Source organism: Crassostrea angulata, chromosome 5, assembly GCF_025612915.1.
Source record: "Crassostrea angulata isolate pt1a10 chromosome 5, ASM2561291v2, whole genome shotgun sequence".
Lineage (NCBI taxonomy): Eukaryota > Metazoa > Mollusca > Bivalvia > Ostreida > Ostreidae > Magallana > Magallana angulata.
Window position 1 is genome coordinate 40,657,681 of NC_069115.1, and position 144,179 is coordinate 40,801,859.

Consider the following 144,179-nt stretch of genomic DNA (forward strand, 5'->3'; position numbering starts at 1 on the left):
TACACTTGGATACACATCACTCTTTGGCGCTATTTTTGAATTATTGTTTTTCAATTTTCGGTAATAAATAAAAATATTCCGACGTGTACGGTGATAATTTGTATTATATATTCGTAATTCTATCGTTATTTCACAAACTAGTCTGAATTTAAAGCAGATATATATGGAAATTATCGATTTCAAATTTGAGGGCAATACACCCCCTTGACGACGGGCTGAGACAGAGAAATATCAGCCCCAAGGGCGATACAGCCCTAGCTTTCGGTTGCTGTCTCACCTAGTCCAAAACACGTGTATCAGGGCTGATACACTACTAGGTATATGATATATACCGATATTTATGGAACTATTGTTTAAACAAAGAATTTTCATCAAATTCTTTTATCAAATAATTACCAAGTGAGCCTACTGGTGTTACATAGTGCCTTTCCCCCTAGCCATCTTTCCCCCGGAAAAAAATTCATTGAAAATTTGTTGGCTGTTTCTTTTCCAGAACCATTGGGCCGATTTCAACCAAACTTGGCACAAAGCATCCTTTGGTAAAGGGGATTCGATTTTTTTAAAATAAAGGGTCATGCCTTCTTCAAGGGAAAATAATTAAAAATCATTAGAAATTTGTTGGTATTTTTCAAAAATATTCTTCTCAAAAAAACCATGTAGCCAGAAAAGCTGAAACTTGTATGGAAGCATCCTCAGTTAGTCTATATTCAAGTTTGTTCAAATCATGATCGCTGGGGGTAGGGTGGGGCCACAATGGGGGACGAATTTTTACATAGGAATATACAGAGTAAATCTTGAAAAGTCTTCTTCTCTGAAACTGATCAGCTAGAAAAGCTATAACTTGTGTGGAAGCATCCTCGGGTAGTAATAATTCAAGTTTGTTCAAATCATGGTCCTAAGGGGTGGGATGTGGCCACAACGGGGAGAGGGTCGAATTTCTTAAAGGATTATATTGAAAAATATCTTTAAAAATCTTCTTCTAAACATACACAGGGAAACGGTCTATAATTATCGAGGTTTTTAAAATATCTGTGCCTGGATTTCAGTCTGTCTTGTTTCGTTGTTCATTGGATACTATATAGTATTCCTTGCCAGTGCAGTTGTTGTCATATTATTTTTGTTCAAAACGTGTTTCTACATGTCTTTCCCGCCAAGGTAACGTGTTCGTTGTATGAAATACCTGAATGCGGTGAAGCATGAATAGTGCTCTCGGCCTTATATAGGGGGGTGTGAAGAAATGAAATCGACAACTAATGTGGTGGTTGTCGGAGATGAAAGGGAATTAATGCGTATTCATGAATTCATATCAGCTTTAACAATATTTTTTCTTGAACATGATTTAAAAAAGCCATAAAACAGTATCAAAATGACAATTGCAAAATACATTTAATACCCCAAAAGATGGGTACCCATCAACAAAGTAAATGTGAACACAATAGGGGTTGAAATCAGTAAGTTCTACGTCATAGTACTGTGGTTTTATCAATATTGATTGAATACCAGTTTTCATGGGCTTTCACCTTCGCAACTTCGCACTCTCATATCTTTGCCCTAAAGGCGAAAGTGCGAAGGTCGAAGTGGCCCCATCGGAACACTACCATACACAGCTACGTGTAAATAACTAGTAAAACATACATTCCATCAAGAGTTTTTTTTTTCAATATTTCAAAGACAAATTTTATCGGTAAATTTTGTGAGTTGGATAAATAATGAGACCTCAAACTGAAAAGTACTGTTGATTATTAGTTTACATGTACATGTACGAAAATATGTTTAACAGAGTTCAAATTGGTTTATTTATCGTTTCTGATATTAATGAAGAAAATAAAAACCTGTACAAATTTTCATTCTCAATAAAAATGTGTGCATGACTGCAGTAGACTAACTTGTTGCAACGATGACGGATTTATTATGATACATTGCATGACTTAATTAGCTATTTGGACATTTATTAGTCATCAAAAAACACATTTCAGAGAATCTAAAGAGGGTGTCACCCCCACAACACCTGGGCCTTCTGTTGCCAAAAGCAACAGTAAAACTCCAGATTTGGATGAACGGAATAAGACGGAAAGACAGGAAAAGATGAAACAACTAACTGGGATTGTTGAAAAGCTGAAACTTGGGATTTCAGAAATGGAGCGTGGTCTGCATGAAGTAACTGAATGTTACAACGGCACAGTGTAAGAACTGAAGTGTACAATTTTGGGTAGCGCTGTTCGTCGAAGCGAGTAAACAATAAAATTGAACACGTGGATCTGCAAACAGTCGAAGAAAGTGTCAGTGTAATTTTAATCAAATGAATTGATCAATGGACTTAAAAAGCTTCTGGAACAATTCAATACGTTACGGTAATAAACTGGCAAAAGTATAAAAGTTGTATATATTCTTTAAGCAATATCATTTTCAAGTGAATTACACAGTTTACACACTCTTTGGTTTAAAGGTGTATTGTACCATCTCCCAGTCTCCACTGGGAGATGGTGATTTGAGGTTCTAAATTTCATAAAAACCTTTCTGAGCTTAAGTGACAATATATTAATGTAATTTTCATAGTTAAAATTTTTCTTAAAAATCTTGTAAATTTGCCCTTTTGACGAGTCATTAATTTCACTAGACCATTTTTGGATATATTGGTCTTGTAACCTTTGTTTCACAATTGTAGAAATCCACTTTACATTTACAATATTTTGTTCATACAAAATATTTGAAAAACCACACATATCTAAAATATTTTTAACACCTGCAATCCAAGAGTTTGACATATTTCCCCTTTGATATTGCAAGACCAAAAACTTATATAAAACAGATACAATTTTGCTTTCAGAGTTTGGAAATAACTTTGACCAGAAGGAAATCATTCTGGTATATACATTGATACATGGTTTGAACATATTTTATTGTATAAACATATACAAAAAGTTCGTACACAAGTTCTTACAACTTACGAGGTTCTTACCAAGTATAAGAATTTACAACTGTATAGTAGTTTATAGAATGTACATAGAAATAGATATTATTAATATAGTTAAGTTATTAAACAAACGTAAATGTATAGAATTTGGTTTAGGCAGTAAAATTGAAATTACAAGAATCTGCAACAATCTCTTATAAATCTTTGAACAGCTAAAAAAAAAATATGTTGATTTAAATTGACACTCAGAGATTCATCTCCCCACAAAAGTAAATGACAATTAATAATGTTAATTTGATTTAAGTTCAAAAGGTTTGAAAACAATTCATTTCGTGCATTGGTATAATTTTTACAACCAAAAAACAAATGATAAGAAACTTCTGGTAATCCGCATTGGCAATAAGGGCTTTCAATAATATTTTTTTTGAAAAGGTCGAAGTTTAAGATATACAGTCATGTCTAAGTTTTGAGTGTATGATGTTTTGTCGTCTCTTGCCGAAGCAAAAATAGGACGGAGGTTTAATTTGGTTTAATTGAATACTGCTTTTGAAACCTGTAAAGGAGGAATAGTTTCTGATAAGTAAACTTAAACTATTCCATTTATTGATCGTGTCAGGAACAAACGATTTCTTGAATATTTCTAGTCTACATTTTGGATTAGTATAGTTTTCTCGATTGCGTGTATTGTAATTCGATTCTAAAGACCTGATAGAAGGGAACATTTCTTTTAAATAATCAGGTACCAAATTATTATGAATTTATTACATTGTGCTCAATTTTGTTAATTTTCGTCTCTCGTAAAAAGAGGCATCCAACCTGTTTCTAAATAAAGGGACTCTCTTGAAGATAATATGGGTAAGCCAGTGATGATTCTTGCTGCATAGAGTTGAACTTTTTCGAATTTTTCGACATCTTGTAACAAACAACCATCCCAGACAACAGAGCAGTTATTGAGTATTCAATTAAAGGTCGAATAAAAGTCATGTACATTTTTGATAAAGTATTTCTTCCTATGCTAAATTTGAGCTTCTTCAACAAGCCAAGTCTTTGGTATGCATTTTTAACAATATTATCGATATACTCTGATCAGCAAAGGTTCTGACAAAAAAGTAATCCTAAGTGTTTGTGTGATGAAACATATTCTAATCGACTATTTTAGAATTGGAGTTTGGGAGAGTAAAAATTTGTTTTGAGTGTGAAAATATTGCTTTTGTTTTGGATGGATTAAATTTTAACAGCCAAGTGGATGACCAGTTTTCTAGAACTTTCAGATTATGATTCAGGTCATATTCAATATTGGCAACATTGTATGAAGAAGATTGTAAAGAGTTATCATCAGCGAACAGTCTACATAGTGAAAGCATATTTTCTGACACATCGTTAACATAAATCAAAAATAGAAGAGGGCCAAGAACTGGGCCCTGTCGTACACCAGCAATGACACCTCTACAGGAGGATAATATGTCCTTATACATAACTTTTTGTTTACGATTACATAAGTAGCTTTCAAACCAATTAAGAATATTGCCACATATACCATATGTTTGTAATTTAAAAAGTAGACCTTTGTGCCATACTCTGTCAAAAGCTTTCGACAAATCCAAAAAACCATGCAACAAAATTTCCCTTCATCTATAGCTTTAACAATACTGTGATATGTTTCTAGTAATTGATATAAAGTTGAGTGGCCAGGCAAAAAACCAGCTTGATATTTATAAAATAGGTTATTTTTAATAAAATAATTGTAGACATGTTTGAATATAATTCTTTCCATAATTTTGCTAACACAGCTCAAAAGTGATACAGGTCTGTAGTTTGTTGCTACAGAAGGATCGTCCTTTTTAAACAATGGTTAGACATGAGCAATTTTCCAATTATTTGGATACACATTTTCAGTCAAAGATTTTGTTGAATAACAAACATAGTGGTTTGGCGACAGATTGTAAAGTAGATGTTAACATTTTGTGACTTATTGCATCGGGACCTGTGGCTTTGTTAACAGGGAGTATTTTTATTATATCAATAACTTCTTGCTCCTTAATAGTTACATTGTTTAATTTGTCATTACATATGTGATACAATTGAGGTAGTTGACTTAAAGAGTCATCAACGTTTGAAACAGATGAAAAATATTTGTTTAATACATCAACTTTTTCTGTATCGGTAAAAGCAATATTAAATTCACCCGTATCAGACGTATACTGTATCGGTGGAATGTCTTTCGTTGGTTTTGCATGAAATTGATACATAAAGGGAAACGGCCTGTTTCCCCGTAAACCATATAGGATGGTGTACTACTTTTTAAGTTAAAAACATATTTTAAAATTTTAAAATGTACACATTCAATAACTTCTATATTTTCGTAACCCTAAATTTCGCACCCATACAATAACACTGGAACTACAGTCAAACTGACAATCGACTGGTAAATTAAATTGTCTTATTTTTCTAATAACACTGTGCTTTGCTTTCTGTGCTTGTTCACACAAATGTAATTTAGCTTTAGCAAATGATCCTGTTCTGGAAAAGATTATACCCAGGTATTTAAAATCTTTGACATTTTCTATAGCGACCTTATTGTAATAAAACACATTTTTCGGTAGAGGACCTTTTGAAAAAAATCAAAATTTTTATTTCGTCAGTATTGACTTGTAACTTCCATTGACTACAATATAGATAAATTTCATTCAGTGCATTTTGGAGGTTTTCGGCAGTCTCAGTCATAATTACAGTATCATCAGCATAAAAAAGGATAAAAAGTTTCATATACATAAATAATTCATTTTCTATAGCATCAGAAATACTCTTGAGACCTTCAATTTTTTTGTCTAATAAGAAATTCTCCAATTAAATCACTGATATACAGTGAAAACAAAAATGGTGATAGGTTTTCGCCTTGGCGAACTCCAACATTACAGTTTATAAAATCAGATGTGGTACCATCCATACTAATAAGAGATTTAATACCCTCAGACTGGTACATATTTTTAATATAAGCATAACATTTTCCACTAATACCATTTTTTAACATTTTGTACCATAACCAACTTCTCCAAATAGTGTCAAATGCTTGCTTAAAATCGATGAAAGCACAAAATAATTTCCTTTTTTTCATAAAAGTTTCTGATAAAAACTGGAAAGTTAACACATGATCTAGACACATAGAATAGCCTTTTCGGAAACCAGTTTGGCTTTCACTTATTATATTGAAGTTAAAGCATTATGAAGTTTGTTTTAGAGAAGTTTGGTTTCGGATGGTAAAATAACTCATCAGAATGTCAATGGTATGAATGGACTCTGTAATTGTAAAATCGTTTCTTATGTTCACAGTTATATCATAGCTTCTAAGCGTTTTTGACTTTTTTTTTTTACTTATTAGTTCTTTTTTTAATTACTGTTTCTTTCAAATGGGCTGGATCATGAGAACTTTTTACTACGTCTGTCTGTCGGTATGAATGAAAGAGGTGATGGGTTTATAAAAGTAGGAATGAATGTGTTCATGTATATGCTAAACAACAAATTAACTTACAATTTATAATCATATGACAAAAGTCAAGCTTATTATTTATTATCCAATTATCCTTTGTCTTGTATACAAAAAATATCAATAATATATCACTCTGTAAACTGGTAAATTATACTATATACTATATTCTATGATTATTTTATAACACCACTTCTTGACTTTGTATTTTGGAGAGGGTTTATATAGGCTTTGCCTGTTGCCTAATACATTTGATTACTCAATAAAATATGTTTAAATCAAATTATAAAATTAATGGAGTCTTTAAAAATGATTTTCAATGATAAAAAACAAATATTGTTGTTGCAACAACCCCCCCCCCCCCCCCCCCCCCAAATAAGTTAAATAACCCAATACATGTAATCATCACAAATAATTTGAGAAAATTATAAGGCGCAAAGGCTGTTAGCTAGGAGTTAAAAGAATCCCCAATTTAGATGCTTGTGGTCATTTGGGGTTTGGTGTATGCTAATTACCTCCAAGAAATTGCAGGTTGCACTACAGTATTGAATTTCACAATATATAATATTTTGTGTATGTGTTTAAAAATTACCACCCACAAAACAGTAATCATTCATGTTGCCTCGTATTATCACGAATGCTGGGGAAAAAATGATCTCCTCATCTACATGTAACTGAGAGAATTAAATTATTTTCAATGTTACGAAAAGTAAGTTATTAATGGAATAATATATTCATTAATACAAAAATCCTTTTAAGAGGGAGGGATTCTTCGTGAAATCAAGTAAAACTAGTTTTTGTCACAGATACCTTTTATTTTTTTCAAAGATATGGGGGGGGGGGGCAATGTTAATTTGTGGGCGATTGGTCCAACAAAATCCACGAGATTGAACTCGAAAGAATTTTATACATGTATGAATAAATATATAAATATATGTCCCCACCGAAACCCCTGGCACAACATCCCTGGTCCCCACAGTCAGAGGGAGTATAGCCCTATGAATTACCCCTTTCCATGACATTTGTATCGTAACTGAACATTCTTATAGGCTGCATGTATATGTCACTTGACATCTTTTGATTGGATGTTCCTGTGGGTACATGTGCACCCTTAATATATAAAATGATAACTTTAAATAAACAATAATGAGGAGGCTGTGTGATCAATAATTGACCATCATTAAACTTAAATCACATCAAAACACCTTGACCAAGTAAAACTCAGTTTTATTCTGGCAAATACGGTAATTGAACAAATTGGGTATTGATTAATAATACCTCTTCATATACTATGTAAATATATAGTGTAACTTTTCTGTAAGTGAGAAATACTGTACAATGGCTGCAGCCATCCATCTAGCCTTGTTAATATCACTGTGACATAAATGTTCAACATCATGGAATCACTAGTACATGTACTACAGTCAATGAAATACATAGTACAAATTTTGTAAACAAGTATAAACCATGTAAAACTTAAAGTGATTCTTTTATCAAAACAATAGACAACATGAAACAAATTAAGCATGCATAAAAAAACGACTGCACACCATTTGCTTTTCTGATTATAACATTTCACATACATTCTCTCTGAGGAAAGCTTCAAAGCATTGAGTAAATTAAATTGTCTAAACAAAGTAATGAGATCTTCAAAATAGCTTGCAGAAATGACAGGTAGTTCCTTTTACTTACGTATCATATAACAGACCGCTTTCTGGCGGCCGGTAATTAAAACAAGAAACCTAGGGGCCACATTGATCCACTGAAAAACAATAGCGATAACCCTGATCAAATCAGCTTTAAGGTGGTTTGGGACATCTCCATATTGTTTGTTCAAATCATGATCCCTGGGGATAGGGTGGGGCCACAATGGGGGACGTATTTTTACATAGGAATATACAGAGTAAATCTTTAAAAATCTTCTTCTCTGAAACTGATCAGCTAGAAAAGCTGTAACTTGTGTGGAAGCATCCTCAGGTAGTAAAACTTCAAGTTTGTTCAAATAATGGTCCTAAGGGGTTGGATGTGGCCACAACGGGGAGAGGGTCGAATTTCTTAAAGGATTATATTGAAAAATATCTTTTAAAATCTTCTTCTAAGAAACCGATCGACGAGCAGAAAAGCTGCAAATGTCTGGAAGCATCTCCAGGTAGTGTATAGATTAAAGTTCGTTCAATCTTGATCCCTGGGGGAAAGGTGGGGCCAAAATTGGGGGTGTCAAATTTTTGCATAGGAATATATAGGGAGAAATCCTTAAAAATCATCTTCTAAAGCACAATATGTCTAGAAAAGTTCTAACTTTAGTCAGTTTAGATAGACGTGTAGATTAATCTTCAGGAGTAGGGTTGGGCCACATTGTGGGGGGGGGGGGGGGGTGCTCAAAACTCAAATGTTCTTATATATGGTTTTACATATGTGATAATTTCCGATTGTAATACTTACAATGCTTCGGAAAGGCATTTTTAATACCGAAATTTGAGTGCCATTTGATGAGTTATAAGTGAGTTACAGAGCTTGAAATTCTTCGCTATGTAAACAAAGCGTTTGTTTACATTTTGAAGGTTGATGTAAAAATTTCCGATTTAAACCTTAAACGAATGTGTTAAACGTTAGGAACTGTTTATCTATGTTTAAAATAAATAAAAAGATCGACAAATAAGCTGGAAAAAGCTTTTTAGAGGTATATTGAACCTATGTAAACAAAAACAGGGCACGGGCCTTGTTAACGTGACAAAGAATCGTGAGCCCTGTATCTGGCTTATAACTCTGCGAATGACTCTCAAATTTAATTGAATCATTAGAAATGCATTTCTAAAGCAATGTAAATAATAAAAACAGAAAAATAAAATTTGACCAAAATAGTGACCATGCCCCTTCAAGGGATTTTGTAAACAGAAAACGCCTTAACCCAGTAGCTTTGGGAAATGCCTAAACCATATAACTTCGGGGAAAAATTGTGTACAGAAAATACTTAAACCCTAAAGTTCTCAGGGCTTCCGACATATATCATCCTACCCGGTCATTCATTTGGCTTTGGTTTTAAATAACTGGGTCATTATAACAGCATTCAAACTCTAGTCTTTTTGGTGTGTTCATCTTTTTGCTCTAGGTACATGTATGTCCCTGAACGTTTCAGAAAGAACTATACAGACTGCTTAGGTTTTCACATTATACCACAGGAACAACCTCTGTGATCCATCAACAGTGTCTGTATTGGATTTCGTGAAGTGTCCAACTTCAGGATGTATGTCTGTTCTTTGAGGATTTGACTCTCTGGAGACTTTTCCCAGTGATACCAGCCACTAATACCCCAAGTGGGCGGATTTTCGCCGTACTACGCCGAGTAAAAACGTACATAAACTTGCGTTCTATCATGACCTAATATTGCCTTAATCATTCACTGATTCTGCACATTCACTGGACGGCTACAGATGCTTGAAACCTTTCCGCTATCGCAAATGACTTTGTTTCAGCACGGAATTCACGGAAAATTCAAAACATTTATGAAATGCAACATAGACTGATAATTTGGACATTGGTACTTAAACGTGTATATGAACTTCCTTAATATAAAGAGTACTCTTGGCGTATGTTTGTATGTCTTGAAACGTAAATAAACGAACATCAAGTTCAATTTTTCTTTGATTCTTTTGTTTTCACCATGTAAGTAACAATATGATATAATAAAGGTATATCACTGAATATCAAATTTTTTTAGTCAAATCCTATTCAACCCCCTCACCCCTTTCCAATCAAATTCGCTACCCAAATATGAAATACCTATTGACGCTCTTGTGAAATTATACCAAATTATGAAACTACATGAATTTGAAAAGTGGAAAAAGGTAAAGTAAGGATAGTCTTACTTATTATATATTGCAAAAAATGATTGGAACATCAAAGTCTTTTTGTATTTCATTCTCTTTAGAAACTTAATATAAATTCTATGTAAGAATCAACGATTTATATAGGAGTCTGGCCATGTGTAGTCATTCATTTTCTTTACATTCAATGTATGGACACACATAGATGTTTTACGCAAAAAGGCAATAAATTTTGATAGCTGGGTTAACTGTTGATATCTTAACCGAAGCTAAATATTGAAAATTCCACCTACTTAAAAGCCATATCATAAGGTTTTGCCCACTAATATGCGCTTTCTAAGACATCAAACACCTTTTATTATATTGTCAAGTTCATTATATAGAAAAAAATTGATGAAGAAACCATTACTTTTAAAAAATTATAGAAACCGTTTAAAATTTTCTAAATCTTTGTTTTCAAATTTTTATAACCTAAAGTGGGTAACTATAAAATTTTCATACCTCTATCAATGTCATGCAATATACATTTTAGATATGAAAATTGACACCCGTTGTTAAGATGACAATTCTAAGAAATAGGGAAAACTGAAAAAATGAAGGTGATTTTGAGGTTTTTATACTTGGTTTTAGGGATTTAAAATTCAGATTTTAAAAGTTACGTTTACGATTAATATATACCTGGCTTTGATTTTACAAAAAAAAAATTAAGTTTTTACCTAAGTTTAAACTCAAATCCTGATAATTTACTCAGCTGAGATTTTTTCTCTAAAAAAGTTCTAAAAGACAGCACCAGCGTAACTGGTTACACCTTTGTTTTTTTAAACATAAGTGAAATGATGACCCCTCATTAAAATTGAATTCTAAATTATTGAATGACATTTTTAATTTTAAATCAATTGAAAACTCAAGTTTTAACATTTCTCTTTTGTAATCATGGAAACACGTCAGGTCCACATAGTTTTAAAAGTCATTTCAATAAAGCCAGGCGTTGAACACTGTTGTAAAAATATTTATGGTTTGGAAACGGGTAAGAATATTGAAGAATATAGAACTTAATATGAAAAAAGTTCACACAAATTATTCGGCATATAATGCAGAGTTTTACCGAATTGGGGGAAGTTTATGGGTCTGACAAGATGAAAAAAGATATTTCAGACATGCACAGAGCCCTTCAAAGATGCAGCAAAATCTTGTCGACCTGTGACTGTATTGTGCGCGGCGATATTTCGTACATAAACACGCCAATATGAGGCACCAAGCTTTATAAAGCACGAATTACAAAGTATCTTTAGTCGATATTCATAAAGTTTCCAAACTTTTTTCGTTAATGTTGAACTTGTTTTAAGAAAAGTCTTGTAAAAAGAACAGAAAAGAACAAAAAAATATTCTTAAATGTAATTAAGCAACGCGAAACCAGTAAAAAATGTCATCTAGTGATGAAAAAGAGTCACCGGTGCTACTACAAACGACATATTACGCTGGTTAAATAAAGAAGTTGAGAAACTAATTTTTTTTTAACACAAAGAAGTTTTGGTAAAGGAATTACGGGGGGAAAAGGAGAAAAAATTTCTGAACGAGCTTGCGAGTGATTTGACTTCTCCTGATTTCAACCTTCTGCTGATCAGATTAAAACAAAATTTCGGAACATTGTTCGGAATGCGAAAACAGGAACCAAAACTAAAGCAGGTTTGTCACACGAACCACCTTTTAAAAAGAACGTATTTAAATATGTTCGTGTATTTGATAACGAACATTTGTTTTGGGGTTTTATTGTATAATTTCAAAATGAGCTTTTATTATTACTGTAAACACTATATAATTGTTTTACTTCTACTCTCTCTCCCAGCTGCAGGATATATATGTTTATGTATTTGCAGCACATTTTGTCAAAACCATAAATATTGACAAATACCTCAGGGTTTCAACGATGTTCATAAAATACTGAGTAGTATGAAAAAAATCCCGTATATCCGTTTCCAACGAAAAACCTTCTTTTCTATCAAAACCATGTATAATTTATTTATTCTTATTTGAATTTTTTATTTAAACTTCATTTTTTTTCAGAGGATCGAATAAATTTCCCAAGATGTAAAGAATATGATCGATCAGATAATGAAAGAATTAGATGAAAGTACAGGTACGCCGAGTGCCAAAGAAGATGACAACGGAAGTCCGACATTGTAAGTTAATTTTAAACCGCTTGCATGAAAAGCATACGTAAATCAAGTGTTGATTACTAAATACGCAGATTAACATGTTCTATATAAATAAGATATGTGTTCCTGTTTTGATTTTATCCGTATTTGTGACGTAAACGAAGTGAAATCTAAATTATTTAAATACTATGAAGACGAATGGAAATTAAAAATAAGGTCTCTACCTAAACTTAGTACATACGTAACGTTTAAACAAAACGTCCAATCAGAACCCTACGTTACGATGAACATAACCAAACAGGAACGGTCTTGATGGCACAGTCGAACCCGGTCGTTATCGAAATGAACCTCTTCAAGAACGTTATTGTGTTCTGTGTAAAAGCAATTCAATTGAAGATGAAAAACATTTTCTACGAAAATAATAGAAATTCTTTCTTTCATAGTATAAACTTAGATAAAAACCTAGATGAAACTGTCAACTTAAATATCATTATGGAAAAAAATCAAAGACAAACTGCCAAATATCTCAATTTGATTTATTCGGTTAGACAAAGTTATCTGTACAAATCAAAGTAAACTCAAGCGCTCAATCAATACTATATTTGTATATTCTAAGATTTCAAAGTGACATATAGGTCCAATGGGCCGGGTGTAATTCTATTATGTATAATATTGTATTATACTATACTTAAGACATACACATGTCACTATTATAAAATATTTACTTACCTACTTACAAACATGTAGATATATTTTGTGAATTATGTACACCCAAGATCACGAGTTTTTATTCCTAAAACCCGGCTTTAATATGTATAGTTTGTGAGTTTTATTGGGGTGGTATGGGACACCTATCAGTATTAATATGGATAAAAGAACACAATAATCATACTTTCACTGTTAGGGAATTTTCAAATTTCACAATATTTGACCAAGAAATCAGTTATAAAAAATTTGAAAAGGTAAAATGTTTTAAAGCCCAAGCGGGATTCGAACTCATGACTTACAAATTCGCTTTTAAAGCTCTAGCCAATTGCGCTACTCTGTTAGGTAAAATTTTTGATAAAGAAAAGAATTATTAAATTATACTTAATTTGGTTGTTTATTTCGATCGGAAATACGTCACAATATGGAGGTGTCTAATACCACTTTAAGAAAGAGGCTTGAAACTATAATAATAACTTAAGAAATAAGAATTTTAATCGACGTCGACGCAAAAAAAATCCGTTTAATTTTTGGTGTGTGTTTTTTTTTTATTTAAACAAAATTCGGACGGTAAACTACCTTTTTGTTTGCATCAATGACACATTATTATACACTGCATGACTTAGATAAGTATTTGGACATTCATTAAGTCATTTTGATTAAAAATAAAACAAAAAAAATTAAGAGCTTCTAGTGGGAGTGTCCCCTCGCCAGCATTACTGACGGAAGCAAACAGCCCAGCTTCAGGTGTGCTGAATCAGGCAGAGATTCTGGGAAAAGATGACGAAATAACTAAACGTGGCGATGAGTTAAATCTTCGTGTTCAACGTTTAAAGGATGATTTTTAAAGCCAGAGTAAGAAGACTAAATTTAAATCAATCAGTCTCTGAGTTTTAACTTAAGCAGTGATATCTCCCTGTAATATAAATAAAAAGTCAATGTAATTGGTTTTTTTTTTACATGCATTTATAAGCTAAGTATAATATTACAATTAGAAAAAAATTATTCACTGCCTGTGTTTTTATCAGTTGAATCATAATATTTTATATAGAATGTTGTATAGAGGTGAAGGGAGTGTATTTGATATTCTTTGTCATAATCATGGATATTTATTTAAAACGTTATTACTTGCACTTGGACATATAAAGAAAAATAATAAAACAATGACTTGTCATACATCAAAATTGTTCTTATTGATTTGATGAAAGTTACATTAATCAAATATACCGGTACTTTGATATCATTAAAATTTTTAGGCCCAATCTTACGTGTGTATGGTCAATTTAAAAAGCGTACAATGAATAAAAATTGTGATTTATGTGAGGGGTCCCACAAAATAAACGAAAATTGAGCCCCCAAGAATCTTCATGAGTCCACATTATATGTACATGTATATGCGTGACAGAAAGTGTTACTCAAAAATGACTCCATGTAAACTGGTGTCGGTATCTCAGACCATCAATTTGTTAATTATGATTGAGGATGGCTATGCAAACGATCACAGGTGCTTGTATATTTGAGGCAACAATTAAAGCTGACATGAATTAATAAATACGCATTATTTCCCTTTTATCTCCGACTACCGCCATATTAGTTGTCGATTTCTATTGTTCTGCTCATCGCTACACACCCCCTATATAAGGCGAGAGCACTATTCATGCTTCACCGCATTCAGGAATTTCATACACCCGAACACGTTACCTTGGACGAAAAGACTTGTAAAAACGCGTTTTGAACAAAAATAATATGACAACCACTGCACTGGCAAGATATATCCAATAAACGACGAAACAAGACAGACTGAAATCAAGGCGCAAATACTTCGAAAATTCCTCGATAATTGTAGACCGTTTTCCTGTGTATGTTATTACATCGCACATGCGCGAACCACACACTGTGGTAGATCGAGCAATGTCAATTATCGCATGGATTTTAGAAATGGGGCGTTTTTGTAGGAACGGATGGAAACGTTGTTACTTTCTTGGATTTACTATCATTTAGCTACTGTGTTGGATGTAGTGTCACCGGGGTTTTCAAGAAGATGCATACGTTATGCAATCTGTATGAACGACACACGTGTTCGATGTGCATGCGAAGTAAGGCAGCACTGTCTGTGCAAAATAATACGGATACCTTGGACATCCTTTCAAAGAATAAATATATTTTGTATTTCATTGATTGTTGTTTTCTTTATTCTTTATTACCATGCATTTAGAAGTCCGTGCAACGCGAACGCCTCGATCGGAAAGCAACCGACCGTAACTTTTTCAACCGGTATATATACCCCAGTGGCAGTAAAGGAGCGATCGAAACTAATATGGCGACCAAATGCTTTTATGAATTCATGTCAGCTTTAAGCTGTCGAATTCCTCTCTTAGCAATAAAGCGCAGTCTATTTTCACCTCCATCAAAACTGCATGTATTAATGTAACATATGACAATAATATGCTTCTTCTTACTTTGTCCTTATATATTCAATACCATATGCAACACAGAGAGTGTAATTATTTTGTACGCGTTTGATGCACGTTTGACAAGGTAATCGAAATTTTGTGGATAAATTCAAGGGCACAACATGATTTCACCTTACAGCCCAAATATGAAGGTAGAATATAACAGCCGTATGAACCCCATACCCTGACATCGTATAAGAGCATTCTCATGGGCGATTTAATCACATGACATCTTTTGATTGGTTGTTCCTGTGGCTACACCCATTACCTTCAAATTGCATTTTCTGTGTAGACAACATTGAGGAGGTTGTGTGGTCGGCAATTGATCATCTCCAAAACTTAGCAAATCATTTCAAAATTCCTTGACAACAAGGAGAAGTCGCAAGATTAAAGCTGACATGCATTCACACGAGCATTTGGTCGCCATATTAGTTTCGATCACCCTCTAACACCCCTGCGAATGTTTTTTGTCATTTAAATTCAAAACACGTGGTTTTATTTGACCCTTTCAGTTTCGCAGTGGAAATCGCGTCTCGTGTTGATAGTCAAAATAAAATCTAAACGTTTATTTATTTTAAACTTTATATCCATTAATTGGTGGAGAAAATGAGTTCTAGAAATAAATGTGACAAGAAAATATAAGGTTTTTCCTGATGTTGCAACAATTAACATGCTAAGTAGCGATCCCCCTGAAGGATTAATTTTCGATCCGCGCCTGACCTAGTAATAGCATCAATAGTGAAACAGACTATATTATTTTATGCAGAATGTTTCTTAAAAATGACTCGATATACTAAGTTTTTACACTAAACAGACACCCATTTTTTTAAAAACCATGGTATTGCCCACCAAAAGCATCAAACAAGGCTATGATTTTGTAAAGCAACCCAATGTTTATATTTTCAACCAGTTGAAACAACCAGATTTGTTGAACACAAACGATAACTCTATTCTGAAAATCATCGTTTAACTTAAATAACGGCTAGTCGATGAAATAAGACATATATCTTATAGATTTTCATGTATTTACATAATTTAAAGTAGGATATGATATGAAAAACGACCAGTACTTACGTATTTGGAAAATACTACCCCAACAGTGCGAACACTTTTAATTCCGCTCGATATTTTAGCTAGTCCACCTAAAATTTAAAAATAAAATTTTCTTCAGTAAACTTGCAAAACCTTGTTTCTTTGTCCATACCTTGACTAGAACTAAACAGCTTTTCATTGGTTGATGGTTAATAAATATGCAAATCATCTATATATGTTGGTCAAATTAAATTGGCCTTGTGACCAAAGGGTAATAACTCCTACTCTTTATAATAGTAAAATTACCTATGAAAGACAACTCCTCTTTTTATAGTCTTTTTCAAATGTAGGAATGATCCAATCTAGTTGCTGCGTCTAAAATAAATGAAATACCCGTTATGTGTTTTTTTTTTAAATAAAATGTAATAATATTTAATATAACCCAATAGATACATTTAACATTATACTACCTTTAAAGAATAAATTTCCGTCCTCAATGTCTTTGTTTATTTCTTGTTCCGTCAAGTCAAACACACTGCTGTCTGTCTTTTCTTTATCGTTCCAATACAAAACCTGAAATATTTAAATAATTGTAATGTCTGTCCTTATGAAATGATATTATGAATATTAAAATCAAAAATTTAATCATAAAATTCATTTTTTATTTTTTTTTTAATATGACTATGAACACACACACAAACATTTATACACAAACACTGACGTAGACAAACAAAAACATGAAACATTGAACAGTTTACTAAGTTTTAAATATCTTTTGGATTCAGTGTTAAACTTAATTACTCTTTTATTATTACTATTTTATTAAGTTTACATAAAATTTAGTAACATATGAAATTGATATATATCAAAACACATTAAGTAAGTAAAATGCTCACCATTGTACCATTCATGATTAATGAATTATATATCTGAGTAAATATGCTATAACTTTTAATGACGTTTTACATAAAGTAATAGTAATTATTTGTATTGGTTAGGGGAGTAGGATGCCATTTACACCATTTTTGTAAGAATCATGCAGTGCAATTTTGTGACTAAATTACTTTAAAAACTCCATTAGCATGGCTTAATATTTTCCCCTCCCACTGAACATCTTCGCCATCTTCGGACCAGGTATGTACAATCTCTCTACTGAGCAGGTCCATGGGAGAAAAGGAGGTTTCGCAGACAGGCGTTTCAGTATTTTCTTTACGTAAATTCATTAACATTAGCAGATTGTTTCTCAGTGTTCCCTCGTCAAATAGTTTTCCTTTTTTGCTAAAATTTAATAAATGTTTATGTTGTTTACTAATTTGAAATACTTTCTTATGGATGTTAATTTGTTTTTTCAAGGATGACAATCTGTCTTTTTTGGTTTTAATTTTTTGGAGTTCACTATCAATTTTACTTTCAGTGTCCCACAGTCCTTCTTCTCTGATGTGGTCTATGACTTTGTCAAGTTCGTCTTCTTTTTTCTTCTTCTTTCTTTTTATGTCCTCTTGTTTTTCTTTTAAGTTCGTGAGGTGTTTCCTTAATAAAGTCTGTTTTCTGTGTTTCTCTAAGGTCATAAATGTTCTGTTTTTTTTCATGGTTTGTACAGTGATTTTTTTTTCTCTTCCTCACTTTTGTTATTGAACCATTCTGAAGTTTTGTTGTTAACATATAATAGTTTACTTTCCACAGTATTATTTGATGACATTGAGGATGATTGTACATGATAATCAACCTGTCCCATCAACTGTTCTACACAAATATTGCTTGTGGGACAGGATGAACACTTAAAATCTAAATTCTTTTGTACATTAAAATATTTACCATCTTTTAAAAAATCAGCAAATAGTTTTTCTACTTTGGTTTTCAACACAACACATAAACGTTTGATAAAAACACATGTTAAGTCATCATTAATAGGATATGTAAATAAAAATTCAGAAACAGTATCTTCTAATTCTGGTCCTTCAAATAGTCTAATTTTCTGTCTTAAAGCCAATATAGGTTCTTTTGCACATAAATCTAATACATGTAAAAATCTTTTAAAAACTGACCCCATTGATAAAATATTGTTCACCTCCATTGTTTTTAACCAATATGGTCCTGTTAATAATTAACATAAAATACCAAGTGCTCTTAAAATTGTTAAAATACATTTGTTTTGTAATGATAAAACAATAACATTCTGGACAAAATTAAAAGAACTCTTTGATGATAAAATGTATTGAAGTAAAAGTTTGTGTATAAAAAAAGTACCAGCAGCATTATAAAAACAAACATTAAAACGATTTCCTCTTATATTCATTAAAGGAATTCTATCAATGCCCTGGCTTTTAAAATATAAATGAGAAATGTTTGGATCGCCAGTGCCATCTTTAAAAAAAAATTTGGATACACACCTTAAAATAAACATGGTAAATGGCTCTTTAGTAGAGCTGGTGTGTCCATCAAAATTAATATTTAGCTCTTTTTCAATATGAAAAATTTCTTCCAAACAAACCTCAGAAAATTGAAGAAGGGGATGTACTGAACATTTAAAAGATTGAACATCATGAGATATATCTTCACATAAAATATTGTTAACCTTCTGTTCTGTAGAACTCCTATCTGTCATAAAACATGAAACAGAATTAAAAATTTGATCTTTCTCCCTCTCATTATTGACAATATCATTAAAAATCTCATTGGTAGCACTCACATACGTCTCTCCCTTCCCATCACTCACTTCTCTCACACCTGCTGTCAAAACTTTCTCCCCAGTACTAATTTGAACTGCATAAAAATGATGTCCTTTTTTTGTAGTTGCATCTCTATGCATTGTAATGTTACTACTGTTTAAAAGTTCTTCATTCAAATGACATCTACTTAAAACACCCATTTCACTCGTTAAAACAGACGCAGTGCTCTTACTTGGTAATTTGTTTACACTTATATTAAAAATATCTAAAACAGCTTCTAAAACAGGACCAATATGGTGAACACCAATATTTCTACTTCTAAAAAAATAATATAGATTTCTTAATTTATAATTATATGGACAACCTTTACCATTTTCTTTAAAATCTAAAACTTTCTTTACATGTACATAATCATCTTCATCTGCTACAATGTCATCTTTTTCAGCGATCAGATTGTCGATTTCACATTTGAGTTCTTCAATATAAGTATTTAGAGTGTTGCACTGAACTCCTTTGTCAACTTTATTATCTTTTTCTTGTTGTTCCTTCCTCTTATATACATTCACTTTTTCTTCCAGTTTCCTCACCTTTTCTTTGGTTCGTTTCATTTTCTGGTTAATTTCTTTAATTCTATAGCCTCGGATTTTTTCCTTAAGTTTAATATTTTCCTTCTTGAGCTGGGATATGATAATGTCTTGTTCAGTTCTTGTTGTTATTTTTTCAGTGTCTGTTTCTGACGGTACACATGTGCTTGCTGGTTCTTTATTGGTTTTTGATGGACATTTGAATTCTTTCCTCTTATATTGCTCATATATCGATTTCTTACTTATAGATTTATTGAGTCTTTCAAATTCTTTGATAATTTTTTTGATTTTCCAATGTAAGCTGCTTTTATTTATTTGACACGAATCGATGTGCAGAGTTTGGCAGATTTCTTTATGGACACCATTCATGGAACCATTATGTTTTTTATATATTTGAACAACCTTTTCATTGGTCATAGACATTGTGATAACGTGTGATGTTATAGAAAAAGAATTTTACCACATATACGCTGTTTGAAGTTAATAAAAGCATAATTCATTTGTGATGTGACGTACACAAATACACATAGACATAGACAATGTACAAATACGTAGACACACAACATAAAACACATATATCTATATCTGTAAAATTAGTAATGTAGTAGGAATTTTTTTAATCCATCAAAAATTGTTTAATATTTCTGTAATGAATAGTGTACTTTCATGAAACATATAGAAGTTTAGCTTCAAAACATATGCATATGAATGTTCAGTTGTACGTGTACTACATTTATGAAAATGCTTCATACTACATGTATCATACAAATATTACAAGATATTAAATAAATTGACTTACATTATATGGAAAATTCTTTTCTTGAAATGGAAACTGTCCTTGACAAGCCTAAAAGAACATACAAATATTAAAAACAGACTATAACAAGGGGGAGGTAATAAAATGCAATTATTGATATAGGGAAACGTTTAAACTGTTATCGCAGAAAAGCGCAGCATTTAAAAAAAAAATCTTTCGCACGGATACGTAGGTATATATTAGTAGAAGTTCATATGATATCCAACTAATTCCAATCTATGAGCAAATAACTATAAACTGTAAAAAATACATCACTGGTAACGAAAACAATAATTGTATTTTACTGTCACAAATTGTGTTATCCAAATTTATTTCACTTTAAAAGTATACAAACAAAGTAAACATTAGTCTTTATCTATTCAACTCATTAAATCCAGTTGTCATTGTTCTAATTTATACTTACAGATAAAATTTTTGATATCGCCTATCGTGGTCGTCTCTGACAATCAAATATGGCCGTCAGGTCACAAGTAAGAGTTACCGTTCTTACAATAAAATGGCGTTAGCTGGACTAGCTAGATCATATTTCACAGGAACTAAACAAATCTCGCTCGGGGAAGTCTCGTGAACTTTCATTCGAGCACCTCTGGATTTATTACATACTTAGCAACTATAAAGAAGACATTCCGAACATATTCGCAGGGATGTCCAATGTCACTGGATATATATACCGGTTGAGAAAGTCACGGTCGGTTGTTTTCCGATCGAGGCATTCAGGTTGTATGGACTTCTAAATGCATGAACTACACATTGTTGTAAAATGTTTGTGGTTAAGAATAAAGGAAACAACAATCAATGAAAAGCAAAATATATTTATTCTTTGAAAGAATTCCAAAGGTGTTCCTATTATTTTGCATACATGTAGATAGTGCTGCCTTACTTCACATGCACATCGAACACGTGTGTCGTTCATACAGGGTGCTTATGGTCAGCATCATCTTTTTGAAAACACCGGCGGCACTGCATCCAACACAGCAGCTAAATGATAGTTAATCCAAGAAAGTAACAACGTACATGTAACATCGTTTCCATCGGTTTCTACAAAAACGCTGCGTTTCTAAAATCCATGCGATTATTGATATTGCTCGATCTGCCAGTGTGTGGTTTGCGCATGTGCGATGTTATAACATACACAGGGAAACGGTCTACAATTATCGAGGATTTTTAAAGTATTTGTGCTTGGATTTCACTCTGCCTTGTTTCGTCGTTCATTGGATCTTCTTTGCCAGTGCAGCTGTCATATTATTTTTGTTCAAAACGTGTTTCTATACGTCTTTCCGTCCAAGATAACGTGTTAGGTGTATGAAATACCTGAATGGGGTGAAGCATGAATAGTGCCCTTGGCTTTATATAGGGGTGTGAAGCAATGAGCAGAACAATAGAAATCGACAATTAATATGGCGGTAGTCGGAGATGAAAGGGAATTAATGCGTATTCATGAATTCATATCAGCTTTAACAATATTTTTTCTTGAACATGATTTAAAAAAGCCATAAAACAGTATCAAAATGACAATTGCAAAATACATTTAATACCCAAAAAGATGGGTACCCATCAACAAAGTAAATGTGAACACAATAGGGGTTGAAATCAGTAAGTTCTACGTCATAGTACTGTGGTTTTATCAATATTGATTGAATACCAGTTTTCATGGGCTTTCACCTTCGCAACTTCGCACTCTCATATCTTTGCCCTAAAGGCGAAAGTGCGAAGGTCGAAGTGGCCCCTTCGGAGCACTATCATACACAGTTACGTGTAAATAACTAGTAAAACATACATTCAATCAAGAGTTTTTTTTCAATATTTCAAAGACAAATTTTATCGGTAAATTTTGTGAGTTGGATAAAAAATGAGACCTCAAACTGAAAAGTAGTGTTGATTATTTGGTTTACACGTACAAAAATATGTTCAACAGAGTTCAAATTGTTTTATTTATCGTTTCTGATATTAATGAAGAAAATGAAAACCTGTACAAATTTTCATTCTCAATAAAATGTTTTTTTTCTACACATTCAACACCTGGGCCTTCTGTTGCCAACAACAGTAAAACTCCAGATTTGGATGAACAGAATAAGAAGGAAAGACAGGAAAAGATGAAAGAACTAACTGGGATTGTTAAAAAGCTGAAACTTGAGATTTCAAAAATGGAGCGTGGTCTGCATGAATTAACTGAATGTTACAACACCACAGTGTAATAACTGAAGTGTACACTTTTGGGTAGCGCTGTTCGTCGAAGCGAGTAAACAATTAAATTGAACACGTGGCTCTGCAAACAGTCGAAGAAAGAAGTGTCAGTGTAATTTTAATCAAATAAATTGATCAATGGACTTAAAAAGCTTCTGGAACAATTCAATATGTTACAGTCATAAACTGGCAAAAGTATAAAAGTTGTATATATTATTTATGCAATATTATTTTCAAGTGAACATTTTGATTATCAATATTCAGGGTCACACTTCAAGATTGAAATCCTTATATTATGTACAAAATACAATCATTACAAATAAATTAAGCTCAGCTAAAGGTGTGTGTGTGTATATATATATATCAAGAAAAAAAACTTGCTTCTGATGCAAATGCAAATAAAAGTAGAAAAGATCACCAGAGTATCACGAGCTGTGATTATTTCATACTGTAAGCGTAGCGCAAGAGCATTTGAATTTTACTGTACGGTTAGTTCTGTTAAAGCATTGTGAAATTTGTTTTAGAGAAGTTTGGTTTCGGATGGTAAATTAACTCATCAGAATATCAGTGGCACTGGCGTCGGAAGCAAATTGAAAGTGGGGGGGGGGGGGGGGGCTAGACTACATGTAATCCTCAGAAATCTTGCAGAAAAAAACCTATTTCCCAAAATCATGAAAATCCTAATCCGTGGGGGGGGGGGGGGGGGGGGGGGGGTAGGCTTATTACTCTAACTTTCTCAATTTTTCAAGGTTAATTAACGAACAACTATATTTCCGGCGATAAAAAGTAGGGGGGGCGGGGCGGGGGGCTAAACCCTCTATGATGCCTTGTGCCTAATGGTTAGGTCTACATTTGCAAAAAAAGTGGGGGGGGGGGGCTAAGCCCCCCGGTTCCGACGCCTATGAGTGGTATGAACGGACTCTGTAATTGTAAAATCGTTTCTTATGTTCACAGTTATATCATAGTTTCTAAACGTTTTTGACTTTTTGTTACTTATTAGTTCTTTTTTTAATTACTGTTTCTTTCATGAGAACTTCATACTATGTCTGTCTGTCGGTATGAATGAATGGGGTGATGGGTTTATAAATGTAGGAATGAATGTGTTCGTGTATATGCTAAACAACAAATTAACTTACAATTTATAATCATATGACAAAAGTCAAGCTTATTATTTATTATCCAATTATCCTTTGTATTGTATACAAATATATCAATAATATATCACTCTGTAAACTGGTAAATTATACTTTATACTATATTCTATGATTATTTTATAACACCACTTCTTGACTTTGTATTTTTGAGAGGGTTTATATAGGCTTTGCCTGTTGCCTAATCCATTTGATTACTCAATAAAATATGTTTTAATTAAATTATGAAAATGATTTTCAATGATGAAAAACAAATATTGTTGTTGCAACCTCCCACCCCCAAATAAGTTGAATAACCCAATACATGTAATCATCACAAATAATTTGAGAAAATTATAAGGCACAAAGGCTGTTAGGAGTTAAACGAATCCCCAATTTAGATGCTTGTGGTCATTTGGTGTTTGGTACATGCTAGTTACCTCCAAGAAATTGCAGGTTGCACTACAGTATTGAATTTCACAATATATTATTATTTTTTGTGTATGTGTTTAAAAATTACCACCCACAAAACAGTAATCAATCATTTTGCCCCGTATTATTACGAATGCTAGGGAAAACAGGATCTCCTCATCTTCATGTAACTGAGAGAATTAGATTATTTTCAATGTTACGAAAAGTAAGTTATTAATGGAATAATATTCATTATTATAATACCAAAAAAAAACGTTTAAGGGGGAGGGATTCTTCATGAAATCAAGTAAAACTAGTTTTTGTCACAGATACCTTATATTGTTTTCAAAGATATTGGGGGATGTTAATTTGTGGGCAAAGGGTCCAACAAAATCCACGAGATTGAACTCCAAAGAATTTTATGGAATTTTATACATATAAACGTATTTGTGTCCCCACCGAAACCCCTGGCACAACCTCCCTGGACCCCACAGTCAACATATGAGGGAGGATATCCCTATGAACCCCTTTCCATGACATTTATATCGTAACTGAACATTCTCATTGGCTATATGTCATTTGACATCTTTTGATTGGATGTTCCTGTGGGTACACGTGCACCCTTAATATATAAAATGATTACCGCACCTTTTATAAACAATAATGAGGAGGCTGTGTGATCAATAATTGATCATCTTTAAACTTAAATCACATCAAAACACCTTGATTAAGTAAAACTCAGTTTTATTCTGGCAAATACGGTAATTGAACAAATTTGGTATTGATTAATGATGCCTCTTCATATACTATGTAAATATATAGTGTAACTTTTCTGTAAGTGAGAAATACTGTACAATGGCTGCAGCCATCCATCTAGCCTTGTTAATATCACTGTGAATGTGTACATGTTCAACATCATGGAATCACTAGTACATGTACTACAGTCAATGAAATACATAGTACAAATTTTGTAAACAAGTATAAACCATGTAAAACTTAAAGTGACTCTTTTATCAAAACAATAGACAACAAGAAACAAATTAAGCATGCATAAAAAAAACGACTGCACACCATTTGCTTTTCTGATTATAACATTTCACATACATTCTCTCTGAGGAAAGCTTCAAAGCATTGAGTAAATTAAATCGTCTAAACAAAGTAATGAGATCTTCAAAATAGCTTGCAGAAATGACAGGTAGTTCCTTTTACTTACGTATCATATAACAGACCGCTTTCTGGCGGCCGGTAATTAAAACAAGAAAAAAAGGGGCCACATTGATCCACTGAAAAACAATAGCGATAACCCTGATCAAATCAGCTTTAAGGTGGTTTGGGACATCTCCATATTGTGACATACTTCCTTTTGAAATGATAAATAAAATTAATTATTTTCTAAATTTGTTCTTTCTCAAAATTGTTATCTAACAGCAAAGAGCAATGGGTTAGAACTTGAACTACGAATATGTAGGTCATGTGTTCAAATCCCGCCGAGGCTTTTACATTTTTTTCCTTTTCAAAAATTTTTTTAACATTTTTTATGGTCAAATATTGTAAAATTTGAAAATTCTGACTGGTGAAAGCATTTTATTAAAGATTTTCTCTTACTTCTATGTACAAATATGACCTCCATTCAGGCCATACCCTACCCCATAGGATCATAATTTGAACAAACTTGAATCTACCCCTCCTGAGAATACTTCCACACAAGTTTAAGATTCTCTGGCTAAATGGTTTTTAAGATGATTAAAAAAAAAAAATTCTCTATTTATTCCTATGTAATTATTCAACCCCCATCCACTGTGACCCCTCACTTCCCCAGGGGATTATAACTTGAACAAACTTGAAGCTACACTATCTGAGGATGCTTCTACACAAGTTTAAGCCACTCTGATCAAATGGTTCATGAGAAGATTTTAAAGTTTTTTTTCTTTATTTACTGTATGGACAAATAGTTATCAGAAAAGCTCACTTAAGCTATTAGCTCAGGTGAGCTGAAAAACAGCATTTTTCCCCATAGAATAAAATACTTTGGGTTTCTACAATTGAATAACTAATAGTAGATTCCCGAATATCAATCAATATAATTGTTAAAATAAATGGGGTTTTTGTTGGTACAAAAAGTAAGTTTCATTATAAAGTAAGCTTCGCTATTTTTTGGTAGCATGATAGAATTATAAACACACACTTGTTTATAATATCTTTCCATGCATATAATTCATATAAATGCATTGCAAAAAAGTATCGTGTAAAATTATCACATTAGCAATATTTTTCTTGAACATGATAAAAAAAATCCATAAAACAATATCAAAATGACTGATGCAAAATAGTTTTAGTATCCAGAAACATGAGTATTCATCAAGAACAAAAATTATGAACACAAAAGGGGTTGAAAAAATGAGTCAATTCTACATCATAATACTGTGGTTTTAATCATATTAGTTGAATACCTGTTTTCATGGATTTTGTTGTTAACTTAATCCACAAAATGAAAAGGATCAATAAAGTGCAATTGCTAATACAATATTGTTCTGAAAAGATCACCGGCCACTTTATGGAACCTTGAAATTGTGATTTTCAGTAAATCAATTTATAATATTACTGGAATAACAGTAATGTTAATGAATTGTCTCTCTCTCAAAAAAAAAGGACATAAAAATTCATATTGAAGTTCTTCTGGTTTTTAACAGAATACTAGTATTAATACATCTAATCTTGTGACATGCTGAGATTATCAAGTTTCCTACGCATAGGACTTGCTAAACTTTGCAAGCATTCCAACTTCAACTTTTTTGGAGTTACCTCCCCTCTTGAGCACTCTTCATTGTTTCTTTTCAATGGACTTGGTGATAGTGAGGATGAGAGGATACTTGGAGAGTTCCTGCCATCATCTCCACCATCAGAATCAAACAAGTCATTATCACCGGTCACAGACCTATGTGAATCAAAGTTACTACCATTTCCAATTCCACTACCATTGGAAAATTTCTGGATAGATTTAGAAGATACAGGAGAGAGTAAGCGTGGAGAAGAGGGTTCACTCCCTGAGTCATTAATGGGTGAGTTTTGGCCATTACTTCTCTGGAAATTAACAGTTCTCTCTGCTACTTCACACAGTCTTGACAATTCCCCAATATCGTCATCATCCTCATCAAAATCACAATCAGCATCATCTGTCACTTTAGCAGTATTCCTCTGCTGACCTTCATTTCTGTTATTCTTCTTCCGCGGAGAAATTTCAGGTAATCTGTCTTGCTGAACAAATCCTGAATACCTATTCTGTTTAAGACTTGACTGAACGTTTTCTTTCTTTATCATTCCATTGTCTTCAACATCTTCATCAGGACTTTGAGTTGCATCAGATTCACATCCCTCATCATCCACCTTTGGGGCCTCACCATTTCTATATCCATCCTCTCTTCCACTGCGTAGAGGACCACAGTTTTCCAACAATGACTCGTTCCTGGCCTGTTCCTCTGAGATCAGAAGCATGCTTTCATCCACTTCTGACCACTGGCTGTCGTTAGAACTTTTATTTCCAGATGCCAACTCATCAAGCTTTGGGACTGGGCTTAAATTGCTGAACTTATTCAGAGTCTGTCTAACCAAGGGCGTAGAGGTAGCATCCAGACCAGAGAGCTTGGACCTCTGAAAATGTTGCTTAGAATTCGGCAGTAAATTTGGAGAAAAATTCAAAGGTCTTGGCCTGTACAACCCAGAGGCTGCAACAAAAGAAGTAGAGGGTTGCTGACCATGAGGCCCAGCCCTAGGGCTCTGAAGATCTAGTTTTCTGGGGGACAGAACAATTCTGGTAAATGTCTCATCTTCTGGTTTATCCATGGAGAAGCTGTTTGTCTGAGTGAAGGGAAGGGCATGGTCATCCGTGTCTTCAATAGACGCCTGCAAGGATTGGTTCAGTTGCTCTCGATCCTGAAAAAAAAACCAAGCAAATGAACTTCAATTCAACCCAGAATTAAAATCGGAGTTTCATCAAATCAAGCATAGTCATTATGCAAAATGTATATAGTTGTTTATCAAAAACAAAAGGTTTCTATAAAATCCTGGTGCAGTAATTTCTTTAGCTACATGTACCTTGACTTCAGTTAATTTATTTTAAACTTGCAGGTATCATAATAAAAGACATGCACAGGCTACAGACTTCCTAGATGTGCACTTTACAAACGTAAAGTATAATGCGATTGATTGAGAAAATTTGTGAGAAGTGTTTGTGCGAGCATTTCTATGATGCTTGTGAAGTCACAAATTCAATTCTAACAGTGCGATCAGTATTGATACACCCTTGATAATCACCAAATACATGTTGAAATCATCACTTCAAGAAAGGATGTTATCCCACATCCTTATATGTAAGATATAAACACACTATAACAGGAAGGTTTAAACACATTCTTATGGGCAAGATACTGTTGACCAGCTTTTATTCACGACAACTTTATTTTATGATTTACCGGTGTAAAACTGGTTCGCTGCAACTAGATCAAGAAGTAGATTATTTTAAAAATAAATTACAAGGGGACACGTAAGGACTGGTTCACGGTGAGAAACATTTGCGACGAGGCTCGCACGAACCTTGAAAAAAATTCCTTGCACTCGCATGAAAGTTGGTTTACAGTATGAACACAGACTTCAGGGTGAATAAAAAGATCAACTTACGGGTAGAATTTTGTTCAGCTGATACTTCAGACTTGTCCATCTCACGTTGGGTTTGGCGGCGATGGCTTTTGATAAGACAAGATGGGTGCCTAGTATGTGAACCTCCTTCTTGCCCCTCGTCACCGCTGTGTACACGTGCTGCCAGTTCTGCCAAGATACGCTCGATCCCAAGTAATACACCACTGCCCCTGTTTCAGATCCCTGGAATAAATCAATTTTTCAATCAAAGGACTATATATGGTTTGAGCCTAAAATGGCCCCTAAAATGAACATTGTCATTTCACTATAATTCTTTGTTTTATTTGTACACATATACATTTGAAGTTTTTTCATAATTTTCATTTTGAATTTAGTGCTCACAATTTAAAAATATGACATCATAAAGTTTACCTTTTCCCGCCATTTTTTCATTTTTAGCATAAAACAGCTTGTTTTGAGGCAGTTTTTCTTTAAGGAAACATTGAGCGACTGCTTGAACAAACAAAATATTTTCACCAAAGATGTATCTTTCCAATACTTATAATAAGTGACAAAAAGTTCGTTCTTGTTCAAAGAGTTGCTCTATATTTCCCATTCAAAAAAAGGTAAGAAAAATGTCAATTTTTGGCTGATTTTGATTGAATTATAAAAATAACGTCACTTCTGACGTCATATACTGCCAGTGAGTGCATATAAATCAAATAAATAGGTGAAAAACATATTTCATGTCAACTCTTTATTAAAATAACACAACAAATTAATGTACCTGAATCATTTTAAAAATAGCAGATTTTGGGGGCCAAATTTGACTAATATCATATATAGTTCTTTCACATGAAATTGCATGTACTTCCAAATACTGTAGATATCTTGTTTTTCGTGAGTACTTTATTCCGCGATTCAACTGTATTGCATCAAATTGTGAGAATATGAAATCGCGAGCACCAGATTTTTATCATAGTTTCTTTAGTTTACATCTGTCAGAGAAATAAAAGCAATATTTTAAAATTCACGAGATGTGCCTCTAGCAATTTTATGCTGTTATTAATTCCTCAGGTTTGATTAGGAATATACAGTAAGGGATCTCATGATTTAGTGCAAGTGATTATAATAATCATAAATTGGTTCCTTTGTTTAGGCACCAGTTTTAATCATACATTGGGAACCTGATATCGTATGTGGGCAATGAATATCTCCAAAATTTGTAAATAATCTTAGCTCATGGATATTCATTGCTGCATAAAGGTTGTGCATTTCTGTACATAAGACTCACAAAAATTGGTTTATTTAATTAGTTATAAACTGGCTAAAACTTTGAACTTTAATAAGTTCACATGTAGCAGAGTAGAAAAGGTGCTTAAATATAATACCACTTGATCATATAAGCTCTCAGAGAGTTTAAAGATACTTGAAAGAAGATAAAACTGAACAACTGAGACAACAATTCGTGCTCATGCACACAAAAGCTACTGACCTGGAAGGTGTGAATGGTCCTTGCCCAAGCATGCCGGATTTTACAGAATTTCTTCAGTTCCCTGAAGGAGCACCAGAACTCTTTGGGATCGTCTGGGTCCTCATTGGACAGGTACAAATAACGCTCGCTTTTTGTACTTTTACAATCGATTATCGTTTTGTCCTGAATATAAAAAATGTTTGGCTTTCATAACAGCAATCCATTATTGTATGAAAAAAAAAAATCAAATAGAAATAACTCTCACAACTCTTTCCATGTATGAAATTCATATTGATGTGTTTTTAATAAGTCTGATTCTTGATCAAAAAAGAATTATGTGTATTAACCGAAGATCCAGTTATTTTTGTGGTGATCTAATTTTCACTTTTTTTGCAATCACTTTCACAACCCAAGATATACAATACACAGAAATTGTATGATATTTGAAACATATTTTAAAACGCAAAAAGAATTGCACAAATAAAAAATTATTAATACATATTTACCAAATTTTTATGCATATTTTGTGACACGATAAAAAAAACCCCCGAATATATGCTTTTGTTTTAAGATCTGTATACAACAAACTTACCCCTTTAATGAAAAACACCTCCCCATTACACAAGCGAATGTTCTTTTCCTTTTTCTCTTCTATTTCGGTTTTTTGTGTAGAGTCGGCATTTGCCTCTTTTTCTTGATCTGCCCCAAAACTTAGATCCTCCAGGTTCCCTCCAGTTTCCTCTTCTTCCTCTTTCTTCGCCGTCACGGGTTTCATTCCGTTGTCACTCTCCTCGTACAGCGTGATCAGGCTGTTACGAGTCATACAGATCTTGTCCCCCGTCAGGAACATCGGCTTGTTGTAGCAGTCCACCTGGGGATGTTTATTGTAAAACTGCAGACAGACTTCGTTCACTATAGTTATATCTTTGCTGGAAAATACAAATTGGGAGAAAAAAATGAGACCCCCCAAGGAGGATTGTTGTAAAACTTCAATCAGACTTTGTTCTTTGCTGAAAAAATATGTAATTTCAGAGAAAATGACTCATGGTGATTGTTTCAAAAAGTCAGAAATTGGGAGAAAATGCCCCATTGAGCCACACTAGCAGAATAAATAATATGAAATTCCGGATATAGATAAGCCTTGACTTACTTTTTGAAGGCTACAAATTGTGAAGTCTTGTCATTCATCAAAGATTTCTCTCTTCTAAGAAGATTCAACACAGCTACAAAAGACAAAATGGGTCAGATTAAATAACATGACTTGAAAGACAAAACTACTACTGTTACATGTTTTCAAGTAAGAATTCTTTATTTTGAATTATTGGGACAAGAAATCAGTCCAAACAATTAAAATCTGCTGATCATACTTTTTTAGTTTAAGGTGGTATGGGACACTACATGTTGTGACATATTATTTATCGAAATAAACAATGAAATAAGGTATGTTTTTACAAATACTTTCTTTCCCAAAATTGCAATCTAACAGCGTAGTGCTGTGGGTCAGAGGGTTCACTACGGATTTATAAGTCATCAGTTCTAATCCTGCTGGTGGTTTTAAAATTTTCAACAATTTTTAAAACATTTTTTGGTTAAATATCGTAAAATTTGAAAATTCCAAATGGGTGAAAGTGTTTTAATTATAATGTACTTTAATCAGATTCCCATACCACCTTAACTGCACGTGTTTTGTTAAGCAGCAATTGGAAAATAAGATTGGACTATGTTACAGGCATTTCTGCATAACCTTATTTAAATAATAAAGACTGTACCCAATTCTTTAATACAAAAGTCCACTGGATTTCTCTGTGCATTCTTAAGGTATTTATAAATGAAAATGCATAATGTTGGTTAAAGCCTTAAAATCATGAAAAGTATATCTCTTCAAAAAAAAATTGAAGTACCTTGGTTGAGGAACTCTTTGCCCGACCCTCCTTCCACCAGGTGTAGCTTAAAATTCCTCTTTGGGTCAAAGACTGGGCACCTTTGCTTAGAAATCCTGGTGGCATTCTCAATAATCAGCTGAGACTCCGATCTGTGATTTGTTCTCAGTTCGACGGCACAGCCAAGATTCTGCAGACCAGAAAACATGTCCGACAGGAAGTTCCCTGGCTCGATTGAAGGAAGTTGTCGCACGTCGCCTAGCAACACGATTCTACGAAGATGAGACTCCTTAACAAGCATTTTGAATAAACTATGAAAAGTTGTTACGGCAACCAAAGAACATTCATCCACTACCAGTGTGTTGATATTCTTGAACTTCCATTCATCTGTGGGATTCTTTTTGAGATTTTGACAATGCCTCATATAGCTGAAAGTGACCTGATGCAGTGTATAACCAATGGTTCCTGCCCGCTTGCCCAGAATATTGGCAGCTTTGCCTGTGGGTGCTGTATAAAGAATTCTGGGAAAAGTCCTTTCAACTTGATTCTCTGGGGGCCAGTCAATATCTGCTTGTTTTTCATCCTCCATGCCCTCTTCAACATTAGGTGATCTGAAATATATAACACATGTATCATTATTTTACTCAAGTATATATTTTATACCCTAGTAAATTGCGACACTGCAAAATGGTGTGCACCATTTTATAATAATTCTATACAGTTCACATCTATTAATAAGCTTTTGTAATCTGTGAGGCGATTTTATCAGGATCATAATTCCTCAAATTTCATTCGGAATCTACAGCTATTTTCTAAACTAACAAGAGCTCTAATATTCACAGTAAAAATCATTACACAGTAAAATCGCTCGCATTTTGTTAATTTATTGAGTTAATTCCATATCATACTAGTGGCCTTTCATTAAGATTCATTAAACTCTTTCTTGTTCGTCACAACTTCCTGGAATTGAGAATAACAGCAATTAACATTGAATTTATTTCTTCTATCTTCGTGTATACATAAAGTTCTGAACAAAATAGGAAGCTCTTAGACTTGCAATAGAACACATTTACAGCAATTGTTACGATGAGAAAATACACATACTCTGGTCTGGATTCGCAGGATGACATCACCTTTGTGACAACTGTTGTTTTGCCACAGCCACCCTTCCCAGAAATCACTACAACAGGAAGCTGAGTCAATAATTTCGCTGCCCTAAGCTGATCTGGGTCACTTCGGATACCATCAAACTTATCACTACAATTATAATGTAATACAGTCAAACTTTGTTATCTCAAACTAGATAGGACTGTTTAAAAACTTCAAGATAATCAAGATATCGAGGGTATAATACTTAATCAAAGTACTGAAGTACTGTCGGGAGTTGATTTTATTGATTATTATCAATATCAAAATCAACGATATGTTATGCAAATTTTTATAACATGAATTCTCGAACTTTTCCCACAAGAATTTCGAGAAAACCCCATATGAATCATGTTGTGTAATATCTAAAGATAAAATTAATTCCATCAAACTATGTATCAGTAAGTGAAATGTTTCTAAAAATTGTACATGTCTGGATCCAAGGAATATTGAACTCTAGTCTCGTTCAACCAGACGCTCGGCTGTCTCCGTTAATCTCCAACTACCAAGAGAGACTCTCTGCTTGTCAGAGATTTACGGAGACAGCCGAGAGTCTGGTTGAACGAGACTATATTGAACTCTAGCGTATGAATACATGCAACTACAAAAAACAATTGAATTGTTCGTACTATATAATTTCTGACTGTTTTCAAGGTATTTATAGATACTTTTCTTTTGAAAAACAATGGTACAGCATACAGTACACCGAATTTATCTATTATTTTCAAGATCTACTTCTTGTCAGTGGTGATGATTTGTGCTTAGGTCCAAACACTGTTTCACTTTCGGTTTGCCAGAGTAACTGCATAGGAGAGTTGATTAAAATCAACTCCCAAAAATAAGTGGTTGGGACTTAAAAATCACTTTGACACATACATTGTATTCAAAATATCAGTGTTTAATTTAGATATCAAAGTTCAATTGAAATGACATTTTTAAAATTTTTGACTTTGAATAAATGTGCCTGATATTGGGTAAATACATATATCATCAATTAGTTGTCATTTCATAAAATGTGAATCATTTTTCAATGAAAATAAATCAATAAGTCCACAAATATTTTTAACAACCCAAATATGGTAGTATACATGTATGTGCACTTGAATGAGCAACAATGAGACAATAAAGAATATATACATGCCGACTTTTAATGTATGCACTGAAAAATTCTGAAAACAAACCTATCAAAATCTACATCTAGAATCCACTGGTTTTCCATTTGTTCACGGAAGAGGCGTGTCACCCCCGAGGCAATAAATTCCTCCGCCTTATACAGATGGTAAAGAAATATCCAGATCACGCCTTCTATTGTCACCTCCTTTACGACCTTATTTCTCTTTAGAAAACTAATTGCCTCACTGTAATCTGAAACAAGTGTCTGTGTTTTTTCCCGAACATGGGAGCTTCTTATGCCAGTGTGGCCTTTCTTTGTCTGGGCCTTCAGGAAATCGTAAATCAACAACCCGTCTTTGTAAGGCTGTTTGATTTGCTGATCTAGCCCCGATTTCTCGTAATGATACCACTGCGCTTCACAGCCTACGATGTGATGATCCTTGCTTAAAACCTGCATAAATTGAACCAGATTTGATTTTTTTTGTGTTGTTGATGAGTACTTCCCCCTCCCCCACCACCCCATGCCCATTCAATCTTTTTTCTTCTCAAGTTAAATAATGAAATGTCGTGTGTGTTGAAATGTTTAACATTGCAAAACCTGATGAACAATATCTTATTAATAATATGATAAAAGAAAATATCAAAATTAAAGATAAAACAATCTGATATGTGAAGTTTTATACTTTTATAACTACATGTATTTACACTCAAACCATCTGACAATGTTTACAATTTCATCCCATTAAATCTCATGCATGTTTAATTTGATAAATTTCTCACAGCATAAGTGATTACAGTACATCTTAATCAGGCTTCTGTCTCTCTCTCTCTCTCTCTCTCTCTCTCTCTCTCTCTCTCTGCTTTATTACCCACCTGTTTAAACCCAAACACCCAGGGCCTCTCCTCTAAATCTCTCTCCAGAGCCTTAACATCCTGCTCCTCCATATGGATCATGTCCAGGAACTGCATGGGTAGGAGCTGGGGTAACAGACTGAACATTAAGGGACATTCCAGGGCCTTGTATACAAGCTGGGCCTCTTCTACAAAAGATGAGCATTGTCCATTAATCAGTGGAATGTCTTAATATACAATTAATAACATTCATTCTTTTACTACAAGTACTTTCTTCTGCAATTCTACAAATTATTATGAAAATATATTTATGCTGATATTAGATCTTCAAGTTTAATTCGAAATCCACGTGTACAGTACATGCTTTACATGATCCAACTTTAACCAGGAAGCTTTGAAAAAATGCTGGGCCTATTTGATAGAAGATGGACTTTTATCCATTTGTCAGTGAAAGCATGAATGTGCTATATACAGTTATATGTAGGTTCCAATTTTACCATAAAATGACTAACAATTAACATTTTTTTCCATAAAAATGGAGGGGTCAGCTTTAATTAAAACAACAAAAACTTTACTTTTCATCTCTTGAACATCTAAATAAAAAAAACCATCAACCAGTCCCAAACAAATTAAACACCTAGAGTGTAATGGAGAAAAAATGCCCTTAAAATTTATTTGGAATGGTCCCTTCTTTTAATAGCTGACACAGTTAATTCCTTGTATCATCTTATATGTACACATACTGTATACAGGGTTATTTTCATCCAGTGTAATTTTTGCCCTTCAAAAATACTTGCAAACAGTTTCGTCCTTTCATGAATTCGCCCAGACACAGTTTAATTAAAAAAGATACATGTAATTTGACACATTGGGGTTTGCCCAGTCTTAAATTTGCCGCTGACAACAAGGACGAAATGGGTGAAAATAAAACGGGGGCGAATATTTCCCTGTATACAGATAATACTTACCGGTAATCCAAGTGTGACATTAGGAAGAGTTGGTCATTAGACAGCATATCCTCCAGAAATACATTTTATTAAAGAGCCATACATAACCCAAATACTAACCATTGGATTCTATCTCAGCCTGAATAACTTGAGCCATTTCTTTCTCTTCTTCGGGAAGGTAGTTTTCAAATTCCTCCAACATTTCCTTGAGGTCTTCAAATGTCATCATGTTTTGTTTTCCCAAATTGTTGCTGGAATGATAAAGTGTCATTGTTTAATTTAAATCAATATCCAAGAAATTTTTTTTTATAGTTTTCTTTGAAAAAATATTTTTTGAAAAAATAAGTATAATTTAAAAACTTCAGAAAGGCTGAATATACTGCCAACATAACCTTTGTGTCTATGTAATTTGTAAAATATATGACCCATTGGTAAGGGTTGGCCCTAAGGGCCAACATGAATACAGTATGGATCAATTGTCATCAACTAACTCAAAAATACAGTGTATACTAGTATATAAATAAGAAATTTTTTTACTTCAAGCATTATATGCATTACACTATGATATACATTAGAAAGCTCATTCCATATTCTACTTAAAACTGCAAAATGTTGCTTATCAATGTCAAAACAAAGCAGTCTGATTCAGATCAAATTTTCACAAGCTATGTTACCTTTTATTACAGGTAGTTGAATTAATCAACACAAAATAAGGAGCAAATGCTTAACTTTATATTAGCCCAATCTTACATAATTGTTTAGAACAGAACTTAGCTAGGATAAGTCTTAAACCAAATAACCACTAGTCTAGTAAATGAATTAAATTGGCCATGACAGTTAAAGTTCTACAAGGAAAATGAAATGAGTTAACAGTAAAGAAACTACCAAATGTCAATTATATAGTTATTACCAGACAAACTTGTAAAACTTTTCCACTTCTGGTGCCGGGGTGTATTCCCTGACTGGATTTCGTGGTTTCCGGTTGTTTTCCTGTTCTTCGTCGGGATTCCTCTTTGGTAGTGACATGAGCTTGTTGAGGTATTGGTAGACCACATTGTTCTTCATCACCCACTCTCTCTCCAGAAGCTGGTAGGACAGGGCGCACGAATCAGCGCTGTACCAGATGCGGTTCTTCTTCAAGTCCGTCCTCAAAATTTGGATCCTCCACCAGGGATCCGTCACGTGAAATCCGGCATGGACATCGGTCTGACGCTTTCTACTCTGGTCAACCAAGGTGCCTGTAATTATTATACTTTACATTTCGAAACTCTTGTAATAAAATAAAATTTTTTAAAGGGACTTGGACACGATTTGAGATCGAAAAATTTATTTTTATCATTTATGTATAAAATGGTTTACTGGTGCATTTTAAATGATTCACCAAAACATTGAATGTTAAAATCAAGTTACAAGCGAGATACAGAGGTAAGAATTGATTGTTATGTAAACAAAGCTCAAGTCTTATAGTTGTTTTCAAAAAATGTAATGTAGAGATTTACCATTTCTTAGACAAAATGACATGTAAAAAACAATTTAAACTAATTCAATATTTTCATAAGTACTATTATCACAAAAGAAAGTTACATTTGATTGAAACTTACACCAATACAACCCATGTAAAACCTGACAATATAACACATGTAAAACATGACAATATAACACATGTAAAACATGACAATATAACCCATGTAAAACATGACAATATAACCCATGTAAAACATGACAATATAACACATGTAAAACATGACAATATTCGAGCTTTGTTTACAAAACAGAAACTATGAATTCTTTGTCTTGTTTATAACTTGATATTTGACTTCCAAATTTTGACATAGCATTATAATCCTCTATATTTATCATTATAAACATTGAAATTGGAAAAATAAAATTTGAAAATTTTAAGTCGAATCGTGTCCAAGTCCCTTTAAACTCATTTAACAGGTTACTTGATCTTCTAAATCTTTGTGACTTTGGTTTTTACAAAAATATTCATCTAAAATTTGAGTAAAAATTAACTCCCCCTCCCAATATTGCATCACTTGTTCTATAATTTTGCTTTGAAAATAATCTTAATGATTCTGTTATAAATCTAATTGTCTTTGATAATTTCTATACATAATAAATACAAGATATATATGCAGTCTATATATTTCATTTTTACCCTTAAATTTATGAAATTTCAAAGTGAATCAATGTATGATATAAATCATAAAGCTTGATACCAAGTAAGATACAAGTGTACCAAACATGATACATTTCATAGATTTAATGTTTGCTGAAAGAAAACCCTCACACCTTTGATTCCCTTCTGTTTCGTTCTCTTGAGGAATGTCTTCCCTCCAGCTGATGTCGACCTTATTTCTTTGAAGCTGAGCATCTGGAAATCATCCTCCTCTTCCCCTTCACTATCATCTGCATCTGTCTGGTCAAACGGTCTGAACACCCCACTGACGGTGTTCTGGAGCTGAACCCCTCCTCCTGCACCATTCCACATGTTCCAATCTGCACCATTCTTCATTTCACTGTAAAGGAAAATGTACACTTTGTACTCAAAGCCCTTAATAGTAACTGAAGCAAGCTCAGGAAGTTACGGTAATAGAAATATATATAATATGTCTGGTTGAAAAAAATCCAGTTACCTTGTCTGTACATTAAGTAGCCAAGTGTCAGTAAGCATAACACCTTGGATATGGATCAGTGGTTTTTATTTTATGTGTGAAATATGGGTAAACGAGCTGTCAACATATTCCATAACATGTCTTGTCATGTTTCTACAGAAATAGTCAAGTTTGCACGAAAGCTTTGGGAAGGTAATATTGTTATGTCAGCATGATCAAATTGATATAAACTGTAACTAACCTACCAACCATTGTAAGTTTACACCATAACATGAAATCAAAATAACAGAGGTCAACCTTCTCTCTTAATTATTTTATTCTAAGTGTGAATAGAAAATGCCACAGAGTCATGATATTTCTGATCTGTTATTTTCGACTTGAGAAAAAATTTTTTAAAAAAAGTTAAATTAATGTGTAAAAAAAGGGGGGAGGGGAGTAGTGCACGGTCCTTTCCATAAGCACAATGGGCACTAAAAAGTTATTATAAATATACTGTATGACACTATGAGCTTGTTCATACCATATAATCATAAATGATATATTTACAATAATTCCAGTGTCTGTGAGTGACAAGCACCTGTGGCTAAATCAACAGTTTGTGTCCAATCTGCAAGAACTTAACTAAGCAATAAGGATATAAGAAAATATTTTTGAGAATCACATACACATTTAGACTTAACTTAATTAATCCATTTATAATGGTTTGTCGGCTAGAATTTACACAGTAGTCATCACTGTAATGCAATTGTTTGTAAATATGAAACAGCTGTAAACGGTCTCTGCATTTACCTGTTTATACGTCGTATCAATTACGGTCAGTTCTTGTTTACATGTATTCCACTTTTCACGTATTCATTGTGTGCTACATAAGAGTGAACGACAGCAATATTATTATATAATCATTACATTGCTTTGATTTTGAATGCGACTTCGGACTTGGTGCATTCTTCAATTTCCGCGAAAATCTGTAGTCCGATCCCGATCAAATTGAAATACTATTCTAGTATAGTATTTTAATTATTAAAGCAAGTTATCATTAAGATTTGAGCATTGTCATATAATAATGATGCAAAATCTTCAAAAAATTATACGCAATAAAATTTTCCAGTAAGTTTAATATTTACAAACAGTAGACTATACATGTACACATATCGTTTAGAAAACTTTGTACAAATGTACTTAGCAAATCGTGAAACCGTATTTATCTAATAAACTATGTTTACATATTAACGGTTTACAGATATAAGGATCGTTACTATACGTAGTTAACTTTTTCAACTGTGAAACTATATGTAATAATATTTTTTTAAATTTTGTACACTGATGTACATGTACATGTATTTTCTAATGAACATAATCTTTGATATACGTACCCTCATAGAAGCCCTTCCGTTTTTAGCTCCGTCCCACATTTCAAAGCATTTAAAATACACAAACACAATTAGGTAAATTTTTCCTCATTCGGCCACAGGCACCTGAAGTTATATATTTTTCTCATATAAAAACATATATACCCTCTACCTAACATGAAGTGTATTATTAGGTATACGTAGAGAGTACCTATATTTTTTTGTCATAATAAAACGTCAGGTGCCGCGATGCCATTATTCAAACAACCTTGGTCATTTTCATTTCAAATACATTTCGTCAAAAACTATCACTACGAAAGAGAAGAAAATGGTTCCTCACTGCACTAAAAATTATATGTAACTCTAAAAAAAAATGCAAAAGTCAAGATGGCCTTCACCATTACAAACTGTAAAGAAAACAATAGGATATGTAGGAAATTTTTAATGTTTCACACTACAGTTATACATTTTAGAAAGAGAAGCATGAAAATAACTTCGTATGGGAAACACAAGCTTACACGGAAAACATGTTTTTTTTTTTACAAATATCTTGGCGTTTTATTCAATGAAAACAGAGATTTCAAAAGTATAACGCCGTAAATTTATCCAAATAAGGAGGACGAGTCTAATCAGATTCGTTAATATCAAACATTCAGTACTTTAAGATTTTTCTCTTAAAGCTTTCTTACAGCTGCACTATTTCAAGATTACTGTAGTTATGTTTAGAGATATGTATACAAGAAAATGCTTCCTTTGGTGATTCATGCGGGTTATAAAGGTTGCAATCACTGCAGAAAAAAAATTACATAACCCGCGTTACCTTCATCTAGGTAAACAAAAAACAATAAGTAACCAGTGGAGTTGGAACCTTTAGCTGAAACCTATATAAGAAATCGACATTTTATTAAAAAATAAAATGACTTCTTTAGAGATAAATTTTGAATTTACCGGGTGGCAGTAAATACAAAATTTACAGTAAATTTTGTATTTACTGCCACCCGGTAAATTCAAAATTTACAACATGACACTTCTATTGTTCTGGGACCCACCCGGCCATTCTATTCTCATTTTCATTCATTGAATAGGAGGGGTCACAAACAAAAACCGAAATTTACTGTTACTGGGTTTACAAAATCATCGATAATGCGTCAATCACTATGGTTCAATATTTAAAAAAATCCAAGCTATCAACAACATGCAATCATATGTGTCATTTCACTTCATCACATTTACAAGTACATGCAATCAAAATCATGGTAGATTTTCTGTAATTTATTATATGAAAAGGGGCCGCTGACACATGTTAAGGGGTATTACCCCTTTATTGTTATATTCACCAAGTATGATTCCCTCTATTTCTTACGTAAATTGGTTGTACATTCATAGCTCTGTAGATTGGGTGAAACCTTCTGCAACCTAAGAAAAATCACGGACTGCACGAAACAATCATGCTGATGTGAAACTCAAATTCCTGTAGAAGTCGATGTGTGTCTCTCGATCTCTTTTATATAACGCACCGGAATTCATTAACAATAATTCAATTAATTTTTCTTACTTTTTACGATCAATTTATTAATTTTTTTTAAAAAGATATTAATATAAACAATAAAATAAGGGTTATAAAGGTAGCGAAAAATTGCAGAAAAATTTATTTGGGCTCTATATTTCTTCTGCGATGTCACCATGTTCATATCCCGTGAATCACCACAGAGGGAGTTTTATTGTTAAAATAATATAAACTTTGATTTAAATACATATATTGTCTATCCAGGAAGTGTGAGCACAGATGCAGATTCCGGTATCCTGTGCAGATCTAGGGGATGTGTAGGTCTGGATCCCTTAATTTTGAAGTTTTGTCACCCCTACCCCAGAGAGAGAGAGAGAGAGAGAGAGAGAGAGAGAGAGAGAGAGAGAGAGAGAGAGAGCTGCGTGGATCCAGAACATTTTACGGGGGGGGGGATCCATTGTAATATTTGCGTTTTAATTTGAGGGGGGAGGGTCAAGGCCAATTTCTGTAATTTCGCTGAGAATGTAAAAGGTTTTCTGAGGGAGGGATCCGAGCCCTCGATCCGTGAACACTACAAATTTACGAATGTAGGGAAATAGAACTGCATGCCGAAGTTTAGAAGTGCACAGTATTCTAGCACAGATAATACATGCTCAACTTTTTAGCATAAATTTACATTAAAAAAATCACGATGGAAATCTTTAACATTTTATTATTGGGATCTGGACAATATTAACAAATAAGAACAATGTATGCTTTGGTAAAGAAAATCACAGATCTACTTAATTATAGTGCATTATGACATATTACAGCACTGCGTCACTTTTTCACATGAAATATTATATATATAACTGTACACAGACCTGTTTAATCTCAAGCATTTACATATATATAAATCACAGGCACAATCGACGGAAAGGCAATATACAAAAAGTCTGAAGGTACGGAACGTCAACACAATATACTGGTATATAAGGTACATAATTAGATACATAGCAGTTTTAAACTGCAAAAGAGGAGCAACATTTTATGCTGATGGTTAGTTTACATTACAAGCGTAAGCTTCTTGTCTTGAGTCATTACCATGTGGTTTAGGGATTTGTGGAAATCCGTTTATTTCTTGGACTCGGGGGTCTTGGGGGCCATAATGGCGACATGGCCCTTGGGGTCACGGACACACTTGATATTCTTGTAGTCCACACCCTGGGGTACGGTAAACTCCCTCCTGAATGAACGAGACACCTTGACCCCGCCCTCCTCACGTGAGTGGTCAGCAGACACGGACACCACGTTCCCTCGCCGTTTGACGGTAATGTGGTCAGGCTCAAACACAGACAGGTCCAGTTTGGTCTCAAACGGTTTCGAACTCTCAACCAGTTGCATGTCTTCTTTCTTGCCGTCCGTAATGGCGGGGACGCTCTCAATTTTTAGCTCAGTTTCCACGTCGTCCTCATTTCGCAGAAGTGGCGCCTCTACGAGATAAGTATTGTCATTCACGAACCTGCAATTCACCTTACTTCCGTCAACTCCCTCGGGAATTTTAACGCATCTCTTGACTTCACGCACCTCGCCATTTTCGTCGTTCCCAACGGCGTGATGGGCGTGAATTCGAACGCACCCGTCATCTACGGTGACTTTCACTTCCTCGGGTTTGAAGTTTTCCAGCTGAATTGCGTGGCTCCATTTCCCGGACACATTGACTGGTCTGCGAGATGACATCAATTCATCATTCAGCATGTACGATAGCATGTCCCGGAGGGGCGTGGCGGCCGTTGGGTAGAAGGGGGAAACTGGCCGGTAGTCGTAGTAAATAGGAATCAAAGCCATTGTAGCCTCGTTTAATTTTCGCTTTCGCCCGCTTGGTTTGGATGTGCGTATGTATAACAATATCAACGAATAGTGTCGGCTAGGTTTATATAGGAAGTTGAATTTTCTAGAAAACTCTGGAGATCTTTTATGTCTCGTCGCACATTGAACTGTGTTATTAATAGATAATTACGTAAAAAGGGGATTCTAGAATAATAAAGATTATTCGTCGATTTCCGAGTAAAATTATGTGATATGAATGCATATATAGATACACCAGCGCAGATTCAGGTATTTTACGGTTGCAACCCTGGTTTAAAATTTTGATTTTAAAAAAAAAATGTCTAAAATCTGATTAAAATCGATCCTCGATCCGCTCATTGTTCCTATTGGCGCTAACCGAGGTCAACGTATGTTTGTAGAACTTATCTTAAAATATCTTTGTATATACTAGCTGCAGTCCAAAACTAGCGCATTTTTGTGTGCGCCGTAAATTGCAGTTTTTTTACTATGGGAGGCACTGTAGCTCCCAGGTCGTCCATCCGAATTTTTTCACACCTGGAGCTACAGACCTGCAGCTATGTATATACTAGTATACATTACATTGTAAACGCAAATTATTATTTTGCTAGTACTTAAATAATGCAGTCATTGCTCTTAGTTTGATTACACTGAAAATAGGAATTGGGATCCGGATCACAGGCACTTGAGGTGTGCATACCCCCGCCCACAATTTTTTCAATTGAAAAAAAAATCCGAGCCCAACTCGCACTTATTTCTTGTATTTATTGTATGTTTTTATATTGATATAAATGCAACTTATAGTCGTCTTTTTATAACCTGTTAAAAAAATAGCGTTTTTCGACTGACACTAAAAAAATAGCTCATTTTAAAAAGATTCAATTTAAAAAAAGAAAATACTAGTAGTTCATAGTTGAAAAGGTTTCATTTCTATATTAAAATGTTTTCAGAGAGTGATTGTCGGTCTCAACCTTTGAAATTGGCGGGGGGATGGGGGGGGGGGGGGGGGGTTCGTGCCTCAAGTGCCTGTGTTCCGGAAGGGGTGTCCTTCCATACCCTAGATAGGCTCCTGCTTTATGGCTCTCTACAATTTTAAGCGTTTTAAAAAAAAATTCAATTATCGTATTGAAATATGCAAACGTGTAATATGAAAGGGTGGATGACTGCTTACTCTTATTTTACTGTGACAAGAAATTGTTTCTAAATATAAATGTACATCTAACATACGTAGACTATAGTTAGAGTACACGTTCAACTTCAACTGAAACAACGCCATTTAAATTCCTTTGGCCAGCAGTAAAAATTAAAACTTAAGGAATTGTGAAACTTTACTATTTTAATGATGTATATTTTTTGTGTGTAAACTTAATTTTATGATATTTTATTGTCTACTTATGATTAATTTGTCCATATCCTTTCTCTCTTTGGGAAGTACGTTAGCTGCAGGTCTGTAACTGCATGGTCAGACAAAAATTCGGATGGACTACCCGGGTCTCAGGTCGACTATCCGATTTTTTCCCTAGTGTGCATTGTGAAAGCTATCACCAGGAGAGGAGATTGTTTTCAGTTGCATCAACTGGAATGTATTTCAGCCTAAGACTGTTTGACAATAAACAAAGACTTTTTTAAGTTACTAAACTCCGCAATTAACCAAAAATGTGTACAACTAAATGTTTTGGTAAACTTTATGCTGCACTATGCTGCGTTGAAACGCTTTTTTTGTGCTTCATTCGGATAAAAATTACTAGTAGGTACAGTGAAGTAATGTAGCAAGCATTGCAAATAAAATACATAATCCGCGTTATATACCGGATTATGCATTTTTTCTGTAACATGCGCTGGTCTAGAGGGGGGGTTCGGACCCCCCCCCCCCCCCCATGTTAAGTTCAAATTTCTTTAAATTACATTATAAAATTACTAAAAATATGCCTCGGACCCACTGGCAAACTCAAATAATAACCGTCGGACCCCCCCCCCCCCCCCATGAAAAATTTTCTGGATCCGCGCATGTGTAATGCTTGCTATCAATTTTGTAGCCCGAATGCAAAACAAAGTTTATAAAAATTACAACTTCCTTTAAATCATTTAATCAATTGCCCATCAAAGGTGAGTGAATGAACGTTAGTTAATAATTATTATTGTTATACTTTCATGTTAAATACTGAAATCTGATTGGTTAAGACACAATTAATAATATTTTCTATTACCCTCAGCGTTAGTAACGCACTTAGCAACGGCCGCGGGTAACATTAAAAAATGTTACATGCGCGAAAATTATGCGCGTACGGTTCGCTGTAGAATTCACGTTATTCCAATATAAAAGCAGTAAAATTTTCTTAAAAATTAAGATTAAGTATAACAAAATAAATAGTGCCTGTTTGGTAGGATAACAGTTGAAATTAACACCCCTCGAAAACCATTGTCAACCTCCGCTTCGCGTCGGTTGACAATGGTTTTCTCGGGGTGTCAATTTCAACTGTTACCCTCCCAAACAGGCACTATTTATATATTGTCGATTACCACGTGACTGTCAAGGACTTGGTACAAGTAACTACAGTCTGTTTGTCTCAGTCCGTGAAGTTCGTGTTCTCAGTTACCTTTGGTTTCAGTAAATCATGCAAATAAGCAGCATACGACATCAAAAACCAAATTAGTCAAATCTAATTTAAGTTGACATTTTTAAAGTACTAATATTTGCATCTAATGACAGTTTTGGGCTTCGTTATTGGTATTTATTTTTACATATTCAACAACACCTAAGCCGTACGAAAATGGTTTGTGTTTACTATATATACGTATGTGTCTTTTGCTAAATAACAATTTTTAATTGTCAATGAGTCTATGACTTTGATTAGTTACAGACTCGTTGTCAATTAAAAATTGTTTAAAAGTAGTAAAAGACAGATGTTTAAAGTCATGCATTCTTGAAGTACAATCGTACTGAATAGATCGTAAATCTACTAGTATCGACATCTTTTGAATCTAAATTACAACATTGCACGTTTGCTTATAGACTCCCAATTGCTTATTGGAGCAAATTCGGTTAAAACAATTACATGTACCAATTTTCATCACAAAAAATTCTAGCCGGACCTATATTAGATTGTCCCTTACAATATTTTAATTAACTGCATTAGCTTTATAGAAGCTAATAAAATATGCCGGAAAAGGTACCGATACTATTCTGCAAACGTAAGCACCCGACGTTCAAATTTTTCTCACTAGAGCCTTTTTCCCCCTACATGGAGGTATATATTGTAATAGAAATATACATTTAGCGTCAGGTGTAAAATAGCTACGAATCAGCAATTCAAAACTCAAATTTAGTAACAAGATTTATTTGAAACAAAATTAACTTCTGACAATTACAAATATTAACAATTTACATGAACCAATATTATACATGTAATTGAAAAGTATGATGAATTGTCCCAGTATTTAATAACTAAACATTAAACATGTACAAATAGATACAAATGGACGAGACTGATCAATCTTATGAAAATGAGTACAAAATGGGTAGACGTTTTAACTGAAACGTACAGAACGCAAAAGTTTATGAATGAAGAGAAACATGGACGTAACAAATTTGTAGGTAGTGAAGTTCGTCACTGATTACAGCATCAATAAATGACACTCCTCAGGAATCAATACTTTCATAGGCAAATATGCAGTGTCCATCCAATTCCACTTTTACTTCTTATCAGCCGTAGGGGCCATAATTGCAACATGGCCCTTTGGATCGCGGACACACTTGATGTGCTTGTAATCCACACCCTCAGGTACGGTAAACTCCCTCCTGAATGAACGAGACACTTTGACCCCATCCTCCTCACGCGAGTGGTCAGCAGACACGGACACCAAGTTCCCGCGCCGTTTGACGGTAATGTGGTCAGGCTCGAACACCGACAGGTCCAGTTTGGTCTCGTAGGGTTTCGAACTCTCAACCAGCTGCATGTCTTCTTTCTTGCCGTCCGTAATGGCGGGGACGCTTTCAACTTGGACCTCCATTTCCTCCTCGTCTTCATTGCGTAGGAGCGGTGCCTCAACAAGGTAGGTGTGGTCATTCAGCATCTTACAGTGAACTTTGCTTGCATCGACCCCCTCGGGAATTTTGATGCATCGTTTGGTCTCGCGGACTTCGCCGTTCTCTTCATCCCCTCGCACATGACGAGCGTGAATTCTGACACATCCGTCTTCAACGTTTACTTTCACTTCGTCGGGGTTGTAATTATCCAAGTGAAACGACTGGCTCCATCTTGCTGGTAGATTTCTACGGGGTGCAACAGTCACCTGGGGTAGAAGCGCCAGCTCATCGTTGAGCATACTGGTCAGCATATTCCTGATCGGCATTGCAGGATAAAATGCAGACACTGGACTGTAGTCGTAGAATACTGGAAGCATAGACATGATTGTTGTTTTTCTCACCTTCCTCTGGCCTAATATCTTGTAACACGTGCTTTCTCCGATTAACCTTGCTGCGCTCAGCAGGTTTATATATACACAAACCGCTTACGTCTAGAACATTCTGGAAAGTTCGAAATTGCCGCGCTCTTCTATTCTTAGCTCCAACGTAGGTTCGGACATTTTCTAGAATGTAGTATGATTGGATATATTAATATTCTAGAAAATTCCCAATCACACGCTTACCATTGACCATTATGACATGATATATAGGGTTGTATATTCATCCATGTTAAAAAAAGATACAAACAATACGAACAAATTTCCTCAACGTTTATAAATTACCATGACAACAAGCAAATATTTCTGCGGTGTCAATATCGTAAATCAACTTCCGGTGTCAGAGGCAGAGCACTTGTTTCGATTTGTTTGACAGCAGAAAGAACACAGACAAAGGTAAAAATTGGCTCTCTTTCTCCCGTTAACAGATCATGGGCTTCAAAATATGACCAATTATTGAGTTTGATTAATTTTTTATCGGGTTTGAAACAGAGAAAGGAAAACAGCCCGAAAACTTCAAATATAACGTGTTATAGATCACGTTATAAGAACAGTTTTTGGTAAAAAGTAACGGATCTTTGTTATTAGTGATTTTTATTTACAATGTTATTCAGATTATGGAACGGCCTTTTGTTTCATCAGACCGATTACATTCTTGTTACTCAGATCAATTACTCAAACTCAAATGTTGTTCTATATAGGCCTACACTATTACCCTCCATTCTGAATGGTATTTGTGAAGCTATTATGATAATGTGTACTTTGTCTATAGTCTGTCCCAAGATATTTTTGCCGAACGCCACAAATTATTCAATATTTATAAATATGTCTTGGTTCAGACAACCGCTGTTGTTTAAGGAATGGATATATATCCAAATGCTGACAAAATAAAAGGCTTTTGAGATCATGATTCAGTTTTGTCAGTAGCTGTTTAAATACAAGCTTATTACTGAAATAAATTTAAATGTGTAAAAAAATACTCCGTGGTTGTGAATATATTTCATGTTGAAATTATTTATAGTTGCTTGAATTAAAGTATCAAATATATACTTTTTCTTTCACTTTAAAAGTACAGAATTGAAGGACATCAAAGATGGTGAAGCTTCACATTAAGAAAGGCGATGAAAGTCAGTTTCTATATGAAACCACAGTGGAACTACCTATTGATGAACTGGTGAAAGATGTTTGTGCCATCCACAATGGGCGACTCAAAGTACAGAGAATTTGTGCAGGTAATTTTAAGGTTAATCATATCAGCAATGTTTGGCAACTCATTTAGTCAGTGAATGTTTAACTGGTTTTATGTTATGTTCAAGGGTTATGTATACCGTATTAACTTTCTTAAAAAAAGAAAAATTTACAAGACCAGAAATACACTCTGTAGATTCCTTATTTCATGCAAGTATTTAATTTTGCGATTCAACAGTTTTGCATCAAATTGCGAGAATAAACGCCAAATTTTTATCATATTTCCAAATAGTTTACATCCATCTGAAAAAAAAGAAAGATTTTAAAATCCAAGAGATGTGCTTCTCATGATTTTATGAAGATATTAATTCCTCGTGTTTGGTTAGAAATTTACAGTACATAGGAAGATTCTGAATTTAGAAAGGCAATCAATAAAGCAGTACTGGTAAATGTACAAACTTTTTATTTTCTAATTTCCCAACTAGTGAACTTTAACCTTAATGAATGTATAAATGGAATAGAAACATGTTGCGCAGCGGCCATAAGCATGTACCAAGTCATGGAAAGGTCCTTGGTTCAAATCCCTGAGTAAACACTTGTTGTGTCTTGTCTTCATGGAGAGTGCACTTTACCCACATTAACTCAGCCACCCGCATGTAAATTGGTATGGACTTATGCTTGAAGAATGGAGACAATTGAATGGACTTGGTGTCCCATCAAGGCAGAGTCCAAGACTGAAGTCCACTTAAAATCACAAAAATAGGGCATAAGCTGTAGAGGCTAAGAGCCTAATAGCTTAAACAAGGATGCAACTGTATCTAAAGATCCATGGCTTTATTTTGACAGAGATGGAAGAGTTGGCAGAGCATGGAATCACACTTCCGCCCAACATGCAGGGCCTCACCGAGGAGCAGGTGGAGGAGCTGAAGCTGAAGGACGAGTGGGCGGATAAATGTGTTCCTCAGGGTGGAGTCAGGGAGAACAAGGATCCCATTGGTCGAAGAAACGGTCAAGGTATGTCGCTTATCTGAGAATGGGTGCAGTGCTAAAAGCAGGAATACATGTATAGGGTTAGAGACATAAGAAAATGTGTGAAAAATATTAGAATTAAAAAAGAATTATGGGTAGTTGGTTTTGGGGGGATTTACGACTAACAATTCTTTAAGCATTTAATGTGGTATATCGGAAAAGAACATGTATGAATGTGTTAATTTGCAATAATTTTTATTAATTGAAATATATTAGTAAAATTTGATTTCTGTTTTAGCACCCACTGAAAAAATGGCTGAAATGATGAAGAAAACGACAAAGGAAGCAAAAGATATGATTTCAAAGGTAAACATTACTAACCAATACCCCTTTAACATTAAAAAAACCCCACAAGGTACTATCTAACACAATTGTGAGTTTCCACTGTACAAAAAAGATACTGATATTTCCTGATCTTTTTCTTTGCAGAAAAAAGCAGAAGCCAATGTATGTGTTACCCAGGCTACAGTGAAAGAAGCTCTGGATATTCTGCGTGGGGCGGTGATGATTGTGTACCCCATGAACTTACCCCCACACGAGAACGTCAGACTAGAACTTGAAAACCAGGAGGACTTGACTGGTACCCAAGTAAGTCTACTTTTACTGGTTCTTCAAAATTTCAATGTTCTTAAATTTACCATTAGTTTACTATGCTTGTATTAACACAGTCTGATTAAAATTAGACTTGTAAATCTGCTCCTCCAAGGTATGCTAACAACATCATTTATGGGGTCACCTTAGAGTGTCCTGTCTATTAGCCAATAAATTTACTGCTGTGAAATCCTTGCATGTAGATCATATATGTGCATCTTTTTGGCAGATGTTGTACCAAACCCCAAATTAAAGCCATGAATTTTAACAATAGCTTGAACTTTCATTGGGATGTAACAATCTAGTTTGCTCATCAACACAAGCTGTCAAATATTCATCATCAGACTTGTACAAAAGGAATCTATGGAACTATGTATAGACTTGCATACAGATACTTGAAACTGAAAGGCTAGAATGTATATACATACTGGCCGGAACTTGAAAGGTCATTCTGAGATAACCTATATACCGTTATAGGATGTTGATATATTTTCATAGATAGCTTATTTAGAGAAGCAGATATACAAGTTTTATTTATTTAGATTGACTGGTACATTGTTTTCAAGTTTATGTAAATTTGCTATGATTGATATTCAGGGAGGTTAACTCTGCATATGGTATTCAGATGCATTCACTTATACATGTATCAAAATTCAAGTGATCAGCTGTGTAACACATCTATACTATTTCATGAATAATTAATTGGCTATGGTCAGTATGAACCAAAAAAGAAATCTGTGGTGTATTTTGCAGGCATCCACAGAAGTCTTAGAGGAAGACAATACCTCCATCTGGTTTTCTGGAAAAGAAATGTTGAGAGGGAAACAGCTCAAAGATTTTATCGGCAAAAATGAGAAGACAAAGATTGTGGCCAAAATTCAAAAGGTACGGAATCAATTGGAGAGTTAAGAAACAAGTGTTAGTTAATTATTTTATTTTATTTGCTGTAGATATTTTTTCACTGATGTTGAACCTAAAAGTATTTTATTCATTTAATTGTTATTACCAAGGATCAATTGAATTGAACGTCATGTTAATTCATAGATGACAAAGAGACTTTTTGTCAAATTTGATAATACCATAGATGTTATAAAGTAAATCAGTGCTCAACTTGTTCTTAAGTGAATTTCTTGTTAACATTAGGCATAAAAAAAAAATCAATGTATGGGTCCTGGCCAAAAATTGTTAATTGTCATGCAGCAGGCAAATATTTTATTTTTATTACAAAATTTTCAAATGGGAATAAATTATCATATTAAAGATTTTATTATTCCCCTTTCAATATTTATCAAATTTAGCATTTGACCCAAAGCTGTGGTGCCTGAGAACCAATACATTTATTTCCTTTGGCCATAGAAGTTTACACAGCTGGTTAACATGTATAAATTGAGTGGTAATTATGTTAAACTTGTTATTTATTGGTTTGCGCATGCTGTTCTGTCCATTACAGAGAGGACTAGGGGCCCCAGGAAGGGAGCCTGTGGTTACAGAGGATGAACAGAAGAAGATGATGGCCTACTACTACAAGAAACAAGAGGAGTTCAAGGTGTGTACCACTGTTAAGTCCTTATTTTAAGCGAGTAATTAATTCTGCGACTCCGCCTTTTGGTATCAAATTGCAAGAATATTAAATTGCGATCCTCAATAGTTTGTATCAAATTGTGAGAATATAAAATCTTGATCACCAATTGTTTGTTATAATTTCCTGTAATTCCAAACTGTCTGAAAAATAGAAGTGAAACTTTAAAATCCACAAGGGTTGCTTCTCGCAATTTTATGAGGAAATTAATTCCTCAAATTTAATTAGGAATATACAGTACATGAAACTTGAATTTATTGAAACCCAAGTTCATTCAAGCTGTTATTGAAGTTCTGAATCACAAGAAAAATGTGCTTTTATTTTTTTGTTCCATGGCCCTTCTTTGTTTATGATTGATAATTTTTCAACCTAAGAACATAAATTGTATTGGAATTTTGAAGTAAAGAAAAATTAGAAAGCTAGTGTACAGATACACATGGGAACTTAGGAACTTCTTTAATTTTTGAATTTAATATGGATTAAATTTTATATAGATTTAAATTCTATTGATTTATTAAATTTCAGAAACTAGAGGCCGAGTCAGAAGACGCTTACCTAGATTCACCCTGGTCCGACTCCAATCAGCTAAAGCGTCAATTTCATGGAATGAACAACATTAAGTGGGGACCGCGGTAACACACAGCCAGCCATAACGACAACCTAATTTATGAATTTTTAGTGATATTAACAAAGTTGTTGCATTTTATATTGGAAGAAAGAGAGAGACATTCAGCCGTCCAAATATTGTTAGTTCACAAAGTTGATGCAAAAACATTCCCTTTCTTCCATAAATGTGCACTCGGGAGTTTTAAGACAAATACATGTACTGAATGAAGAACATCTGTTTTGGTATTGAAAATACCTGGATTTGATTCAGTGTGTCGAATGTTACTGAAGCTGCTTATTGAACAAGTAATATTGTAATAATGCATCATTACTCTTGGTTTATGTACATTTTACTGTATGGTTTGAAAATTGGTCATAATTTTACATATATCATTTTTTGAATTGCATTTGAACATGAATCATTTATGAATATACAATAAATTGTATTTTAAATTTTAGCAAATATTTTTCATATTGTTTTTGTTTGACATTATGAATTTTATTCAGCCATCTCTATTTATGACATAGTGTGTTTGTCCATATTTTCTAGGCAAGATAAATGTACAGACTTTATTGTTTCAAACAAGGGTTTGCTGTAGCAGGAGGAAAATCCCTCATTTACTTCAAGGTCAAAAGTCAAGGTCATCATGGATCTTATCTACAGATTGTAGACTATATACAGACCAAGCACCCTTTCATGTGGGGTGATCATAATGATGACACATGCTGAAGAATCTATCTTAACACCCGCCAATCTAGCAAAAAGACGTGGAAATTTGAAAACAAAAGAGATAATGTATTATTTACAATGTATTTTATTTGACAATTTTACAGTATAGAAAGTTGATACAGATTTTGTAGGTATTAATATTTAAAAACATGTTCATCTCATTCAGCAGATCTCATAACAAACACACACTTTCAATAATTTACAGGAGTTTCACATGCTCACAATGTATCAATTTCATGCATGGCAGAAAGAATAATTGGATACTCAAAGTCAAATGAATAGAAAATAGCAGTGTTCATAAAAAATGGCTTCAAGTCACTTGGTAAAATGTTACGATTAAAATGTAATGATCAATGGTTTTCTATAACAGAATTTAACAAAAAACATTAACTAAAGAAAACATACAAACTTTAAAATGTCCTTTTGTGAAAAAAGACTTAAATGAAATGTAGTAAATGTCAACAGTTCAATTTGGTTTACAGTATGTATCAATACACCTCTTGTATTATAATAAAAATCTTAATACCGGTAATCTTGAACTAATTGAAATTGTATCTACAAACGAACTGAGCACGTTTAGCTACTTTATCAAATATAACAGTATCTGGAGCATTTTAAGATCACTCCCACAAAACTACATCAGTCAGGGAGGAGCTCTTTCATTTCTATTTTATATAAAACAAATTAAACTAAAAAAAATTAAAAGAGGCAATTTTGGGCAATCTGACACCTAATTTAGCAGTAAAAAAATATGCAATATACAGCAGTTTAAAATCATTACACAATTTGCGCAGTTTAACAAATCCTTACATAATTAACAAATTGGGGTGGAAGAATAGTTGTACAGTTGCTGCCAGCGGAAAAAAAGGTCATGTGACATCCTTAATGATATGGTCATGTGATTAAAGCCATCTTTGCTAGCCAAGGATAATAGCTAGAGCTCCATCATTTCGTTAACAAGAGAAGAGGGCAAGTTATCTCCCTTGGCTTGAAAAAGATGGCTCTTTTAAAAAGATAAAATGAATGATCGGTGATACCCGTGACTCCGTAGAACACAAAAGACTTCTGTATTAATTAAGAGTAAGAGATGATTAAAACTTTCATATCGATATAAAGCTGATGTACTTTTAGTACTGGTATATATTACTTTGCCATTTCACAAGCCATTGGTAGGTTTATAACATTAACAAAGCTTGGACATCAACATTAACAGTTCATACAGGTATCTTTACTAAAATCATCGGAATCAAGGCATTGCTGCACTTAAAAATATACAAATATTTAGGCTTATTTTGCAAAGATATTGTACCGGTACTTAAATATACATGAATGTATTCATGCAAGAACTTGAATTTCAGCCTTATGGTTAATCACTTTAAAGCCACATAATTATTGAAACATATTACCAGTAAATGAAAGTAAGCTTGGCTTATTTCTTGACCGAAAGTTTCAAATCAGATCAAAATGTAGGAATATAAGACGAATCAGAAATAAAAACAAGGGTTCTGAGTTTGCATTAATTTCATGCACCTATAGACCAAATAAGGCTATAAGAGAGAGCTTTGCTTATTATGATCAATATGATAAAATATTAATGAAACATGTATGTTGCCAGATATGATAAAAAAATCATTTAATGATATTTTTCATATCATATTTCTTTGATTCATTTAAGAAGGGGTAGAATGGTGAGGATGTTATGCATTTCTGTTATACGTACATGAACCAGTATTGGAACAATTTCCCCCCCCCCCCCCCCCAAAAAAAAAATAAAAAAATAATGGCTATATATATAAAGAAATAGAGGGTAAGGGATAGGGTTTGTGTAGTGTTGATAAGCATTCATCATTAAAAACTAATTATATATACCGTAATATAAATCTGAGTAACCATGGGCATCTACACTGAATAAAATGGTAATTTTGTATTAATAGTTTACATGTACATGTGATGTTTACATATTGCCACTGAAAGGTTATAAATTAAGAATAATATATTCATTTGTATGATATGTACACAAGCTACTTTTATATACACACAGATAAGTATTTACACAGTTTTAAAGCTTATATTTGTATCTACACAATGACTAGAAATAAATCAAGGTCTGTAGTAAAATATTTTTGAAATCTTACATGGCAATGAGACTTAATAATACCCTATACAGTGTAGTACATACAGAACAGTAAAGCTCACTAATCTTGATACTGTGGAAAAGAAATTCCAGTGCTTTTCTAAACATTAAATGACTTTGGCACCAATAGAACCTAAAGGATAAATCGCTAATTCACTAACCCAAATATTTAGCTTACCGTTATATTGTTTTGGGGTTACTTGATGAGACCTATATAATCTGTGTTTATCAAATGGATAAAAAACTCATAACTTGTGTCATTGTACATTCATATCACAGCAGTGTTTATGTTCAGATCTGCCATAGAGATTCATCGATAATCGCATGCACATGCAGACTTCATTAAAAAAAAAATTTAAAAATAGGTCTAGACAGATAAATACATCTTGCAAAAGCACAATTTTTTTTTTTTTTTTTTTTTACCAATTCAGACTAATTAAATTACCCAGTACATTATACATGTACGATGTTCATCTTTCTCAGTGTGCATTATTTCTTTGCAAAAAATCTTTGTTATGTGTAAACAAACCTATAATTACCAGTACGCCCTGTTCTGAATCTCATTCTGTGCCCTATTGTGTTGTACTATATTCGGTGAAAATGAAAGTAATGAGATATAATTTACTTAATTAAAGGTACATGGAGCCTCTGCTAAGTGTGATACATGTAACTCTGACCATGTATATGGTGAAAATGAAAGTGATAAATTACTTTAAGGTACATGAACCCTTTAATAAGGGGAATAACTCTCACTGGTATAGAAGACTAAAATCTTTAACTCTGTCAAAGGTTATTCCACAAAGTTAAATTGCTAATTAAGCGGACAGAGATGATGAACCTAAACTATTCCTCTTTACAGCTTTGAGTGTATATAAATGCACACTAATATACTGGTAGTCTATATTCATCTGCCATTGGGGGACCTCTCCCAGCATATCCTACCATTATCATAGCACTATAATCACAATGCATTATAAATAATCTTTTCAACCTATACCTACGATACTGTACCATTTCCTACTATTATATGGTAATTTTTGCGATTTCTTCACAAACCAATGCTAAAGTAGTGAGTTTTCAATGCTTAATAATTAAAAAAAGTTCCCTTACAAACTCTTATATTAAAAAGTCTCATTGTGTAAAACTGCATATGCACTATTACATAATTAAACCCTTCTAGTCTCTGCAGTCCTTCAGAATTTGACATGTAAAACAGTTTATCATCTAGATCAACATTTAGTCATACATGTATTCATAAAAATATCAACATCATTTAAAAAAAATCCCAGTGGGAATATGATACAAAAACAACACATAGCACCTTGAAATGTAACAACAACTCTTTCATATATAAGAAAAAAACATTTTAAAAAGTCTTAAAAAAAACCTATTGCGTATTATAACACTGTCATCCATAATAATGGTTTAACGTCCTGTCACTATTGTCAATCAAACTGGCTCGAGCTATTGTCCGCCTGGGCTCGAACCTCACAACCTCAATTCTGTCCATTGAATCGTGTCTTGGCAACATGGGTGTGTCCACCCCATTGTTATCCACGGGTGGGGGCTGAGAGTTGCTATGGGCGGGGTCTGTCACATCCAGCGTGGCCCGCCTCTTTTGTTTGTTGATTATCACAAGTTTAATCACAATCACAAGCAGGAAGATAATCACACCTACACAGATGCCTAATATCAGGTATAACAGTGCTTTTTCTCTGTGTTCTACAATAAAAAAGAAAAACCAAGTAATTACTGTAGATTCCTTATTTTACACGAGTACTAAATTCCGCGATTCAACAGTTTTCCATCAAATCGCGAGAACATAAAATCGCGATTGCCTAAATTTTATCATAGTTTACATGTCTGAAAATTAAAAGCAAGATTTTAAAAATCACGAGACAAGCCTCTCGTGATTTTACGCGGATATTTACTCCTCGCATTCAATTAGCAATTTACAGTAACCTTAAGAAATCCTACCAATGCAGGTATATCAGGACAGATGATTTAAATGGTATTGGAAGTTTTGCATAAATATCTTTTGTCTATATATAGATATGTTTCATTCAGTCTCATCAAGAGCCAATTTGCAGGAATATTTCTCCAGTCCTCAATTGTCTCTGGTTTATTATTTTTCCGATAATCTTGATCATAAAAAATACCTTATAGTCATCCATACAAGTTCATCTGCAGTATATCAAAAAACATTATTGTGAATCAAATTGGTTTACAATAACTATAATGGCCTTGAACTTTCACCCTCAAGCAACAGTTGCTTTCAGAGAGTTTTAAAAAGAGAAATCTTCGTTAAACTTACTATCAAAGAAGTTAAAAGTGTTCAACCAATCCACGACCAGACCAGTGGCTGATCCTTTCTTACTGCTGGAGGGTACCACAAACTCAGGTGGTGCCAGAGTATAGTTTACGCAATGGTGGGTGGTGTCATTTCCCTCCATTTTTGAGTCTTTATTCCCATTACTGCTAATAGTTATGTCCTCTTTCTCTCTCTCTTGATCTGAAAGTAGAGAAAAAAACTGTAATTTTAAAGAACAAAATTCAAAATGGTTGTCAAAATTGACTATCGAAAAACACCAAAAATAAAGAAAACTCATCAAAAACTCAACCCAGACAGTTATCAATGAAAGCCCACTCTCAAAGATAAACTCAATACAATGGTCAACATAATGCAGATATATCATTCAATCATTATGTAACTTGCAATCCCCAAAAAATCCCTTATCAAGAACAACGCATACAAGATTATTTGGTGTGCATGCATGTACTTCTATAAACTATGTTGGCATGCAGTTTATTTTCGTTTTACAGACAAGCTGTACTTAAAATTGATATCGTGATGTTTGTAATAGAAACTATATCAGATAAACTTGTCGTACATATTTACTGGGATGAAACTTTAATCGATACTTGTCATAAATATCCGGACTGTTGCATTTATATACACGATACCTGTGTTAGTGTATATGCACTGTGATCCTTGAACTTTGCACAATATGTAATATAATGCGCATATGGGAACATATTTTAGCTGATCGAGTTATGTAGACAATTACATGTTATTCAATGAATTTTTAAAAATTCATTTGTGTACACATTTTCTGCAACCTTTCATGAATTGCATAGAATTGACTTGTAATGGGTGATTGATAAATTTAAAATGGAACTAAATAAAAACAGCAAGTTACTTCTCTTTACCAAAACACTGTGTTAGGGAGAATTTGATTTGCAGTTGTCAATTTGATTTGCAATAGTCAATTAGATATGGTTGAAAATAACCTGTATACATCAAACACTGGTTTTAGTGTTTTCAATGTCAAGTTGATCCACAAAATCAAACAAAATTTAATTGAAATAAGATGTCATGAGAGAATAAATCATTATTTTGACTGTATTGTCAAAATAGTGACTTTTTACTAGATCCCGAAAATTGATGCCAGTCAATACTAATGAAATCGTCGTAGTTTTAAACTTTTGCATGTATCTGACATGCAACATTCAAAATATAGTAAAAGAAATGACAACAATAATGTAATTTTGCTTTACTCTCAGCCAGCTCTAAAAAGGTCTGAATTCCCACAAAAATAGTTCAGAACAGCAGAAAATAATAAACCCAATTTTTTGTTCATTGAAGTAGCTAGATCTTGAAGCTCATACTGCAGTGCCACTTTTATCAGTAAATATACCACTAGTTCACTACCTTTGGGATACATGTTCGAGTCTGGTTTGGATGTGCTGATCTTTGGAATGTCTGTGTTGTTTACGCTGGCTGGTGTTGTCCTCTCTTTTTTCTTCCGGTTCTTTCTGTGCCGTAAATTGTGCTTCAATATCTTTTTTGGTACTGAAATCAAATGTTTTCAAACATCATCAGTGTTGTTATTGGTAATGTTTTTTGTTCATTTTCTATTCTATTAGTAGAAGTTATCTCCCTTTGGTAAGAGCCCAAGTTGGCAAACAATTGAAATGAATGGGCAATATTGTCTTCCAAATACACCCTCTCTCTCTTTCTCTCTCTCTCTCATAGCAAATGAAAATGGAATCTTTAAAGCGGTAAATGAGAAGTGGAAAACTCATTGCAAGCTGATGTTACGCAATTTCTGAGGGCGTTTTTCTTATGCCCCCTGAAATAAATAAAAAAAAAAACCAATAGTGCAGCGCAATGTTTGCATATTCTCTTGCACCCACCTGTGACTTAGACCAAGATTTGTTAGGATTCGGAAGGAACTCACCCTTCCACTGCACGCTCTTGCAGTGTTTTTGTTTGATTAAGTTGTTGAATAAATAGGGACGCTTTTAAACCAAATGTTACATCATTATTGATAGCAAACACAAATCACTGTTAATTCCGACTGAGGACTACTTAACATGCGGAGGCATCTTTTGAACGTTAGGATCATCTTTGGACAATTTAGATAAATTAACAGCTGCCTGACAGTGGATTATAGATGATTAGGTTTTTATTGGAATTCCACTGCATATTGCCCTTATAGCTGTGATATTGCCCCCCTACACTAGATTTAAAACTGATTTCAAACATTCTTGTTTTGTCATGCCACTAGATTTGAAACTGATTTCAAACATTCTTGATTTGTCATGCTTCTATCAAAGAGTGTTTCACTACTAAGAACTCAAGAATTCTACTTTTATTTCATCCATCAAAGGTGCTTTTTATTAGACTTCTTTCGGAATTTTCATCCATTAAAGGCAGGCTTTAGTCAAACATCATGATCCACTAATGCATTCCGAGCTCAATACAATTAGCCTGTGTGTTAGGGTGTTATTTTTCCATTTCGGCAGCTGCATTGCGAAAACAGTTTTCATTCATAAAAGTTAATGCTTGAATGCATTATTAACAACAACTGTTTGCTTAACCCTTAAATGCTTTCGGGCAATAAAAAACCACTAAATATAGAAGTTAAAAAAAAAGAAGATATAAATATAATCACACAGCAGGATTTCAAAAGACGGAAAACAATAAATAAAACTTAGAAGCTTGCTTAAAAAATGATGGATTCATAAGTTTGTATATATGAAAGCCTTTTATAAATGTTGTACACATTTGCCTTTGATAGTGAATTTGGAAATGCTACTGAAAAGAAATGATAAGTAATGAGGAATGTTATGGCCAGTTTTAGACTCGGCATTAATGAAATAAGAAGAGCTTTTTATAAAGATACAAAGATAGGGTTTGCTCAAATACAAAACCTAAAAATATATCAATTTTTTCTTTATCAAATAATAAGTTTACAGCTGGAAAAATCATATCTAAAAAATTCCGGTAGCTGGATCTAATGGGTATCAGTAATTTGTTGACCACTCAGCTTCAATATCCAAAAAAATATCAAAAAATCAATTGAAGTTCAGCTGAGTATTGGGTTAAAAAATCTCCTTACACTTTACTAAAATGACTTAATGAATTCAGAAAATAAAATCCTTAAAATACACATAACAATACTGTTTCTAGGAAGTATTGATATCCCTTTTCAAAACCCCCCTCATAGAGCGATAAAATGATAAAAAGTGGGCTTAATAGGAGGCAAAGTAATGCAGATAGAGAACTTCACTCTATAATTTAATAGCACCATTGTCATAAAAGTCTAGCTAGCTTTGTAACAACACCCTGATTGCTATGAAGGTGTTAAAATTTGCATCTTGTTCCAGAAAGTCAACATAACCCTGTAAAGTATATGCCCATCCCCCCTCCCTGTGGGGTGGTTTTAATTCTGCAATGTATGATCTGCATTGTAAAACTGATTTCCTGTAAACATTGGGTAATTCATGGATCAGGTTGTAAATTCTTCCCTAATTTATTTCACCCCCCCCCCTCCACCAATACCCCTCACTATGTTTGAAAAAGTGCCTTTCTGGGTACACAGTTGTGAAAGTTTAAGGCTAAGTGTACATGCATGTACTTGTATCAAATTAATTAATGTAAAATAATTCACACATGATTAAGTATAAAAAATATATTTCTTAATTATCAAAATATCTGCAACAAGTACCAGTATGAGTAATATCTGTAGCAATGGCGGCAATGCTAATCTAAAATTGGACATAGCTAATATTTTTTTTTTTACATTAGTACATTTATTTAATTTGCATTGTATTCAATAACTTTGCTACATTAGCAAGTATACAATATATCTATGGATACAAATTCTTATAACCTTCACCGATACATTTTCATATAGGGGTTGATTCCCTTTACAGTATTTTAGTCGAGATTGAGCCATACATGTCATTGTGTATTTTATTATGTAGTATTCTGCTGCAGTTTAGGTATAATCAACTACAAGCATACAAATTACTGGTTTAACAGTGAATAATTGCAGATATTATTTTCAAACTACGCAGAATATCTATCTTAAACAGATGTAAGGGTAAGTTAAATGTATAATAAATTTTTGTTTAGAAAATATTTCATTCCAGCTTCTTCATCATAAATTAAGGAAGTATGACAACTGTAAACTATACACAGGTGAATATTACATGCTGAGGACCCTTACCACATATATAAATGACTCTGAGGTATTTAGGCATTGCTGGGGGGCAAGGATTGCCGAACACATACTCCTCCACATCAATGGCACAGCGATTCCGACCATGGCACTTCTTCATCACCTTCTCCACCGCAGTACTGGACCGGCAGTCTAATTAAAAGAAAAAGTTCTGATTCTGTCAGAATCATTAAGTCCCAAATTATTAGATATAACTGACCAAACCATCCACATAATACATGTTTTAATGCCTCATTTAAAAGTGATAATTCAGCTCAGATTAATCATTTAGATTATAAATTAATTGACCTCAAACCAATTACAAAACAGATATACATCCCATCCAATCAAATTAAATATTTGTCCTATCCAATCACCATCCTCGAATATCCTTGTTCTATCAGATATCTACTGCATCCTATTAGATATCTACTGCATCCTAATAAGATATCTGCATCATGATCCTTTCAGATATCTGCCTAATCCTTTCAGATACCTGCCTCATCCTATCAGATACCTTAACATCGACTTATCCAATCAGATACCTGTCTCATTCTGTCCGATATATAACAGTAATGCCAAATCCTACCAGATATTTACTCCATCCAATCAAATTACCAGCTCATACAAGTCAGTACTATCTGAGCTTTGAGATTTTGAAATTGTCTGTGGTGTATTGAATTTTTGCAAATGGTTTGAATATCAACATATATGCAACATATTGTACTTACTTTTTACCATATTTTTCAAAAATTACGGTATATGTTTTAAGAAAAGTATACTTAAACAAAAATGAAATCCAGATGCGTAAAAAGGTCACAAAAAACCTTCATAAAATTAATTTCAATGTTTTATTATAATTCTACATTGTATTTGATGTACATAATGACTTTTTGTGCAGGGGCATAAAAGCTATCTTCTTCACAAAAGAGTTGACATCATGAAGCAACACATTGTAACTCACCATTAATCTGATTAATCCAATCAAATACCTTCTCTTTTCATCAGATATCTCAATATATCTCAACCAATCATTTACCTGCTCCAGATACCAACTCCGAACCAATCAAACGTACCTGCAGGAATGCGACCGGAACACAAAGAAGTGTCTTGCGGCATCCGTCCGTAAATCGCATCACTGATGACGATTTTCAGGGGCTTTTCGCACCGTAAGATCATTTGCTTCCCATCACAGACTGTCATATTAGAAAAGTCGCCTGCGAACAAATCAGAAAAAAAAATCATTAGGTATTACCTTCAATCATTGCTGAGAGATGAGATATGGACTGAAATCTCAAAGGAAGTGATTGTCTGCAGCTTTTGTCAGAGAAGATCAAAACTTAATGATATATGTAGTGTCTAGACTCATGAGTGTATCATTCTATGGAGACATGATTTGGTCTGCCAAACTCATAATTAGGGTCCAGGCTATATATTTTTTTCTTTAATTTCTCCTCTCTGGTCACATACAGTTATATCTGCCAAAACATCTGAGGCATTGAGGGGGAAAAATTACATGTACTTTTGGATCAGTAAAATTACTTTTTGCATGAACCCTCAAAACCTGTCTCAGCCACTTGATTTTCAAAAGGGTGAATTTTTCATATGCCTGTGATATCTGTTTTTAATGTGATAAAAAAAAGGTCGCAAACCTTAGCAAGTGGCCCATGTGTAACATTTCTTTTCTTTTTTTATAATGAAAAAAATTTATAGCAAAACAAAATGTACTTTAAGCAATTCTCGGCTATATATATCTCTAAGCAGTGAAATTAAATCTGCAAACCCTGTATGCAATGTAAAACAGAGCCAGAGAGACAAATTACAGAATAAAAGATAATAATTATAAGGAGTAAATTAAATCAGGGTAATTAATCTAGTAGATAAGATTGCTAAGCAGCCATTAATTGCTCTGGCTATCCTCCCCATGGTGAAGGAGGGGAGAGTGTTTCTGGTGTTTTAGCTGGTTAAATTGAATAGGCTGTGCTCCCAAAGATAGCTCATGTCTTATGATGTATGTTCATTATTTCTGCTATACTCATATTAACCAATTGCATTTTAAGACTTAGTACAGAGTACATCCATGAATCTGGGAGTCAGGGGAGGGTTTGTCAATTTAAATTTCTTAAAAATTTACTTAGTAAAAATACAAAAAATATGCCTTGGACCCCCACACCAAGCGAACTAAAGTATCCTTAAGACCCCTCTCCCCCCCACCTCTGGGTAAAATTTTCTGTATCCGAGCATGGAGAATAAATGTCAATTTATAAAAAACTGATTAAAACATAGAAAAAATTTGGAGAAGCAGATTAAATTTTGTTTGTGTATTTCAATGTTGGGGGAATCATTTTCATTCGGCATGGTTACAAAAAAAATTGAAGTTAAATTGAGGGGAACATTTATCTGAAGACGCGATTACAGCATGTGTAAACAAAATAGTGTTCATATTAATCAGTGGTTTTTCCCCCTAAAATATTCTCCTATCCCAATCACAGCAATGGTAAATATCATGTGTTTACAGAAATACCTGGTCTTTCTCTTTATTTTTCCATGAAAAAAAATCTCATTTATCAAACTGAGAGATGATTCAGGGGAACACAGTTTCCAATTTGTACCATTTTTTGGTGTTTTTATTTTGGGCTTTAAGGATTGCACAGCTATTTGCACTTGGTAGAAGCAAAGCTTTTTCTCAAATCTAAGTCCGTTTTTTTCCCCCAAATCACCGAATAAAATTAACCACTTATATTTATTAGAATAATTATTTGAAATTCCAACTTTTGATCTTTTTCATGATGACATTCTCTCTCTCTCTCTCTCTCTCTCTCTCTCTCTCCATCCATCTCTCAGTATCATAATGCTTCCAGTTTGTAAAGCCTAGAGTCAGACAATTCACACGTTATATGAACATTTATTACTCTCTCTATCCTCTTCCTCTTTTTTCCTCTCTCTCTCAAGAATTTTCTGTCGTCCTCAGCTTCCCTCTCCCTGAATCTCTTGACATTTATTTTCACTTCTATAAAACACATTCCTCTTCTTTATCTATCAAATGTGTCTCTTTCCTCTCTAACATTATTTTCTCTCACCCTCTTTTTTACTTTAACACCCACTTCTCTCTCAGTCTCTTTCTCTTTCATTTTTCAATCCCTCTATTACATTTATTTCTCTCGAATATCTTAATATCATTTATTACTCTCTTCACAAAACCTATCCTATAGATTAACAGCTGTCACTCACAGCTTCTCTATTGGGCAGCTACTGACAGAAAAAGGAAAGTTAAGGAAACCTTAAATCATTGCTGTAAGCCACAACTCTGCCCCCAGAAATTAGCTCCTGGCATTAAACTCATCCCCAGAAACTAGATAGCTTTATACTTAGAAAAACTCATTATCATCCCTAAAACTACAAGATCTTCTTCCATTAAATCATAAAATGTTGTCAGATATTGCCCGACTTCTCCCTTTTTTATTGTCATATACTTAGATATTTCTTTTCGACTGACTAAAGGGTTTTTCAAGCGCATTAGAATTCATCTAAGTTTTTTTAAAAGAAAAATCTAGGAGGCGAGAGGGTACATCAATGACAGAATAAATGGATCAATGTCTGCCAACTGACAATCTGCATGTTTAACAAATTTTTTTTATGTGTCGTGAGTTGTATAACATATCTTATCACATTTTAACAATTTTACACTGCAAAAATTTTCTGAATTACAGACAAGATTTTTCTTATTTAATGTGTAAATGAAAGAAGAAAATACATATATATTGTTATATGACCCATTTATATACATTTGTTTATACATATGTCCATATCATAATTATGAAAATTCTTATGTTGAAAGAAAATTATAAATTGCCTCTGAAAGGCAACTGAAGCAGCAATGTGTTGAACATACCTGACTATGTATTATGAAATGTATTATCAAATGTGGTACAGAATATATGAAATTAGTTCTTGATAGATGTAGTAGTGGCCAGTGATGATCAAAGAGCAATTGTTAATCAGGCTAAGACAAAATATGGTAAGTTGAAATGAGTTGAATGTTCCATTTGACTCAAGAGTACCTGCAGATCTGTAGCTGTCAGTCTGAAAAAATTTGGATGGATGACCTGGGAATTTTTTTCAGACCAAGAGCTACACTAGTCTACAGACCTGCAGCTAACTCAAGAGCTGTTGGAAAAATGACTGAATACTGTATTGGGAAGTGGAAACCTTGCAGATAAATATAACTAAATTTCTGGAGTACTGAAGAGGTATACTACTACCTTAGTACCAAGACTGCATTTGTAAGGGACTTTGAAATACTTGGTTGTTATAATTTTCTAAGAGAATAGCATTAGAAATCTTTGAGCTGTAGACTGAGTAAGTTTACAGAATTTGTAGAAGACTTTGAGAAACTTGAACAAAACAATTTCAAATGTATATAGATTTAGTACCGGTAACCTTGAAGCTTTATATAACTTTCTGGGGTTGCATTTGTAAGAGACTGATATTATTCAGATATCTTAAGTGTGTGCTGTATCAGAAATTACTGGGGAATTTTTATATTCTTGGACATTATAACTGTCATTGTGTAAAGCATTGGACTTCCAAAGTACAATACATGTATAAGAAACCTTGGAGCGATATACTTACTAGGGTTGCATTTGTAGGAGACTTTGAGATACTTAGACGTCTTGGGACATGGGTCCTGTCTGAAAGTGTTGGTGCTGGCCATCACCTGACATTGTCTCCTGTTCTGGCAGCTATCAAACAAAACCTGCAATTATACCAAAAACACCAACTTAATGAAGTACATATCACACTCTACAACAGACTTCAGAAACCTGAAAGAGCAAGATGAGAGAGCTAGAGTGTAATTAGCTCCATTCATAAACCAGCATTTCTGTAACTGTTGCAGTAAATCACCCATTTCAAAGCAAGGTAATGCAATAACAGCACAGTGTATTAGGCCTCTTGTCTTGTAATAAGTTGTATTACATTAAAAAGAACAAAACCCCCCATAAAAACGGACTAACCATATGCCCCTAACATTCTGTTCATCATACAATACATGTACAACAAAACACAAACATAACAAAAAAGCCATGTGCTAAAGCTATAGAAGAGATCTGACCTTAGGCTTTTAACAACATTATTCGGTGTGCTAAATATTTTTGCAAAAAAACATAAGAGCATATGGCCAGAGTCTTAACCCGAGGCCAATCGTTCACCCCAATCCCTTGTAGGTATAGAGATGCTTTGAATCATAAACAAATGTTTGACCTTAAATGACCTCATATATTTTGGCCTGCCATGATGCCACTTCGTTTTAAAACCTTATGGTTTCTAGAAAAGAGTTGTACTTATTTAATGTATTTTTTAGATTTCTTTTTATTGTAGTGTCATGTTTAACTTTAATCTGCTGATGGATTACTTAAGCCAGGATTGAAACAAATTTCCCCCCGAAGCAAAAAAGTTTTACTTATCTAGTTGACAATTTATCTTATTTCAAAATTTAATGGCCTAATAAATGTGTCAATCAAATATGACTCATTTGAAAAGAAAATGTAAATTGACAAGCCTGTGAGCCAATATTCAATGCATGTTTTGAATGATTAATTTATATGTTTAATGCTAGTTAAAATCTACATAAAATTATGAACAACTTCATTTCTTAGGTTTTCTTTCATCAGAAAGTTTCATCCATCTAATATCTTTAAAGTAGACAAATAGCTATACATATAAGTCAAGCAGCTATATATAATTGTACATGTATATACATGTACATGTATAATTGCACATATTATTATGCAAATGACTGTACACCAGAAACCCTTGATAATGCATGTACATTGTGCATAATCATATATTCAGTGAAAGAAGATATCATAATATTTTCTCCCTGAGATTTTTGGTCTTGGTATTTTTACACAAGGATTATGTAACAGAAAATGTAACAGCTAACATCTAGAATATAAGTTTGGAATACATTCTCTCTTTGAGAAATAGACAACCATGCATCTTCCATGGATGTAGGCATAAATGTCAATGATCTATTTTTCTAATATTCACTAAATATTGTTTCGACAGACAGGCCTAAATGTTGTGTGATATAGGCAAGCCAATATTATCATTCATTTCAAGTCCAATCAAGACAAGATTATGCATAAGTCATGTAGCTTCCATTTACAACCAAAAAAAATGACAGACGAATCGTGCTACCGAGAGCAAAATCAATAGCATTGTTAAGGCCGAAAATGCAAATCTTCAAGAATAAACTTACATTTAACATCCTGGTAGCCTGCTATTACATCGCAAGCTCTGTTGATATTAAAGAGAGAGAGAAACTGTGGAGGATTGCCAAATCTACTTCATCACGAAATTAAAATACAACTTAAGAAAGCTAAATACAGAGGGACTTGTACGATCATTATTAGTCATTAATTGCTGTAACACTGCAGTGGAATGCTTGCATGGTTGTAGTATTAAAAAGACATTTAGTCATGGTTATTTTGAGAACGGAAATTATTGAACATCTTTAATCGGAAAGAGCCACATGAAATTTAGACATATACACAGGTATATGATGAATTTGATATCCAAAATCGTTCATTTTCTTATGTCAATACATTATGTTGTAACAATAAGATATATTTAAATGTGACATTGTATATCCCTTCTCCATTCACTCCCTTTGAAAAAAGAAAAAAAAAAAACACCCCAAAGCTATAAAATATGCTTCCTTAAAGAAAGAAATCCGTTAGAACTCTATGATTATACATGTATAGGTAGAAATTGAAATTGCATTATTACTCTGTAACTAGACATGATCCTTCACAGATAAATTTGATCACATATCTAGAAATGCTAATATAACTTATGACATATACCAGGATATATCACATTTAGACCCCCCCCCCCCTTTCTCTCTTTTTTTTTTTTGGGATCACTTCTTTGACAATCAATTTCTCTTCCTTGACATTTACTTGTCAAACTGCCAGTGAACTTCCTATATATAGTAGGCTCTCAACGCCTGGAATCATATATATTATATCGTATAATAAATTGACTTTGCAATGCCACCTGCTCTAGTAGTGTAGAAATCTTACTCACCGAAACACAGAAAATGTAAACATAAACATACACATGGGTATTCCAAAGCTTCATTATGAACGGCCGGCCATGAAATAACTTGTTAAATCTGTCAGGGATAAGTTTTCCCTATCTGCATAGGGCATTCTTTATAGACTCCATTCAATATAAATGCAAACTTTATCACAATGGGTGGGTTTTCTTCTCTTTTTTTTTTCAATCACTTCCCAGATGAATAAAAAAAAATCACACACATTAGTGAAGAAAGATCCTCAAACCTCCAATCGAGGTCTCATTTAAAGTAGAAGTTCTGTCACTGATAACACAAAAAAAGATTAAACAAAGTTTCAACGAGACTTCATCATGCTGCGCGTGTTTTTGCTCTCCTTACAGCATAGTGTTTTACACAGCAAAAGGATGGGATGATCTAACTTGTAAGACCCAGAGGTCCTCTGGCTTGTGTCAAAAAGAAAACCCCAACTAAGTAATCTCCAACACAACACCTTTTTTTGAAGTCCCAATAAATAAATGGCAGGGGGTGCTTCACAGGTTTTTGACTTAAAATCACACAACAATCACAGATTTAGCACAAGCTAATCCCAAGGATGTATCAATAAATCTCGAATTAGTGGTTTTTCTTTCAATATGGACAGACACTTATTTAGGCATCTGGTCTGTTATCTTAAGGTCTCTCATCACAGCAGGGTAGCATCTTACAGAGAGAGTCTGTCAAAATAGGGTCAAGTGGTCAATCTTGGCAGAAGTCAAGTGGTCAATGCTTCTTCAATATTACAATTTTCCTATGGAGAAATGTCCACTTCACTGAGACAGAAATTTCACTAAGGGAGATGAAAGTTGGTGAATCTCATGTGTAATGTCACTTCCACAAATTGAAAAGACCTTTACCCTTACACACCATGGGAGCACTACAAGTTGATTCTGCTACTATAATAAACAGAATATATTGTTCTGGCAACCACCCTTTGCTTTATAACACCAAGTCTATCACTTTATGACAAGAACAATATCTTCTCTATCTCTCTATTAATCTCCATGTATCGGCCAACACGATATATACACTGCACCACAGGGGGTTTCTATGGCAATACTTCTGTAGATTTTTTTTTTTGCGGAAGAATCTTCAGCCAGGCACAAAAAGTAGCCAGTTATTAATTATACTAATTTTTACCCCAAGGTTTTGGGTTGTTTCTTCACCAAAACAATGTACCAGACAAAGTAATTTTTGGTAAGGAATCCTACAAGTGACAAATTATCAATACTAGAATTTCCCCAGGCACCTAGTGACACTTCCTTTACTTCACACAATGACTGCCTCCTAACCTTTCACAACTACGTCTAATGATACTGGTAAAGACACAGAAAAAATCCAATTCACTTGTCTGTAAGCAGCAGCTAATTTTTGGTCAGAACTCTTTTCGCGAGCCACAGCAAACATTTCCTCAATCCCTGAAATCTATGCACCGATTAATTATTAATCATTCGAGCGTAATTGTATTTTGACACAAAACTCCCAGGCTCAACGAGTTAGAGAAAAAAAAATTTTCCCAATATTTTGGCACTAAAAGATCCAAGCTTACTGAACGAAGAAGACTGCACTTGAATAGAGTGATGCCACTTTTATGATCTTCAATTCCTCTGATGTGTGAACATGCTTTGCATTCTCTGCATCAATGAACTAAAACTTTTGCATTGATCTTAATCACCTCTTTTTGCAGGAGAAAATCCCCGACAGAATTGATTCTTCAAGACCGCGAGTTCTTTATCGGGAGAGATTCGAATTCCAATAGTTTCAGTTTCCAACATATACTGATGAGTGTCAATGAGTTCAAACACTAGCTCTTGTATTGATTCAGAGAGGTGAGCATTAAAGAACCAGAATATTCCCATTCCAGCGGGTCATAAAGGTCTTAGTGATCACCTTGATTGCAGCCGATGTCTGCTCCTAAAACCTTGCCTCTTCTTTCTTTCTCTCTCTGTTGAAATTCGTTTGTCCTTGGAAAATTTTATGTGAATGAACCTAGATTTTGGAGTCTCAAGAACTCGCTAGAACAACCTGCAACTGTGCCAACATACCTGCCAATTACGCTTGCACTTTTAGAACTTTTGAATGCATGCATTCAACACATTGAAGGTAATTCGTACGCTAAATTCTTTGAGGTACAGATGAAGAATAAAAAGTTCATAGGCTACAAACCCTTGCTTGCTTTTTCATCATTCAGCATTATACAAGTCAAGGTCAGTTTTTTCTAATGCTCAATTAAGTTTTTAACAAAGAAAGTTAGAGTGAAAAGTTTTTCCCTACCACAAAAGGTCAACCTTCACAGTCAATTTGCAAAACTGTATAAAAAAGACTATAAAACCCAACAAACATTGCTTCAATGTAGAAAACAAGCCCGCAAACTGATGAAAATCTGATGTTTGATGTTGTATGTTTCAGTCCATTTGTACCCTTGATTTTGGTCTGAGGGCCTAGCTATTATTTTAACTTTTTAGTCCTTCCCTTGCCCCCATTCACAAATCTATCTGCTGGAATGAAATGTTCCGATATGATCCCCCTAAAATTGATGATTATCCACTCCCTAATCCTTTCCTATAGAATCCAGGGGATCATCTTTCCCTCTGTAGCGATGGTTGAGCTTTACAACAGGATTTAAATTTCCTCATTAGGTCCACAAAGAATGAAAGGCATAAACAGCTCTAGCATGTCAAAATACATTACCACCATGTTTTTTCAGTAACTCCAACACTAATGATATCTTCACGTGGATCTCCAATAATGTAAAGTTGGACTCAAGTTTTCTGGTTTTTATATTCAAATAAACAAAAAATAACTCCGTTTAAATCCTTATGAAAGCAACTTGAACATTCATGAGGTTATAACTGTTTTCTCACTTCTAAAGTCATATGTTCAATTGACATGCACAAGAAGTAACTGGCAGTGCCGATTTGCTGCATTTAATTAAGACAGGATTTGCGAATATAGTGTCTTTCAGCTTGACCGCCAAAAGTCCAAAGTTCATCAGGTGTGAAGAAAGTAATTTCTCTGAATATTCAATTCAAAATCTGAGCAGAATATGATAATAGCTCAGTGTTCTCATAAAACAATTCACAGCACTCCAAAAAGAACTTCCGTCATGGTAGTATGAACTGCATGTATCCTTAAAACTTTCATTTAAGTGAAAGGACGATAGGATTAATAGAAATTCCTTAGCTCATTTACAAGGTCTTTGGAATTTTTTCCATTCCTTCTAGATCAACACAGCAATTCACGCACAATGGGGGTAGGCCCAACAAATCATTCTCCAACTGATCGGGGGACACACTCCACAATGGGTGACCAGGTCCTCCCAGAGAGATAATCTTAACTTTATACCCAGACTACTGCCCTAGTGTGCTAGCTTCCAATCGAGGCTGGTCGTCCCTCTAATCCACTCGGCATTCTGATCCCCTAAAACATTTACCTGTTTCCAATTTGTAAATGAGAAACACAACACACCTTTGTGATTAAATGCTGAATATAATTTTTTTCCTCCTTGAAAATATAAGCTGATTTCATTTTTAAATGTAAGAAAAACAAAACAGTTTTATTTTCTTATCAGTTCAAAAGGCCCTGATCAAAGTCACCATTTATGTTGCAAGAAGTTAAGCATACTATTGTGTATTTTTGAAATTAAATATGTCTAAGCTCAAATCAATACATGTACAGATGTTTAGGAGTGATAACGGAGCTTTTCAAAACACCCAGGATTGTGCATTTAAGAGCCTGAAATATCAAAGAATTTAAAAAACAAATAGAGCAAAAAGTCAAACTTAAGCGATAACATTTTCCAAATTGCATCATTTTCAGAATATTCATTAAACAACGCATTCATTTCTGCTACTGTCTTGTGTGACATTTACTGCATGGGTATATTGCCTGTATTGTTAATTAGTGTGAAAAAAAATCTTCAATTGCATTACAAAAACTGGGAGTACATTATCAGTTTAACAAATCTGTAATCTTTGTGTTACTAACTCATTTGGAAAAAAAGATTTGTGAAGTTTATTTAGTTCTCTGTCAACACACTTAACTTCGTTATCACTGCTCTACAATCATCTGTCACGACCCTGGAATTCAGATATAGCCTTCATTGTGTATAAAAATCTGATAACAAGGGAAGTCACTCTTGCAGAATGCAATGTTCTCTTATAATAATAAGCCACTGGAGACTTAAGTGTGCCAAATGATGAAAACGTGTAAACTTGAGGAAATAAGAAAATGTAAGATATTAAGAAATGAGGATTCAATATTCTTGTAAAATGATTTCATTGAAAATTGAATAAAATGCCCCCCCCCCAAAAAAAAAACCCCAATTAAAGTACCTGGTATAAACCAATGAAAAAAAGAAATGATTATGTACCCACCCTTTTAATAAATATTTGTGTTAAATAAATATATATTTGCTAAATGCAGACCTTTTCTTATTTACAGCAAGCTAGATTCACTGTAAAATTATGTACTATGCATTTGAAATGATTATGTAACCACCCTTTAAATACATATTGGTGTTAAAATAAATATATATTATTAAGCAGACTTTTCTCCCTATTTTCAGCTGGCTAGACTAACTGTAAAATTATTTTCATCTTTGAATTTATGGACAACAGAATTCCACTCCCATTGAAGATTTAATTATAATCAGTTATTACGCATTCTTACCCCCCCCCCCCCCCCCCCTTTATGGTACATCTCTATTTTGTGAGACATTGATGCTCTCTTTGTCAAAAAAAACCCCAATAAAATTCAGTTAATCTTATAATCTTATAAATATTCTCTTTCATAGTGCATGTCATTTCTGAGTAACAGTAGCCCAATTTTTTTTATAATGCATCAACTACAAATCTACAAATAAGTTCTCAAAACCCATCAGGCTTATTTAAAATTTTCACCTCTCTTAAAGTTTTTTGAAATGTATTCTTTCGAATTTTACAGGTGAATAATGAACAATTTGATATTTGGAAGAAGTGAGTAAATTTTTTAATATGATGTTTTGTGTGATCCACAGAAAGATCTCAAGGTGTCCAATACCACCTTGAGGAAAAGTTCCACAAATGTGTACCGTAAACTGTCGTCTTCCAGCATTTTGCCCATCCATTTCAAGGAACACAAACCTTTATCACTGCATTAACTTTTATTTATGGCCCACATACAAGGGTCACCACACCAGAGAGCCCCGATTCCTTGATGTTCCCACACCATTCCTCACACCTTATATAGGAGGAACACAGGTTAATACACCTTGGCCTACATTCATTTAGAGAGAGTTAAATCAGTAAAGGGTGAAATATTTTTGGGGGGAGTGTTCAAAGGGGGTGTTAGTGAAATCATTCAAAATACTGACCATTCAACCCTTGCTGCCATCAATTTAAATGTTAAGATGTTTATCAGAAATAAAATCTTGAAACAGGTGCAGCCAAACTAAAAAAGACACTTTCTGAAAAGAACCAAAAAAACTGTAATGATTGCACAAGCCTTAAAAAATTACTGAAACTAAGACCTTTCAAGATTCAAAGGTTTTGATTACGCATCCGAATGTTTACAGAAGATCAAAACTGCAATACGATCTAAGCAGCACAAAAGCAACATGCAACAACAACCCAGGATTCAGGAGTGTTGAGACAGAGACTTGGAACTCCTTATTTCAGTGTTCAAGTGTAATTATCCTGTTCAGATGATGACATTTTGGAGAATTACGTGAGATAGGCGATGACATGATGCAATTTCTGTTACATTGAGCTGCATGCTGCCCATAAAATGGTGGACACCGAACAAAAGCCTGGCACGATGATGCTGTCATTTCATTGTCTCCTAATGATATCCCTACCTGTTACATGGAACTTATCAAGATAAGTGTTTATTACCTGTGGTTTGCAAAACCTCCCCCAAAAAACACACAACACTGACTAAGAGAACTTGAATCTGAGGGATGAAGAAACGAAAGGTCTTGGGGTTTTTCCACATGATTCAACATTGCTCAATGTATCAAAGAGTATTTAATTTCTGAAAACCTTCTGCGATTTAAAAGGTTGACCACCCATTTCATTCTTTTGAAAATTTATATCTTACATTGCTAAAAAATAAGCATGCATGTGCATTTTTAATAAAAACAACTACTATTAAATGTTATCCTGCCTGGCAGATGTATTGCCCTGAGTCCCTGCATTCATATATTCAGTGGATGTGTGGAAGCTCCGGACACTCATATATTGCTGTAACCTCTCCCCCCCCCCCCCCCCCCCCCCCAGCCACCATCCCCTAAACACCCCCAACCCCTAAAAGAATAGTAATTAAAATTCTGAAGTTCACACAAATATGTAAAATTTCTGAAATAGATATTTCCAAAATTTTACAAGAATGTATACTTATTTCTTTCACAATTGCAATAAAAGTCCTGTTACAAGTCAGGACCAGATATTCATACAGTGTGGCTGGGATCTATAAAAGTCAGAACAAAATCTGGGCATGGTGACATTAAAAGGTTAGATTTCTGCAATTTTCAGGTATATATCACCTTGTCATGAACGCTAGTGTTCTGTTCCTACGAGTGAGTCACTGCATTGAAACCCCCTATTCCACACCTATTTTTATGTGTTTCTCCATTAGAATTCTTTGACCGAGTTAAAGGATTTCTTGCCTCCTCATTTACATGCAGGAATGATTTAGTTTCACATCCTGTAGCTGAAGGTGCTTGGGTAATACTTGAAATTAGCCAATCGGGTCCAACTATGCTGACAAAGTTCAAGGTCATTAGTTGCTATTCATTCAAATTTTAAAGAAGAATATAATCAATTAATGGATCGATACTGCAACTATACACATATACACGTATGCATTCACCAGATAGTATTAAGTAAAGGAAGAGTGAAATTTTTACAGCAACAGAAAGGGAAAAAGGTAGAAATCCTGATATTAATGAAATAGATGTGCACACCTGCAAACAACCTCCCCAGTAAACAAATGAGTGGTAAAGGGCTCATTAATTTTCTTGTAAACAGACTTGGATGAAAGCATTGGAGGGGCCTTGGAATTTAATTCAGTGGGGAAGAGAAGAGTTTTTTGTGTTTGATGACCACACCAGGGTTGCTCGTGAAGAACCCACTACAATAACAAGGTCCCCAACTGGGTGTGTCAATGAAATACCCAGTCCCTCCTCCTCCTTTGTTGCGGATTAAATTCAATGAATAATAACTTGTACCCATCCAACTTTCAAATCAATGCTCAGTAAACAGTTTCTTTGCAAGATGAGATTTCTTTTGGGTTCATAAATGGGGAAGTTTTTTAAGTTAAAATTGGAGAGAGAGAAAGAGAGAGAGAGAGAGAGAGATATTTAGTCTTTGTAGACAAAATAATTAGGGTTTTCCGTTTTCAACGGAAAACCCTTTTGTTATTCTACGGTTTCTTTTTCTTTATTATTAGGGTCTTCCGTTTCCAACGGAAGACCCTCTTGTTATTCTACGGTTTCTTTTTCTTTATTAGGGTCTTCCGTTTCCAACGGAAGACCCTCTTGTTATTCTATTGTTTCTTTTTATTATTATTAGGGTCTTCCGTTTTCAACGGAAGACCCTCTTGTTATTCTATTGTTTCTTTTTCATTATTATTATTTTTCTTTTTCTTTATTTTTCTGACTTTTTCAAAGCTTAATATCTCAAAAAGTTTTCAACAGATTTACATGAAACTTTCAGGGATTATGAAGCATTATTGTGCCTCAAAGTTTTAAAATTTTCAACTACAACGTCACTTCCGTTTTTGCGTTACGTCAATTTTTAAATTTTTAAAAAGTAATTTTGTCCAGGGCGTTTTTCAAAAACGGTTCAAGATAAAGACTTGGAATTTTCTGTGTTGAAGCAATGATCGTTTTTATTTGGACATAAGACTGGAAATTAGTTTCCGTCACTTCCGGTCTAAACCGGAAGTGTTTTAAAATTTTCGAATTTTCGAATTTTTCGTTTTAATTTAAAATGTTTACGAGGTTTGTAGAGTTTATTATGCTGAACACGAATCTGAAATCCGTTTGAAAATCAGACGATGCATTACAGAGATATCGGGGGTTAAAAATTGATTTTTCCGGAAATTTTGATTCCGCGTCCTTGGTTTAAAAAATAGCGTAATGTTCAAAGGAAAATTAACTCGTACCAAAAATAATCGCTAAGTCGTACTTGAACACATTCGGATTTTTTTGTTAAGTCGTTCTTGAAATCAGAAAGGTTTTTGTTAAGTCGTACGTAAAATCATTCGTATTTTGTTAAGTCGTACCAGGAATAATTCGATTTTTTTCATCTTTTTATTTTAATTACTCTTGTTATTGGTTTAAGGGCTCTGCTTCATACAGGAACTTCCAGCTTTACTTCCGATATTAACGGAAGACCCACTCGTTGCTTTGCAACGAGCTTTGCTCTAGTTTTTTTTCTTTTTCTTTATTTTTCTGACTTTTTCAAAGCTTAATATCTCAAAAAGTTTTCAACAGATTTACATGAAACTTTCAGGGATTATGTACCATTATTGTGCCTCAAAGATGTTAAATTTTTAAATACAACGTCACTTCTGTTTTTACGTTACGTCAATTTTTATATTTTAAAAACGTGATTTTGTCCAGGGCGTTTTTCAAAAACGCTTCAAGATAGAAACTTGGAATTTTCTGTGTTGAAGCATTGATCGTTTTTATTTGGACATAAGGCTGGAATTTAGTTTCCGTCACTTCCGGTCTAAACCGGAAGTGTTTTAAAATTTTCGAATTTTCGAATTTTTCGTTTTAATTTTAAATGTTTACGAAGTTTGTAGAGTTATTCATGCTGAATACGAAACTGAAATCCGTTTGAAAATCGGACGATGCATTACAGAGATATCAGAGTTTAAAATTTGATTTTTCCGGAAATTTTGTTTCCGCGTCCTTGGTTTAAAAAATAGCGTAATGTTAATAGTAAAATTAACTTGTACCAAAAATAATTGTTAAGTCTTACTTAGACACATTCGGATTTTTTTTTGTTAAGTTGTTCTTAAAATCAAGAAGGTTTTTGTTAAGTCGTACTTAAAATCATTCGGATTTTGTTAAGTCGTACCAGGAATAATTCGATTTTTTCATCTTTTTAATTTTACTTTCTCTTGTTACTGGTTTAAGAGCTCTGCTTCTTACAGGAACTTCCAGCTTTACTTCCGACATTAACGGGAGACCCACTCGTTGCTTTGCAACGAGCTTTGCTCTAGTTCTTATTATTCTTTTTTTTCTTTTTCTGACTTTTTTGGAGCGTTATTTCTCAAAAATTAAACAACCGATTTGCACGAAATTTTTAGGAGTGATAGAACATCATCGTCGCTACATATTATTAAATTTTTGCATGATGACGTCACTTCCGGTTTCAGATATAGACGATTTTGTAAATTTGAAAGGGTCATTTTGTCCACCCATCTCCTCCGAAACTAATCAAGATAGAAGCTTGAAATTTTCAGGGGTTGTAGATGAATATCTGTAGATGTACCTCCATGCTTCCAATTATGAAAATTGCTCAAGGCCTCGAAGCTCGCCCGAACCTGAAAATTAGCACCAAATTTTTCCACGAAATTTTTGCACATTTTCTGTAATACCTTTTGATGTGCACATAATTTGTTAAAACATGTAATGCAAAAGTTGTTTCAATTTTCACGAGCTTTTCTTGGATATCAAGAAAAAGAGGCTGACCCCTCAAATTAGGGGCCAAGGGGGCTCTAAAGTCTTCTTACAATAACTCTTAACTGAACAATAATTTGTTATTAATTATAGAAGCAAAAATGTTCATTGTACAGCTGTGTATCTATACAGTATCATACGTAAGTCATATGTTACGTAATTAGGGGTTTCAAGGGGCCAGAAGTTAAAGACTTTGATCATTAATATCTGAAAAAGGAGAAATATATTTCAAAAGCAATGTAGAACAAAAGTTGCTTAAAATGGTGTTCTTGTCAATATGCTTCCTTGAATGCTTTTGTTTATGACCCCATTTAGGAGTTAAGGGGTCGGCCCCTAAAACACATTCGTACAGATATCTCAAGAACGGTTAACATTTCATGAACACTTGTTGAACAAAATATGTATATATAAGCGAGACCTTTTATTTGATATCAAGAAAAAGGGGCTGGCCCCACAGATTAGGGGCCAAAAGGGCTCTAATGACTTTTTACAATAACTCTTTACTGAACAATATTTTGTTACTAATTATAGAAGCAAAAATGTTTATTGTACAGCTGTTCATCCATACAGTACCATATCTAAGTCATATATTACCTAATTAGGGGTTTCAAGGGGCCAGAACTCAAAACTATGATCATTAATATCTGAAAAAGGAGAAATATTTTAAAAAGCATTGTAGAACAAAAGTTGTTCAAAATGATGTTCTGAACAATTTTAAACCAACAATTTTGTTGCTAGTGGCCCCGGTAAGGGGTTAAAGGTTCGGCCCCTAAAACACATTTGTACAGATATTTCGAGAACGGATTACAATTCATGAACACTTGTAGAACAAAATATGTTTATATTAGCAAGACCTTTTATTTGATATCAAGAAAAAGGGGCTGGCCCCACAAATTAGGGGGTACAAGGGCTACTAACTCTTTTCTGATCAATAATTTGATATTTATTATAAAGCAACAAAGCAGCTTTTAGTAAGCTTAATTAACAACTGAAATCCGTTTTAAAATCAGACGATGCATAACAGAGATATCGGGGTTTAAAAATTGATTTTTCCGGAAATTTTGTTTCCGCGTCCTTGGTTTAAAAAATAGCGTAATGTTTATAGTGAAATTAACTCGTACCAAAAATAATTGTTAAGTCGTACTAAAACACATGCGGATTTTTTTATTAAGTCGTTCTTGAAATCAAAAAGGTTTTTGTTAAATCGTACTTAAAATCATTCGGGTTTTGTTAGGTCGTACCAGGAATAATTCGATTTTTTTCATCTTTTTATTTTAGATACTCTTGTTATTGGTTTAAGAGCTCTGCTTCTTACAGGAACTTCCAGCTTTACTTCCGACATTAACGGAAGACCCACTCGTTGCTTTGCAACGAGCTTTGCTCTAGTTATACTTTTTTTTCTTTTTCTGACTTTTTTGGAGCGTTATTTCTCAGAAACTATTCAACCGATTTACACCAAATTTTTAGGAGTTATAAAGCATCAAAGTCGCTACTGATTAAAAAAATTTCAAATGATTACGTCACTTCCGGTTTCAGATATGGACGATATTGTAAATTTTTAAGGGTCATTTTGTCCACGCATCTCCTCTGAAACTAATCATGATAAAAACTTGAAATTTGCAGGGATTGTAGATGAATGTCTGTAGATTTCCCTCCATGCTTCCAATTGCGAAAAATGCGCAAGGCCTAGAAGCTTGCCTGAACCTGAAAATTAGCACCATATTTTTTCACAAAATTTTCGCACATTTTCCGTAATATCTCTTGACGTATAAATATTTTGTTAAAACATGTAATGTAAAAGCTGTTTCAATTTGCACGGGCTTTTATTTGATATCAAGAAAAAGGGGCTGGCCCCTCAAATTAGGGGCCAAGAGGGCTCTAAAGTCTATTTGCAATAACTTTTTAGTGAACAATAATTTGTTATCAATTATAGAAGCAAAAATGTTCATTGCACAGCTGTTTATCTATACAGTGCCATACTTAAGTCATATATTACGTAATAAGGGGTTTCAAGGGGCCAGAAGTTCAAAACTTTGATCGTTAATATCTGAAAAAGGAGAAATATTTTGAAAAGCAATGTAGAACAAAAGTTATTCAAAATAATGTTTTGTACAATATGCTACCTTAAATGTTTTTGTTTATGACCCCATTTAGGAGTTAAAGGGTCGGCCCCTAAAACACATTTGTACAGATATCTCAAGAACGGTAAACATTTTGTGAACACTTGTAAAACAAAATATGTTTATTTTTACAAGACCTTTCATTTGATGTCAAGAAAAAGGGGCTGGCTCCTCAAATTAGGGGTCAAGAGGGCTCTAATGTCTTCTTACAATAACTCATTACTGAACAATATTTTGTTATTAATTATAGAAGCAAAAATGTTCATTGTACAGCTTTTAATCTATACATTACCATAACTAAGTCATATATTACGTCATTAGGGGTTTCAAGGGGCCAGAACTCAAAACTCTGATCATTAATATCTGAAAAAGGAGAACTATTTTTAAAAGCAATGTAGAACAAAAGTTCTTCAAAATAATGTTCTTAACAATATGATACCAAAAATTTTGTTGTAAGTGGCCCCGGTAAGGGTTTAAAGGGTCGGCCCCTAAAATGCATTTGTACAGATATCTCGAGAACGGTTTACAATTCATGAACACTTGTAGAACAAAATATGTTTATATTAGCGAGACCTTTTATTTGATATCAAGAAAAAGGGGCTGACCCCTCAAATTAGGGGCCAGAAGGGCTACTAAGTCTTTTCATAATAACTCTTTTCTGACCAATAATTTGATAATAATCATCAAGCAGCAAAGAAGCTTTTATTAAGCTTAATTTAAAACCGAAACCCGTTTTAAAATCGGACGATGCATTACAGAGATATCGGGGTTTAAAAATTATTTTTTTTCCGGAAATTTTGATTCCGCGTCCTTGGTTTAAAAAATAGCGTTATGTTTAAAGTAAAATTAACTCGTACCAAAAATAATTGTTAAGTCGTACTTCAACACATTCGGATTTTTTTGTTAAGTCGTTCTTGAAATCGGAAAGGTGTTTGTTAAGTCGTACTAAAAATCATTCGTATTTTGTTAAGTCGTACCAGGAATAATTCGATTTTTTTTCATCTTTTATATTTAAGTTACTCTTTTTATTGGTTTAAGAGCTCTGCTTCTTACAGGAACTTCCAGCTTTACTTCCGACATTAACGGAAGACCCTACTCGTTGCTTTGCAACGAGCTTTGCTCTAGTTTCTTTTTACTTTTGCCCCCCCCCCCCCCTTTAAAATAATGATCTTATAAAATATGTGACATAAAAATTATAGAAAAGGGTTAATTTTTTATCCAAAACCATCTCTCCTTTGGAGTGGTGTACAGTGTCAGCTATGGTGGAGATACAATGGAAAATGCATGGATTCTCTTACCCTGAGTGAGGTAGTGGCTAGACAATTGGTGTCCTCCTGGAACCATTCGTCTTGGGGGAGGTCCTTTTTAGGGGGACACATTTCGTAACTGGGGACTTGGCGCCCATACTGAGAGAACTGGATGCTGATCATGGTACCTGGGGGACAGTAGGGTCTGATCTCTTCTCCGTCGCATGCAGTGGTTTCAAACGTCTCAAGAGTACTGGAAAGTAGACCTGAAAAAATGTACATTACAAGGTTATCTGAATGTTTGTTATTTTATATTGTATACCGTAACTGTTTTATTATGTGTGTACAAGTTATTGTAGCTTTTGCTTCTGAAATTTTTCGCACTTTATTTTTTGCAATATCTAAATTGATGATGACTGATATAATAAATCAAATTGAAATTTTGTGATTTTTTTGTGGTTGAGATAAAACCTCAAAATTTATCAAAAAAATAGCACCCGGCCTGCAGAAAAATCCCATAACATGGCATTTCAACTTGTTAAATAGTTATATTTTTCTTCAAGGTAAAGATAATGTCAGAAATAATTTGTTCTAATAAAAATACCATTTTAATCACTGCATGAACAGAAAAAAAATGTTTCCTTTTAAAACCTCTCAACAATTTGTATGGATGATAGAGATATGCCACCGGAGTGCAGGTATGTGTATATCATGGTTAGCTCGATCACTCATAAAGATGTATGTCATTTGCCTTTTTTACCCTGCCTTATATTTTCATCAAAGGAAGGAATACCTCTTTCCAACAATCACACATTTATCTCAGAGACATTGATGCGACATAATTATTATCTTTCACACCACACACATGAGACACTCAAGTGTCCCAGAGACTTTGTGGTCTAAACCAATAACTGCAAATGCACAAAATCAACTTACAAAAACTTGTATCATGTACGGTAGTCATATTCATAGAATGATGCTTTAACTTCGACCTCTCTTAAAAAAAAATTAATTTATGGCAAATCATTTAAAAAGATTTTTTTTGAAAACCATGCTACCATCACCAACAATATGGTAGAGTATCGCAATCAATTAAACAAAAATTTTATTTTTAGTTTCTCGAAAATTTTGATTGCAGAAGACTAGGCCAATTCTCTTTCTCTCTTTGATGATTGAAGATCATCAAATCCCAAAAAAGCACAAAAGGCAATGAATTCATATAGAACCATATGTTAGCTGATTTAATAATCAAATGATAGTTCCAAAATCAATGGCAGGTCACTTGAAAAAAAAAAGAAGTTTCCATTACTAATCAAGTGAAATTATAATCTCCTGGACAAAAATTCAATAAAAAAGTCCTAAAAGTCTGCCCAGATTACAGATAATCTTTGAGTGACCAATGATTGGCATTGGGAGCAATGAGATTGGTCCACAGAAAGCTTCTGAGCAGTCCAAACACAGCTGTATGTGGCCATCAGAGCATCTGCTGCCCTAATAAACCTCTCCCCCCTCCCTATCTTTCCAGATGCTGTTGACAGGCCGTTATCTGAACAGACCCAACAATAAGTGCAGGGCCATATTGTTCTGCTTGATAGCAATCGTAAACCTGCACAAATTAGTAAAGTTTTTCAACCTCTAATCTTATTAGGAAGCCACTTGACCCAGAGTTTGCACAACTGTTCAAATGTTAACCATGGTTCACACAAGATAATTCAAAATTTGAAAGCAGTTATGAATGATCATGACTCTGCCATTAATTAGATTTTACTTTAAGACAAACCAACTGACCCCGAGATCAAGGGGGTCAAGTCCTGATGTCTAAAAAATATCTAGTACAGCCCATCACACAGAAGTATAAATAAATATTATACTTTCATAATTTAATGCGAGGATCCATAAAACCGCAAGAAGCACCCCTCACATATTTTTAAATTTCAAAATTATTTTACTAACAGACAAAATAAGACATTAAAAGAAGTTTAGCATTTGCAATTTTATATTCCCACTATTTGATACAAAACAGCGGATTATCACAGAATTAAGTACTCATGTCAAATAGGGAATCTACAGTAAAACAAATTAACCTTAATTTTCTTCACTTTTTAAGTTCTCAAAACACTAAATTATTTGACAGAATCCATACATATATATCAAATTAATAACTTTTTAATCATTATTTCATAAAGAGACTTTAAATGAGAAATATGAACTCGATCTACACCAAATAAAAGGCAATACTCCACAACTTGATCCCATGTTTTCAAAAATTTGTTATTAATTTGTCACATGCCAAGCCTGTGGCTTGAAAGGTGATCTTTTGGGACCTCATGTTAGACATACGACTTGAAGATCATTATTCCGTGTTTACTTTACTGGCCTTGCTATGATCCCCCTCTGTTAAAACATTTGTCAGACCCGACCTTTTTACAGGCGTACAACATTAATTCACCGTTCATGCATTTCTCTGTCAGAAAAACTGTCTCAAGTTTTGGGATTGAGATTGAAAGTTTTTTTATTCACAGTAAGTGAAAAATGTTAATGGATCGTGATGACTTCTTTTCATAATTTAAATAATCTATCAGACAGGAGCACCATATTTTTCCAACTAGGTACATATCTGGTCTGATAGATTGTTCTTTTTCTTCATTTTTGTTTAAATTCATATAAATCAAAGTAATTTGATTGTTCCTTAATCATTCTTTTCATTTGTATTTCAGATTTTCAACTGTATAGGAGCTATATCAAATTCTTTTCTGGATAACCTATTGCATACTGAAATTATTCAATATTGAGTATGTAATGAACAGCAATAATCATAATATTAATTCAGTCAGCAAACCTGAGAATTAGAGTGCAATAATGTAAGTATATTCTGAGAATGAAAAATAAATAAGTAAAATGATAGATACCAGGTAGTATCTTAGTATATTAATATGATATACAACAATATTCCGCAGATTCAAATTTTCACTATCAAAGTTGCAGTTGTTACTAATAAATACAAATACTCAAACATGTAAGTTAGTCACAGCTAGAGGATATGCAATATGGATAAACAACCAATCTATACACAAAGAATGAATATTGCAACATTTAGCAACTATGACAAATAGGACATTGCAGCCAGAGCAACTTTACAAAGAAGCATAATTATGACAACAGAGCATTAATAACTGTTTGCAAACTAACCACTAGAAAAAACCACAGCAGCTTTAGAAATGGAACAGAAAGAGCAACATTAGCAACCATGACAAGGAGTTGCAGTCACAGCAACATATTGGTGGATACAATTGTTAAAAATGTGTTGCATGTCAGAACAATTATTGTCTTTTATGAAATGCATGAATTATTAACTTTCCAAATTTTGAAGCACTCACTCACTGAAAAGCAACCATGACTTTTGGCGATGCAGTCACAGCAACATATATGCATGCTATATGTATTTCAGATCAAAATTACAATGTATCTACTTACAAAAAGCAATGAATCAGAACAGTTACATAAATGAAGCAGCAACAGCAATAACAAACAGTTTTGACATTCTACAAATTAAACAAATTGTTTACTGGTATCAAGAATGCACCAAGAAATGGCTGACAGCTAGTAAGGTCTTATCAACACTTAGGCCTGTCACACGCATCAAAAGAATTCCTGCAGCAAAACATGCAAAGTCCACACAGAGGTTTGGTTTGTTCTCCAAGTCAGTACCGCATAAAAACTGTGATAAGTTGCACTTGCTGCACACTTCAAGAGCATGCTGCATTCAATCAGAACCCGTGGCATGTCACTTCTTACCGAAACCTGTCATGCCTGATAGTCGTAAATAACACTTCAGCACTGTTTTTTTAATAGCAATATTTCTTCAAAGATCTTATTCATAAAAAAATATCACAATGCCGATTATGTTTTTAAACGTGTAATGGGAATTTAGCGTCAATGAGATTTAATTAACCACAAACATTACTCAATTTGCCATGAAAATTTGCTTTTAGAAGCCATTCATTTAGTTAAAGAAGTGGAGTTGCAAATTGACAAGCACAAGAAGCCCAGTATTTTGTATACAGTATAATATAGAGCAGCACCAAGCCACCCAAGTTTCCACGACACCATGTACAATAATTTCTGGCTATAAAATTATGTACAGTATATAATCCTGAGAGTGCCTTAAAATGAAGAAACTTTATGGAATTTGGTAAAACCAGTTAGATATTACATTTGCATGCATGCGTTTTTAGATTGGAAGTTCACAAGGGCAAACGAGATACATTTTATAATATTGATCAAATATATTAAGCTTATAAATGTATATATTGGCTACATATTTTCTTCTAGGTATTGGTATTAAGAAGCATGTCAGACCAACTGTAGTGCAGTGTTATTCCATTTATCCATTTAAAATCCTAAAAATTAATTCATTATATATTAAGATCAAAGGCAATGAATATCACTAAGTTATGAATGTTGATACGTCATTCCAAGCAAAAAAAAAAAAAAGAAGAAGAAAAGGATTCATTAATTATTGCATGGTTGAATGTGTCCCTCAGCTGACACAGTCAAATGATTCACCTACTCACTAAGTAGATCTAGAGTACTATTTTGTCCTTGAGTTTACATGATTAAAAGGTCAAGGTAAAAATTTTTCTGAATAACTTCCTGGTTAAATCTGTTCTTATCATCATGACATTGCTTTTAGAATTATTAACATGTTTACATAAACTTTAACCGATCAAATTAAATCAAGACTATATATATAGACCTACCAGTAATTCATACCTTAATACTCAATTAGGTGCATTAGCATTTATCACTTGAATTTTTTTTACCAATTAATCTATTCAATTTAACATTTGTAATAAATTAAAATAAATACCGGTACTTTCAAACTAAATTTTGTAACTTATATCCTGCTGGGGATGAAAAACCTTTTAAATGCTATAATTAAACCCTTTTCATAAAGATCAAATCACATCCCTGGAATACGGGATTGATTAAATTAATGAAATCTTTGAATTCAAACCAATTTACACTACTCATTTAAAATACTTCTGATCCGTTTATGAACATTCTTTTTATGTAAAAAAAAAAAGGACAAGTTTAATGACATTCCAAAACCTGATTTTACATGTAATAATGGCTTTGAAAAGCAATCTGATATTTTGATTTTTATCTTACTTTCTGTTTTGTCAATGCATATTATGCATGGTTGAACAATGCTGAAAGATATTTATCTAGAAAGATATTTATCTGAAAGATAAGATGATACAATTCATATGGCTCCATAAGATGATTCTGATCAAGGACGAAATTTTCTGTTTAGAACATATGTATGCATGAGAGAGAGAGCTAGGAGAGAGAGAGAGAGAGAGAGAGAGAGAGAGAGAGAGAAAGGTGTTAATTACTGGCTTGTAGTAAATTTTATTAAGAGTGACAATGTCAGCAGAATTAAGTCACCAGGTAAACCTAATTAGTGTAATAAAAGTACCGATAATTTAAAAGTAAAGCAACACGTCTATTGAACTTTGACCTCTATGTTTCTGATGTCTAAGGGTCCTTGAACTCAACATAAAATGGAGTCAACATTTGTGTAATAAATGCATGCTTATAAAACACACTGGCACCAGATTATTCCAGACAAGAATGTTTTGCGAGACTTTTTACTTCATGAATCAAAAGAAAAAACTGTGTTAAATTTACTCTGACACATCCTAAGAGCCAAAATGTATATCTTCCTCTTTTTTGCAAGAATTAGGTCTGCATGAGGCTTTAAAAATCTTTAAATACTGTGGTACATGTCAATCTATCAGCAAAACTTTGATGAAGATGCACGTCTCTTATGCATGCATTAAGAATTAAAACTTTAAAAATATTCATAAAAACAAAAAAGTCAATCACTAACATCTTAATTTTTTTTGTTTAAATTTTTTTAAATCATTCTTTTAAAAATTGAAATACTTTTAAATATACTGTTGATTCCTAAATACACACAATATATCCTCATAAAATTGAGAGAGGCACCTCTCCCTGATTTTAAAATGTTGTTTATATTTTTCCGAGAGTTGTGCATGCTTAATATTTCCTTGAGATTTGATACAAATCAGCAGAAGTAAGTTAACTTGGCACATAAAATAAGGAATCTACAGTTAAGTAACCATAAATAAATCATTTTTAGATTGTCACAATTTTTTGCAAATAAATAATGAGAAAGACAAAGTGTGACAAATTGCTACAGGTTTCCTAGGGTTGACTTTCTTCCCTGTAAAAATCTGACATTTAAAAGCAATTCACTAAGTATCTGTAAATTCCCTTTAATCTGCAGTCTTCTCCTCTGAGCATCTGAGGTCAATTTCCAAACAAAGAATCAATTACTATACAAAGCTCCAACACCTGCAGGACAAGCGGTTAATTCATCACCCATTAACTGCTTTCCATCAGAACATTTTAAACAAAACCTGTATGAATTAAGTTATAAGTAACATAAAACTGTTAGATTTGAGACAGCAACTCAAGTTTTGCACCAGAGACATTTTCTAAAGAATATTCAATTTTGATACAACATATAAAAGAAAATTACAATAAAAAGCAATTATTTTCCACAATTTATGTAGTTAGTATTCTTATGTCCAGAGTCAAAATAATTTATGTTTACCACTGACCGAAATATCAAACCCAAATGTACACCTTGTTTATTTGTTGTCTTCATAAACATTTAAATTATGTAGGATTGTGTATATTTAATATATTGTCTCTTTTTTTTATATGTATGTTAACAAGAAAACTTTTGAAGTACTGGTATTTTCAAAAAGTTTCCATTGTGTCCTAAAGGTCAAAACTGATCACAGATTTGAAGGTATGCGACAACTTAAAATATCTAGAATATGGATAGTCATGTTTTAATATCATATTCAACATTGTAAAAGTTTCAAATTGTTCAATGAATTTGACCACATGATACATCATTTATTAAAAAAATTCTTACGAAAGGAACAATTATAAAAGCACCCCAGTGGGTGTCAAACTAATACCTTGCAGACCAGAAAGTTTTAAGTTACAGGACATGGAGTTGCCAACTTACAGACCACTGTATCTGAGAGTACAAAACCCTAAATTAATTACCATATACAGTTGAACTTTGATATCTATGGATACAAAGTGATTTGTAGGTCCCAACCAATTATTTTTTAAGTATTTTACCCTCAATATCTCGAATACTCAAATATCTTGAATACTCAGATATCTCAGAGTTTTGAAGCAGTCTCATCTAGTGCAGGATAACAAAGCTTGACTATATATTTCCAACAGTCTGTTAACCCCTGATCCCACGATACTGTGCAGAACGAGAGAAAAAAATGGTTGTGTTATTGTAAAATCAAGTTTTCCTTTCAGATAGAGAGAGAGAGAAAGGGCACTTTCAAGTATTATGTGCCATGTGCCAACAATCTACCGGTAATTTTAATGACAGTTCAAGGTCCTGCATGTATGCATATCACCTTGATTAGTCAGTGTTTATTTTCTACCTGAGATAAAAAGGCAACATCCCAGGGTGCATACACATTGATATCTGCGTGCATGCATCATAAATTACAAAGGCCAAAGAAAATGCAGTTAGAAAAATGTTAAAGAGATGTGATCATTAAACACATTATACCAAGCTTAAGATGACACAACACGTTTGTCAACTGCACTTTTAACGGTGGTAAGAGAATATCACTATCTCGGTCCTTCAGGGGAACTTACAAAAGGGCTCTTTGATAATTATCTTCAGATAGAGGTGCTTCATAAGAAAGGGATGATCCCGGTTTTTGTGAAAGTGTAAGAAACTTCACCTCTGGTGGTCTTCCCCTCTGTGTAAACAGGTACGCAGCACCGAGAGAAAAATTCACATTAAGCCTCCGATTTCACATTTTAAAGCGTAAAATGCGGCAACATGACGACCCTGTCATTTGTAACAAAGTTTCTTTTGTGCCGGCTGTTGGTAATTTCCTGTGTTTCTGAGACTTTTATTACAAAAAATGTCTTTTGTTTGACTAAATGATTGCAGGTAACGAGAAGATTAAATCAAAATGAATATTTTCAATGAAAAAAGATTAACAAATTTTTAAAGGGCATCATGCTATTTTTTATTACTGAAGCCAATATTTAAATGAAAATTATTATAGAAATGGAGATCATGAAGGTGAAAAGGCCCACCTGGTACTTATAAAATACATTTATTCTACACAAAAGTTTAAAATAGTACTGTAGTGTTGAAGCATCAGATTAAGTCTCTCTCTCTCTCTCTCTCTCTCTCTCTCTCTCTCTCTCTCTCTCCCCATATCATGCTAAATTAATTTTGCTTGAATCACAATGGTATTTAATTACGACTATGATCATTTTCTCAGAAAGAGCACCACAGCTGGGGACCTATGGCCTCTAACAGCAGTGCACCCCATTTCGTCCATTCCAAATTGTCCCCCAATCCTCTAAATTTTCTTAATTGCCTGTCTCCTAGCACCTGGTAATATTTTTGTCTCTTTACCCTCTTTGCAGCTGACCAATTCTGGGATTAAATAGTAAAACAATGGCTAGTTTGGACAATTCATCATCCCTTTCAGATCCGGCCCAAAATTGACTTTCATTGTTATAAGGGTCCACAAATGCAAGGGAGAGCACAAACATTAACAAGCTGGGTGGCAACCAGCCACTCACAGTTTTCTGTATGTGCAATATTCCGCACCTGGTTCCAAGATCAAAGAGGGTGTTAATTTACTAAAAACAAGTAGAAAATATTTCAACATCGGGTGGGACTTTTTTTTACCTTTGTTATAGAGAAATTAATACAAAATATCAAAATTATTACAGATATCTAGTTGCAATAAGCAACAGTATAATAAGTTTTATCAGCAAATTGCATCAGCAATATATAAATTATATAAATGACTAGAAATTTAAGTTTTTAGAATTTTTGAGATACACATGCCAGTTTTGTATCACAAGTAAATTCCATTGAAAAATGAACTTTACAGCACCAAAATTTGAAAAAAGTCATATAAAAACATCTTTTTCTTTTATTTATTGATTTCCTATGCTATAATGTATGGCAGTTGAAAGATGAATTCACATTTATCATATTTATTGTCATCACCAAGTGTATGCAAACAGCGTTTCTATCTTCTGTCACAAAAGAGTTATGTAAAATGACACATCTAAAGAGGGTCCCTGAATCTGGCATTCATGACTCCTTTTTTATAGTTTTTGTTGAAGTGCTCAGTTTACATGAGAAATGTGAGTCTTTTATTTCCAATAAAAATTGACTTGTAAATGAAGAAGAGATAACTCTAATTAATTCTTCTTAAACAGGTATTAAAGTCACATTTAGGGTATCAAATTTTTGATTTGAATTGAATAGTTCCTCAAAATCATATCAGGTTTCAGATCCTAAGGAAGAACTTAAGACATGGGACACATATTTCAATTTTAGCTGGTGGAAAAACCGACTAAAGATGCTAAAAATAGGAGTCAGTGGCCAGTAAAAAGTATGCTTCCAATAAAATATTTCCCTGGCAATGCATATGGGTGGATTTACTGATGTTCGTGAACAGAATCCCTCTGCCTTATGAGTGACACTTTTTTATATAAAATTATAGAAAAAAATTAGTGTTTAATATATGAAATAGAAATTAACCTAGAAAACTTGGACAATTGCTTCTCGAGAATTATACTATATATGCATAACATATTGAACTGATTGAATCATCCCTGTTTTGTAATACTTTTTTGCCTCAATGTCTTAAATTCTTGGATATCATCTGATACATTTTAAAATTTTCAGCCCATTGCCAATGAGTTTGAGATAACAAGATCTGACTGTACTGAACTTCATTCTAAAATATGCCCCTCACTAAATCTTCATCTTCGATCTTCTCCTCTAACTTTTCTGCTCTTTATCAAAACCAAGTCAGAATCATAATACATGTACTGGTAAGAGAAAGGGTCAAAAGTGTCCAGGTGCCAATGATCATTTGTATTTGTATCCAACCTAGGACTTTGATAGTGCATAATTGTATTCAAATAATATAGCTCTGTGTATCTTACTTTTAACTAATGTACCTCAATTAATAAACAGAAAATTATTAACCACACAAAGTTTATCTGCGACCAGAATCTAACCACAACAGCATTACCACATATATTTCATCAACAGGTCCCTCAGGTGTATACTAGTAGTACATTAGTGTCCATGATCATGTGAGTCCAGTCACCTTGACTGACCCCTGAAAGAGTCTGGCCATTTACATCAACTCATGTGTCAAATATCCCTGCTGGGTATATCTATCAGACAATTACTGGTACATTACTATGGACAAATGATATCAAGGCAATTAATATACATTAACACATATCGCCCCTGCCTCTCAATTAACATTAAGACATCCAAGGGAAAAGGTCTATAATAATACTGACTCATTGGAGGAGTTACCCTTTTGGAAATGTTAGCTGTTTTAAGTTGTTCAAATTCTTGGGGGACCCATTAATTGACCGGTATCAGAATGAGTAGGCGGGAACAGGAAACCGAGAATTTTAGAAGAATTTGAGATCAGGGTGTCTTGCTGGGGTTCATCATTAATAACAATTTATTTGTCTCTCATTTTCTTCACCCTCTTCGTAGTTTCCTTTTATTTTTGCGCAATGCAGCTATGTTGCTTGATGACTATGCTATTTTGCTTACATCTCTAGCTCCTATGGTCTTGTTATTTGGATAGATTGGGCCATTTAACTGTAAACAAAACAAACATGGAATTCTTTGATCATTCCAGAATTTCGATTGAAATTAATCTTCCCTTCTTTTTCAGGTCTTTAATAGTCCAACCACCTGTCAAGTTCATTACATAACTGGGATTTTTAAAGAACTCCTCCAGCATTCTTTAAAATAATAATTCAAGATGGTAACTTAGTACATTGTAATATATTACAAGAGATTACAACATACCTCATTAGCAGAGGATTGCTGTAGAAGTGATATTTGGGTACTTGAAACCATTCTTTATTTCAATGTTATATACCAACTTAATACTCTAAAATACTTGTCATGAGCTGAATTGCCTTTTTCTATGAAAAGTTTTTGGATTTTGCGAGAGAGATAGGGAGAGAGAGAATGATCACAGTCATCATCAAATGCCATTGTGATTCTGAGAGAGAGAGAGAGAGAGAGAGAGAGAGAGAGAGAGAGAGAGAGAGAGAGAGAGAGAGAGAATGATTACAATCATAAACAACTGCCATTGTGATTCAGAGAGAGAGAGAGAGAGAGAGAGAGAGCATGGAAACACTCAAGTTATCCCAATATAAATAACATTACATCTATGTTCCATGTTGACAGTGAATTTAGTAACCATTGTATGAGATATCCATTGGAAATCCATGTGACCGGTCCTATAGATGGAATCTGATATACCAAATACTCGTGACATCTCTTATCTTAATCCCCTCTAACAATCTGTAAGCCTATAAGTACCAGTTGTTGATTTTCAACAGTTATTCAAGTTTTCTCTCTCGTAAGAATGAATGGCCTGTCAACGTGATTTTTTATGGTATGGAGTTTCCAATAGGTTTTTCGCAATGCCTTAACAACCATATTACCAAGCAGGATCAAGCATATTACTTCATTAAATCAACATAAAATCTTGTCAGACAGTTACTGAAAAAGTCTTGCATTTATGTAATATTTGCTCCATCAAAAGAACTCTGTTTGATATGTGGGGCCATGGTGCAAAGGACAACAAAAGAGGCCTTAAAGTATTTCTTTGCAGAACACCTTCGAGTGCTCAAAAATGTATGCATATTGAAAAAAATGGGTATTGATGTTGATGAAAATCCTCCAACTTTTCGACAGTGACAATAAAGGTCTAGAGCCTATCTGGAATCTCGCTGGCTTGGCCGATCTCTTACAACAATTAAGGTATTACACCGAATTTTAAGTCCTCAATTGAACATGTAGTAGAATTTGATTGTGGACTTTGCGGCAACTTTAATAGTTGCCATGTGTCAATATTTGCTCTTGAATATATCTACACTGTGTTACACGAGCATTCTTATTGGATATAGTCAGGTCCAACAAACAGATGGACGGCACCACCGAGATTAAGGAGATTAAATGCACTCGGGACAGGTTCTTGTTGTTTCTGCCCAAAGAAATTTACTTCAGATATACAAGAATGTATGTCTTTGTTTACATTAAAATTTCCAAAGAACTTATCCTGGGATTCAACTGTAAATTCTTCCTTAAAGCACATGTACAACAATTAATTTCATCTTGTATGCACAGCATGAATATGTAAATTAGAAATCTTTCAAATTTAAGACTCTTTTAAAGATTTTTTATAGAGTATGCAAGATTTTAATTGTTTTCTTTAGAATTTTAATATGGTACAAATGAATTGCTTTATAATTCATGCCAAAAATACACAATTGCTCATGAATATATGAGCCAATGTAGACATTAGATAAATATATCTAATATATCTATACTACTATATTAAAATAATAGACTCGAATTTTTGGTCTTTAATACCGAGAAATCGGAAGAATACTGTCATTTGTTTTATATATTTTAAACATCATTGATACTTGGAGATTACCAATTTGTTTTTATTTTTTTCAGTTAAGCTTCGTTAATTAATAATCAACGAAAATTCCTCACAAAATCCCGGAAATCACCTGGATTTTTTGGATTTTACAATCTTGCGCTTGCGCAATACATTCACGCTAACGGGATCTTTAGTTTATGTTTCCACAATATCACATCTCCATGAATAAACTCAGAAATAATAATACAGATACGGGTAAATTTTCATTGGACTTTTGCTATATATTCTGTTCATATATATTAATGATTTCTTCTGAGATAAAAGTATAAAATAACAAATATACATTTCAACTAGGTACTTACTTTTGTCTTCATGATGACAAAAAATATTTGATTAAATGCAAAAAAGTTACATTATATTCGTTAGGAAAGTGAAGATAGAATATGTTTTATCGTAAAAATGAATAATGTCCTACAAATGTACGTACCCAGTTTTACAAAGAAAATATGTGTCCGTTGGTGAAAAGGTGTTGCATTCTTCCATTCTTTGGATTAACATTTTTAGTTGAAAGGTATTTGCAGTCTCAAAAAGGTTTGCTGTGATGAATTTGACTGTTATTTTCAATGCAACTTCATTAACTTTCTCCAAAATCGTTCCTGAGCGATTCTGCAATTTTCTGCTACATTACGGGTATAAGGGAGGCATTTTAAGTGTGGTGAGGGCCTTTCCCGAGATACAGGTTATTCAAACTAAGGAAAGTGTAGTGAAATTAATAGCATTATTGTAGGCTTATAGCTTTGCTATGTAAATGTCAATAATAAGGTGTGTTGATGTACCTATTTCGTAAATCTCCGATATGCAATGTCAACCCGTGCACGCACGGGTCAATGTCTAGTGTTTTATTAAGTTAATATATCTAAAACGGAGACATGGGGACAATCATTTTTAAGTTTAAAGTTTATATATCAAATAATTACATTAATTTAATGAAAAGAAATAAACCACGCAGATGTTACAAATACAGTAATATTATGACCCCAAAAATCTCCCCATTCCATTCAAAAATTGAGACCTGTTCAGTTTCAAAATTCCAAATATAAGGTCAGATGAAATTACTATCTTCGTCTTTTGAAGGCAACTAGATTTACAAAACACTTTCTTTATGACAGTATCGTAATGAAAAAAAGAGGAGATTGGTTTTATTAAAGGAAGAGTGTAACTGGCTTTTTAGGATTTGAGGGGGTCAAATAACGGTCATATTTCTTAACTCTCCTCCCCTTTCATTACTGAACTTAATACAACGCATTTAAACTTGTGCAATGAAGATATCTGAGAAAGCAAAAAAGAGAGAGCAGTATGGCGGAAGAGAGAGAGAGAAAAAAAATGCCCTTCGCCCCGAAATTAATTACTTTTTATCAGCGAACGTGACACATTTTTCAACCTCAACTTCAAAAGAATATCATGTAAAGTAAAACGGGTCAAGAGTTGATATCCCAAATCCTCAATCACACTGCGAAAGGTGGTGCCAGGTGAAGAAATGTCATCGGAATACCCGTGAATACACAGCGCGGGTACACCCATTAATATACCCGATATCAAGTATATATTTTTTTTACCTGGAAACTTCTATTCTTATCATTAAACTTTCAAGGCTTTTTTCTCTTCCTACGATCCCGAATAGGAAGGTATTTTGAAGGGACATCCTTATGTTGTCATAATACTGGCTATTTACTGTGAGATATTACAACAGAGTGTAAATATCCTAAATATAATAAAGGAGAAATCAGCCATAGAGCAACTCATATTTTCCTGGCGTTAACTGGCTTTCTCGTACATTCATTTAATTTCTAGTGAATACCAGAAGTGCGATGGTTTGCTATTTGACGTGTTAACAGTTCTGCGTGATAATGAGCCTGCCATCTGTGTAGCTGAGCAGGACTTTACACAGACCCTCGTAATTCTTATATTCATATCTACACATTTTTTGATCATACTGATCTTTTGATCATCTATAACCTATCAACAAATTGCTTGTTCTAAGTTGTCTCATCTTAATATGCCTTCTTAGATCAGATAATACTTAAAACGTACAGGTTTCAATAGAATATTTGATCTAAAAATCATAATGAAAGAGAATAACGATGGAGTATATTTTGCAAATAAATTCAATTACTTTTTCTTCCCCTTCCCCATCCCATTTCATTTTTTATACTCATTTGACCAGTAAACTTGGTATCATATCTCCTCTAACATAGCTCCATTAGAACAAATCTAAAATAATGTAAAACATATTAAGTATCTTCCCTTTTAACAATACATGTAATTGAAATTGTTTACTGACTTTTGATATAATTAAATGTGCCTTTATGTATTGCAGGAATATTTTTAAATTCAAATTTTATTATTGCAATAATAAGGACCCATTTAACGAAAGAAAACTTCCTACACTGCGGTTCCACTTTCACAACAACCTATCAATTTCATTGATTAATAAGTGTGATTGATTATATAAAGTACAGAAAGGGGAAGGGGGGAGGGCACAGAAATGACATTGAAACCTCTCAACCCAGGAATGGATACAGTCGGTGGAATATCTTAATCCTTCAGCTATTGCCAACCATCAAAGGCCATTCAGACCCTATTTTGAATTAAATCTACATCGCATCAAAAACGTTGGAATTCATTAATCAAAACAGATTACTTCATCTTTGTGCATAGGCATACAGGCCCATAGTTTCTCTATAAATGAAACCTTCAGAAGAATCCTTTTTTTAAAAACCCCAAAATTTATGGTCAAAATATTGAGTCGTTTGTTACAGTATTTGATTATGTGAGGCTCAAACAAAACTGAAAGTTGTTATTGAATAGCGATTTACAGAACAGGTGCTATGATCTGAATCACGTCGACTCGTTTCAAAAGAAATCTTCGACTTGGAATGTGGAAATGTTGATTGATGGGAATAAATAGGCTAGTAATAAAAATGCTCAATATTCAGAAATGAATCATCGTTTTAAGTATTTTTTAATGCCAACAAATGATCACATCTAAGTACATATAGAGCTTTTATATACACCTCTGCAAACTTTCTGGGTCGCAATGAAAATAAATGAAGAATTGAAAAACTGTTATGTGTTAGTAAAAAATTTTTCACTGAACAGAATTTTTATAGAATTTTTTTTTTAGAGAGAGAGAAAGAGAGAGAGAGAGAGAGAGAGAGAGAGAGAGAGAGAGAGAGAGAGAGAGAAACCAAACAGGTTTCATTGACATTGATTTGAAATAATTTAACTATAACAGTTACATAGTTGTAACAATTAAACTCAACATATAGAAATAGCTTTTAATTAACATCCAAAATATAAGTGTTCTGCTAATTTCATTAACAAACTATAAACTTTTGGACCAAACATTTGACAATTGCTCAGCTTTGAAGAATGAAAACTTGATCAAATAAGTATTTCCTACACAACAACAATACAAGCAAACACAACTGCATTATACCACGGAAGCATTCAAGTTGCTCTCTTACCAGTTGTTAGGTTCAGAAATTCATTTAAAAGAAGGGAAAAAAATATCAATTTTTCAAACTACATGTATCCCTATAATTATCTCACTTAATTGAGGATAAATTTTGAAAGTGTCACTCTTGAGAAAACCATTGTGGATAGACTAAGGTCCCCCCAAAAATGCACTATCAAGGAGAAGTCATTATTGCAACATTGCAAAGAGGAGACAGCTAGGGATTCTTTTTTTTGTATTAATGAGAGACAGAGCCGATTCAAACTTGCTCCCAGCTTGCATACAAGACAACCACAGATGGCAAAGCTATAAAACTGCTCAAAGCACATCTGGATAGATATAGCTGATGTTCTTATATCACCACAAAGTTACAAACAAAAGGTATTGCATCTTCTCTTCACTGCATAGCCCTAGGTTGGGTGACATATATCTTATGAGCTGGTTCTAATCTGATTATCATCCATGTGTAAATAAAGGGTGTCTGATCTGCAGGACATGGTGGAGGAGGGGGGGGGGGGGGTGTTAGGGGTGAGTTTGATGCACGTTAAGTGTAACTTATTCCTAGCCCAGCTGTGTAAGAAACAATTAGAAGAGGATTAAGAAGTTGTCAAAGAAGCATCTGTATTTACTTTCCTATTGATATCAATTGATATCAGTGATAAGTAAGGGTGGGGAGAGGGGATAGACCTCAAAGGGTGATGAAATGGGGCCAGTCTGGGGAGGGTTAGTCTAGGTGGGTTAATTATAGGGAGGCATACTTAGCAATTGTATCAATGGGGGGGGGGGGGGGTGTTAGGTGGGTCATTTATAGGTAAGCAATATATGGTATCAATTGTAGGTTGGGGGGACTCTTGAATGATATTTTTAAAGGGTCATTCTATAGGTTATATAACTGTTTTCCCATCGTTTTGTAATATATAAAAAAATATGTTCAATCAACTCAATTCAATGTTTGGTATGAAGCTGGTTTGGGGTGGGAAGGGAGGGGGGGGGGGTTGGTGTTGGAGGTGTGGGCGGGGGGGGGGGGGGGGTATAAAGAGTAACAAATACATGTAAGTAAAGGGTGGTTCTATCCCTGTGATTTTTACTTCAACCAAATTCATTTAATTTTAAAATATAGTTATTACACTATCCACCGCTATCCTTTCAGAATAATAAATAATATTATGATCGAAAGATCGTTGGAAGAAGAAAACAAGAGTGGTTTAAAGGTTTTGATCTGACGGAGCACCATGGATGTCATGGCACCAATGATAGAGCACTAATTGGTGAGGTACCGGTGACGTGTTTGCTTTATAGATAAGTTAGGAAATATGTAGACCCTGCTCTCGATATTCAAATTTGTCAATATTATTGCTTAATGGCAAATGGTTTCTGGCTCTTCTCCAAACCTGTAATGGATTTGGGGGCTTTACATTCAAATTTACCGTAATTTGAAATTCTTGGATAAACTCGCCACATGGGTTTGTATTTGGAATTCCGTTGGCATTTATTTGGGGTGGATTGTTTTCATTCATGATTTTTTTTTTTCAGACACCTGTGTTTAACATTTATAACATTTACAAACATTGTATAGACTGCTTTAAACCCTTTAGGAATTTTAATATTCAACTTTTGAAATCCATTTGAAAAATCAAAACTTCTCATGCAAAGAATTTTTTAATCAATTTTGAAAAAAAGGTGAAAATTAGATGTTATATAATTGGAGAAATCATCAAAATACATGTAAAATTTCACATTACTTATATTTGGCATTTCTTTCAATTTCATTAACTTAAAAATGAAAGAGAAATATTTTGAGATGTAAAAACCCAAACTAAGCATTTTTTAAAGCCTTATTTGAAGACTCTGGGTCTACATATTTAAATGTGTATTTAAAATACACCAACTTGCAACAGAAAACTTCAAAGCACTTTGATTCATGAGATGCTATTATCAGATTTTCCCTGATTTCAGCCAAAAACTAAAATGCCTTGAGTCAATGTCGGCTACAAGAAATGCATTCATTTGCAACTTTTGACAAACTCTGGCTCTCAACCCCCCCCCCCCCCCCCCCCCCCAACCCATCTCCACACACAAACCCAGAAAAAACCATTAAGAAAATTCTTACTGCTAAATGCCGAAATCTGAGAAGTAAAGGAAGGGAGGGGGGACAAGGCAATTTAGGAATAAACATTAACCGAATTTTGACATGATTGGGTCTATGGGTAAGTTTTCATCTAAAATTACATTCATGAATACTGGCAGAAGACCTTATTTGAACAAAGTACATTAGGGTGTATGGACATGAAGAACACAGAATATTGAAATTCAAGAGATAACATCTAAATACCCTTTACCCGCTTTAAGCATACCCCTAAATTGTACAAGTGGACACAGTTGAACATAATCGGATCTAGAACATCTCCGGTCATTGAAGCTAGGTCATGAGGAATTCCTGGTGAAAAGTTGAAAGAACCATGTCCTTTTTACAGCGAAAATCAATACTTCGAGAGAGAGAGAGAGAGAGAGAGAGAGAGAGAGAGAGAGAGAGATGGGCATAGGCTTTTCACACCTGTGAGTTTGTATAATACACTATAAATCAAATCTTCAGAAGTTTTAATTATGATAATTTATTCTTCAGATTAGCTGCTTTGAACCTTGTGCTTGTAGGAAAATTCAAGGAACAGGGAAAAATTAACATTTGAAAGTAATAAATTCCATTACAATCACAACATCTCGAAAATTAACACTGCTAAGGTCATGACATGCTATTTGTATGAAAATGTGACTATCAAGTTACTTACACCTGAATTTCTTTTTGATTACGAGAATTTGAACCCGATTTTTTCATGAAAACAAATTAGGGGGTACTCTCTCTTTGAATAAACACACTAGAGTCTTAATCTCGTTGAAAAAAAATGTCTATTACGTATGTATTCATCAGCACCTGGGAATTGTGGCTTTATAATGGTCAGTAATTATAGTCGAAGTATGACGTGAATTTACTGGAAAATAATCACGAAATTAACCTTTGACCAGTATAGGCCTAATGTTTATGAGCGAGAGCATATATAATTTCACACCTCCATAAATTAAAAATTACCGCACACATGTGACTGCAGTTTATTAAGTGTTTGATAAAATGGAAAGTTAATTGGACTATAAATTCTCCGGCCTACATGACATTAATGATCCGATGCCACGGATCGCCACCGCTGTTCACGCTCTTTCGACCCATCGCTGCTCACCGGACCGTATCCATTTTGGAAAAAAAAATTGTCACCTGCCTTGCTACTTGACCACATTCCTGCATGAACAATATAACTTCAAATGTTCTTATCATTTGACCAGCAAAACTTTATAGTTTTTAAAGTCATGTTTATCGATGATAGGTGTTTCTATGAAAAGCGGGTTTCAGAACTTCATTTTCACACTTTCACAAGTTGCCAATGAATAACGTTTTATTTAATTTTACTTACCTGAGTTACATTCAGTGTTTTTCAGGAGTTGCAAGCATAGAATGAAAATTATTGAGTAAAAATTCCAAAGTAACGGGGTCATGTTTACCCGTCCACAGTGGAGAAGGGTCCTACACAAGTCACTTTGTCAACAAAATCAGTTGTTTCCACAGGTAAATTAAAATTCCACGGAAAAATAAAATATGCACTCATATTGAAATCCAAAGACACTTATGGAGGTTGAAAGACCATGTTCATTAGTTGTCACACCCTCTTTAACGTTTAATTAATCCATATTTGTTTATCCTTCCCTCTCTCTCTTTCAAAACATGTGCACTTGTGTACGAAGCGTTAGCGAAACTGACATCGTGACGTCACGGCCAACCACGTGTGGTCAATCTGAGGGGGCGTGGCATCCGTATCTTTGAAAGTTTCAAAACAACGAATTAGGCTTCTACAAACTAGGTAGATAATGATTAAAAGCACCGTGAGAAATGTCAGCACGCTTGTAAATTTATTAATGGAAAAATAAATTCAGCTGGATTTAGATACGAAATTAGTCTTGCGTTGATTTAAATGTGATAGGGATGAATGAAGTACAAGTATTACCTATACGTATCTACATATATACACCTGTATTTACAAAAAAAAATAGGTCACATTCAAATATATTTTTCATCATTCATTATAAAAATATAAATCTAATCTTATTTTAAAAGGGAACCAATTTCATGGTCAAAATAAACAGCCACCCTTGAAATGAATTCTGTCTGACAATTATGAGCTATATAGCACCAACACTACAGGTCAATTCATTGAACACAGGTCTAATCAAAGAATGTCTAATCTTTGGCCCCATACAAAGGAATGTTTGTCAGGAAGCAAGCTTTTTTTTTTTTTGTTTTTGTAAATGGCCAAGCCCTCCCCCTGTATTTTGCATGACCGAACATTAAACTGAGATCTTCACATCTTCATAAACAATGGCACAGTGGCACAAACCCTTGAAATATCTTCTGCCCTAGTTAATGCTAAATAGTACATGTTTCTTTTCTGCCCAATTAGACCGTTTATATAGGGTCCATGACCAAGAATTACTCAGTGTATGGTCTCTAGACAAGAAAAAATTAAATCCCATTCATAAAATAAATGATTGTAAACACACTTCATATAGGTAACCTCAAAACTATACTTATGATAAGATAATTTTTAAACTCATAGTGAATAGCCAGGTATCTTAGCAGGGAGGTATACTTTTGTATATAGATCCATTATCTAAGGGAAAATATAAAACTTTATAAACAATGATTTAATGTACTGTGCTATTAAATATAAGATTATATATATTAATTTTCATACTTCCTATGAGAGCAAGGAAAGGTTTCACAAAGTATCACAATTGTATCAAGATGATTTTTTAGGCAGAATTCATACAAAAAATTTAAAGAAAAAGTGACATATGCATTAAATACCCTTTTACATGCGAACTGGTTATATTAAAATAGAACAAAGCAACACCAATATATGATGTTAGTACATACATATAAGAGAATGCCATATGTGTAAAATAAAATGAATGAAATCCATTGAGTATTGGTTTCAAATCTTTGCTTTTGAGCAAAAGATAAATATTGGCCAATATCACCAGGATTTTGGGTGCCAAGTCATTGAGTAAATCAATCTATTCAAAACATCTTAAATTCAAAGTGCATTGAGCAGGTGTCTATTTTTGCAATTTCTTTGTTTTTTGGCAAGAATTGCAACCCCTTCTACATGTATGTACATAATAATTATTTATCTGTTGCAACTAGATAACTTTTGCTATGGATAGCTGTGAAATCATTTTTATTTGTGGGGGTCGATATTCGGTAGCCAAAATTTCCACGATTTATGGGAATGTAATTTCATTGTTAGCAAGTTTGGTATAATTCTTAAATATTATATTAAACGAATGCTTGTTCTTTGGGATGTAAATTCATGGTGAAGTGATACCCACAAAAGCCACAAACATTGGTCCTCCACAATCAATTATGATTCCACAGTACTTAAGATTCCTTTTGTAATTCCTCACAATGCTTACAAAGCAACTCCTCAAAATTTCATTTACATATTACTAATGCAGTTAAAGAGTGAACTGTGCTTTATCAACCCTCCAATTAAACCCTCTCTTCCTCTACATTCAGATTAACAATAACAAGACCAGCCCCCCCCCAAAAAAAAAAAATTATAAAGATTCTTCAACAGGAAAACACAAAATACTCACCAATATTAACATATTTTTTTATTGACAATTATGGACAATAAATTTATAATCTAAAGGAATAATCATATAATACCAGTACATTATCAAAAAAATATAACAACTGTAATAGTCAAATTCTCAATTTCAAAAAAAAAAAGAATACCATGCAAGTTAAAGGAATAAATAGCTGAAAATTTTTACACGATTTGTACATTATCAAAATACTTTAATAAAGGTTTTCAAATCTTTGTTTCATTTTAATATGCTTTGGTGATTCTTAAGGTGGTATGGGACATCTGTTGGTATATCTAATGTGGATTAAAGTAAATTACAACTGAAATACTTTCACCTGTTTAGAATTTTCAAATTTTACAATATTTAACCAAAAAATGTTTTAAAATTTTTTGAAATGTTAAAATCTTTTAAAATCCACAGCGGGATTCAAACTCATAACTTGCAAGACGTGAGCCCTCCAACCCACTGTGCTACGCTGTTAGATAACAACTTTGGAAAGGGAACTACTTATAAAATTATACTTGATTTTATTATTTTGATAAATAATACGCCACAACATGTAGGTGTCCCATACCACCTTGACTATATTTGCAATTGCTAAAAATTTTTAAAAAAGACACACAACACTGACAAAATCTTTTTAAAAAAAAATAACCAGAAGAAACAAATTATTGCAGCAGTTTTGAAATTTTTTCTATCAAAATCCACCCACACGTTCTCGTTTCATTGCAAAAAAATGTTGAAAAGTTCAAATGAACAAAAATAAATACCCACAAAGCCAGAGTAGGACAAAGAAGGTCTTCCACAATCAAAAAAGAAAACAACAGATAATTTGCTTGTTTGCTGCAGATTCTACTTCAAGAAAATCTAGAATCTGCCTTAGCAAGATGCCTGCCAATTTTGTTTATTTGATGAGTAAAATTTTGGTGAATTTTAGGAGATTTAGATATTTATACCAATCTGAACTAGAAATTTGAAAAATAATCCCAAAATCATGGAAAATAGATATGTAAATATATAAATTACAGGAGAATGCAGCATGATCTGTTTAAAACTGGCCCACAAAGTTTTTGACTTCATCATTTTTAAAAATTTCATTGAATACAAGCAAGAGAAAGACATACAGCACATTTGATTTACAAGGTAATAGAAAAAAATAAACCTTGCAAACAATATGTCTACAAAATCTGGGATAAAAATTTGTCTTACGCTACAAAACACACAAGTTGATAAGACATACACAGTACACACATATTTGTTCTCTCAAATTCTGTTTGGTTTCTGAGATATCATTTGGTGTAATCAAATAGGCTTACATTTGGCACAAATGCAATACAATAAATAAAAACAAAAACAGATAATAAATTAACATCATTTTTTTTTACAACCTCCATTATTTATCAACCTTGGTAAAGTTTTCTTTGTATACACACATGCATATATAATATATATTTATGGTAAACACAATAAAATGTTTCACACCAATAACAACAATTAACAGTTTGCCCTATATTTTAACCATTTTGAACTACAGGATAAGTAACCACTTTTCATATAATATTAAACAAAGAATCAACTTACTGCTAAAAGGGGCAGAACTCTCCAGGTTAAATATTGCCCTGTTCATTTAAAACCCAAAGAAAGATTACTGTCCATGCCATGAAGTCTTTATCTTACAATATCTATACCATTGCATTTCACCTGGACAATTCTAATGCAATGGAAAGTATACTGCATGCATATTTATTGCTAGGATAATTTTAGAAGTAATCATAAATATCTAAAAAATAACAGACAGTCCTGAAAAGCGGCCATTTATAATTGGTGTTCAAGTACATGTTTCCTATATTCAGACAATATACATGGGTAATAATTTCCCCCACTCATAAATTACCTGGTACATGTACCATTTTTAGAGTAAACTACCATTAAACCCCTTATTTATCTCAGTATTACAGACTATAAGTTAAACCTTCTATAAGAACTTACAATACTTAACTGACATACAAAGAGAGCTACTGCACAAAGTCAGAATGAGATAGCCCGTTTATATCTTTAAATTTTAACATGATTTTGCACTTTATAATAGCACTAACAGAATCTACAACATACCAGGTGATTCAATCTATAGCTTTGGAGTTCTCAACTCCAACATTTCACATTATTTGAAAAAAAATATAAATCAAATATGCTTAATAAACTGTTAGAAAAACTCCCCACATCTAAATTTACATGAAATTAAACTCTATAAAATCATACCGATAGCCCCTGAAAATATATTTTTTTCTGCTGTAAACTTGCACCACTATGGCTGTTTTATAAAATAGATTTCATAGAAAACAAATTTTCCCCCAAAAAAGTATCAAAATTGGTCTCAGTTGCGTATACAGAAATGTAATATATAGATATCTTGTAAATTCAAATCGATAATTATAAAAGCTGAATGGGCAAATCAAATATACACAATTTTTTACGGGTTTTTCATTTCTCAATAAATCATTTTTTTAAAAAACCTATGGTACATTACACATAAATAAATATATAAATGGAAAGTAATTGAGTGGTGCCCATGCAATTCTAGTGCCTTGAAAGTGAATATTTATTTCCAAGACAGATTGATAAAATATGTATTGACGTCCCTGCCCATGAAAAACCAGTATTTTCTAAAAAAAGAAATACCTGAACACCTGAAAAAAACACAAAAACAATGTCATGATACTCTAAATACCTCTATGTAATCTACAATAAAATAACACTACTTCCATACACCTACAGCGGGAATGACTTTTGAAACTATAACCAGAGGCAAATCTCTGCCTGCAGTGTAATCCAAAATCTAAATGAAGCACATTATGGTCTATTTTGGCTGAAAATCTGTTGATGGGCCTCCACTTCAGCTGTTGTTAGGGGCACCGCATCGTAATTAATTCTCTGGACAGGTGGATGTACGGACGACCGCCGCCTGCCTCCGCGCACCACCTTACACTGTTTACTGATCTCCTGACCGTCAGCAGAAGGACAATCCTGGCTGAAGGCTGTGGTGTCCGTTTTACTGTTGAAGGAAGTTGGGTCTGATTCCTGGGAGGGGGAGGGGTCTCCCCCACACTTTGTGTCCATGCTGTCAATGTCCACCTCAGGAACCACTTGTAAGGGACCTGACTCAGAGGACATGGCTTTCCTGGTAAAGATAATATAAATTCATTGCATTTTAAAAATGTTGGCTTTAAAGGTCTCAAAAATACATTGGTAAAAAAACTGATTGCATATTTCATATTAATAACATATAAATGTTGAAATATTCTTTATTAAAAAATTCAAGTTCTCTAAAACCATCAAAACAGTACCACTTGTCTATGATCCCGGTCAGGGCCACCAGGACCTGGGAGGCGGTGAAGCGACTGTCCGGATTCAGCACCAGGAGTTTCCGGATAATGTTGATGGTGTCACTGGATACTCTGTCATCCCTGAAATCGGAGACAACATCAGTAATTCACATCAAGAGCCATATTTACTTGCCTATGTCACATCGATAAGTCAGAGGTACTTTTTGAGGTAAATATTGCAAGATTTACTAATGTCACTCCTATAAGTGGTGTACTGTGGTTTCATCAATATTCGTTAAGTACCAATTCGTGGATTTCATTGTTTAGTTGATCCACGAAATTAAATGTTCATTGAAGTGCAATTTTTAATAACATTTTGTGTTGATAGGGTCATTGGCCATGAATTTACGTATCCTTGAAATTGTGATTTTCACATTATCCACGAAAATTGATGCCCTTGAATATTAATGAAACCACAGTATATAACTGCCATGATGAAAAGATGAGAAACAAAAGTGGGAACAATTTTGTTGTTTGGTGTATAGAGTAAAAATAAATCATAAATGCAGTACACATGCACTCAGTGTTTGAGATGGGCTTACTGAGGAATGGTGTATTCAGCTGCCTTGATCTTGGAGAAGAGTTTCTGTGGCACCACGTCATAGAAAGGGAATTGTCCATACAACATGGTGAATAGGACCACGCCCAACGCCCACATGTCACTGGGCTTACCCAAGTACGGCTTAGCTACAACGACAGGCACAGTCAATTAAGGAGCCATAAAACAAGTCAAGATTTCGGAACTTGTTAATTACTTCAAATGCATAATTTGATCCATTTTTTGAGTTTAATTTTTTCCCAACAAGTTTCATTAAATGCTAAATTTTAATCTTAACATTCATAGTTAACAAGAAGTACACATATATTGAGGATAAGCAATACATGTGTATCATTGAAAGGTTTAAGGTTTGAACCCTATAAAAACCGACCTATTCAATAAAATGACACAATCCTACTCTCTACATTTCAAATTTTTTTCTTAATTTCACAATATCAAACCACCCCTACACCACACATTGATTTACCGCTGAGGACGTCGGGGCTGATGTAGGCGGGACTCCCTCGCTGATCCTTCAGGTAATCGTTCTCCGACACCAGGTGTTTACCCAGACAGAAGTTTGTGATCGTGATTCTACGCGATCGCTTGTTCAACATCATGTTCCCAAGTTTTAGGTCTCGATGGACAATGTTTTTCTGCAAAACAATGCAAATTGATATGATTAAGAAAAAAAATTGCAAAATTCTTCCTTAATTCTGGAAAATAATATTAAGAGCAGTGTCACTCTTGGCAGGAAAAAGAGAGTGATATTCATGTAACTAAAAATGAGGATATTTGTTGTTCATCATGCCAAACCATGATAAAAACAACATGGATGTAAAGTGTCTTTAAGTTTTATAATTTAAGTATGTTTTCCCCACAAACAAATATTAATGGAAGCTAGGACAGTCAGTTAGCTGGTAAATACTAACATAAATACATGTACTTCCTTTTTCCTTGTTTGGTTTTAAGTATAACAGCATATGAATTTTAACATTTAAAGTATATAACGTGATAAAAATGATAGGACTTACATTTACATGTGCTTCCTTTAAAACACTTCTAAAGAATATCTACTGATCTATCTTTGAAACTGTAAAATTTTTCCATACTCAATACTTCAGTCAATACCAGTCCCCATTAATAAAGAAATCTTTTGGCTTTTTTAAATGTCAATAATAAAACAATAACCTTGTGTAGGTTCTCCACAATGCGTACGATGTCATAGAATATGACGATGGCTTCCTTCTCCGACAGTTTCTTCTCCCTGATGACGTAGTGCTGGAGATTGATCAAGTCCGCGTTCTTGCTGCTGAAATCGTGGGGGGTCAGGCAGTCCAGCACCAGACAGAGGCGCGTCTTCTTCTGACCGGTGAACTCCACGTGACCCCACTGGTCCAACGTGTCTCGTTCCTCCCACGCTTCATCCTTTGGAGCCAAAAAAATAATAAAATTGAGCTTAGTTATTAATCGCATTTAAATACACTATTTATCTATCTATTTATCCTGTGTTATAAAATTGCACTGAACGAAAATACTTATCAATTAATTAATCCACCAATTAACAAACTTATTCTAAGCAAACCAATCTTAACCTTCTTACATGTCTTATGAAAGTAAAAAAATCACGCATGTTATTTTTCTAAATCTTTTTTTTTTTTTACTTCAATACACACTTGTTAACTACATGTAACATAATCTTGTTTATCAGCCGCATCACAAAGGGATAACCCTTCCTCCACCCTTTGGGGTGTATTTTTACCCCCTTTGACAGTATTTTCCCCCTCACCTGTCCTTGCTTGGACAATCCATGGTGGTGTACCATCCCCATTCCCCTCTTAATCCTTTATCTTTTATTTTCTTTAACCACAGACTGTAAACTACTTCCAACATAACCCAATTCATAAGCAAGAGCACATAGTTATAGCCTCCCCTCTTCAAATCCCTTGGTGTGTATTTTTATCCCTTAGAACTGTACTTTTACCCTCCCCACCCTTTCACTTTCATATTCCTTAACCACTGTAAACTACTTGAAATATTACCTAATTTATCAGCCACAACACACAGTTATAACCACCCCTCTCCCCGTCTTTGCCTTGAACAAACAATGGTGAAGTACAACCCCCTTTGGTTTTTAATTTTTCAACATCTATAAGGTGGTATGGAGCCCCTCCATATTGTGACCAACTTCCGCATGAGATAAACAATAAAACTAAGTACATGTATAAAGGACTATATGCGGTATCGTCAAATATCTGCCCCCGATTTCAACCAATTTTTAAATAGTATCGTATAAAAATAAAATCTTTACAAATCATTGTATAGAGGATGCCTATAACTTTAATAATGATTTTAGTCAGCATTGCTCATTCGCTGTGTATCTATGACGTCACCTAAATGGCCAATTTCCCGCAAATTTGCAATCAAATGAAAATATTCTCATTTTTGCTCTATATTATGCATTCGGAAGTATAGAGCGCAGGTCTGCTCAAGTACGATTTTAACATATGTTTTTCTTCAGATTGTTATACACATTATACTAAAATATGGTACTTGAGCAAGCCTGCGCTCGATGTTTCCCAGTCGAAAAACCATCGGAAAACACCCATATTTCGCTACAAAACATTAACTTATCAAAATAATGCAATCTTCATGACGTCATTTCTACATTATGACGTCACTTTGGTGATAACCTTTTACACCTTTATTTCCAATATGATTTTAACTATCTTTCACCTTATTTTTAAAGCTCTTCCTAAAACTTTGATTTTGGGGGCAAAAAATGCATAAAACCGCACATAGTCCTTTATAAATGTTTTCTTCCCTGAAATTGTTATCTGACAGTGTAGCACAATGGGTTAGAGCATTCACCATCAATCTGTACATCATACGTTCAAATCCCAATGGGGAATTTTAATTTTTTATTACCTTTCCAACATTTGTTTAACATTTTTTTGGTCAAATATTGTAAAATTTGAAAATTCTAAACCAGTGAAAGTACTTTGATTATAATGTACTTTTATCCACATTGATATTGACAGGTGTCCCATACCACCTTAACTACTGCTAAACTACTTGTAATATAACCCAGTTTATCGGCCATGACAGAGTTATAATAACTCCCCTCTCCCCCTTTGGAGAGTCTCTCCCCCCTCCCCTGTCTTACCCTTGAACAATCCAGGGTGATTACTACCCCCTTTTGTCCTTTATCTTTTATTTTCTTGAACTACTGTTAACCTACATGTACCATAACCCAATTTATCGAAAACAAAAAGATAGTTATAACCTCTGGAGTGTATTTTACCTCCCTTTGACAGTATTTTCCCCCTCTCACGTCCTTACCTTGAACAACCCATGGTGGTGTACCACCCCCTCTTGGTCCTTCAGCAGACTCAGCAGGGAGTACTCCGTGTGCAGCAACATCTTGCCTTGTTTACCGTCCTGGCTCTCTCTCCTCGGCTTTTCCAGGGTCAGGATCTACAAAACACAGTCAAAACTTAGCAATATACAGTATCACTTCATCTTCATCATGACTTAGTCAACTACACATAATTCAATTTATGTAAAAATAAAGGAAAATTTAGCTAAGAAAAGAAACTAATAAAAACCATGGTTCCTTTTCTTAACCTACAGCAATTGTTGTATGAATATTCTTACCTTCAATGTATAGAAGTCATCTGTCTTTTCCTTCCTGGCCAGACATTGTACGATACTTCTGACGGGGGAGGAGCCCAGTCTGGGACCTTTAACAAGTAAAAGTTACAAAATACAATCAATACTCAATGAAGATTAAAATTTCCAAAGCATTGTAAAAACTCAATACATGTATCACTAAATAGAGGAGTCTTTTCTCTTCTTATTTCCTTTAAAAAAAAAAAAATGCTTATTTTTCCAGTGCTTACTTATCCACAGAAAATATATAAAGTCGTAATTTTGTAAGAGTAATTTTTCCATATTATATACCCAAAAGATAAGGTCCTGCTCTCTTGATTCCAACACTAGAGGGAGGGACAACAATTTCCGAGGAGGTTTCTCCAGAGGACCTCGATGACTTCCTGTTTGATGGGACAGAGGCAGCTGGGTAATTATCCTGTGACACTAGAGACTCCGAAGACGAGTGGAATGATGGGTAGGTGAACAGATTTTCCTGCGTGAACTGTGACAGGGTCGTAGACAACTCTAGGGGAGACCTGAAAGTGGGGTCGTCTGGCTGACCCAGGGGGTACAGTGGAAACAGACCATCCGATGGCAGCTGGAGTAAGGTGGAGGAACAACTGGCCGCAGGGGAGTGTGACAACAACAGGGAGTTTTCATGGTTGGTCAGCATTGTTCGTTGATGGCTAAATGCATTTCGCACAGATTCTGATGGTGTCAAGCTTCGTATATGCTCTCCCGAAGAAGACCTTGTCAACTGTCCCCTTATATTTCTAGGTAATGGGGTCCGTTGTTGGTTATGTATGAAGCCATGTCTAGACTGAACCCCCGCTGGGTCTTGCACTGGTACTCTGGTTGGAATAGAACGCTCCACTCTGGCTCTTGTTTGAGCTCTGGAGCTGCTGGCAGCCCTTTGAGTCAATCTCTCCTCCAGTTCCCTCTGGTATCTAGCACTACTTATAGACATGCCTGGACTGGTAATTTCTGCAGCTCCAACACTGCGACTCTGTACTGCAGATTGATGTGATGTTGCAGTTGCAGGTTTAGTCTGCCTTTTCGATTCATTCTGAACCACTGACTGAGCTGTAGAGGGATGTATACCCTGAGCTGACTTCTTTGACTTTCTTGTTTCTGGCACTACAACATGTGAACTAAAAACAAAAGGGTTTTTTGAGATTGATGCCACAGCCCTTTGCAACTGTGGCACCTTTGCATCAGCATCCGCTTTCCCACCATGGTTTTGAGAAACAGGTTTTCTGTTATTAATCAAAGCTGGATTTGTTATGTCTTGTGAACCTCTGGGAGTCTGCTTCTTGCTCCTGTGTGAAGACTCTTCCTCCGAGTCCTCATGTTTCCTTTTATCTGCCCTTCTCTGTACACCGCTTGTCCCTGCTGTTTCTCTGGGCTCCTGGAGCTGAGCAGGCACTCGAGAGCTGCTGTGTGCTACATCAGAATTGGTGAGTGACAGGTCAGGCTCCCTTTCTGTGATGTGTAACCCCGACTGACTCTGACTTTGGGATGAAGAGGATGATGATGAAGATGGGGGTCTTTCTGACTCCAAGTTGCTGTTATCTGCGGCATTTGTTAGCTGTGCCCGAGCATCAGATCTCTTCATTATAGAGATTCCATCTTTTCATATACTGTCATGCAGCAACAGCCTGAAGAAGAAATGAATGTGATACATTTAATATATGTACACTAACTTTATAAACCTCTATATGAATCCTTTGATACGTGATAGTATCATATTTGAATTCTAAGAATTCATTGTCCACTGTCGCCATTTTAGTGATAAAATCCGAGACACTCCATTCCTCAATGGCCGGCAAAATGGCAGGCAAATTCAAACTTAGAAAAAATGTAAATACCTTGGTATGACCCATCAAATGGATATTTTGTGGACTTTTAACTTTACATATACATGTTCAAAAAGGTTCATGGCTGCTACATTACAAGTATATGGGACAAATTCTTACTGTGACGTAAGCGTAGTCTGATCATGGAAAAATTCTTTCTATGGCAAACCTGTCTTCTACTTCAAAATACTGAAGAGTGTTCCCTAAAGAGCATTAAATTATAGTCTAGTGAATGCATAAACTTTATGCATTCACTTAGCATGAGGTAAACAGGTAAACACAAAACTGATTTCAAAAGTTAATGAGGCTTTTTGCCATATTGGAATTAAATCTATTACTTCCATTTGAGGTTTTTAATCTAACTGAATCTGACTGCCTCAAACTCGTGTTTTTCATTTGTCTCTTTTGCACGGTAATAAACTATATCATCTCCACCTTGGTTTCATTCGTATATACCCCCGGGCCACACTGTTCCCGTTCATTTGTGAAGTGATCGACAGAGTTGATACTAAAACAGAAGATACGACAGTCAAAAATCTTACCTCAGAAATATAAATATAAACAGCAAATAGTAGAATGCAACGGCTTAACATATAATGTATTGACTTTTTCCCTCGGCAAGTTCCTGTTGTAAAATTTTCTGCTAGATGGCGCTAAATTAATTACAAAGTAAAAGAAAAAACCTTGACGGTCTGGAACAATATTTCCCGAACCGGTATTCAATGTAAAACAAAACCGTTTTGTTGACCTTCTTATTTCTTTTTTTTTAATTTTCATAACTGTAATCATATTGTACAACATATGAAAACATCGTGTGCGACCAGTAGGAACTATATCAATGACTAACATGCGCGGATCTAATAAAAAAAAAAGGGGGGGGGGGAGCAGGGAATCGTTTGCAATATGGAGACAATCTTACTGTGACCACATAACAGGTTGCAAACACACCTGTTTTCACAGTTTTTTATTATATATTTTAGTGATATTTGTGCATGGATGTATGGGAAGAATATGACATGTTTCCATTGGACATGACAAATAAACTTAGACAAGTTAAAATTAGAACTTTCAAAGAAAAGAACAGGGGCGTACAAGGCGGTGCATATCCCCCACTCACAGCAATGAAGACGGAGAATAAGTTTATTTTGATTTTTATTTATTCATTTATTGATTTATTAAAATGGAGTCTAGACCCATAATGGGTCAAATTTGTGATTTTCACCAAAAACGTTTTACTTTATTAACTATTGTCAAAGAGTTAAATTTATTCACCAGTACTTTGAAGTGTCAACGTAGCTCACTGTGATAGGCGGAGGCTCGTAGTCCCTCCTTATCCACGGAGAGGGTGTTCGAATCGTATAGACGGCGTGTTATTTTTAGTTCATTTGCCTTTAAGTAAAGCGTGTTTTGCTTTTCTATTGATTATGAGAAAAATATTTAATACCATTTATATAATGACAACAATTACGTAATGTTTATGTTCTGCACATACATGTTCAATGTCGGATAAAATTAACGCTAGCACAGATATAAATACACGCTGTAATGATTAGAAAGCACCAAATAAAACAAAGGAGATAAGTACCAAGTAATGTATTATTGTATATCATTCATTTGTCAGAGAATGCAGTTCTGTATTATACATGTACATGTACTGATGCACAGTTTCAAATGTAAAGATTTTTTTTATTTAAGGGGGGATTTGTCAGGCCTTGTACGCTCTTGTCCTTTATATTGAATCTGAAAACAATAAGAGTCCGTTTTCACCAAAAAGAAACCTTAGCATAATTTCATAGGTTCTAATTTCCATCTGAACAAAACACATGCGCAGATCTAAAAAGGAGGGTGTTCGAGGGTCGGTTCCGGTGTTATATACCGGTAGTGCCTTTTCCCCCAAGCCACCCCCGGAAAAAATGGCTACATAGCAGCGTCCCCCCCCCCCCCCCCCAAAAAAAATGGCTATATAGCAGTTTTTCCCACAGAAAGCTGACTATTTAGTGGGGTATCTCTTCTTTTATAGCCAGATTACCCCCACGGAAAACGTACTAAATGCAGTAGATTCTCCCCCTGTTTTACATACCGGTCATGTCTATGGCGGACCATTCGTGGCAATAATTTGCAATATCTAAGATAATTATAAAGGGTTATAAATGCATTTATTAATATATAAAATAAAATACATGATTTATCACCCCGATATGAACAAAGGCACGCGCCATCATTACACTTTATTTCCCTTTTTTTTGGGAACATCTTTGCACCTAATTATTTTATAATTATAACTGACCAATCTTAACTTTATTTTGCAGAGGAAGGATTAAGGAGTAGTTTATTCCCGCCTATATGTCCCTAAAGGCTATAGATTTAAAATGAATACCGTTAGAATTGAAGATCTTATGATAATCTGAAGCTTCCCCCCCCCCCCCCCCCACTGGGGGAATGGCTACTATAGGGGAAACTGCTCTACAACACCGGACCCCCCCCCCTCCGAAAATGAAAATTTATATTAAAAAACACCATGAGTAAAATCGAAAATAGACATAGGGCCCCTCCGTCCTTGGCAAACACTATTATCCTCGCCCCCTCCCATCACCGCGAAAAAAATTATGGAACCGCGCTTGAAACATCTTCTCTAGCCAAGGGAGACGTATCTTTGCTAGCCAAAGCTGACAATCCACGGTGTTTCTGTATTCACATTAATAAGAAACTCTGTAAATCGTCATCCTTGGATAGCAAAGACTATGAAATGTAAATAAGTTATACTCTAAATAAACTCTAAGACACTAATTTTTTTGCCAAGAAAATAAGTGTATACTAGTATTATAACAGGTACCATCACAGCACAAGAACATACACAAATCAACATGGACTTAAACAGATAGTCACACACATTTACCAATAAATAAAAGGTGGAGAGGAACACTACAGGGCGTTAGAACATTGAGAGGGACTGATATAGGAAGTGACCATACACTTGTCCTGGTAAAGCTGGAATTGAAATCGAAAAAGATAGAGAGAATGGAACGTCGACGACACCAAGTGGATATATGAGCAAACTCAAAATTCCCACATTAGCTAGAGATTTAAAACCTCTTCACATCCCAAGAAAAATATTAAACAAGAACTCGGCATCAAACAATTCAACACCATACTGGTAGCCATACAATAGCTGACATATGTTTTGACACCATAACCATCCTTACTGAGGCACCGACAGCTAAAGAAGTAAAACAGACAATCAAACTTCTTAAGAAGGAAAAGCCACAGGGATTGACTAGGTTCATGCAGGAATGCTGAATCCCGAGGAAGTGCGAAAACTGAAACTTCTTATTGACATCTTGCAAACCATTTGGCAGACAGAACCAGCTCCGGATGACTGCAAGTTTGGCATTGTTGTGAAGCTGCCAAAGAAAGGAGACATAGCTGACACAAATTATGCTGCTGCCAGTTACCAGCAAAGTTGGAAGATCCTCGTGCACTGTGGCATCCCCTTAATGACCATTTTTATCATACAAATGCTCTACAAAGACCTCGATGCCAAGGTGATCTGCGGCATAGAACTTTCAGGCAGATTCACAATCTAACCAGGGGTATGAAAACCACCACCATCATCGTTGCAAGCCACGGGTTTTGTGTCCCTTCTGTTTGTGGAAATAGAATTTACGGCTTGCGACGATGATCCTGGACATTCCAAGAGATCCTGATTTTGCAGATGACATCGCTTTATTAGAACAGGGGATAAAGGGCATTCATAGATAAACCAATTACGTAGACAAATAGAGCAGACAGATTGGACTTAATATAAATATTAACCCCCCCCCCCCCCCCAATAAAAAAAAAATCTATGAGGATCAACTCAAATAAAAATAGTAAAGTCAAGCAAACAAGAAAAAAGTGGTGAAGGCCTTATGTACTCGAGGCACAAAGAGGACTAAATAAGTAATTTAAGTAAGTAGGTAATTGAGTAAGTTGATAATTAATTAAGTAAGTATATAAACACTGGGGCAGGCTCTCATGCACAAGAATAGTTTATTAAATGTCTAATGTAGTTATCAAAATCATGTTAATATGTTTGAGGTGGGTTTTTAAAAAAAAAATGAATTTTTGATATGAAGAATAAGAACCCTTGATATCAAATTGTAATTCTTGATATTTAAAAAAAAAAAATATGATCTCGGAAAATATTTGTTGAATCTTAAAAATTTGAATTTTTAATGTCAGAAAATGAATATTCTGGTATGAAAGAACTATTTTCTATATCAAAATATTTTGTATTTCTAAATATTTCTAAGGTGCATCTTTATAATTAAAACAAAACCTTTTAACATCTAACTGAGATTTTAGTCATTAAACTTGCAATCTATTAGATATAAAATATGCTATATGTAGTTATGGATGCAAAACATTAAAACAATTTCCCGCGACAATTTGTCCACTCAGCATGATAACGGGGATCACTGTAATATAGAATAAGATTAAGCTATTAGTATAGACAACATATTTCGCAACTCAGCAACTTTATACATGATAAAACACAATAAAACATAAAAAAAACCCCGCTAAACAAAACAATTTTAAAAACAAAACAGCTGATTAAAATAAAGATCTTGCATTCGCGAGAACCACAGAAGCGTCCCTTATACTCTCAGGTCCACAGGTTCCGTAGAAAAGAGTGCATTTTTCCAGATACTAGTATCAAGCGTTAAAATGAGTAAATATTTGGGTTGCATGAGTTACAGTCTGTCATAAATCATATTTTGAATACATACCATGCATTTAAAAAGCATGTTGGCGATAATTCCAACGAAATGGATTTGACAATTTACATTCAGTTTCTTATTTATTTCATGTATAAAATTAGAAAAATAATGTTAGTTGATAATTTCTAAAGTATCTTATTGAACTTTAAAACAATTTAATAGTGCATGATGTACAAACGTAGCATTGACTTAATTATTGCCTTTGCGTGTTATCTACCTGTAGCATCTTTTTTTTTCAAAAAATAAGCTCGTAGGTACTCAAAAACCCCTCCCACGTCAGTCATTGCACATACCGGGTGATAATGACGATCACTCGGTTGCCCCTCTCGAATTTACGATAATTTATCTAGGATTTTATATCAAAAAAGATTGGGAAAAGAACTGAACATGCCAGAGTATACTAATTTGTGAAACTACGACGACATCTTTTTTCGAAGATATTGATGACAAAAACCCACTTAGAACTGTATGGCGTATACGTATACTAGACAATCAAAGTGGATTTTTAAGTTCCTTGAGGAACTGGAAAATATACCAAGGTTCCAATAACAAAAGTGGATTTGTTATATATCAGATCTCAAAAACGCTTTATAAGACTGACTATAAGAGTAAGAGGGATGCCAGGGGGTTGTCTGAGGAGAAACTTAACTGGAAGTTCCTTTTCATCCGATTCTAGTGTTTCAGCAAAACGTTTGTAATAGATTTCGACAGAATGTCATTGAACTTCGAGATAACAAAAAAGAAGCTACGCCCATCGGAAATCTTCTTCAGTAAAATCTCGATTGAATGCGACTCATTAAAGTTAGAAAACGATATCGAAAAAATATGCACTGGCAAATGTTCCTTGAAGCATGAAAGGATAGAAGTTTATGAGATTCAAGGGAAATACTGTGCTGTAAATAATGAACTGCTATGGAAATTACGCGTAGCGGAGAAATTCGAACGATGTTCTTATGTTAAAGCCAAAATTGTGAGTATGCCAGAATGTACAGGAAATCCTTGTTTCTCGGATGAGTTACATATTGATTGTGAAATGAGTCAGGTTTTCTTAAGCTTTCGTAAAATCATGAAAAAATTACCGACATTGGAAACCTTGAAAGTAGATCCTTCCAAAATTTTATATAGCGTTTCCACTATATCCGATAAGTATGACGGAGACCCTATTGTTTCTGCACTTGCTGATTTCAGGGAAGACCCAGAAACCCTGAAGGTGGTGAGATACGGAAAAAGGTTATACAGTTTGGAAAATCGTAAGCTTTGGGTTTGCAAACAGGTTTCAAGGATAGAAAGAAAGCTTGATAAAATATCTGTTAAAGTCAAGATGGATATGGATACCAGCATGTTGAAATATTTCACTGCAAACGATTCAACTACTGTACAGATAGATAGATCACATTCCTTTTCCGGCCTCAGGGAAATTTTCTTGGATTTTCTGCAATTAGATGACAGTCACAATTAAAAGTGTTTCTCACACCATACCCATCACTTTTTCATAGACAATAATGTTGAATTCATTTAAACAAGCTACAAACATCCCGGTCCTTGCTGGGCGGACTTTATGCATAATTATTGTGAAAGAAGGTACACGTTTTTGCTAAATAGCCAACAAACTTATCGTTCTTGACACTGTTATATCATTATTTAACATCACTCTCTGAAACTGATGACGCAGTACACATTAAATAAACTCTGTACTTTAGCGCGTTTTAAAAGAGGTCGTTAAAAATGCATTGTTGAATAAGTAAACACAATCAAATTGATTTTGAAAAGATAGTAACTGTTTTATTAAAACTTCTAAAATAGACATGGGTATATGATTAAATTATCATTATAACAGTAACTGGATCCAGCGGGTCACGTCTCATTGTGAGGCGCGGATCATCTCTGGTCGGAGTTTAAATTCATGAACAATTTTAAATACTGTTGAATCGTTAGAATTCATGGTGGCTCAATTTTCGTGGTATTCATGGGAATCCCTCCACCACAAATTTTGCATCACACATTTTTAAAGAGTCAGTTTTCTCACTGAAACTAAAAACCGACGCATCCACGAAATAACAGCCATACGAATGAACAAACGTGCAATCCATAAAATAATAATGATTTCACAATAAGAAGAAATGTTGGCTGTATTAAGATTATTGTATTATTTTAACCAAAAGAAAGAACAGATTAGACTCATTAAAAATTTGAATTGAATTTACTTTGCCTTGTTATGATGTACAATGTAAAGGATGACTGCACTTAGCGCCGGGTTTTGTGTCCTTTTTGGTCGCTTCTGTTGCGTTTATTTCGTAACCTAATATCACTTTTATTAATTTTTTAGAAGAGTCTAGTCAATTTCCAATACCAATTAAGATTTTAGACTGTGATACAATAACCTCAGTATATGTTTTTCTCCTTCCAACTTTCGAAAAAGGAGAATTTTCGCTTATCTGCCCTTGATCAAACATAAGATTCATATTAGTATGCATTAGAGGTGGATCTGACATAATCAGAATGAATGGTACTAAAATAGGCCAGCATGAATAACAATGCTTTGTATAAAATTTATGTGATCATTCTTTCACCATAACCCTATCTATTAAATATGGTATAAGTATCCTATTTACTATCGTTTCAACAATTAGACCAAGCCCATGTTAAAACAGAAGACTTTAAATCAATGCTTGATAACTTAACGTGTTCGAAAACATTGTCCTAGTTAGCACATAGTTACAACAGGGAAAGCGAAAGTAAGAAGATGCAGTTTTTTTCTCTCATTTAAACCACGAGCGTAGTTTTGTCTATTAATCTCCCTTTCACATAACTTTGATGAAAATGCAAATATGCAACTACTGTTAAACGGAGAACAATAGACAAACGTGCACTGACTATGTATGAAGTCAGCATAATGTATGTAATAATGTATGGGCGTCCTCATAGTCGTATGGAAATTGAAGAAATCGTGATGACATCCTCCTATGAAAATAAATTCATACTTGGTAACAACATACTTTTATTTAACGCATTTACGAAAAGTTGCAGTTTCAATGTTGAACATTTCTGCTATTGAAAAAAATCTTCTTTTGAAAGTTTATTTTTTCGCAAATATCGCATGTCCTTAAGTGCAGCCATCCTTTTAACTTTTCTTGGTGGATATAAGTACAAACTTTACAACATGACAACGTTATTATGTAAATTTTGTATTTACACTCACCCATTAAATTCAAAATATTAGTATACAATATTGCTCAATATACATTTGACACTTCATAACACTGAAATATACCAAATTGACTACTTCTGAATCTCTACGTGTTACAACTGGTTTTCATGAGGAAAACAAATCAGCATTTATGTTACTAGCAATACTATGTATTTGACAATCCAGTTATGTGCTCTTCTACCGTCATAATAATTACTTGAAAGTCTTACATGCGAATGTATTTAAAGAGACTTTGATTACCGAGACTTAAGCCTCCCAACAGTTTTATATTTGAACTGTTTGGACTATTGATAATCCTTATTTGTAACAGATAAGATTTGTGTGACATATATAAACATAGTTGCGAGTCCTAGGTATACTGGAGAATTTGCCCTATAATTTTATCCCGTTTACTTTAGTAACCTTTGAAACAGAACTTGTTGCAAACAATATTTTAATATAAGAGAACAGATATGGGAGGAAGACATAATCATAATGTATTTGTTTAAGTCAATTATTTACCATATACATGTAATACTAAGAAACTCTTTCAATTGTAATGCTATTAATGAATTCTTCTTTAGAATATGTTTTTTTTATCCTTCATTTATCTAATCGTATAGATAATAAAGTACAAGAAATCTTAACCTACAATCTGTACGTCCAAATAAAACGCCTATTTAAAAGGAGGCCATCTTCAAATACTCCGATTAATTAAAAAAAAATTAACGGCAAATAATTATAATTTTGTCCAACATTTTTTTTAAAACCATAAGTTAAGGATTAATAAGGTCAAAGAGATTGCAGGTTTAAATAATGTGAATAATTTTTTTATGATAATTAAACATTAAAGGACAGGGCATTCAAGGAAATAAATATTCCCCCACTCGGCTCAATAAACAAGAGGCCAATTGGCCTTCACGGTCACCTGAGTAGCATATAACCCATACACAAACTTGTCGAGGTGTCTCATATATGCATCTAATCAATAAGGTTTCATACTGGAGTAGAAAAATTATAACTTTGTAATGATGACCACCTCCCTGCCTAAAATCTTTAAAAAAGAACTGTGAAACCTATAATTTTGGCGAAAAACTAAAAGATCTGGTCTATAAAATAATGAATTCAGTTTTCCTCTCAGGTGTGTGGGAGTAAAAATGATAATTTTTTTAACGTTATACGCATTAACACTTATACATCCATTTTGGCCCTGCCCTAGAGTCAAAACCCATCCTTGAGGCGTCATGAAAATACAAATTTCAGTAGAGGACTTCCTGGTAAACATAATTATTAGTTAGTTTTTTTATACAGATGTGTGAGAATAGAGAAGACAATTTTTAGAAATTATATGCATTAACACTATATTGCCATATTGCCCCCCTCTAATGTCCTGAACAGCTGACCCAGGGGCCATGAATTTCACAATTTGGGTAGAGGAGTTAGTGGACATCATAACCATGTATTCAGTTTTTTTGCCCATATGTGTGAAAGTAGAGAAGAAGATTTTTTAAAGATTGAATACATTTTTACTATATGGCCATATTGGCCCCACCCTAGAGCCCGAACCCCTAACCCAGGGGTCATGAATTTCACAATTTAGTAGAGGGCCTCATGGGCATCATCATCATGCATTTAGTTTTTCACAGTATATATGGGAGTAGAGAAGAAGATTTTCTAATATTTAATATAATTTTTTCATATGGCCATATTGACCCCAGTAGAGAAGATTTTCTAAGTACATTTAGTACATTTTTACTAATGGCCATACTGGCTTCACCCTAGAGCCTGAACCCCTGAACCAGAGGCCATGAATTTCACAATTTTGGTAGAGGGCTTCATGGACATTATAACTATGCATTTAGTTTTTAACAAATATATATGGTAGTAGAGAAGATTTTCTAAGATTTAGTACATTTTTACTAATAACCATATTGGCTTCACCCTAGAGCCTGAACCCCTGAACCAGTTTTTCCTCGCATGTTTGGAAGTAGAGAAGAAGATTTTTGAAAACTTAGTGTTTTTTTGCATATTTGGCCCCGCCCGTGAGCCATGAATTTCACAATTTAGATTCTTCTTACCATAGAGATGCTTCACACAAAAAATGGTAACGATTGGCCAGGTAGTTTTCAAGAAGAGGTTAAAAATGTGAAATTGTTAACGCACGACGCACGACGACGGACGAAGACCAATTGCAATAGGTCACCTGAGTGAGTCAGGTGACCTAAAAAGTTTATCAAATGTTGTTGATATATTTTGGCTTGCATACATTGTTAAAACTTTACTACGACGCATATGAAAAATGTGCTTTCATTTTGTAACCACAAGATAGATAGGTTTTTCATTTTAACTACACGAGATACATAGGTTTTTCAATTAAACTAAACGACGTTTAATGCTTAAATCATTTAATCATTTACTGCGACAAATTCCATTTTTGGTTTGGATGGGCATTGACTTCATCCTAAAAGTACTCTTATTTAAAGGATACGTTTCACACCTTTGTTCTAATTGATTTTTTAAAGTTGAGACAAGACCAATTTTGGGTCAAATGCCATGGTTTTCACAAACATATTATTAATCATTGTTGAACTATTAAATATGATATATGTAAAAGAAGGTCATTGTGATATGTGGAGAATTTTGTACAGTACCTCTCTGAGACGCTGTACAAATTTATCTAAGGCAAATCAGTTGTATAACCTGTTCGATGTTTACTCATTGTCCGAGCCTAATCAACAAATAAAGATAAACGATTATAAAAACAAACGCATTCAGATAATTATCGATATGATTAAATTTTTATCATACAGACATAATTATCCAAAATAATAACTGATTATAAGAAACACAAATTGTTCTCCTCAAGTACATGTCTTCGAAAGTAAACCAAGAGAGATTAATTATTAGCCGCTTAACCAGGGACACCGATGGAAAAGAGTGAACTTAAGGTTACGTTTACTCAGGGGCGGAAAAAAATCCACTAATAGGAACGAAAAACTACTTATTGCACATTGTAGCCCCACTATTGTGGTGCTATTTTTCACTTTCAAATAACTAGGTCAATGACTTACTTTTTTTGCTTGTGACATCTGAATAATTTTTGAAAAAATTGTCAAAATTTGTCAAAATTGTCCACCATTTTGAAGGTTTTCTTTATTTTGTAATTATTAGAAATAATAAAACAATTTGTAGGTTGGGAAATGATAAAATATGAATAGCTTTACCAATTTTATATTTGATTAAATCGTTTTAAGCTCATTACAGAAAAACAAGGACTAAGACTTTGTCGTTTGTTTCAATGAATTCAACAGTGTGGTCCATGAATAAGCGACACGGGTTTCGGCTAGAGGAATGATATTACTTATGGTCGTCATTTACTTGCAGAAAATCCAAGAAAGTTTCTTTTAGGTCAGAAGAGGAATGTGATCTCTTAATTCGTACAGTCAAAGAATCGTTTGCTGTGAAATATTTCAACATGCTGGTATCCATATCCATTTTAACTTTCACAGATATTTTATATGGCTTTCTTTCTATTTTTGAAATCTGTTTGCAAAACCAAAGCTTATGATTATCCAAACAGTAGAAGTTTTCTCCGTTTTTCACGACCTTCATGGTTTCAGGATCTTTTCGAAATTTAACAAGTGCAGAAACAATTGACTTCCCTTCATACTCGTCCTTTATAGCAGAAACGCTATAGAGAATTTTGGAAGGGTCAACTTTCAAGGTTTGCAATGTTGGCAATTTTTTAATGGTTTTACGAAATTTAAAGAAAACCCGCCTCATTTCACTTTCAAGATGCAGCTCATCCCAGAAATAAGGTTTACTTGTACATTCTGGCATGCTCACTGTTTTAAATTCCACAGAAGAACATTGTTGAAATTTCTCTGCTACGCGTAATTTCCATAACATTTCATTGTCAGTAGCACAGTATTTGTCTTCAAATTCATAGACTTCAATCCTTACATCCCTGAAGGAATACTTGCCCGTACATATATTTTTTAAATCCCTTTCCAACGTTTGTGGGTTGCGTCTAATTTGTGCTTTACTGAAGAAGATTTTTGATGGGCGTAGCTTTCTTGTCTTCGCGATGCTCAACGACATTCTGTTGATACCTATAACCAATGATTTGTCATCCAAATCACTAGAATCAGAAGTGGATGAAGATGAACTCTCAGTTGAGATTCTCCACAAGATACCCCCTGGGTCCCTTCTTACTTCGACAGTCGGTCTTTTAAAGGGTTTAGAAGAGCTGATCTCATCCACTTTTATAACTGGAACCTTGGTACATTTACCCTTTTTTTCAAGTTCCTTGAATATCCACAATCTTCGATTGTCTTCTGTGACGTATACACCACGACGCCGTGCAACTCTAATAGGGTCTATGTCGAAAATACTACATTCTCCAGTCAAAAGTTTGTCCAAAGTTTCACCTATCAGTACTCCAGCATGCTTGGTGCTTCTCCCAAACCTATTTGAAATAGAGTCCTGGCTGAAGTAAATCCGAGAGAGTGCCAGCATCATGTGAATAGACTGAGTGGTCGTCGATATCATCAAGGAATGAGCAATGATTGGACGTGTGTGGGTTTTTAAGTAACGACGAATTTATTTTCTGAAAATGATTATAATAAAAGTTAAATAAAAACGCAAAGGCAATAATGTACATGTATTATAGTCAATGCTACATATTAAACACGTTTGAAATGACACTCAATTTATCCTTATATAAACAATTCCAAAATAAATATCAATTAGCTATATTTTCTAGTCTATAATACATACAATACTGAAACTGAAAGGGCAAATTCATTTCGTTGAATTTCTTATCATTAGCAAATACATGGTAGTATAGATAATATGTACCTACACTGCCATGCAATTTGCTGATAACAAATTAACAGAGCCGCAAGGTGGGATCGCTACAAAGCATGTTAATTGTTGCAACAGCAGAAAACCCGTATATCTTTTATTATCACATTTATTTCTAGAACTCATTTTATCCACCAAATAATGAACATAAAGTTTAAAATCAATTAACGTTTATATTTTATTTTTGACTACAGGTACCTAGATTCCAGGAAATAGACTATAAACAAGTGGCACTATTTTTACAGCAAAGTTGTTAGGGTCAAATAAAACCACGTGTTCTAAATTTAGATGACAATAACATTCGCAGGGGTGTTAAGCCTTAATGTTAGTAAATATTTGTGCTGAATTACGACCTGTCATAAATCAAAGTTTGAATACCATGCATCTTATTTAAAAAGCTTGTTGGCGATAATTTCAACGAAAGGTACTTGACATTTTACATTCAGTTTCGTATTTATTGTAAAATAAACAATTAATGTTATTTGACAATTTTTGAAGTATTTGATTTTTGTCTGTTCAATATTACATGGTGAACAAATTAAACTTAACAATAACTACTTTTTTGCCTCTGCGTGTTATCTACCTCTAACATCCATTTTCAAAAAAAAAAATGTACGCAAAAAAACCCCTCCTACACCAATCATTGCTCATATCTGGGTGATAACGACGACCATTCGTGATCGGTTTTCCCCTCTCAAATTTACGATAATTTATCTAGGATTTTATATCAAAATAAGATTGGGAAATGAACTTAACATTTTGGAGTATACCAATTTGTGAAACTGCGGCGCCATTTTTGTTAGAAGATATTGATATTGATGACAAAAACAGTATAAGAGCTGTACGTTGTTTACGTACCATAAACAAACAAAGGCTGTGGATTTTTTAATATCCTTGAGGAACTGGGAAAATATACCAAGGTTCCAATAACAAAATTGGATTCGTTATATATCAGCTCTCAAAAACGCTTTATAAGACTGGTTATAAAAGGGAATCCAGAAAGTCGTCTTTAGGGAAACTCAACTGTAAGTTACTTTTCATCTGATTTTAGTTTTTCAGCAAGACGTTTTAATAGATATCGATAGAATGGCATTGAATATCGAGATATTAAAAAAGAAGCTAGAAATTTGAATGATGTTTTTCTGTTAAAGCCAAAATTGTGAGTATGCCAGAATGTACGAGAAATCATTGTTTCTCGGATAAGTTACATATTGATTGTGAAATGAGTCAGGTTTTCTTAAGCTTTCGTAAAATCATGAAAAAAATACCAACATTAGAAACCTTGAAAGTAGATCCTTCCAAAATTTTTTATAGCGTTTTCACTATATCCGATAAGTATGATGGAGAGCCTATTGTTTCTGCACTTGCTGTTTTCAGAGAGGACCCAGAAACTCTGAAGGTGATGAGGTACGGGAATAGGTTATACAGTTTGGAAAATCGTAAGCTTTGGGGTTGCAAACAGGTTTCAAGGATAGAAAGAAAGCTTGATAAAATATCTGTTAAAGTCAAGATGGATATGGATACCAGTATGCTGAAATATTTCACTGCAAACGAATCTACGACTGTACAGATTGATAGATCGCATTCCTTTTCCGGCCTCAGGGAAACCTTCCTTGATTTTCTGCAATTAGATGACAGTCACAATGAAAAGTGTTTCCCACACCATACCCATCGCTTTTTCATGGACCATAATGTTGAACTTATATAAACAAACTACAACATCCCGGCCCTTGCTGGACGGACTCTTTATGCATGATTATTGTGAAAGAGGGAACACATTTTCACTCTTTCCTTTTCTTCACACTTTCATGTTATTTCGTATCACCACCCTCTGAAACTGAAGAGGCAGTACATATTTAGTACAAAAAATGTGTTGTTGAATAAGTAAAGGCCATCATATTGATTCTAAAAAGATAGTTACTATTTTGTTATTAAAACTTTTATAATAGACATGAGTATATGATAAATTTATCATTGTAACAGTAACTATATTCAGCGGGTCACGTCTTATTGCGAGGCTCGGATCATCTATTGACGGAGCATTAAATTCATTAACAATTTGTAATACTGTGGAATCGTAAGAATTCGTGGTGGCTCAATTTTTGTGGTATTCATGGGAAGCGTTCCTCCACAAATTTTGCATCCTCGACGAAAATAGATTTTTAAAGACTTAGTTTTCTCACTGAAACTGAAAATTGACGCATCCACGAAATAACATCCCTCCGAATGAGCAAACAATCGCAATCCATGAAAATATCAATGATTTCACAGTATTAAGAAATGTTGGCGGTATTAAGATTCTCGAGTCATTTTAAGTTTAAAATAAACTCACAAAAATCTATATAAGTGGTTTACTTTGCATTGTTAACTTACGATGTTAATTTTTACTTTAATACAACATTTACAACTTTGCAACGTTGTTATGTTGTAGATTTAATTTTATAGTTACACCCATCAAGAAAAGTGGAAAATTACATCATGGAACAAAATACAGGTGCATTTGACTTTTCTCGAAACTGAAATATCTGTTTTGAACTACTTCTTTACGTGTTACAACAGATTTTCCTTAAAGAAAATAAACTAGCTTTTAGATCAATAGTAATACAATGTATTTGACAATCCAGTAGATCTATGTGCTTTTCTACCGTCATAATTAAACACAATAGTTTATCAAATTAAAGTCTTACATACGAATGATTTTGTTGAGGGACTTTGAGTATCCAAATTGTTGATCTTATTTTTTAACAGATAAGAATTGTGTGGTATAAAACATAGTTGCGAGTCTTAGGTTTACTGGAGAATTCGCCCTATAATTTTATCTCGTCTAGTAACCTTTGACACAGAATTTGTTGCAAACAATACTTGAATAATAGAATGAAGATGCTGGAGAAAGACATACACATATAATTATGATGTATTTTTCTCAATCAAGGATTTCTTTTATAACCCTAAAAGACTCTTTGAAAAAAAGGGAAGCTAAGTATGAATTGTTCTTTAGGGTATGTTTTTAAATTCGTAATTTATCTAATCGGATAGATACATGTATTTTGACATGAATATAAAGTGCGAGAAATCTTAACCTACAATCTGTGCAACGTGATAAGACGCTATTTTGTAGGAGAAGTCGTCTTCAATATATATATTGTAATTGATTGTATTGTTTATCACTTTAAAATTATACACAAAGATTGCTATCACAGTACTCAATTTATTGAGATATAACGATCGACTTAATATATGAGGTATGTTTTCTAATATGTTTTACGGTGCTACCGTTCTGGCGAGCGCAGCAAGAATTACACATACCTTGCATTATTGTCAACTTATAGTTTTATTTAGGTATCAACGAACGTCAAAGAATTTTTGAGAGAGTATTGCTCTACAATAAGTATGCCAACGGTACTAATTTTAATGGTTATGATTCATACAGCGCAACCCCCTTCCCAGAGAGAGAGAGAGAGAGAGAGAGAGAGAGAGAGAGAGAGAGAGAGAGAGAGAGAGAGAGAGAGAGAGAGACCGGTACCTGTTTGTATAGATGTGTAATTTCCCACTTTCAAATTTAATGGTCTGACTATATGCAATATGTACATAATTTTTTAACTGTTTATTTTTTCATTTTATTCCTTTTTATTTATTTCTAAATGTCCTATTGTTTATTTCCTCCCTACTCATATATTTACCTGCCTACTGTACATAAATGCACAATTAGCTTAAAAATGGAGTAAAATATGGCTCTTGCTAGTATTTATTTATATAATCTCTATATTAACAAAAATTAAAAACAAATCATATGTCAATGAGGCAGGTATCGCAGTCTATACTGAAAATTTCTGATTCTAACAATAATATAATATTTTCTCCAATATGGCATAACTCAAACATCAAAGTAGAGAAGAAGTCTATGTTTTATAAAGAATGGCAAAAGAAAGGTGTAAAAATTGTTAAAGACTTCTTACATGATGATTGATCATTTTTATCAAAATCTGAATTTGAAAAAAGATTTCATTTGAACAAAGTATGTTTTATGCAATATAACATCATAATTAGTGCTGTTCGAAAGTTTGTTAAAGACTCAAAATTTTCAAAGGAGAACTATGTCAATATTGTTGGTCCTTTTCTATCCTTTAACTGTGTTGAATTACTTTTGTACAAGAAATGCACTAAACCTATTTATAATTTAATCAATACAAATGTCCAATGTATTATTCCAAACTCAATCATTCGATGGAATTCAAAAATTGTCATGAGAGGCTATTCCGAACTAATTTTACAGGATATTTTCAAAGTATGTTTCAAAGTTATAACAGATACTCTGTACAGTGGCTACAATATAGAACTCTACATAGAATTCTTCCTGTAAAATCGTATCTAAAAAAGATTAAAATAGTTGATAATGATATACGTTCTTTTTGTAATAATGAAGTTGAAACTATTGAACATGTCTTTACATCATGTTCCTTTGCTTTAAGATTTATGGAGTAATTCAAGTATGCATATATATCATGCTGTTTTAAAAAGAGTTGGCTTTAATGAGTATAACATATTATTTGGAGAGACTCCTCCTTCTAATTCTAACTTAGTCATCAACTTTTTGATCCTGTATACAAAACAATATATTTTTCAATGTCTGTACAACAAAAAAGTTCCAATATTTGCAGGTCTACTATGTCACTTAAACTTTAGATATGAAATTGAAAAATGTGTTGCTATAAGAAACTCTTCTTATGATAAACATAATGATAGATGGTTTGAATGGAAAAATCTTTTTCTTAAATTTAACCTCAAGAGCTTTATTCATTTCAGTTTATGCAAAATTGTATCAACTTTAATAGTTTTTCAAAATTCATGAGATTATGACTTGTATGTATGTGTGTATGAATGTGTTATATGTACAGTGTATTATAAAATGAAAAACTGTAAATTAAAAAAAAAAACCTGGTTAAAAACTTGGTAAAAATTAACATACGATGTTTATTTTAACAAATGTATAAGATAGATAATAATATAATTTTGATAGAAAAGGAAGGCAAATGTAAAATATTAATTAACGATTTATTTGGTTGGCGAACGTGACCACGACCTTTGTGCTGTTGTGTGTATAATGTTTTCCCCTATCAATAAACATTATACATTGCATTATTCGCTGCATTTATCATTATATAAATAGTGCCTGTTTGGGAGGGTAACAGTTGAAATTGACACCCCGAGAAAACCATTGTCAACCGACGCGAAGCGGAGGTTGACAATGGTTTTCGAGGGGTGTCAATTTCAACTGTTATCCTCCCAAACAGGCACTATTTATTTTGTTATACTGAATGTCTTTTTTAAAATTTTTAAGAAAATTTTACTGCTTTTATATAGGAATAGCGTGAATTCTACAGCGAACCGTACGCGCATAATTTTCGCGCATGTAACATTTTTTAATGTTACCCGTTGCCAAGTGCGTTGCTAACGCTGAGGGTAATAGTAAATATTATTAACTGCGTCTTAACCAATCAGATTTCAGTATTTATCATGAAAGTATAACAATATATATTATGCATTATGTTTAACATTATGCATGTCATTCATCATATCATCAATTACTTATTATGCGATAATATAAAGTATGGGCTGATATTATAGCGCGAAGCATTCTATTATTCTTACTATATATGACTACTTTCTATTGGTAAGCCCTCCGTTATAGTGAACATTATATACATTACAATATTATGTTTTGATTCATTATACAATAATACATTAAACATCATGACATTTTACATTACAACAATATACATTTTAAAATTAAGCATTATTGACTTTATGATTTATGATGGGAAAGATACAAAAAAATACTGGTAATGGGAACAAATACTCAGGATAAATAAACTATCAAATCAATATAACCAAAAGTGTCCCGAAAAATCACCAGATGATTGTTTGAGTTACGTGAGAACAACCATTTCCAACAACATTGGAGGAAAGGCGACGCTTAGTACTTTAGTCTAAACCAATTACTACTTTGATAACGACACCAATATGTGAAAAAAACAGTTTCTTTGTATGCATCTGATGACTATCTACCTTTTTTCATAATTTCTGATTCAGAATGACCTTTGAAAAAGCTGTCAGAAGCATCCCCTTTTCAAAAAGAGTTGGAATGGGAACTTGAAAGACCTGAAATATCTAATGAATTTTTCAAGCACTGAAGTGGTGATGGCACAAAAGTGGTCTACCATCTATATGAACAAAAAGTTGCCCATTAATATTTGGTCTGATCAACTTATATTTTTAGTAAAAGCATTATAGAGCAAATAGCCTAAGTATCGGATTCAACCAATTGAATTGATGAACTTTTTCCTGATAGGTCAGTTTTGAAAACCGTTTAATAGTTCCTCATTCATTAATTAGTCGTTGGATATTTTTATGTCATTAATAAAAAAAATATGGTTAATGTTCCATGATTTGTTCCTTAAAATTTCACTCTCTTTTCAAACAGCATGATATGCCAATGAAAATGCAGCACAAAATAGGCATGTGTCGAAACTAGAGGAGCAAATATAGCTTAAACTTGTTTGACACCTTCTTGAAGATTTCTAATCAATAAGTATTTTTGTATAATCGTTCGTGCATTATAGTTTGATTTAAAACTTATGCCAGCTAAATAATATGATATTGTACTATAGACCTCTCAGAGGCATATTAGCAATAAAAACACATATTAGGAAATAGGGATGGTTTACCCCATTTACCCGATTTAGGGTAAACCATAGTTTTCCCTAAAACTTGACAAATTCGTTCACTTTTATTGCATGAAAATTTTGTTTTAGCGTCTTCAGAATTAATTGCTGGCAGCTCTATTCAAGGTCTGATATCATCCTCGTGAAATTTTCTGGGATGGACAAAGAATGAATGTCCACTTCCAATGTGCGCGGTCTGAATCTTGAACACTGTTCAAATATTCAGATATATAATCAGCGATTAATTTATTACAGGTACATTTATTCATTGATTCAAAAAAGTATCAATTATAACAAAGTACAACAGGGCGAACCAGTTGCGTTATTCTTTCGGATTTGGATGCTTTCTTTTTAAGAAATCTCATAATATAATGAAATTGTTGAATTGAAAACTCATTAAATCTTGGTAAGTACATGTATCTTCATTGGTTAAAAATCTATTAAGATATGGGAAATTTTTTCAAAGCATGAAAAAAAGAAATAAGAAGTTTTTGGAAAATCATGTGTTGTGAAATCTTAAGTTATATCAAAACTGATTTGTGTTGGTTCAATCTTATATTAAAATACGATTTTATAAAAAAAGAAAAATAGTATTTTTCAATTTTATATATAATAATTGCCATATAATAAAGAGAGGTACCATTGTGGCAATACAATTGGAATTAAAAAAAGATTGGGACCAAGTTAACGCACTTTGAAATTTCATTTAAAAAGCACTATTACGTTTCATTAACATTTTTTATTATCGAGACATTTACTGCACTATGCAAAACATGCGTAAATCACCGATTTTGGGACTCAATTTTACATTATTGATAGTATGATGATTTGTAAACACAAGTGAATATGATTGACCGTCGTTGTGAACGCAGAAGGTAAAAACAAAGATAAAGTTCATTTTTCGGTACATCATTTATTTGATTACATGATTTGATTTGTAAACATATTATATTCATGGATAAAACTATAACAACAGAAAATTAAAAAGCTTTGATGTAAATCAAGTACACTGAATTTAAAAAAGGGCTTGCCAAACAATAGTTTCTCACGAGGTCAGTTAAAAGATATGTAAGTGTCTAAAGATAAACCTTCTCTTTATTTTCAATCCATAATTTTTTTTTCGCAAGTTGTTTTTGTTTTAAATATTTAATCTTTTTATATCTCTTTTTCAATGTATACATTTGAGATAAACATGGTGAAAAAAATAGTTAATTGTATAATTGTATATTAAAGTATCAAGTATTTCTACCAAACCCTACATTATATTTTAAAATGCGTAAAACACGATAATATCAGGGTTTAGAAAAAATTTTTTTTTTCAAAGTGCATTGCCTTGGTCTTAAAATTAAGGCACTTTGAAATTTATTTGAAAATTCGTAATTTTTCAAAGTGCGTTGTGTAACAAATCAAAATGGAACAACAATAATAATGGTGGTATAGGATTGGTGGACATAGACCTAACACTAAAGGCCCTTAAGGCATGGGTAAAACGATTTATTGATAGATAATCAATTATTGATAGTTGTGAATGGATATTTGATTGTAATGCATGAAAACCTGTGTATGTAATACATATTTCTCTCCTGAGCAACATATTAAGCAATAACAAAATCAGCTACTGGAGTCATATAGTAGTAATAATATCGGGATGATGTATATACATGTAACATATTGAGCATTGCACTTATTAATAAAATTTTAATAACTGTTTATGAGTATAAGCCTACATCGGACTTGAATCCCTTGTGGAGCCTAAGACATGTTCAGGGCCACAATGTACATAATTTAAACAGATCAGCAATATGCCAAAATCCTTGCATAGAAGTAAACACATATATTCTAACATTTCAGTTTTTAAGAATAATTTGAAATATTTTCCTATGTAAAATTGGACCCCCAATGTTGCTCAACCCTACTCCCAGGGACCATGATTTGAACAAATGGTTTTTGAGAAAAAGACTTTGATTGCTTTTCCTCTATGTTTTCCTATAAAAAATAACGACTCCCTGTTGTGCCCCTCCCTTATTCCCGAGGACCGTGATTTGAAAATGAATTTGAACTTGAATCTACTCTACCTGAGGATGCTTTAACACAAGTTTCAGCGTTTTTGAGAAGACATTTTTAAATAGATTTTCTATGTAAAATTCCTATGTAAAAATTCGACCCTCATTGTGGACCCACACTACCCGTAGGAATCATGATTTGAACAAAAATTGAATCTACACTTCCTAAGGATAGTTCGATACAAGTTTCAGATATGATTTAGGCCCCATCCCACCCCCGGGGATCATGGATTGAACAAACTTGAATCTAAACTCCCCAAGGATGCCTCCATACAAGTACCAGGTATAGGCTCCATTCCTGCGCCGAGGATCATGATTTGAACAATTTTAAACAACACTGAGGATGTTTCCACATAAATTTAAGCTTCTCTGATAAAATGGTTTTTGAGAAGATGATATTCAATATATACTTTCAACAACTTTTAAAGCAATATGAGCTGTAATTTTCATGTTGAAATTTTTTTTGAAGAAAATGTTAACTTCTACTAAAATGACAAAAATATCATGGTTTTAAACATTCTGTTAGCTCTGTTTTTGTGGGAAAAGCCATTAAGAATCCTTAATTGGAGCAAAATTGAATTATATTTGTAGTCCTGTACATAAATTATATATTTTTGCTATATATTCCTTATAAGTGAAATCTTTCTTCTGACTTTAATGATTTTTTCAAATCTTATTTATCATAAAAGTTAAAGTTACAGGCAGATTTATCATACTAGCAGGTTTTTGCAGCAAAATAACATTATAAAAAATACAGCTCATATTGCTTTAATTACATCCACTAAAAGGAGGTTGTAATCTTTTAGTTTAACAAACTTGAATTTGGTTTACCTGATAATGCGTTTTGGCAAGTTTGGTTTTAATTCACCCAATTACAATGAAAAAGGCAAAGATATTAAAAGTTAATGGACAGACAAACGAGCGGACGAGCAGAAGAACATCCTTCACATGAATCAGGTTGAATTAAGTTGACAATCAATCCAATTTTTTGCCCCGAACCTGTACTAGGTCATGCCAGGGATTCCTTGCTATTTGCAGCTGTAGATGTTTCAACCGGTTGATGGTTAATTAATAAAATACCAGTATCTTCTCTATAAGATATAAGGTCTGAATTGTCAGTGTAAATTCCGGAGAATTATTTGTTATACATATGAAGGTACTTCCTCCATGCTGACTCCGCCGTTTTTTGGGGGTCTGTATAAACCGGTGCTAGTCGGGGTTTTGACCTCTTACACCTACCCTGTAGACGTGCTTTCTCGGCCAATTTCCTTTTTTTTGTTCGTCGACCAAACACCTCAAGAATGAAAAGCTTGACGGGGCTACATAACATAACAGTTTTTTCTACTAACAAATTTTCTACCAGCTGAACATTTTAGAAATTTTACAAACGTTGTAGAATGACGCAATAAGAAAAAGTAAAACGTTACAATGCATTCGCGGAAAGGAATTTCCCAAAATCATTAAACTATTGCCCTTGTTTTTTTTTTAAATTGTTATATTAATCTGATTTATTTTTAAAAGAAAAAAAATATCATAAAGTTATAGAACCTAACTTGATACGTTATATGTAATAAATGTTACATAAATATTTAAAATTTCTACATTCGCATTACACCAACTGTTGTTCAATTTTAAATTTTCGGGTTTTAATTTGTCCATTATATAATTATCATTTAATGTAATTGGTCATTGAAGTTTTATATGATCATGTGTTTTTTCCGGTTATTAACATTAATTAACTAATTTCCCTGTGTTGTCACTTAAAATTAAAAGGACAACGTTACGTGATCATAACTTAAGTATTAATTCTATAAAATCAATTCTATGATGATTTCAAATGTCGTTGCATTAAGAAAAGCAGAATATCCCTAAAAGAAAAAAGGAAAGAAAAAAAAATAAATTAAACGATTAAGGAGATTTTATTTAATAACAGGCTGAATATTTTACTGCAGGATAAATGGAAGATTTAACAAAAAGTCAGACTAAAAATCCTGAAGAGTGTTTGGTTTTTTTAAATATTAAACAGACTGGAGAATTAAGTGAAGAAAAGTTTGGAAATTCTACTGCAGAACAAGTGAGAGATTTCACAAAAGAAAAAAATGAAGATTTTACTAAAACGTTTGATGAAAAACTAACTGCTTTTTCTAGTAAACAGACTGGAATATTGTCTGAATCACCAAACGTCGATTTAAATAACAAACAGCTGTTTAAAGATTTTATTAAAAAACCGATGAGAGATTCAACTAAAGAACAGGTTGGGACGTTATCAAAAGAACAAACTGGAAAATTCATACCAATACAATCTAAAAATGTTGAGGAAGAACGGATTAAAGATTCAACTGACACACATCTTGGAGAATTTACTGACGAACGGATTGACCATTTTACGTTTACGTATAAATACCTGCTAGGAGATTGTACTAAAGAACGGATGAAAGGTTCAACTAAAGAACGGATGAGAAAATTAGATTCTACTGAAGTATATGCTCGGGTAAGAATATCAAATCATATTGTATACGTTCTCAATGCAAGTCTCTCTGTTTAATTGTCAGTGCTCTCTTAAGTGATGTTAGATATAGAATCTTTGATACATTGCAATTGTTTATTGTAAAGAGCACAAATGTTGATTTTTAAAACACAAAAAATTTGACGAAATGATACTAAATAATAAACAAAAAACAATATATCAAGTCTAATGATAAGTTTATTCTAAATTTCAGTATCGTTTGAATTCTTATGCCTCCGCTTAACACTGAACTACACGCATTAAGACATATAAACAACTAAATGAATAACTCAGCTCATACCATTTGACACTTACTGTGGTTTCATTAATTTTCAAGGGCATCAATTTTCGTGGATAAAGTGAAAATCACAGTTTCAAGGATACGTAAATTCGTGGCCAATGACCCTATCAATACAAAATGTTAATAAAAATTGCACTTCAATGAACATTTAATTTCATGGATCAACTAAACAACGAAATCCACGAAAATTGGTATTCAACGAATATTGATGAAACCACAGTATCAATGAAATAAGACTCTTTTAAACCATCTCCTCCCAACAACCAACCCACCCCTATCCCCCCAAAACTACAACTAATACTGATCCATTAAGGTTTGAGACTCTATTTTAATAAATCATTCCCGAAAATGATTCCAAAAGACTCTTTTAAACAAAAGGATGAAGATAAAACCCATTCATTCAGAAACTTCGTAACTGGTCACTTATAATTATGAAGGTTCACTAATTAAAAACATATATCTCCGTGTTGCTAAAATATGATTTTTTCTGTAACGTTTAAGTAACGCAAGGACATGTAACAATTGATTTGCATTATCAAATTTATATTGAAACGATGTATATCAATAATAAAAATGACAATAACAAACCATCAACCATCTTAAAAATCCATAAAACGAAATACAAATTCAAAGCAGAGCAATACGAACCTCCAAAACGATAGAGGTAGGATCCGGTGCCTAGGAGGAGTGAGCATCCCCCGCTGACCGGTCACAGCCGCCGTGTGCTCCTTGACGTAATCGGGATAAAACGGAAAAGTCCGTAGACAATTACGTGATTAGTTATGGTCTAACAATTAGTATGAAAAACGTCAGTCAGCAGGCGAGCCAGTGGAAGATAGTATTTGCTGACAAGGTCGTTGTATCGACCATAGAACTTACGAAAAGGTGACTTCAAACGAGACTGTTGATAGTCCTGTTTTATCAACTTGTTTGTCAGTAGCTTGCCTCGCCTTAGAAACTGTTCATACGAAGGGCATGTCCTTGCGTATCGAATTAACTGAGAGACAAAAACAACTTATGCAGGTGATGACGGTATATTGATACATAAGTAAGAAAAGTTGACTATAGAAACATTAAAGACATCGCGTTTTATTTAAAGTTTTGCCGTTAGGTTACCATCAATGTTCGTTTCCAGTGGAATATCCAAATATGAAACAAATGACGTAGACTCTGTAGAACCCTTTTTTAAAAAGTTCACTGGTATATTCAAGTCGACTTTAAAATGGAAATAAAATTTTTAAATTGAAAATACGTCGTCGATATACCTGAATGTTGAGTTGAAGGCCACAGCGAGTGATTTATTATTTTAAATGAATAAATTCTGCTTCATAAGAATATAAAAAAGGTCTGCTAACAATGGGGCACAATTGGTACCCGATGGAATTCTAAAAGATTGTTGGAAGACTTGATTTCCAAAAACTACATAGATGTTGTCTTTCAGAAAATCAAGCATCTTTTAAAAGTCAACTTCAGAACTGAGTATAAAAAGACATTTTATTATATATGAGAATATTTCTCATTCGTTTCAGTAAATTGAAAATATATATTACCTCATTTGCACATGTCCTTTCGATTATTTCGTAATTTTTTTTATACATTATAGTTTTACGTACTATTATGAATATGTTTTTTATTAAGTTTTGAATATTGCGTATCGTTAAAGTATAATCTAATTATTGATTGATTATCCACTTTACAAGGCGCTTAGTTCTTTCCGTTATTTACACATAAAATTGGATTAATTTCCTTGTTAAACATTAAAATTAAAACAACAACGAGACGTGTTATCTACAACTATTTTCAGATATAATTAAATAGCTTTAGCACAGATTTAGCTATAAAGGGCTAATACAAATGCAAGCCAAATTAAGAAAATGTGCGGGAAACCTTTTAGATTTAGATTCTCAAGAACTATTCAAAATTAGAATTGTAGAATCTGTAATATCACTTTGCGAACACAACAATATGCAATAAATTTCTAAATTGTCGATGGTCCAAATTTGCTCCATTTATAACATCTTAAGAACCCCACTAAGATATTCTACATTTTTATATTTTATAAGAATATATAATGATATGAACATACATGTACAGTACTGGTTAAAGCTATATACCACTTTTGACCCCTATCCACCTCCTATTAGAGTTACTATAGTATTAAAATATTAGGAAACAATACAATAAAGTGGTTAATTTGGTGGTTGATGTGAAGATATATTTATATATATATATATATATATATATATATATATATATATATATATATATATATATATATATATATATATATATATATATATATATATATATATATATATCAATTTTACAATGTAATTAACAAAACGTGTTATCGCAAGCTTTAATACACCTCTGCGAATGTTATTGTCATTTAAATTTTAGACCACGTGGTTTTATTTGACCCTTTCAGTTTCATATTTAAAATCGTGCCTCGTGTTTATAATCTATTTCATAGAATCTAGGTACTTGTTGTAGTCAAATATAAAACCCAGAGGTCTATTGATTTTTAACTTTATCTTCATTAATTGGTGATTAAAATTTGTTCTAAATATAGATGTGACAATACAAAAAAAAATCTGCTGTTGCAACAATTAATATGATTGGAAGAGACCCCAAGGTTTTTTTTTTCGATCTGCGCCTGACCTAGTTATAGCATCAATAATGAAACAGACTATACTATTTTTTTTAAATGTTCCTTTAACATGGCTCGATATACTAAGTTTTCATGCAAAATAGACACACCATTATCTATACTACTATATATTAAAATAACAGACTCGAATTTTTAGGCTTCAATACCGACAAATCAGAGGAGTACTGTCTTTCTTTTTATTTTTATTTAAACATCATTGGTACTTGACCAATTTGTTTTTTTTAAATCAAGCTTCGCTAATTAATAATTTACGAAAAATCCTTTTTAAAATCCGGAAATCATCTGGATATTTTGGAATTTACAATTTTGCGCATGCGCATTACATTTACGCTAAATCGTAGAAGGATCTCTAGTTTATGTTTCAACCATATCACATGAATAAACTCAGAAACGAGAATACAGTTACGTGTAAATTTTCGTTGAAAATTTGCTAGGACCTATATATTCTGTTCATGAAAGAAAATACGGGAGATAACTCTAACTCAGTGCATTTATTATGAAAAATGCCGAGAGTTTCGAATGTCAACATGTTGTGTAAATTTGAAGCGAGGAAAAACGTTGGTGAAAAAGTGCTATATTCTACATTAATATAATTTAAATTTTTAGACGAAAGGTATTTACAGCCTCAAAACGGTTTGTTATGAATAATTTGACTGTTGTTTTCAATGCAGTTTCATTAATTTTCTTCAATATCGTTTTGGATCGATTCTGCGATTTTTTGCTACACAACAGGTATATAGGAGGCATTTTAACTGTGGTGAAGGCCTGTCCCGAGTTAGAATATTCTAACTAAGCAGGGTGTAGTGAAATTGATAGGATTATTGTAGGTTTAAAGCTTGGTTATGTAAAGTCATCAGTACGGTGTCGATGTATCTATTTCGTAAATTTCCGATATCATATGCAATGTCACCCGTGCACGCACGGATTAGAGTCTATTTTTTTTTTAAAATTGTTATTGCACAGAACAGGCATCAAACATGGCTATAATTATATTAAGCAACCCAATGTTTATATTTTTAACTACTCTACACGTGGTTGAAACACGAACGATAACTCTGTTCTGAATATAATCATTTAGTTTAAATAACTGCTACGTAGTGAAATAAAACATACATCTTAGACGATTTTTATGTTTTAACATAAATCAAAGCAGGATATGATATGGAAAAGGACCAGAACTTCCGTGTTTTGATAATATTATCCGAACATATATACTTCCACTCGAAATTTCACAGGAACTAAACAATTATCGGTGAAGTCTCGTGAACTTTCATTCGAGCACCTCTGGATTTATTATATACTAAGCAACGATAAAAAATATTCCGAACACATTCGTCAACCGATATCGCTGTGGGTATGCTTGTGGGGCCTTACGCATTTAAGTCCCTTTACCCATGCTGTTTCGCTTCAATATTTTAGAAATATCGGTATAATCAGTACCGATCAGACCCAACCTAACAGAAAGTAAACCCCAACTAAACCCTGGGCTTACTTTTTGGGTTTGCTCTTGGTTTACTTCGGGTTTACTAGAGTTGACTTAGAGTAAACCCAAAGTAAATCCAAAGTGGGCACAGAGAGTAAACCCTGATCAGTAGTACATGTACATTCCTGAAAACAGACGCTATCCGTGAATTCGGAATACACAAGGGGCAGGAATTACAGGCAGTTGGGTGATAAAATTAATTAGGGGTCTGTTTCATACTTCAGTGTGTACAGTTGACCAAATAAGCAATTTCCAAGTAAACCAAAAGCAAACCCCAAGTAAACCCAGAGTAAACTATGAGTGGACCCAAATTTTCAAAAAAGTAAACACAGAGTAAACCCAAAGTAAAACCCAAAAGTAAACCCAGGGTTAAGTTGGGGTTTACCCTGGTGTTAGGTTGGGTCTGATTGGTACTGTATGTGTTTTGCTGCATTGAGAATAAAGTTTTATCAATGAGTAAGAAAATTCTTTAAACGAGATAATTAACACATACGTTATAAAAATGTTTTCAACTTATTCTAGTTATATGAATTTTTTAAAATGAGCTTTTCTTGATTTGTTGTTGCCAGGCGAATTCTTTCGAGTGCACAGATATAGATCTTCATGATAACCTTCTGGAAGCAGCAGGTGACCATCATCCCGTGGTGAAGACAGTCCCTCCAGCGCCCATTCCTCCGGTTGTACCCATGAGATCCTATAAAAAGTTGTTATAATAGTTGTATACACGCTTATCATGTGTAAAAATACTATTTTCAAGTTTCATGAAATAACTAAAATTCTAATTTCGTGAGATGCGGAACTTTCTAAAACCAGTTTGATAATACAAGTATACTTTTCTCTGAACTGTCAATCATTTATCTATCTTCCAATTCGTCAGGTAAATATAGGTGCTTAATCAAAGGACTTAAAATTTTGAATGCTGCACCCGAATTCAACATATGCAAAAATACATAATACATGCCAAATATGTTTGCACTACTTCCATTTATGTAGACCCCTTGATCAATTCAATATATGTTTTTCTCAAATTTTACCCATGATTATATTTCTTGAACAAAACATTATAATCATGCACAATAATTGTTTGATCAAAATATTTTTATTATGTATAGGTAATAGTGTCGTCTACAAGGATAATTTACATTGTTTTAAAATATGTTTAAATTCAAACTCCACATCTGCATATCGTTTCTTTGTTTAAGTTCGCGCAAGTCGTTTGGTACAAATTGGCCAGAACGTTTCAAGCACTGCATATTGATTAAAGGTGAATAGCGTGCTCCTTCCTGTTTCATGCAATCACAAGTGTGAATTTTTGACATTATAGACATATGCGTTTTAAGATGGCTCGACACACCCATGCATTATTTAATGTATCGATGAAGAATCATTTTCGAGAAAGGATTATACGAAAATGACACTTATATCGGCTTCTAGTTATTTTATATGATTTTGTTTCATATTTTTTTGCAGAAACCGGAAACATGGTGTCAGCAGCGAACAGGATATTTTAGAGCTAAAATTTTGGTTTCAATTAATGCACAATACAATTATCAATAAATACATATCAAAGACGGCCATATAAACTTTGTAGTATTTAAAGCTGACATGAATTCATAAATACGCATTATTTCCCTTCTATACCCTGACTACCGCCATATTAGTTGTCTATTTCTATTGTTATGCTCATCGCTGCACACCCCCTATATAAGGCCGAAAACAC

General features: G+C 33.7%; 7 protein-coding genes and 1 pseudogene across 12 annotated transcripts; 1 reads left to right on the forward strand and 7 right to left on the reverse strand.

Annotated features, from left to right (window-relative positions):
- Positions 1-16,684: 16,684 nt before the first annotated feature.
- Positions 16,685-20,210, reverse strand: LOC128183760 (uncharacterized; annotated as a pseudogene).
- Positions 20,211-25,371: 5,161 nt separating this feature from the next.
- On the reverse strand, positions 25,372-40,721 carry LOC128183756 (DNA helicase B-like). 3 transcript variants are annotated; one of them, XM_052852911.1, is made up of 14 exons: positions 40,399-40,721; positions 39,815-39,887; positions 38,703-38,929; positions 37,318-37,645; positions 36,528-36,658; positions 35,482-35,648; positions 34,677-35,059; positions 33,454-33,606; positions 32,371-32,960; positions 31,620-31,692; positions 31,062-31,398; positions 30,491-30,652; positions 29,038-29,238; positions 25,372-28,293 (listed from the first exon to the last, which is right to left on the reverse strand). In XM_052852911.1, the coding sequence occupies exons 3-14, from the start codon at positions 38,923-38,925 to the stop codon at positions 27,073-27,075; spliced, it is 3,969 nt and encodes a 1,322-aa protein (XP_052708871.1). In that variant the 5' UTR covers positions 38,926-38,929; positions 39,815-39,887; positions 40,399-40,721; the 3' UTR covers positions 25,372-27,072. The 3 variants fall into 3 exon arrangements, with proteins under 3 accessions (XP_052708871.1, XP_052708870.1, XP_052708869.1); XM_052852910.1 differs by lacking the exon at positions 40,399-40,721 and having other exon boundaries at positions 39,815-40,215; XM_052852909.1 differs by lacking the exons at positions 39,815-39,887; positions 40,399-40,721 and adding an exon at positions 39,047-39,361.
- A 1,854-nt stretch (positions 40,722-42,575) lies between these two features.
- Positions 42,576-43,767, reverse strand: LOC128183759 (major egg antigen-like). The gene has a single exon (XM_052852916.1). It carries the CDS (start codon positions 43,706-43,708, stop codon positions 42,995-42,997), a length of 714 nt encoding a protein of 237 aa, XP_052708876.1. The 5' UTR covers positions 43,709-43,767; the 3' UTR covers positions 42,576-42,994.
- Positions 43,768-47,025: 3,258 nt separating this feature from the next.
- On the reverse strand, positions 47,026-48,161 carry LOC128183758 (alpha-crystallin B chain-like). Its single transcript, XM_052852914.1, has one exon. It carries the CDS (start codon positions 48,116-48,118, stop codon positions 47,402-47,404), a length of 717 nt encoding a protein of 238 aa, XP_052708874.1. The 5' UTR covers positions 48,119-48,161; the 3' UTR covers positions 47,026-47,401.
- A 248-nt stretch (positions 48,162-48,409) lies between these two features.
- LOC128183757 (cilia- and flagella-associated protein 298-like) lies at positions 48,410-53,630 on the forward strand. 2 transcript variants are annotated; one of them, XM_052852912.1, is made up of 8 exons: positions 48,410-48,568; positions 49,243-49,404; positions 50,207-50,374; positions 50,628-50,695; positions 50,819-50,977; positions 51,734-51,865; positions 52,431-52,526; positions 53,085-53,630. In XM_052852912.1, the coding sequence occupies exons 2-8, from the start codon at positions 49,266-49,268 to the stop codon at positions 53,193-53,195; spliced, it is 873 nt and encodes a 290-aa protein (XP_052708872.1). In that variant the 5' UTR covers positions 48,410-48,568; positions 49,243-49,265; the 3' UTR covers positions 53,196-53,630. The 2 variants fall into 2 exon arrangements, with proteins under 2 accessions (XP_052708872.1, XP_052708873.1); XM_052852913.1 differs by having other exon boundaries at positions 48,418-48,568; positions 49,248-49,404.
- A 332-nt stretch (positions 53,631-53,962) lies between these two features.
- Positions 53,963-102,583, reverse strand: LOC128183863 (protein eva-1 homolog C-like). Of its 3 annotated transcripts, none has more exons than XM_052853053.1 (8): positions 102,237-102,583; positions 82,750-82,964; positions 67,171-67,294; positions 63,615-63,755; positions 62,548-62,691; positions 59,742-59,882; positions 58,344-58,541; positions 53,963-57,751 (listed from the first exon to the last, which is right to left on the reverse strand). In XM_052853053.1, the coding sequence occupies exons 1-8, from the start codon at positions 102,316-102,318 to the stop codon at positions 57,438-57,440; spliced, it is 1,359 nt and encodes a 452-aa protein (XP_052709013.1). In that variant the 5' UTR covers positions 102,319-102,583; the 3' UTR covers positions 53,963-57,437. The 3 variants fall into 3 exon arrangements, with proteins under 3 accessions (XP_052709013.1, XP_052709014.1, XP_052709015.1); XM_052853054.1 differs by lacking the exon at positions 102,237-102,583 and adding an exon at positions 86,265-86,504; XM_052853055.1 differs by lacking the exons at positions 82,750-82,964; positions 102,237-102,583 and adding an exon at positions 69,631-73,209.
- Positions 102,584-104,657: 2,074 nt separating this feature from the next.
- Positions 104,658-114,558, reverse strand: LOC128184353 (uncharacterized). The gene is made up of 9 exons (XM_052853794.1): positions 114,443-114,558; positions 112,354-113,702; positions 112,048-112,133; positions 111,733-111,867; positions 109,582-109,818; positions 108,878-109,046; positions 108,395-108,539; positions 107,814-107,933; positions 104,658-107,647 (listed from the first exon to the last, which is right to left on the reverse strand). Exons 2-9 carry the CDS (start codon positions 113,657-113,659, stop codon positions 107,320-107,322), a joined length of 2,526 nt encoding a protein of 841 aa, XP_052709754.1. The 5' UTR covers positions 113,660-113,702; positions 114,443-114,558; the 3' UTR covers positions 104,658-107,319.
- Positions 114,559-125,087: 10,529 nt separating this feature from the next.
- Positions 125,088-128,105, reverse strand: LOC128182832 (uncharacterized). The gene is made up of 2 exons (XM_052851586.1): positions 127,986-128,105; positions 125,088-126,456 (listed from the first exon to the last, which is right to left on the reverse strand). The coding sequence occupies exon 2, from the start codon at positions 126,396-126,398 to the stop codon at positions 125,205-125,207; it is 1,194 nt and encodes a 397-aa protein (XP_052707546.1). The 5' UTR covers positions 126,399-126,456; positions 127,986-128,105; the 3' UTR covers positions 125,088-125,204.
- Positions 128,106-144,179: the final 16,074 nt, after the last annotated feature.

Excerpts from the sequence above, each read along its gene's own strand:
- LOC128183756 (XM_052852909.1), bottom strand. The coding sequence starts at position 39,084 with ATGCTTACTGACACTTGGCTACTTAATGTACAGACAAG. Across the intron at positions 29,239-30,490 it reads GGACCATTCACACCTTCCAG|GGATCTGAAACAGGGGCAGT; the intron begins GTCAGTAGCTTT and ends GATTTATTCCAG. Across the intron at positions 28,294-29,037 it reads AGCTGAACAAAATTCTACCC|GATCGAGAGCAACTGAACCA; the intron begins GTAAGTTGATCT and ends TTTTTTTTTCAG.
- LOC128183759 (XM_052852916.1), bottom strand. The coding sequence starts at position 43,708 with ATGGCTTTGATTCCTATTTACTACGACTACCGGCCAGTTTCCCCCTTC.
- LOC128183758 (XM_052852914.1), bottom strand. The coding sequence starts at position 48,118 with ATGTCTATGCTTCCAGTATTCTACGACTACAGTCCAGTGTCTGCATTT.
- LOC128183757 (XM_052852912.1), top strand. The coding sequence starts at position 49,266 with ATGGTGAAGCTTCACATTAAGAAAGGCGATGAAAGTCAGTTTCTATAT. Across the intron at positions 49,405-50,206 it reads AGTACAGAGAATTTGTGCAG|AGATGGAAGAGTTGGCAGAG; the intron begins GTAATTTTAAGG and ends TTATTTTGACAG. Across the intron at positions 51,866-52,430 it reads TTGTGGCCAAAATTCAAAAG|AGAGGACTAGGGGCCCCAGG; the intron begins GTACGGAATCAA and ends TGTCCATTACAG.
- LOC128183863 (XM_052853053.1), bottom strand. The coding sequence starts at position 102,318 with ATGACCCCGTTACTTTGGAATTTTTACTCAATAATTTTCATTCTATGC. Across the intron at positions 59,883-62,547 it reads CAGAGTCATTTATATATGTG|TACCAAAAAAGATATTGAAG; the intron begins GTAAGGGTCCTC and ends ATTTGATTTCAG. Across the intron at positions 57,752-58,343 it reads CACTTTTAACTTCTTTGATA|AACACAGAGAAAAAGCACTG; the intron begins GTAAGTTTAACG and ends TTTTTATTGTAG.
- LOC128184353 (XM_052853794.1), bottom strand. The coding sequence starts at position 113,659 with ATGAAGAGATCTGATGCTCGGGCACAGCTAACAAATGCCGCAGATAAC. Across the intron at positions 108,540-108,877 it reads CAGCCCCGACGTCCTCAGCG|CTAAGCCGTACTTGGGTAAG; the intron begins GTAAATCAATGT and ends CTGTCGTTGTAG. Across the intron at positions 107,648-107,813 it reads ACCGGGATCATAGACAAGTG|GAAAGCCATGTCCTCTGAGT; the intron begins GTACTGTTTTGA and ends TATCTTTACCAG.
- LOC128182832 (XM_052851586.1), bottom strand. The coding sequence starts at position 126,398 with ATGATATCGACGACCACTCAGTCTATTCACATGATGCTGGCACTCTCT.